We start from the raw sequence: 144,179 nt of genomic DNA, 5'->3' as shown, positions 1-144,179 counted from the left end.
CCTGGAACCAATTATAAAGTGCCTACAGCCAGCCCATTTTACTGTGTTAGGCCTTCGAAGCCTGTCTGCGGTCCCTCCTTCCACCAGGCCTCCACTGACCTGACCACTGCTGCCCGTGTACCCCTGGAACCTATTTTACAGTGCCTACAGCCCGCCCATTTTAGTATGTTAGGCCTTGGAAGCCTGTCTGCGGTCCCTCCTTCCACTAGGCCTCCACTGACCAGACCACTGTCTGCGGTCCCTCCTTCCGCTAGGCCTCCACTGACCAGACCACTGCTGCCCGTGTACCCCTGGAACCAATTATAAAGTGCCTACAGCCAGCCCATTTTATTGTGTTAGGCCTTCGAAGCCTGTCTGCGGTCCCTCCTTCCACTAGGCCTCCACTGACCAGACCACTGCTGCCCGTGTACCCCTGGAACCAATTATAAAGTGCCTACAGCCAGCCCATTTTATTGTGTTAGGCCTTCGAAGCCTGTCTGCGGTCCCTCCTTCCACTAGGCCTCCACTGACCAGACCACTGCTGCCCGTGTACCCCTGGAACCAATTATAAAGTGCCTACAGCCAGCCCATTTTACTGTGTTAGGCCTTCGAAGCCTGTCTGCGGTCCCTCCTTCCACTAGGCCTCCACTGACCAGATCACTGTCTGCCCGTGTACCCCTGGAACCAATTATAAAGTGCCTACAGCCAGCCCATTTTATTGTGTTAGGCCTTCGAAGCCTGTCTGCGGTCCCTCCTTCCACTAGGCCTCCACTGACCAGACCACTGCTGCCCGTGTACCCCTGGAACCAATTATAAAGTGCCTACAGCCAGCCCATTTTATTGTGTTAGGCCTTCGAAGCCTGTCTGCGGTCCCTCCTTCCACTAGGCCTCCACTGACCAGACCACTGCTGCCCGTGTACCCCTGGAACCAATTATAAAGTGCCTACAGCCAGCCCATTTTACTGTGTTAGGCCTTCGAAGCCTGTCTGCGGTCCCTCCTTCCACTAGGCCTCCACTGACCAGATCACTGTCTGCCCGTGTACCCCTGGAACCAATTATAAAGTGCCTACAGCCAGCCCATTTTATTGTGTTAGGCCTTCGAAGCCTGTCTGCGGTCCCTCCTTCCACTAGGCCTCCACTGACCAGACCACTGCTGCCCGTGTACCCCTGGAACCAATTATAAAGTGCCTACAGCCAGCCCATTTTACTGTGTTAGGCCTTCGAAGCCTGTCTGCGGTCCCTCCTTCCACCAGGCCTCCACTGACCTGACCACTGCTGCCCGTGTACCCCTGGAACCTATTTTACAGTGCCTACAGCCCGCCCATTTTAGTATGTTAGGCCTTGGAAGCCTGTCTGCGGTCCCTCCTTCCACTAGGCCTCCACTGACCAGACCACTGTCTGCGGTCCCTCCTTCCGCTAGGCCTCCACTGACCAGACCACTGCTGCCCGTGTACCCCTGGAACCAATTATAAAGTGCCTACAGCCAGCCCATTTTATTGTGTTAGGCCTTCGAAGCCTGTCTGCGGTCCCTCCTTCCACTAGGCCTCCACTGACCAGACCACTGTCTGCCTGTGTACCCCTGGAACCAATTATAAAGTGCCTACAGCCAGCCCATTTTATTGTGTTAGGCCTTCGAAGCCTGTCTGCGGTCCCTCCTTCCACTAGGCCTCCACTGACCAGACCACTGCTGCCCGTGTACCCCTGGAACCAATTATAAAGTGCCTACAGCCAGCCCATTTTATTGTGTTAGGCCTTCGAAGCCTGTCTGCGGTCCCTCCTTCCACTAGGCCTCCACTGACCAGACCACTGCTGCCTGTGTACCCCTGGAACCAATTATAAAGTGCCTACAGCCAGCCCATTTTATTGTGTTAGGCCTTCGAAGCCTGTCTGCGGTCCCTCCTTCCACTAGGCCTCCACTGACCAGACCACTGCTGCCCGTGTACCCCTGGAACCAATTATAAAGTGCCTACAGCCAGCCCATTTTATTGTGTTAGGCCTTCGAAGCCTGTCTGCGGTCCCTCCTTCCACTAGGCCTCCACTGACCAGACCACTGTCTGCCCGTGTACCCCTGGAACCAATTATAAAGTGCCTACAGCCAGCCCATTTTATTGTGTTAGGCCTTCGAAGCCTGTCTGCGGTCCCTCCTTCCACTAGGCCTCCACTGACCAGACCAATGCTGCCCGTGTACCCCTGGAACCAATTATAAAGTGCCTACAGCCAGCCCATTTTATTGTGTTAGGCCTTCGAAGCCTGTCTGCGGTCCCTCCTTCCACTAGGCCTCCACTGACCAGACCACTGCTGCCCGTGTACCCCTGGAACCAATTATAAAGTGCCTACAGCAAGCCCATTTTATTGTGTTAGGCCTTCGAAGCCTGTCTGCGGTCCCTCCTTCCACTAGGCCTCCACTGACCAGACCACTGCTGCCCGTGTACCCCTGGAACCAATTATAAAGTGCTTACAGCCAGCCCATTTTATTGTGTTAGGCCTTCGAAGCCTGTCTGCGGTCCCTCCTTCCACTAGGCCTCCACTGACCAGACCACTGCTGCCCGTGTACCCCTGGAACCAATTATAAAGTGCCTACAGCCAGCTCATTTTATTGTGTTAGGCCTTCGAAGCCTGTCTGCGGTCCCTCCTTCCACTAGGCCTCCACTGACCAGATCACTGTCTGCCCGTGTACCCCTGGAACCAATTATAAAGTGCCTACAGCCAGCCCATTTTATTGTGTTAGGCCTTCGAAGCCTGTCTGCGGTCCCTCCTTCCACTAGGCCTCCACTGACCAGACCACTGCTGCCCGTGTACCCCTGGAACCAATTATAAAGTGCCTACAGCCAGCCCATTTTATTGTGTTAGGCCTTCGAAGCCTGTCTGCGGTCCCTCCTTCCACTAGGCCTCCACTGACCAGACCACTGCTGCCCGTGTACCCCTGGAACCAATTATAAAGTGCCTACAGCCAGCCCATTTTACTGTGTTAGGCCTTCGAAGCCTGTCTGCGGTCCCTCCTTCCACTAGGCCTCCACTGACCAGATCACTGTCTGCCCGTGTACCCCTGGAACCAATTATAAAGTGCCTACAGCCAGCCCATTTTATTGTGTTAGGCCTTCGAAGCCTGTCTGCGGTCCCTCCTTCCACTAGGCCTCCACTGACCAGACCACTGCTGCCCGTGTACCCCTGGAACCAATTATAAAGTGCCTACAGCCAGCCCATTTTACTGTGTTAGGCCTTCGAAGCCTGTCTGCGGTCCCTCCTTCCACCAGGCCTCCACTGACCTGACCACTGCTGCCCGTGTACCCCTGGAACCTATTTTACAGTGCCTACAGCCCGCCCATTTTAGTATGTTAGGCCTTGGAAGCCTGTCTGCGGTCCCTCCTTCCACTAGGCCTCCACTGACCAGACCACTGTCTGCGGTCCCTCCTTCCGCTAGGCCTCCACTGACCAGACCACTGCTGCCCGTGTACCCCTGGAACCAATTATAAAGTGCCTACAGCCAGCCCATTTTATTGTGTTAGGCCTTCGAAGCCTGTCTGCGGTCCCTCCTTCCACTAGGCCTCCACTGACCAGACCACTGTCTGCCTGTGTACCCCTGGAACCAATTATAAAGTGCCTACAGCCAGCCCATTTTATTGTGTTAGGCCTTCGAAGCCTGTCTGCGGTCCCTCCTTCCACTAGGCCTCCACTGACCAGACCACTGCTGCCCGTGTACCCCTGGAACCAATTATAAAGTGCCTACAGCCAGCCCATTTTATTGTGTTAGGCCTTCGAAGCCTGTCTGCGGTCCCTCCTTCCACTAGGCCTCCACTGACCAGACCACTGCTGCCCGTGTACCCCTGGAACCAATTATAAAGTGCCTACAGCCAGCCCATTTTATTGTGTTAGGCCTTCGAAGCCTGTCTGCGGTCCCTCCTTCCACTAGGCCTCCACTGACCAGACCACTGCTGCCCGTGTACCCCTGGAACCAATTATAAAGTGCCTACAGCCAGCCCATTTTACTGTGTTAGGCCTTCGAAGCCTGTCTGCGGTCCCTCCTTCCACCAGGCCTCCACTGACCTGACCACTGCTGCCCGTGTACCCCTGGAACCTATTTTACAGTGCCTACAGCCCGCCCATTTTAGTATGTTAGGCCTTGGAAGCCTGTCTGCGGTCCCTCCTTCCACTAGGCCTCCACTGACCAGACCACTGTCTGCGGTCCCTCCTTCCGCTAGGCCTCCACTGACCAGACCACTGCTGCCCGTGTACCCCTGGAACCAATTATAAAGTGCCTACAGCCAGCCCATTTTATTGTGTTAGGCCTTCGAAGCCTGTCTGCGGTCCCTCCTTCCACTAGGCCTCCACTGACCAGACCACTGTCTGCCTGTGTACCCCTGGAACCAATTATAAAGTGCCTACAGCCAGCCCATTTTATTGTGTTAGGCCTTCGAAGCCTGTCTGCGGTCCCTCCTTCCACTAGGCCTCCACTGACCAGACCACTGCTGCCCGTGTACCCCTGGAACCAATTATAAAGTGCCTACAGCCAGCCCATTTTATTGTGTTAGGCCTTCGAAGCCTGTCTGCGGTCCCTCCTTCCACTAGGCCTCCACTGACCAGACCACTGCTGCCCGTGTACCCCTGGAACCAATTATAAAGTGCCTACAGCCAGCCCATTTTATTGTGTTAGGCCTTCGAAGCCTGTCTGCGGTCCCTCCTTCCACTAGGCCTCCACTGACCAGACCACTGCTGCCCGTGTACCCCTGGAACCAATTATAAAGTGCCTACAGCCAGCCCATTTTATTGTGTTATGCCTTCGAAGCCTCTCTGCGGTCCCTCCTTCCACTAGGCCTCCACTGACCAGACCACTGCTGCCCGTGTACCCCTGGAACCAATTATAAAGTGCCTACAGCCAGCCCATTTTATTGTGTTAGGCCTTCGAAGCCTGTCTGCGGTCCCTCCTTCCACTAGGCCTCCACTGACCAGACCACTGCTGCCCGTGTACCCCTGGAACCAATTATAAAGTGCCTACAGCCAGCCCATTTTATTGTGTTAGGCCTTCGAAGCCTGTCTGCGGTCCCTCCTTCCACTAGGCCTCCACTGACCTGACCACTGCTGACCGTGTACCCCTGGAACCTATTTTACAGTGCCTACAGCCCGCCCATTTTAGTATGTTAGGCCTTGGAAGCCTGTCTGCGGTCCCTCCTTCCACTAGGCCTCCACTGACCAGACCACTGTCTGCGGTCCCTCCTTCCACTAGGCCTCCACTGACCAGACCACTGCTGCCCGTGTACCCCTGGAACCAATTATAAAGTGCCTACAGCCAGCCCATTTTATTGTGTTAGGCCTTCGAAGCCTGTCTGCGGTCCCTCCTTCCACTAGGCCTCCACTGACCAGACCACTGCTGCCCGTGTACCCCTGGAACCAATTATAAAGTGCCTACAGCCAGCCCATTTTATTGTGTTAGGCCTTCGAAGCCTGTCTGCGGTCCCTCCTTCCACTAGGCCTCCACTGACCTGACCACTGCTGCCCGTGTACCCCTGGAACCTATTTTACAGTGCCTACAGCCCGCCCATTTTAGTATGTTAGGCCTTGGAAGCCTGTCTGCGGTCCCTCCTTCCACTAGGCCTCCACTGACCAGACCACTGCTGCCCGTGTACCCCTGGAACCTATTTTACAGTGCATAGAGCCTATTGTTTTATTTTATTTAATATTAATAAAGCCATGATGGACTACGCTGTACCACGCTATGAGCTACCCAGTTGACAATTCTTTTGCGTGAAAAGCCATCCCACCCCTCCACCAGCATGTTAAAGACCACATTGTCCACATGGCCACGGAAGGTTACGTGTCCTTTGTGGCGCAATGGGTTAATGTATTGCATGCATGGTCCACACAGGGGACAGCCTGGTAAGTCTGTCTGCAGTCCCTAATTCAAGTTGTCCTCAAATGAATAAATCTGAGCTTCTACCTTCTGGCTCTGATTAACTGCTGTTTTTTAAAAAATTGTTGGTTCCGGCCTACTAACGGTGTCTGCCCCTGCCTGGTGTTGTCCTCAACTGAATAAAGCTGAGCTTCTACCTTCTGGCTCTGATTAACTGCTGTTTTTAAAAAAAATGGTGGTTCTGGCCTACTAACGGTGTCTGCCCCTGCCTGGTGTTGTCCTCAACTGAATAAAGCTGAGCTTCTACCTTCTGGCTCTAATTAAGTGCTGTTTTTTAAAAAAATGGTGGTTCCGGCCTACTAACGGTGTCTGCCCCTGCCTGGTGTTGTCCTCAACTGAATAAAGCTGAGCTTCTACCTTCTGGCTCTGATTAACTGCTGTTTTTAAAAAAAATGGTGGTTCTGGCCTACTAACGGTGTCTGCCCCTGCCTGGTGTTGTCCTCAACTGAATAAAGCTGAGCTTCTACCTTCTGGCTCTGATTAACTGCTGTTTTTAAAAAAATTGGTGGTTCCGGCCTACTAACGGTGTCTGCCCCTGCCTGGTGTTGTCCTCAACTGAATAAAGCTGAGCTTCTACCTTCTGGCTCTGATTTATCTTTTTTTTTTTTTTTTATTGCTGGATGGGGCCTAATACCTCTGTTTGCTGCTCCCTGGTGTTTGTCCTCAACTGAATAAAGCTGAGCTTCTACCTTCTGGCTCTGATTAACTGCTGTTTTTAAAAAAAATGGTGGTTCCGGCCTACTAACGGTGTCTGCCCCTGCCTGGTGTTGCCCTCAACTGAATACAGCTGAGCTTCTACCTTCTGGCTTTCGGCCTATACTATCAGATATTAAACTGCATTTGGCCTACTAGTGTGGTTGGGCCCTTAAAACAGTGTCTGCTGCTCTTGGGTTTGCTACTCCACTGAACAAAGCAGTGCCGCCTGTTTAGTCCTGTTACCAATTTTGAACTGCATTTAGCCTACTTTATTCTTTGGCCCTATATCTGTTTCCTCCTCATCCTGCCCATTGCCCAGCCACTGCTAGATGAGTCTGCTGGTACATTGACCTAGACCACTACATTCCCCTTGCACTCTACACAGCCAGAATCTGACCCTGCTGAAAGTAAGGTTCCCCTTCCCGCATGTTATACCACCTTACACAGGGACAAAGAGGAAGGTGCAGATGAAAGTGCAGGTTCCTTCATCAGGTGGGGGGGGCATACTCGTTGGCGACGTCACTGGCACAGGGCCCCTCAGAGTACGCAAAAGTGTCGCTGCCGGTGGGAGGCGCCCCCGCCGTGCAAACACACCGCTGTACTTTGAGGGGCCCTGTTCCAGTGCCAATGCCAACGAGTGGGCCTCCCTGCTTGCTTAGGATCACAGCACTTGCAAACTTGACATACTTACCTCTCACTGCTCCAGCGCCGTGACGTAGTCCACGTTTCCTGTGCCCACTAATACCTTGAACCAGCCCTACCCCCCACAACTTTTGCCAAATGACCCCAATTTCCAATGCCCAACTATTATTATAAAGTTAATTAAGATTGACAAGCTTCAGAAACAAGAATGGATGTTTTTGGCATTAAAATGGGCACTGTAGGTGTTTTCCTGGCCTCCACTCACTGCCGACTATGCTTCCCCATTGACTTGCATTGGGTTTCGTGTTTCGGTCGATCCCCGACTTTTAGCGATAATCGGCCGACTGCACTCGACTCGACTCTGGACAAAGTCGGGTTTCACAAAACCCGACTCGACCGTAAAAAAATGAAAGTCGCTCAACCCTAGTGACCACCAGTGAAAACTTTCTAGCAACCTCTAACTTCAAAAGTCAGACAGTATAGGTGGTCATCTTGTGGGCAATAAAAGAGAAGCCCGATCCATTATTTTGTGATGATGGTCATATTATCTGCTGTATAGTACCATGTATTATTATGTTCCTTCACATAAGTTTATTATCATTACTAGGCCTCATTTATCAAACATGTCTGAAGTATGGCTGTCATTGTTGCCCATAGCAACCAATCAGAGCTCAGCTTTCATTCTACCAAAGCAGTATAAGAAATGAAAGCTGCGCTCTGATTGGTTGCTACGGGCAACAATGACTGTCTTAATATTACATTTGATAAATGAAGGCCCCGGTAGCAAATTTCCTCTTTTTCTATTGCTTTCAATGCAGTACATGCAATAGAATGAGTAATGTCGCCCCGAGGATGCTGAACCGCTACATACAGAACATATTTCAGGAATTATGTCGATGCATCGAGGGGATTGCAGTCTGCTTATAATGTACCGTGCACAGTCCAGCCGTTACTGATCACCAGATGATGGCTGCCTAATATTAGTTTTTATATGTCATTTTACAAGAACGTGATAAAAAAACAAAAAAAAAGTATCCCAAGAAAAAAACAGAACAGCCCCAGTCTCACAATTTTTCCCAGTTTGGGGCATTATTACATAGGTGGAGATACCGCCATATAAAATTTACACAGAGGAAAGCCGAAAATGGATTTGTGCATTGCCCTGTATTCACAGAACGGAAGGAGCTAATGAATGGCCGCAGTATATATATATTTTTTAGATATTACATGATGTTTAGCACTCTATGGCGGTATTATGTGGGCTGACTATGGCAGTGTTATCACAATAGGATAGCATTGTGTTAGCTGAAATTACCAGAAAACCTTGGGCGTATTTTGCTAATTTCTCATCCCAGCCCAATAGGGCAAACAAGGAGCGGACAAGGCAGGAACGAAACAGAAGGTAAAAGCCGAATATGATACGGACACATTTTTATTTTTAAGTTGGAAACTCCCTTTTAGGGGCTGATAAGCTGCGGGTATTAGATCCGGCTGGAAAATCCTCGGTGTATTCTTTGCGAATAAGATTTGACGAAGTCTCAACCATAAAAAATCTGCAGCGGAAATTCACCTGTGGTGCAGATTTTCACTGCTTTTTTCACACAGGGCCAGATCCTGTCCAGCTTTATGTCGCTGGTGAGGTTCTTTTTGCTTTTTTAAATTTTTTCCTCATTGCCTTTCAAAAGTTGTAATTTTTTACTTTTCAATTGAATTTTTTTTTTTTTGTGGTACGAGATTTTATCCTTACTATTTTGGGGTACACAGGACTTTCTTCTGCAATAACACTTTTTTTTCCTTTTAATTTTTATCTGACATGCTGCATAATATCAGCATAAATCATATACCGCATACCAGATATGCCATAATATTTTATGTATTCTGGCAAAAGGCGGGTGTGGGGGATGGTTTGAATTTGTAATTTTTTCTTCATTTATATTCAAAATATATTTTATATTTTTTTGTTTCCATTTTTTTCATTGATAACCCGCAGGGAACTTTTAGTATATATTGCAGTGTATTGTAAAACATGGCAGACATCAGACCATGACAATACCATCGGCCCCCCGCAATCATACCTTGGGGGGTGAAGGGTAATTGGAAAGCATACCTTCCCCTTTTTTCAACCACTTAGATGTTGCTGACATGATTGACAGCGGCGTCTAAGAAGTTGAATTGCTGCAATCGGAGCTAGGTCTCATCACCGCATCTATACTCCTGTGCTCGCTCCGTACACGCGGTGCCACATTTGCCATACATATTAGAACCTGGGAAGAGTGGGCCCCAACCATTGATAGGGTTCACAGGGCACTGGCGCTATCCCTGATTTTATCCACTGCATTTCTGCAATTTAATCTTCAAGACTAGTCAAGTCAGAAAGATGTATAAATCGGACCGAGATCTGAACACAGTGCCCGAAATGGCCAGCAGCTCTCCCTACCCGAATAAATTGGACCAAGATCTGAACACAGTGCCCGGACTGGCCGGCAGCTCTCCCTACCCGAGTAAATCGGACCGAGATCAGAACGCAGTGCCCGGACAGGCTGGCCGCTCTCCCTACCCGATTAAATCGGACCAAGATTAGAATGCAGTGCCCGGACTGGCCGGCAGCTCTCCCTACCCGAATAAATTGGACCAAGATCTGAACACAGTGCCCGGACTGGCCGGCAGCTCTCCCTACCCGAGTAAATCGGACCGAGATCAGAACGCAGTGCCCGGACAGGCTGGCCGCTCTCCCTACCCGATTAAATCGGACCAAGATTAGAATGCAGTGCCCGGACTGGCCGGCAGCTCTCCCTACCCGAGTAAATCAGACCAAGATCAGAACACAGTGCTAAGACTGGCCGGCAGCTCTCCCTACCCGAGTAAATCTGACCAATATCGGAACACAGTGCTAGGACTGGCCGGCAGCTCTCCCTACCCAAGTAAATCGGACCAAGATTGGAATGCAGTGCCCGGACTGGCCGGCAGCTCTCCCTACCCGAGTAAATCAGACCAAGATCAGAACGCAGTGCCCGGACTGGCCGGCAGCTCTCCCTACCCGAGGTTCTCAGCTGCATAGGAATACAGGAAGTCGTCACGCGTCTGACTGCGTCCTTACACTGTAGATGAAAATTCACAGCATAAATTCACCAATGAAGTTCACCCTGTTCTATATAAAGAATAATACGTGCGTTAAATCTGCAATGGTTTCACAGTCTTTTGCATATTTTCCTACAGAATTTGTGGAATACCGCCCATGGGAACAAAGCCTAAAAGAAGATAAGTCTATTAAATAAGACTGCAAAGTTTTACATAAAAATATAAAAAAGGTTAAAAAAATAGATTACAAAAACATGAAGAGAAAAATTATAAATGTAAAAGATATGTAAAAAAAAGTGAATTCGGTTCGTACCTGCACATGATCAGCGCTGCTATCCGATCTCTGGATGAAACGTTTCTGAGTTCAGCTGAGTAACAGAGATAACAAGTGAGCTCGGACTGGCCCCCCAGTGCGTATGAGTGGTCTCCCCAAGCAGCCACACTCGGCGGCAGCCATCATCATCATCCCTGTGACTCGCCCCCCAGGTTATCTCATTATTACGTATCTGGAGTTTATACAATGAGCTGGGAATTTTTCCTCCTTCCATCGTGTATACTATTTATATCACTGATAAAAGACCGAATGCCTGGAGCTGATACATTGCCCTTCACTTTCACTATGTCGTAAAATGTACACAGCCTCCCTGTCACGTGACTTCAGTGATGCACTAAATAAAATATTTAAATCATATTACTAGGGTCTAACATGTCACCTTCCTGAGCTCCTAACACTGGGAAATTCTCATTCTTTGGGTTAAATCACCTTAAAATTAAGTTTATGCTTTCTGCGCCAGCAGAATAGTGAGTGCAGCTCTGGGGTATAATACAGGATGTAACTCAGGATCAGTAATGTAATGTATGTACACAATGACTGCACCAGCAGAATAGTGAGTGCAGCTCTGGGGTATAATACAGGATGTAACTCAGGATCAGTAATGTAATGTATGTACACAGTGACTGCACCAGCAGAATAGTGAGTGCAGCTCTGGGGTATAATACAGGATGTAACTCAGGATCAGTACTGATCAGTAATGTATGTACACAGTGACTGCACCAGCAGAATAGTGAGTGCAGCTCTGGGGTATAATACAGGATGTAACTCGGGGTCAGTAATGTAATGTATGTACACAGTGACTGCACCAGCAGAATAGTGAGTGCAGCTCTGGAGTATAATACAGGATGTAACTCAGGATCAGTAATATAATGTATGTACACAGTGACTGCACCAACAGAATAGTGAGTGCAGCTCTGGGGTATAATACAGGATGTAACTCGGGGTCAGTAATGTAATGTATGTACACAGTGACTGCACCAGCAGAATAGTGAGTGCAGCTCTGGGGTATAATACAGGATGTAACTCGGGGTCAGTAATGTAATGTATGTACACAGTGACTGCACCAGCAGAATAGTGAGTGCAGCTCTGGAGTATAATACAGGATGTAACTCAGGATCAGTAATATAATGTATGTACACAGTGTCTGCACCAGCAGAATAGTGAGTGCAGCTCTGGAGTATAATACAGGATGTAACTCAGGATCAGTAATGTAATGTATGTATACAATGACTGCACAAGCAGAATAGTGAGTGCAGCTCTGGGGTATAATACAGGATGTAACTCAGGATCAGTAGTGTAATGTATGTACACAGTGACTGCACCAGCAGAATAGTGAGTGCAGCTCTGGGGTATAATACAGGATGTAACTCAGTAATGTAATGTATGTACACAGTGACTGCACCAGCAGAATAGTGAGTGCAGCTCTGGGGTATAATACAGGATGTAACTCAGGATCAGTAATGTAATGTATGTACACAGTGACTGCACCAGCAGAATAGTGAGTGCAGATCTGGGGTATAATACAGGATGTAACTCGGGATCAGTAATGTAATGTATGTACACAGTGACTGCACCAGCAGAATAGTGAGTGCAGCTCTGGGGTATAATACAGGATGTAACTCAGGATCAGTACTGATCAGTAATGTATGTACACAGTGACTGCACCAGCAGAATAGTGAGTGCAGCTCTGGTTTATAATACAGGATGTAACTCAGGATCAGTAATGTAATGTATGTACACAGTGACTGCACCAGCAGAATAGTGAGTGCAGATCTGGGGTATAATACAGGATGTAACTCAGGATCAGTAATGTAATGTATGTACACTGTGACTGCACCAGCAGAATAGTGAGTGCAGCTCTGGGGTATAATACAGGATGTAACTCAGGATCAGTAATGTAATGTATGTACACAGTGACTGCACCAGCAGAATAGTGAGTGCAGCTCTGGGGTATAATACAGGATGTAACTCAGGATCAGTAATGTATGTACACGGTGACTGCACCAGCAGAATAGTGAGTGCAGCTCTGGAGTATAATACAGGATGTAACTCAGGATCAGTAATGTAATGTATGTACACAGTGACTGCACCAGCAGAATAGTGAGTGCAGCTCTGGTTTATAATACAGGATGTAACTCAGGATCAGTAATGTAATGTATGTACACAGTGACTGCACCAGCAGAATAGTGAGTGCAGCTCTGGGGTATAAATTTTAAAAGCATTATACAAAAGCAGTAAACTTTGTGTAGTCCAAGCGATTTCACTCATTTTCATTTCATATTGCATATTAAGAAATGTCTACACATTTGTTAACTGAAAATGTAAACTTTTTTTTTTTTACAAATGAAGTTGCCTTTTATAGCTCTTTTTGTTTTTTTCTGTAGCTTCCTCTGGTTACAATGATACATTTTTGTTAACTTAGGAAATAATTTAATCCATGTGTTATCCTGGGGAAGTGATGGACATGTGCTGTGGAGCACAAGGGAAGTGGTGTCTGCCTTTCGCTACTTCCACGGAGTGGTCACAAATCCTATAATTAACCTTTCAGTCATCCAGTTGCTTCGCACATTGATGTGTACAGTGATCCACATCGCAGCATTTCGCACTCAGCGTATCCACCATTTGCAGCCTATTGCCTTCTTGCAGTTATTTGCGGTTAGTCTATGTCTTATGTGTATCTGCTCTTATATTATTTTGCACAGTCTGGTTTTCACTTTAATTACCCAACAATATGGCTGTTTTTTTAATACTTTTTATAGTCTTTGTTAATTTTTTTATTTTTTTTATTTTAGAGTATGTACAATTTGAAAATAAAACTCTGTTTGCTAATTTCTAAATCTGTCTAACTTCTTGATCATTTTACTATTTTGGAAAAATGAAGTGTTAAAACCATTCTTTTGGGTTTTCATTTGTGATTTATGTATAATTCCAAAAGATTATGGCATGCAGTGAATGCAATTGGCTTAATCCAATACATTCTGTATCGTGGACTTATTTTTCCACATACAATGCAACATGGTGACAGTTTTCTGTGTGATGCCCTTTTAACTCCAAATAATGTCCTCCTATCTGCATCTGTCAATCAAAAGACTTTTCATAGTGAGCAATAAGGCTTGTCTCCTAACAGATAATACTGGTGACAGATAATATTTTACATAAGGCACTGATAGAGAACAGGGCAGGTCAGTTCCTCCCATGAAGAGCATATGGCATGTAGGCTCCATCCATGAACAGTATAGCGCATTTAGGCTTCACCCCTGAAAAATGCAGAACAAGTATTCTCCTCCTATAAACAGCATGTACACTAACAAGTAGGCTCCACCCATGCACAGTGCAGAGTAAATAGGCTCCACCCATGCACAGTGCAGACTAGGCTCCACCCATGCACAGTGCAGAGTAAGTAGGCCCCACCCATGCACAGTGCAGAGTAAATAGGCTCCACCCATGCACAGTGCAGACTAGGCTCCACCCATGCACAGTGCAGAGTAAGTAGGCCCCACCCATGCACAGTGCAGAGTAAGTAGGCCCCACCCATGCACAGTGCAGAGTAAATAGGCTCCACCCATGCACAGTGCAGAGTAAATAGGCTCCACCCATGCACAGTGCAGACTAGGCTCCACCCATGCACAGTGCAGAGTAAGTAGGCTCCACCCATGCACAGTGCAGAGTAAGTAGGCTCCACCCATGAAGAATACATGGTAAGGTTGTTCCAACTTTATTACGAACAGAGCTGCATCTATAAAAACAGAAGACGTAATGGGAGATATCTGCAAGTTCTGGACTAGAATGGGGTACATGTGCTTGAACTAAGGGATGGAATGCTAATGAGTCTGTGGCGGAAGCTCTTCCCTCTCCGCTCACATGCCCTTCCATTAAAAACTGTAGTGTATGCTTTTCTCACTCATTACCCTCGAATGCCGAACAACTTGTGTGAACCGCCCTAACCTTTACTCCCACCTTAAGACTTAAATGCTTTATCCTCTTCACACTGATCTGCATTGGACTACCACCTTCAGTCCCTACTGCTATTTCTAACATGGAGAGAATGGAAGGGAAAACAAAAGAGAGTCAGCGCAGCCAGGAACAGTGTGCCATTTCAGAAGCAATAGGATAGCAAGCTAAGTAAAGGAGCTGCACAGACTGTACAACGGCAAGACTGCCGCAACCCAGGAAGCTATTCTCCCACAAAGTGACGCCACACATGACTATTTAAATATAACTTGTTTATTTTATGAAACAACTTAGTTGTAGCGCCCCCACTGCCGCAGGGCCGAGGGGTACCCGGTACCGGGCCTCTGAGTCTCTCCTCTCGGGTTGTCACGGTGGCTAGACCCGGTCCGTGACCCTGCTGAGGGGCGCCCAATGAAAGGTGTGGGTGGTAATGCTGTATTGATGCGGGTCACAGTAAATAACAAGGACACCAGGTTGCAGTCTCTTTACCTCTTTACTGAAGGCCCCAGGATCCTCAGTCCGGAATACGGTTAACCGGGCTGCGCAAGTCCGGCCGGTCTGATGGCACCTCCAGAGTTCCCTTTGCAGCTGGAAATCTGTGCCTACCTTCTAGCGCTTGTGTGTTGTGGTCCTCCCCTGCTGTGCTTACGGGATAGTCCCCACAACTGTTGTGTCTGTTTCTGAAGTTCCCTCACAACTCGATTATGATGTTCTGCTTCGTCCCCCAGATCATATGGATAGGACACACCCGTATGACGGGTAGGCTCGGAGCTCTTCCGGGACCCTAGTGTCCCCCTCTCCAGTTGTTGCCCCCTATATCTTCTTAGGTGAATTGAGTGAGACAGCCCGCCTATAACTGACTGTCCTGCCGTAGGTTTGAAGTTAGGCCTGGAGCTCTATACTTCCTCGGCGTACCGGCCACCGGCTGCGCGCCTCAGTAGGATGTTGCCTCGTCTTGCAGCACGACTCTTACTGGTGTTTCTCCTTGTTGCGTTGATCTCGTTTCTCACTCAGCACAATAAACCTCGCTTCTTGTCCTTTCTTAGGGCACCGCCGCTATCTCGTGCAGGCGCGGTCCCGTAATGTTCTCTCTGTTCGCTAGGCCTCTGTCAGGATCCCACCCCTGACAGTGACCCCCCTGAATCTTCCCCTGCAACACCCTCTGCCACAGGATGTTGCCTGGCTCCAACCCAGTCAGCTTCTGTCTAACTTCCTATCTAACCCCCAGTTTTACCAGACTGTGAGGAGTGGCCTAATACATAGCGCCCTTAGCTCCCCCTGGAGGCCAGACTGTGAAGTGTATTGGTGTCTGTGATACCTGGTCAGGTGAACTCCTTCAGTGCCATCAGACGTACGATAGCCCCCCTTAGCGGCGGAGTATCAGTACTGCAACGACCAGGACTCTGGGGCACTGCACTCCCCCCGGTTAAATCCAGTACTCCTGGACTGGGAAGAAGACAACAATACATGTCAGCAAAAAGACATACAATTTTTGAAATGCAGTAACAATAAGCAAATTTGAACAGAGCTTCCCTTTATGGGAGGTAAGCACACTTGAACGTTACAAACATGGTTAATTACTTTAAATAACATACTATAAATAACTTTTCTAACCCAACCGGGTATTCTACTACGTGCAAATTTTTGAACAATAATTTAACGTTGCCTTTAAGGACGTACACGCTAAATCCACTAAAGACCTTCTTATAAAACACTATAAGGCTAATCAACTTTTCTTCATTTTCCATCCTTACATCTGCAGGACCGCCTGTCTATCTGCCCCAGGCCTACTGCCTCTCGTTCTGTTGCAGGACCGCCCCTTTCCGCCCGGGCCTACTGCCTTTCTACTACTATACACAGTATAGAACGTATCATCCATCTCTCAGTTCAGGATCACCGAGCCATCTCTGTATGGCTCCTAGGAGGACTCACCGACTAACCCTATACGGGTTCACTTCCTGTCCTCATTCTCTAACACATTATTAAACATTCCTTACAATTACCTAGCTAACTACATATAACTGCTACATGTCAGCATTATTACTTCTTCTGTTAAAGTATCATCATTCTCTAAGTGCTATCGATGAACGTCCCCTTTAAGAAGGGACCAAGTCTCTATGAGGTAGTGCAACTTCTCAAGCTGCAAGTCCGTATGCAGTAAGGACTCCGGTGCTGTTTCCAGGAACAGTTTCTTCGCAAAGAGTCCTTTTCTTTGTAAAACCAGTAGAGGGCACCTTTAATAAGGTGCAACCTATTTACAAAACAGTTTGTGAATCATTCACCGTCCATGATTCGGTAGTCTTTATAACATGGGTAAACAGGGAGCAAAAAGGAAAATCAAAGCAAAAATAAAAGCAATAGGGATCCCGGGTAAACGAAGGGATCCCTTTAAGAATAACCCTAGTCGGGCTTAAAGCAGCAAAAAGCAGGGAAACAAGCAGTTAACTATTTACATATCCATGGCATCGAGGTTTACTCTTGCTCTGGCGGCCGTAGCTCCGCATAGACCTCGCTCGGCAAGGTGATCGGCGAGATCGGGGCCTTTAAGAAGTGCTCCATACCCGTGACCCGATCCCAGGGTGTAAGGCGCCGGAGTCTATAGGTCCCAGGGAGAGGGCGTACCGCGACGGGGCCTATCAGCAACTCCTCTGCTGGCGAGGCAGGGTCGTTCTTCATACCTGCTTCAGATGCGGTCCCTCCGGTGCCGATCTGCTCCGTCTCCGCTGGGGTCTGGAACGCTAGTTGCAGGGCCTTGCGCTGTGGCGTTGTGATCTCCATTTGCAGCATCTCGCTTTCCGGCAGGGCCTTGCTTTCTGGCTTCGGAGCGCTGGAACTTCTTTCTTGCTCCGGACCAGATGAGGCTGGCGACAGATGTCTGATGAGGCTCCCGATGAAGGTCTTCTTCCACCCGGCCTCACGCTCCGGCTCCGGGTGGCTGGCCATGGCGTCCTCCATGTTGCTGACTTCTTCTTCCTGGTCCTTTTCCCGCTCTCTCCTTCGTGGGCGGTTTCGCTTTCGTTGTCTCCGCCCCCCATTGAGGATCAGTAGGCGGATCTCGGCTGCTGACGGACACGTCCTCAAGGGGCAGAAATATTTAGACTGGGCGGCCATAGTCTTTCGCGCTCTCCAGCTTGTCTACGCCCACTCCTCACCCTTCTTCTTCTCCTGCGCTCTCCTTAGCGCTGTAATGGCGGCGGTTTTGGCGGGAACTTCTGGCGGCAAGTGGCAATACACAGTCTTTGCAATAAGTCACAGTCCAAGCACAATAAATCACAGCTCCAAGGCACACATGACCTGATTCTTCAGGCTCAAGTAGATCCTGTTCGTGACGCCAAGTTGTAGCGCCCCCACTGCCGCAGGGCCGAGGGGTACCCGGTACCGGGCCTCTGAGTCTCTGCTCTGGGGTTGTCACGGTGGCTAGACCCGGTCCGTGACCCTGCTGAGGGGCGCCCAATGAAAGGTGTGGGTGGTGATGCTGTATTGATGCGGGTCGCAGTAAATAACGAGGACACCAGGTTGCAGTCTCTTTACCTCTTTACTGAAGACCCCAGGATCCTCAGTCCGGAATACGGTTAACCGGGCTGCGCAAGTCCGGCCGGTCCGATGGCACCTCCAGAGTTCCCTTTGGAGGTGGAAATCTGTGCCTACCTTCTAGCGCTTGTGTGTTGTGGTCCTCCCCTGCTGTGCTTACGGGATAGTCCCCACAACTGTTGTGTCTGTTTCTGAAGTTCCCTCACAACTCGATTATGATGATCTGCTTCGTCCCCCAGATCATATGGATAGGACGCACCCGTATGACGGGTAGGCTCGGAGCTCTTCCGGGACCCTAGTGTCCCCCTCTCCAGTTGTTGCCCCCTATGTCTTCTTAGGTGAATTGAGTGAGACAGCCCGCCTATAACTGACTGTCCTGCCGTAGGTTTGAAGTTAGGCCTGGAGCTCTATACTTCCTCGGCGTTCCGGCCACCGGCTGCGCGCCTCAGTAGGATGTTGCCTCGTCTTGCAGCACGACTCCTACTGGTGTTTCTCCTTGTTGCGTTGATCTCGTTTCTCACTCAGCACAATAAACCTCGCTTCTTGTCCTTTCTTAGGGCACCGCCGCTATCTCGTGCAGGTGCGGTCCCGTAACGTTCTCTCTGTTCACTAGGCCTCTGTCAGGATCCCACCCCTGACAGTGACCCCCCTGAATCTTCCCCTGCAACACCCTCTGCCACAGGATGTTGCCTGGCTCCAACCCAGTCAGCTTCTCTCTAACTTCCTATCTAACCCCCAGTTTTACCAGACTGTGAGGAGTGGCCTAATACATAGTGCCCTTAGCTCCCCCTGGAGGCCAGACTGTGAAATGTATTGGTGTCTGTGATACCTGGTCAGGTGAACTCCTTCAGTGCCATCAGACGTACCATAGCCCCCCTTAGCGGCGGAGTATCAGTACTGCAACGACCAGGACTCTGGGGCGCTGCATATTCATATAACTTCCATCTTTTTCTTTTGGCTTAAAATTATGGTCGCAGCTTAAAACCGGCAAAATTTGCCAACCAATCGGGTGTAGGGAGATTGTCTGCCTTCCGGTCTCCCGGTGCAGGTATCTTCACCACCAGAATCTCCACCCATTCCGCAGCTGCGACTGGAAAAACAAACCAACCAAAACACAAGGGAGGGAGGGCGGGAACCAGGTCCGGGTTCAAGTGAGGGATCCGGAAGCCCACGGGAAGCACGTACGCCTCCTTTCAAATGAGGCCACGCCCCCCGGCGGCGCGGCCTACAATCAGCAGCGCCGTCACCCCGTGGGAGACCGGGGGTAGCCATGTAGAGGCCCGGCAGTCAGGGGACAGCGGAAATGCCGCAGTGTCCCTCATATGGTAGGGAGTATGGTTGATCGAATAGCTTCGGATTCGTGCTTATCCGAATAGCTATAGCGCTTCCCGAATAGCTGCATCAGAAACCTGGATACCTGGAATGCTCCCGATAATCAACTGTTCGGTGTCGCAGCTGCATGGTTCACCGCTGTGTGACAGTCACAACACATGCATGGATAGACTGCTTGCTGAACTATCCATGCATGTGTTGTGATTGTGAAACATCCAAGGCACACGCAGCTGCGGCGCTGAACAGTTGATTATCGGGAGCATTCCAGGTATCCAGGTTACTGATGCAGCTATTCGGGAAGTGCTCTAGCTATTCGGATAAGCACGAATGCGAAGCTTTTCGATTAATCCTAGTAGGGAACTTGTATTTAGGAAGTAAATGAACAAATAGAAAATTAATATCCATAGTCTTTAAGTTAGATTCTACTTTTTTCCCATTGTTCATTTTTGTCACCTGAACCCGCTGATTTTTGTCCTTCCATACACATTAGATAAAAGTCATCCGAACCCTGTGATTTTTGTCCTTCCATACACAAAACCACAAAAGGTCGTGAAGATCCTCCAAAAATCTATAAAAAACACCAAGAAAAAGGCAGAGATGCTTACCTGCCCTTGCCTCAAAACAAATGCACTAACATGGCGCAGTGGACCCATTTAAAGATGGCGACTACACAGGTGCAGTAATACCGATGAGACAGCCAGCCTACAATCAGGGATTGGCCGTTTGGTACACCAGTGCACAAAAAGATACAGTCTGTATGCGGCAATGTTCACACACAGAAGATGCAGAGCATTGGGCTCACAGCCTATTAATGACGCCCAGTACACATTAGATAAAAGTCATCTGAACCCTCTGATTTTTGTCCTTCCGTACACAATAGATAAAAGTCATTCAAACCCTCTGATTTTTGTCCTTCTATACATATGCGGCACCCCAGGGTCCTGGTCGTCGCAGTGGTATTGCTTTCCTCCAGGGGAGAGTGATACTGCGTTTGGAGGCAAAGAAGTATAACTGCATCCAGGTATCACAAACATGCAACACATTCACATTCCAGGCCACCAGGGGGAGCTCTGCTCCTATTTATTAGGTCAGTTCCCATTTATATATAACTGGTAGTCTGTAGGGAAGTCAGTTCCAGACAGAAGTTAGCTGCTGGCTGAGCTCAGCTCAGTCAGTTCCTGACAATAGTCTGAGGAGGACAGAGGGTCAATGGAGCTGTGCATGCCCTCAGAGCTGCAGCTCCCAGAAAGAGACATTGAAGGCAGAACTGTATTGCAACAAGCGTGAAGGAAGTCAAAGCGAAGGAGAGGATACCAGAAGGGGACCAGCCTCAAACAGGCTGCCTCCTTCTGAGGCGCAGAATCCCAGTAGCTGGAACACCGAGGGAGTAAGGACCTCTACGCCTTATTCCAGAGACTGGCAGGACAGCTAATTTCACGTTACATGTCCGCCCTACACCCAGGAGGCACGGTGACACCTACAGAGCCGGGTTATCTAAGAGACCCTACAAACAGGCTCAAGTCACCAGTCATACGGGTATTGTCCTATCCTATATGGGGGACAGAGAGAGACACCACATCTGTGAGACCCTTATGTGAAGCTATAGGCAGTAAGGGACTACCCCACTGCAGCGCAAGGGAAGGCTACTGATTTCCACCTGGACAAGGGGACTCTGGACTTGCCTCCAAACTGGCTGGACTCTGCCTGCCCTGTGGTCTGGTGCCCTGGACTGTGGATGCTGAAGTCTTCAGTAAAGGAAAGAGACTGCAACCGTGTGTCCTCATTCTTCACTGCGCCATTCACCACTCACCATCTATACACCGGGAAGCCCTGGGGATATACTTCACCTGTGGGAAGGTATACCATCTAGCTGCCATAACATCACCCCAGCGGACTTCTTAAAGCAGCGTCGTCACCTTGACCGAATACTACAGGTGGCATCACGAACATAAACTTTATCCCTTTAAAGACCTTTCCCTTTTACATGGGTGCCCAGGGCCACGGACCAGGGTTGCTTGGTTGCTAGGGAATCCCCACATGTACTTATGCTGACTAATAGATGTAAATCATTCAGCTGTGGCAAGAAGAACTAAATCTCCGAGCACTAAAAAATACTCGGAGGACCCCCGAGCATACTCGAGAAATCTCAAGTAACGAGTATATTCGCTCATCACTATCGACCATATAATATGTATGATGACCAACTGGCTTTTGTCCAGTATAGAGATAAGCTGCTGCCAAATAAGTCTAGCAGTGGCTTTCTCTTAGAGAACATGATAATGCTGTCCGCAGGGCCGCCATCAGGGCATTTTTTTACCCGTACTGCTGTATGAGGCCCGGTCAGCAGCAGTACACAGAGGGGTCCGCAGATTCGGGGCCCCACTGTTGAGCTTCTGCTGATTGGGCCCCATCGTGCACTAAAATACTGTTGATTGCAGCGCACACATCAGCGCTGGGCCCGGGAGCCTTTTTGTAGCTGTGCACGGCCGTCTACCTAGTCGGCTGCGCAGCTCCTGCTCGGCTGCAGCTAGAATGTATGGGCTCCCTGCAGGTCCTGACTACAGCCCATCCATTCTAGCAGTCTCAGTAGTGAATGCGCTAGAATGTAGGGGCTCCTGTCAGGTCCTCTCAGCAGCCCATACATTCTAGCTGCTGATTCACTGCTGAAAACACTAGACGGCCTGGAACGACTGAGGTGAGTACAAAAAACATTTTTTGTTTTTTTTAAATGGGTGAGGTGGGGAGGAGTGAGACTGCAGATGATGAAGTGTGTTTGAGGGGGCACTGCACATGATGAAATGATAGGGGGCTACAAATGATGAAGTAAGGGGGACTGCAGATAAAGTGAAGGGGGGATAGGGGACTGTAAATGATGAAGTAAAGTGGACTGCAAATGATGAAATAGGGTGATGGGAACTGCAAATGATGTGGGGGTGATGAGGACTGCAAAAAATGATGTGTGGGGTGATGGGGACTGCAAATTATGTGGGGGTGATGGGGACTTCAAATGAGGAAGTGGGGGTGATGTGGACTGAAAATGATGATGCGGGGGTTATGGGGACTGCAAATGATGATGTGGGGGTGATGGGGACTGCAAATGATGATGTGGGGGTGATGGGGACTGCAAATGATGATGTGGGGGTGATGGGGACTGCAGAGGTCCTGTGTATAATGGCACCGGTGATCTCTGTATTACCTGTACACAGACACAGCATACTAAGTACAGATCTCCTGTGTATGATGGAACTTACGGTGATAGTATTTTTTTTATTAATGATCAGTATTGTACTATTCAGTCACAATGTAATGGTAATATGTTGTCCGGCCATGGTGTGGCGGTATTTGTTCCTTCTACGTGCTATTATTTGGTCACTATGTGGTGGTAATATGTGGTCTGGACATGGTGCGGTGGTATTTGTCCCTTGTATGCGATATTGTTCAGTCACTGTGGTAGTAATATGTGGTCTGGACATGGTGTAGCGGTATGTTCCTTGTAGATGGTATTATAGGTCACTATGTGGTGATAATATGTCTGGTCATGGTGTTGTGGTATTTGTCCCTTGTATGTGGTATTATTGGTCATTTGAAAAATAAATAAAAATATACCTAAATTGTTTTGCATATTTTAACAAATGTTTAATAGGTTAGAGTAGAGTAGAGTTCGGCCAAAAGAGTCTACCTTGTCATGGTGGCGGCTTAAAAAAATCTTTTGGCCAAAACAAAAGCTGCTGGTTATATGTGTGATCTGGTGATGGGAACTGTTAATGTGTGATTGGTGAGAAGTGGAGTTTTTCCGAGAGAGGTCGGTGGGACTGTGGACAGTTCGAGGGGTGTAGCCTGGGCGGATTCTCAAGGGGGCCCCGAAAATGTTGCCAGTATGGGGCCCCGAAATTCCTAGTGGCAACCCTGGCAGTCCGAGTAGAGTGCTCTTATGTGCGGAGGAAGCGGGAGAGATATCTGTTCATCCGGCAGCTCTCTAATCTGTTGGTTAGCACTACAATGGCTGCCACCTTACTCTTCCTTCCCTTTATAATGGAAGGATCTTCGGTTCTCTACTGGTGACCACAACTATTGTGTTTATCGCATAGTGTAGCCACCAATACGGAAAGTCAATGAGATCTGAGAAGGAGCGATGATAGGTGTGAAAAGCAGTATTGGCTTCGTCACCTCTGTTCTTAAAATTTGCTGTAAGAAAGGCATGCCAAAAATATGGATATCAAGTTTAGGAATCGACCACTGCCACTTCCTTTTGAATTTCCAAGTTAGTTATATTTTAATAGAGGGGCTTAAAAAAATAAATAGGTGAAGCCTAAAGAACAAAATGTCCTGATTTGCAAAGACAAAAAATAAGAAAAAAAATCTTAACAAAAATAAAAGTGATTTCCCCATCCGAAGCTGACTATGAAGGGAATCATTACAGGGTTTGGGGTCTTTTTGAAGTCTGAGCATTTCTCAGAATACACATTTGTCGTTCATCAGTCTGTTGAATGTGTCTCAGACAGGAAATGAGCCGATCTTCCGGTCTGTATCTCTGGTGCATCCTCCGGGATAGGAAGAGGCTCGCACCATACTGACAGGTTTACACACACTCAACTCACCAAATCTGATAATTACTTTTTTTATTTGCTTTTATGAATTATGATATTCTGTTTGTGATCATTTTTCTGTGGCTCAGAGATTAGAACATTCGACCTTCAAACTTTTTGCCGATACACAATACTAAATACAGAGCTTAAGGGTATGTTCACACGATCCTGATTTCAATCCTTTTTTTTCAGGACAAAAACCGCAGCTCTTGGCAGAAAACGCAGGTGCGTTTTTGGTGCGGTTTTTGATGCGGTTTTTAGTGCGGTTTTTTATGCAGTTTTCTCTGCAGATTGTCTGTGTTTGACACAAATAAAGCTTTAACTGCAGTGGGGGAAAAAAAAAAAGAAATGATGTCATTTCCTTGTCCAACCCTTTTCTTCTTCCATCCTCCATTTTGGGACTAAACACCAAAATGAGTGGACGTGTTTTGAATGACAGCGCTCCGCAGAGTGCTGAGCGTAGGCCAGATCACAGCCCGCGGATCCAGCTCTATCCAGCTATTTAAGTCTACGTTCACATTTGCGGTCTGCGCCGCAGCGTCGGGCGCCGCATGCGTCATGCGCCCCTATATTTAACATGGGGGCGCATGGACATGCGTCGCACTTGCGTTTTGCGCCGCATGCGTCACTGCAGCGCACGCATCCGGGCGCAGAGGACGCAGCAAGTTGCATTTTTGCTGCGTCCAAAATCAATCAAAAAAAGGACGCATGCGGCGCACAACGCAAATGTGAACATAGCCTAAGTGCCACGTATTTCAGTGCCACGTGCCACGTATTTAAGTGACACGTGCCACGTATCAAAGTGCCACGTATCACGTATTTCAGTGCCACGTATTTAAGTGACACGTATCACGTATAAGTGCCACGTGTCACGTATTTAATTGCCACGTATTTAAGTGCCACGTATCCCACGAAGATTTTCCATGGAGAACAGACACATCCAGAGATATGTCTGCTCTCCACGGCTGCAGCAACACACTGACAGGAGCCATAGTTCCTGTCGGTGTGTCACTGCGCATGCGCGAGCGAGTTTACCGGCGGTCATTGACCCCGGCACTCTCGCTTAACGGCAGTGCTGCGTGGGAAAGTTCAACGCAGCTGTACTGCTGTTAACCGAGACGCCGGAGTCATTGAACTCCGGAACAGTACGCGATACACTGCTAGGAGCTTCGCTCCTGGCAGTGTATCGCCGGAGAGCAGCCAATCGGCGTGGGACACTCGTTTTATGGATTCTGCGGACAGGGAGTATGAATTTGATTTTTTATTTTGTGATTTTTTTCCTGGAGGATTGAGGGCTTCGCCTACAAGTGTGCTGTTGGTGAGTATATACTCTATGTTATGTGTTGTATGTACTGTGTGTCATGTATGTGTATTGTGTGTAGGTGTTTTGTGTAACTTTACAATTGTGCTAAGTCGCCGGACACAGGGACAACTCTCCCATCCTAATACCGGATGGGAGTAGTAGTCCCATACGGCGACTTAGCACAATGGTGGCACTAGCGTCGCATGGGGACACGCACACACACACACACACACACACACACACACACACACACACACACACATACCAAATCAATCACAATCCCCATGCGACGGTATGCCTCCATGTCTCTCCGCCCAAGCACTTCCGCCCACGCACTTCCGCCGGCTTCCCCGCACTTCCGGCTGCAGCGGTTCTGCACCACAAACCGCAATAAAACCCGCAGATATATTTTTGATCTGCGGGTTTTACTGCGGGTTTGACCTCACAATGGAGGTCTATGGGTGCAGAACCGCTGCTGTTTCGGACAAAGAAGTGACATGCTCCTTCTTTTTTCCCGCATCTATTCAGCGCGGCTTTTTTTTTTTAAATTCAGGATCATGTGCACAGCGGTTCCTGTTTTCCATAGGGTACAATGTACTGTACCCTGCATGGAAAACAGCTGCGGAACCGCAGCGGCAAAACCGCTGCAGTTCTGCAGTAAAAAACGCACTGTGTGAACATGGCCTAATTGTAAAAGAAAATCAACGAGAGAAACACTAATTACAAAAAAACATTTTATACATTTTAAAACAAATCATGACTTCATTCATTAGCCCCTTGTCTCATCTGCGTAGAATACCACAAATTATAAGTAATTTGTGAAAAGCACAACAAATCTGCATGAAATAAAAATGTAAAAGAAAAACCAGTCTATAAAAAGGTCAAAAATAAAAAATAAGCTATTTTACTATATAAATGAAAAATTCGTATTGCTGCACCGTTAACATGCCTGAACTGTAAAGCTGCAGCGTTATTTATCCCATAAAATAAATGAAAGTTTTCAGTTTTTCTTCACACCTACTTAAAAAAAAAAGAAAAAGTTATAGATTACGACCTAAAACTTTGCCGCAAAAAGAAGCTCCAGTGAAAACATTATGTTTTTCCGAATATGGTGACATTGAAACAAATGCTTAGGTAAAATAAAGGATTTTGTTATACAAAAGGAGCAAAAAAAAAAAAATAGATATAAATTTGCTATTGACTTAATCAGCCACCACCTTAATCATAACAATCCCCAGAAAAAAAAGAAGTTATTATTTGTTCCACATGGTATAAATGGTTTGTAGATTTGAATCAAAGATTTGAAAATTTCATAACTCAGAATATTTTTCTTGGATCCAACACGGGAGATGATTCTGACCGCTAGCCCCCTTATATACACAGGACATACCCCTGCCCCCTTGTTGCTATTAATGTTGTATCATCTGCGTAGTTGAGATTGTTGATGATTTGTCCATCAATTTTGACTCCTTCTTTTTCGACAAATCCAGCCTTCCTGAAAATAGCTTCTGCATATAAAATGAAGAGAAACGGTGACGGGATGCCACCTGGCCTGACACCTCGCTCTACTTTGAACCATGCCGTGTCGGACTGTTGCTTCTTAGTTGATGTAAAGATTCCTCATGAGGTTGATCAGATGGTTCAACGCACCCATATCCTTCATGATATTCCAAAGTTTCTGGTGATCAACACAGTCAAAGGCTTTGCTCTAGTTGATCAAGCAAAACTAGATCTCCTTGGTGTATTCTTTGGTCTTTTCCATATCCATCTAATATTAGCTATTACATCTGTTGTTCCTCTACTTTTTCTGACTCCTGCTTGTTCTTCTGACAGATCTTTGTCAAAGTAAGGCCGTACTCGTCTTTGTAGGATCTTCAGTGGTATTTTGCTGCCAGGAGGTATGAGCGCAATAGTCTGTTACTTTCCACAGTTGGTAGCATCTCCCTTCTTCGGATTAGGAATAAACACGGATCTTGTCCAGTCCTTGGGTCATTTACCAGTTGTCACAGGCGTGTGGTGACACCAAACTGCAGCTTCAGAAGACTTTATTAGCTCTATTGGAATACTGTCACATCCCGGGGGTTTTTGTTGTTTGACAGAAGCTTTATCTCAACAACGACTTCGTCTTTCAGGATGTTCGGTTCACCATAATTCCCAGTTTCTCCCTGTATCACTTCTTGTAGAGGGGCTCCGTGTATTCTTTCCAACTTTCCTTGATCTGCCTCAGTTAGTTTGTTCCTATTTGCGTCTTTCGACATTTCCACTCTTGGGTAAAACTTTTGTCTCTTTGATCTTTTCGTACGCCTTCCTGGTCTGGCCCTTCAGATTTTCTCTTTCCATCTTTGTACATAAAGTTCTTTTTTGGCTTTATATGTGTCCATAATTCTTAAGGTTTTCTTTCATCCAGTGATGTAAATTGGTTGTGCGTACTGTTCCAAAAATCTTCAGGTACGTTCATGAAATCAACTCTAGTCTTTGCTGTCAAAAGTTCAGCTGGTCAGAGACCCCACAAACCTTGATCTGGCCCTAGTAAAAAGTTTTAAAGAGTTTCCAGAAATCTATTCTATCCGTTCTTCCTACAGCCACGAGCCCTGAGATGGAGGCTACAGTCTATGGCTGATGCTGGGTCTCGCTACATCCCTGCAATCTTCACAGGCTTCCTTTGTGAAGGTAACTCCTGACATATATGGAAAATGTCAAAGTCTCTTAAATGTGGCAAAAAGAAGAATTTGGGAATTTTGCTTTCTCATTTCCTAGATCCCTGACCTGCTACATCCATGATATAACATTTCTGAGTGTCAGCAAATCTGAGCCAGTAAAATCTGCTCTAAGTACCTTTCTCGGAATGAAGAAAGCGTTGTCAGATTCAGGAGCAGCTGACAGGAGGAGTAACATGAGCCTCCCGGGCCCCAATGTAGAGGCCCAACTGCCACGTGCCTGATGTCTTCTCATGTGGTAGAGGAGCCTTGTCAGACATAGTTCTGCAGAATGTGGTGTCTGTAATATGGGAAATGGATACATGCATTGCCAGAACCCCGCTCAACATTTATGGAGACGTTCCGAGCAGCAAACGGAATGACATAGAAACTGCAATATCCTATGGGAATTATGTGGCAGCATTACGTGGGCTCAATATGGTTTTAATGAGTGGGCTGAGTATAGCAGTATTATCATTGCACTATAGGGCACGAGAGGTGTCACGTAGGTTGAAGCTAAGAGATAAACAGTCCAAAAAAAAAGGCAAATGCCTTTTGAGAGCCACTTTCTTACAGAGAAGGACATGCAGGTCAGTCTACGTCCAGCGTCCTACAAACCAGAAGATTTCATGCCGCTAAATAGACTGCAACGAAAATACAATGGAACAACTCTGCTGCCCTCTTGTGGTGAATAAGTAAGAATTACATGTTAAATACTTACATCGGAAACATTTACATATCTATTTATCTATCTATGCCATATCCATCCTCATATCTATCTATCGATCAAAATATTTGTCATAACTCTATGCCATATAGCAGAAAATCCAACATACCATAGGACTGCTTCAAGGTGCTCCGTTTTATCTAAATAATGTGGATTAAAGATTAGTGATGAGCGAATATACTCGTTACTCGAGATTTCCTGAGCACGCATTTTTTAGTGCTCGGAGATTTAGTTTTCCTCAACTCAGCTGAATGATTTACAGCTACTAGCCAGGCTAAGTACATGTGGGGGTTGCCTGGGTGCTAGGGAAACCCCACATGTAATCAAGCAGGCTAGTAGCTGTAAATCATTCAGCTGCGGCAAAAAAACCTAAATCTCCAAGCACTAAAAAATACTTGGAGGACACCCGAGCATGCTTGGAAAATCTCGAGTAACGAGAATATTCGCTCATCACTATTAAATATTCATCCAAACGATAAGGCTGATTAGTGATTATGCATTTTGGTATTTGAGGAGGACTTGCTTGCTTCTGCTCCAAAAACTCTGTGTAAACTCAACCTAACTTGCACTGAGTTTTTGCAGCAGAAATTCAAAAATCTAAATATTCCAAATCTGTCAAATCTTCCTCATAAATCTCAATACTCTAAGATTTGAGGATTTTTCAGTTTTAATATAACTATGAAGCAAGTTATGGATTGCTTCATGTTTGCAAAATCAGAACCAATGTAAGTACATGAATGCAGATTCAGAACCACCTTCAGTACAAGAATCCTTCAGTACAAGAATACATTACCAGAACCACGGTCAGTACATGGCTTAGTACAATGATCAATTGCAGTGTCATGTCAGCCCCATGTGCACTTGTATCACGTGACCCTGCAAATCGTATTATGTCTTTAACAATGGTAAAGAGATACTGGTTGTTGTTACCAGTCATCATCAGGCTGCGGACCATACAGAGACATTTACATCCAGGTACCTTATAGATGATTTCTCTAATTCTCCTCTGCTTTCAACACAGTTGACCACTGCCTCCTACTACAGATTCTCTCCTCCTTTGGCATCAAAGACCTCGCCCTATCCTGGATCTCCTCATACCTTTCCAACCGCACATTCAGCGTCTCCCACTCCCACACTACCTCCTCATCCCACCCTCTCTCTGTTGGAGTCCCCCAAGGCTCTGTTCTAGGACCCCTACTCTTCTCAAGCTATACACTAGGCCTGGGACAACTCAAAGTCCCAAGGATTCCAGTACCACCTCTATGCTGATGACACTCAGATCTACCTCTCTGGCCCAGACGTCACCTCTCTGCTGTCCAGAATCCCAGAGTGCCTATCAGCCATATCCTCCTTCTTCTCCTCTCGCTTCCTCAAACTCAATGTGGACAAATATGAACTCATCATCTTTTCTCCATGTCATAGATCTTCCTTACCTGACCTATCTATCGCAATTAATGACATCACGCTTTCCCCCGTACCGGAAGCCTGCTGCCTCGGAGTAACCCCTGACTCTGCCCTGTCCAAACCGCACATCCAAGCTCTTTCCACCTCCTGTCACCTCCAGCTCAAAAATATCTCCAGAATTTGTCCTTTCCTCAACCGTAAATCTACTAAAATGCTTGTGCATGCTCTCATCATCTCCCGCCTTGACTACTGCAACATCCTTTTCTGCGGCCTCCCTGCTAACACCCTTGCACCTCTCCAGTCCATCCTTAACTCTGCTGCCATCCATCTCTCTCCTCGCTACTCCTCTGCTTCCCCCTCTGCAAATCTCTTCACTGGCTTCCATTCCTTCAGCATATCCAGTTCAAATTACTAACACTGACCTACAAAGCCTTCCATAACCTGTCTCCTCCATATATCTCTGAACTAATCTCCCGATATCTTCCCTCACATAATCTCCGGTCCTCCCAAGACCTCCTTCTCTCCTCCACACTTATCCGCTCCTCATCCAACCGCCTCCAAGACTTCTCCCGAATATCCCCCATCCTCTGGAAGTCTCTGCCCCAACACGTCCGACTATCAACCACATTTGGATCCTTCAGACGAAACCTGAAAACCCATCTCTTCAGGAAAGCCTACAGCCTGCACTGACCCCGCTGCCTCCTCACCACTACCGAAGCTACCACCTCACCAACACCGGAGCTCCTGCAACCCCCAACCTACTGTCTCCTTCCCCATAATCCTGTAGAATGTAAGCCTGCAAGGGTCCTCGCTAGTGTTGAGCATTCCGATACCGCAAGTATCGGGTATCGGCCGATACTTGCGGGTATCGGAATTCCGATACCGAGATCCGATACTTTTGTGGTATCGGGTATCGGTATCGAAACAACATTAATGTGTAAAATAAAGAATTAAAATAAAAAATATTGCTATACTCACCTCTCCGACGCAGCCTGGACCTCACCGAGGGAACCGGCAGCGTTCTTTGCTTAAAATGCGCGCGTTTACTTCCTTCCGTGACGTCACGGCTTGTGATTGGTCGCGTGCCGCCCATGTGACCGCGACGCGACCAATCACAGCAAGCCGTGACGTAATTTCAGGTCCTGTATGCCTAATTCTGCATTCAGGACCTGAAATTACGTCACGGCTTGCTGTGATTGGTCGCGTTGCGGTCACATGGGCGGCACGCAACAAATCACAAGCCGTGACGTAATTTTAAAATGCGCGCGTTTCCTGCCTCCCGTGACGTCACGGCTTGTGATTGGTCGCGTCGCCCATGTGACCGCGACGCGACCAATCACAAGCCGGATCGTAATTTTAAAATCCTGAATGCCTAGAATTAGGCATTGAGGACCTGAAAATTACGTCACGGCTTGCTGTGATTGGTCGCGTCGCGGCCACATGGGCGGCACGCGACCAATCACAAGCCGTGACGTCGCGGAAGGAAGTAAACGCGCGCATTTTAAGCAAAGAACGCTGCCGGTTCCTCGGTGAGGTCCAGGCTGCGTCGGAGAGGTGAGTATAGCAATATTTTTTATTTTAATTCTTTATTTTACACAGTAATATGGTTCCCAGGGCCTGAAGGAGAGTTTCCTCTCCTTCAGACCCTGGGAACCATCAGGAATACCGTCCGATACTTGAGTCCCATTGACTTGTATTGGTATCGGGTATCGGTATCGGTTTAGATCCGATACTTTGCCGGTATCGGCCGATACTTTCCGATACCGATACTTTCAAGTATCGGACGGTATCGCTCAACACTAGTCCTCGCCCCTCTGTATCAGTCTGTCATTGTTAGTTTGTGTACTGTAAGTGATATCTGTAACTTGTATGTAACCCCTTCTCATGTACAGCACCATGGAATCAATGGTGCTATAGAAATAAATAATAATAATAATAATTGAAGTCTTCTCATATCTTTTGTCTCCATGTAGTACAAACGGCATGATATGATTTCGTGCCTAGAGCCCACCTTTGCAGACTTGCTTCTTCTCCAGTTTTCCGCAGCAATTCCTGGCAAGGTGCCGTTAAAAATAAAAGTATCTCCCATACTGTGCTCCTGAATAAATAATTGCCCCTCACTGTGCTTCCTTTATAACTTCCCATATTGCCTCTCTCCATATTGTCCCCCCACACAACCCAAGTTCATAATATTCCCCCCACACTGCATGTCTCCATACCATCCCTCAATAATGCCATCAAACACAACATTTTACCAAAGACTATTTATTTACAGAAATATATTTTAGAAATCTAAAAATATTGCACACAGGAAAATTTACAATCCTATCTATTGTCTATCTGCATGAAATTAGAATGTCCATTGCATAATTCTACCCCCGTTCCCCCCGCATAATGCATGATACAAACACTAGTGAGTCGGCAAGAGGAGCCATCCTGAAAAAAATATTTTTTTTACAGACATAATTGTATTTTATCAATCTTTAAAAATTTCAGCCAATATTTAGCAGCAGATATTCAAAAAACTAAATTAGTGATTACTAACATATATACATTATTTTTTGGACTATAAGGCACACTTTTTTTCCCCCCACAATTTGGGAGGAAAATTGGAGTGCGTCTAATTTGAATGTAGCTTACCGGTGAGGGCAGAGGCGGTGGAGTGGGTCACAGGAGGCAGAGTCTCAGCTGCAGGGAGCCAGCGGCGGAAAGAATGGGGCGATTCTGTTGGCCCTGGGTTGGTAGGAGGGGGTGTCCCGATGCTGCGAGGCAGGAGCCATTAATCTTCCGGTGGTGGGCTTCAGGAAACTGTCACCAGTGATGGCACATGCACGGAGATCTCAATCTGTGCATGTGCCGCCTCTGGCGGTATTTTCCTGACGCCCACCACTGGGAGATCAAGGAGCGCAGTGGGGTCTCCACTCCTACCTCTCACTGCTGGACTATAAGACGAACGCCCATTTATATTAAGGCTGGGGTCACACTTGCGAGTGTGATGCGAGAAACTCGCACAAGTCTCAAGCATCAATACTCGGCACTGCCTCCGGCACTCGGACCAGAGTGCGCGGCTGCATAGAAATACATGTACCACACACTCCAGTCCGAGTGCCGGCGGCAGTGCCAGGTATTGATGCGCGAGCTTCTCGCATCACACTCACATGTGTGACCCCGGCCTAAAAATGATTCTTTTTCCTATTTTCCTCTTTAGATTTGGGGTGCGTCTTATGGTCCGAAAATTATGGTATGTTCTTTCTGAAGGCTAAAATATAGAGATAACATTTTTCATTCCAGTGGATAAATAATTTGATTTTCCTTTTTTAACTTTATTATTTTGACAACAGGAAATGCAGCCATATTGATTGTCACTTTTAAATTAGCCTCAGAATAGTTTTTCAATATGATTCCCCATCCAAACTGGTTCAAAGATGACAACCGGTATGGTTACAATTACTGCATACATTTTCATCCATAAAATATGTAAACATTTTATAATTTTGTAAGTAAAGGTTACTAAACTGTTGATGAAACCTTATGTACCTGTATATTATGGCTACAGATGGACCAACCAAAATTGTTCATGAGTCATGACTAATCAAATTTGTCAAAAATGTCACCAAAAAGTTCAGATATGCCAGAATCTGATTTTTCTTCAGCAAAATGGTGCCATTTTGTAGCATTCTTTATTGGGCTTGGAAGGGGTTGAAAATAATAAAAGCTTATACTCATCTGTCACTGGGCCACCCCTCATGTACCCTCTTGACACAGCTCCTCGCCGTGTCCCTTGCTTGCTCCCTCCAGACCGAAAAATGGCTGAAGGGGGACCAAAGGGAACAAATGGAGGACCTAGCAGAGAGCTGCACCAGGACAGGTAAAGGATGTGCCTAGGAAGATACGAGTACAGAATTTTACTATTATTTTTTACCCCCATCTTGTATCTCTGTTTGTTTCTTTTTCTAGAGAGACCTCAGAGCTTTATTAAATTACTTTTCATGGCAATTTAGATTCGGATTAATTTTTTAAACCAAAATCAAAATTTGCCATCTAGTTCGAGTGAATCTACCCAAAACAAATTTCGTGAAATTCTCTTATCTCTATTCAACTGATAAGGAATAGGGGAGGAAAATAAGAATAAGAAAAATAAGATCACGTTATAGTCCATAGGTTGCCACATTATGCCGATACTCTCATGTAGAAAGACACATTATGGGGGCACACAAAGGTCCTACAGTTTATAATGTGGGACCATAGGGACTCTTCCACCATCATAAAACACATTGGATCGAAATCTTCCTTAAAATCCTCCAGTCTTTTCTTTTCTCCCCCTAAGTAGTCATTTTTTAAAATCCACCATATAATTCCAGAGATATAGATATTTTTTATTTAGTGCTAATTTTTATGGTCTTTAACAAGATGTTATTGCTCAAGGATCCTCTGGGGCGTGTCATTAGACTTCTTTACATAATTACTCTGTGAGCAACACCCCATTGTTAAAAATCATCAAAATTTGAATTTAATAAAAAAGGCCAATATCTCTAGAACCATATGGTAGATTAAAAAAACAACTGAATATATAAAGGGAATCTGTCACCTAATTTTGTCCCAATAAGCTGCGGCTTATACGAATGACTGAGAATTTTACAAAAATATTTCTGTAATGTTTTAGAACCTTGTACACACCAATGAAGTTACCGATAAGGCACACCAAGGAATATTAGATTTTTTTATGTTAATTACTGTTTGAGTAAATCTCCTTAAATACCTTATTGTAGAAAGGTATTTTTATAGATTTATGTTAACATATTTCCGCAGCTCAAAAATATACTCAATACAACACCCAGAATGACTCCATTCTTTAAAAAAATTTTTAAAACATCATAAAACTAAATATACACACATTGTATATTTACGTGATATTTAGTACTTCTATTCTTGTTAATTTTCAATTCAATTTTTTTCTTAGAGATATAATCTGTTTGTATTTTTGCAATTCCTGTTATCGCCATATTTCTTTAATATTACGACAACATTATTTGATTTCCCTGAGGTCAAATAAATAACAGATAGATAAATTAACTAATGTATTACATATATACAGTAAAAAATTAAATATATATTTTTTTACTTTATCAACCCTTCTTGTTTTTTCATCTGAACAATCTAAATCTAAAATAGATTTGCAGACTCGATATCTATTTATAAATGTAATTTAATTGTCACATTTTAATTTAAAAATGCAAGAAAATGAATAAATGTAACAAAATTGACTTTTTTCTGAAATAAAAAGATTTAAAATTGCCCAATATTGATTTTGTGGATTAAAATTGACATGTTTTAGTCCATTCATATTTTATATTACTTTTTTATATGCTCTTACTGGCCAACATTTATTGAGTAACACATAATTCTATCTCTGTTTGTCCTAGATTTTTTTTGTCTTCCTTATTAATATTATTATTTTTTAAACTGATTTCAAATTTTAGTTCAATATTTTTGCAAATTTTTTGCAGTTTTGTTGTTTTTGTGTAATTTAGTTTTTTATGGACAAAGCTATAACTTCCGTGTTAGGAGGAGATATTTTACGGCTAAATTAATTTACAATTCATATTTAACTATTGCTGTAATTTAGTCGTTAATTAATGTTTATTAATGTTTTTGAGGGGGCGTTTTTGTAATTTAACCTTATTTTAGTAAATTTAATGAAGCTAAAAAAATTCTACAACCCCCCTCAAAAATTCTGACCTTTTAATGTGACTGTTTAAGAGTCCATATTGCTCAATTGAAATTTAGAATATAAATGACAACTTCCATAATAACAGCTTCCTACAGAACAACTACATCATCTGCCATGCTAAGTAACCCTTAGAACCAAAAAACGTTCAATGACTTTCGTTGACCATCATTGATCCCATTCACTTAAGTCGATCTCAATATGAAGATCTTCTCGTCTTGCTCTCTGGGGCCGAGCGTCCAATCCCAATAACCAACGAGTAGTGAATTCCTCAGAACAATTGTAGGACTATCCACCAATCTTGTGATAAAGGAAAGATAACAGCTTCTAAAAATCCACCAGGATTCACAGCGCCACGCTCCTTCTTTTTCTCCAAAATATTGCTTTAATTTCCTTGTCAATTATTTCTTGCCAGTCTTCCCTGTCAAAAAATAACGATAAAATTGTATAGAAAAGTATAATACTATATAGCATAATATGATATAGTATAAGATAATATAGTACTACATTATTTAGCACTGTATATTAGAACTTTATATAGTAGAGTATCATATTATTTAATAGAGATTAGCAAACTTATTCAACTGGTATTGAATTGTCTTAAAATTTTACGAAAATTCTGCTTGCTCCAGAATGCAGATTTTTGGCATTTCGCTCATAGAATAATAATGATAATACTTACCTGTTCCGCTGTCCCCCATAATCCGCAGTCCGTTCTACGCATCCTTTCTTTCAACCTTCCCCCGTTACGTGCTTCGTCATCGGCACCTTCACTCCAGTCCATGTCTTCTGATTCAACTAGGCCTTTGACACCACTGTGTGCCATGATATCAGAGGTCTGGTTGAGATGGAAGCCATGGCCTGGAGTGAAGAGGATGCACAGGTTGGGGAACATAGAAAAGAAGAGGCACAAAGAACCGGATTGCGGTCTACCGGGGCAGCGGAACAGGTGAATGGTGACATGGTAGATTTGATCATCTTTATTATTTAGTGTAGTATAATATTATATATGATGTGGTATATAACAAAGAATAATATTATTTATTATAGTATAACATTATTAGCCTAAATCCAATAAAATATGGGGATCTACAGCTAAAAGGTTCTATTTTTTGGGGGAAAAAAAATCAGCCTATACTTAGGATATGGCATTAATGTATGAATTACCTAAATATGAGTATTATGAAGGCGTTTCTCAATGTATATCTGGGTACAGGAGTTTATACATGCAGTGACTGGGGCTAGGCAATAGTATTAGGCAGGAGAAGACATCCATTGGTGCAACCTGTGCAACCACGAAGAGGCCCAAGAGATAAGGGGGCCCATTTCCACCTCCAAAACAGATGGAATTTTGCACTATGATGAGCTATTAAACTGTTAAACTTCTGTTCTAGAACAGGGGCCCTTTTTTTGCAAGTGGTATTAGGTACCATCATATCATATAATATGTATGGACAGCAAGTCTTTTAAAAGTTTAATCATGCACTGAAAGTGGTCTGGAACACACTAAAATGAGGGAACCTATTATTCTTCGGGGACCCTTGCATGCATATGTTGGGGGAGACAAGAGAAACAAGTGTTGGGCAGACAGGTTTAGAAGGTCTATGGCCAGCTTAAGGGATAATCCTATTCTTCACTAGGGATCACAGCAAGAAGGTTTGGTCTTAATAGGTTGGATTCCAGGGTCACAAGTGTAGAATGGAGGTCCCACAGCAGCCCTATCTCTGGGTCAGAAACTGGAGGTTAGCACGGAATGACAAGTCCAGAGGGTGTGACAGAGGTAGCACCAGGAGTCCTTGGCAGAGATCAAACTACAGGTGCACAAAAAAGTTGACAAATCCAAGGGGCACGTTCAGAAAAGCTGGAGAAAATACAAGCAGGTTATAAAAAAATGATGAAGGGCAGATGCAGGCTCCAAAAAAGAAGCTGACACTCAAGACAAGGGTCAGGAGAGCATTGTCTGCCTTTAACATAAAGCTGTCATGGCACCTGATGAGAAAATTTGACTTGGGCACAGGTGGAAAAGACTGACACAGAGTCTCTCACTTTCCATCTCTGGTGGGGCCATACGTAGGATTGTCTGCACAAATATGTGGTGCACAACCTGCCTGGCATACCAGATAAGTTGAAAGAATGTGCCCTGTATAGAACCTGGTGGCATAAACCAAAGATGATACAAAAGCCAAACCATTAGGATGATAGAAAAGAAAGATTTCCACATAGGATTAAAAAAAAAACAACTTAGGGTCAAAAAGTGTACTTGATCCTCAGGACAGGAAGTGGGCATCTCAAAAATCCACCTGCTCTATGTTTTTTGTCAGCTAGCTTATAAATGAGAGTCAAGTTGAAGGATGTGGTCACTACTTGGACAACCCTTTCTTAAATGCCTGAGTGCACCTAGTAAAAAAAAAAAACAGCAAAAACTTCAATGTACCTCTCACAACCCCTTTAATAAGTAAAAAACAGAAAGCTTCTCATGGATTTAGTCACTATTAAACTTGAAGGTACTTCAGGTTTTTATTATCCATATAAATGGTAATAGAATGGTGTTCCTCTCCCAGCAGAAGACACATTCTCTAATGATGTTCTCAGTGCAGCAAGTTCCAATCTCCAACGGAATAGTCCTGTTTTGCTGAATTTTTTGGATTAGAAGAAAAAATGGCAGAGCTTCCTATTAGATACTTTTTTTAATACATAAATCAGCTACAATGAATGGACCCAAAGAAGAGGCATCTACTTCCACAAAGTAGGATTAGAAGATGCCTGGGGTACCCAGAAAGAGCCAGAGGAGACTCAAAGCATGCTGTGGGTTGTTCAAAGACATAAATTGACACCTCGGGCCAAAAACCCAAAATTGACCCCTTTATGCACAAGGAAAAATGGTGCCAGAAAGCATTGCAGTACGTTCAAAACTGTAGGACTAGGCCAATGAAGTATGGTAGAAAGCACATATGGATTCATCTTCAAACCTTGAGCAAAGATGATGCTTCTAGGATATGGAAATTCAGATTTTTTAAAGTTGAATTTTCCACTTTTTTATAGAAAGGGAAATTCTTTGCAAGACTTTGCAGATACACCAAGATGTCATTATAACGGCACGGAAACCTTATGGAGACAATATTTTGTAAAAATTGTCAAAGCATTATAAAACTCAAAAGGCATGACCAAGTATTCATAGATTCCATCATGGGTGTTAAAGGCTGTCTCCATGTCTCACCTTTCCTGGGCCTCGGGTTATTGGCAACAGTTTTGTGAACATGATAGCTCTTATTAACTGGTCATACAACTTGGAGATAGGAGAGATGGGAGGGAGAACATGACCAGAGGGAGAACATGACCATCCTTCACTGTGATGATGCTTAGCCTTTTATAGTCAATACAGAATCTCAAACAACAACATATCTTCTTCAGGAAAAAAAAGCCTTCTCCAAGTAGGGATGAAATAGAAGTCAAAGCATGAGTAAGAAAAAAGCAGAAAGTTCAACACAATGGAGCTGACTGACCTGCATCTGAACAGGTGAGCTGCACCAGACTTTGTTGAACATGAGAGCAATTCACATACATTAGCCAAGTGGTCAATCCAAAGTAAACAATGAGACCTTTAACCTTTAGTACAAACCATAGCAAAAGATGTTCCCTGTATCTCCATTGGCAACAAAATACGAGGTAAGGAAGTTTCCTGAAGCCTTGAGGAACAATTATGGAGTAAGTCAAGTAATCTTCCTTGTCAGGCTTAGACCAGAGAATTTACCAGTATCGGAGAATGGATGAGACAATTCAGGTGTTGTTAACCCATCTGCCTGCAATAAAACTAAAGGAATTGACAAAACCTCTGCTCCGAGGACAAATGGTCATCAGGTGACATTTAGGGTTCAGGAGACTGAAAGATCTGATTAGCCAGTTCTCTTTGATATGACCTCTCAGGTCCATCCATGAGGCAGCCAATAAAGCTGAATTTCATGGCCAATGGAAGAAAATCCCTCTTCATATCATGGAAGTAATGGAGGATTCAAGTTCCTCAAACACATTATGTATAGTTGTCAAGAGAAGTTGTAGTGAGGTGTTGATGTACCATGGTCATTATTGAGCCAGAGAGGTGATGGCCAGGCTCAAGCTTCTTCAGAGAGAAGCAAAATAAAATAGGCAACGCTATACTGATCTGAGTGACATTGTTCCACAAAAAGTTTTAAATAGATTGTTTGAGGAGCCTCAGAAATTTTGCGATTGTATCTCTGAGGACTGGGTAAGGATTACATGTGATATGCACTACATTTAGGTGGGAGCAAGTCTTCTGAGGAACTTGAAGAGTCATTTGTTGACGTTTCACTTCTTGCACGGCTTGGTCAGTATGATCATAAATGACACGGCAAAGTAGCATCGGCCATTTCCTTCACCACTTTAATTTGTTAGACTGGTATACCTTGAAACAGTGGTCTAACGCAGACGAGAGTGAGGATGAGAGTATAAAGGTGCCCATACACATAGTGGTCAGCCAAACCCACCAAATTCACTAAGAGTAGCCAGCTATCTTATGTGTTACAGGGTGTGCTGACTCTCCCCTGATGATGTCAGGGGAAAAACAGATCGGCCATGTTTCATTTCAACATGCTCAATCCATTTGTTCTTACAGGATATAAGCAGCTACAAAAAGCGTTTACCAGTAGTTTATTCCCCTCAACCGAACCGATCCTGATCATTTATTGGGTAGTTGGTGGGACTTTTGGATGACAGGTATTGAAGGTCTCTGTCCAGCATAAAGGCCTTCATATTCATTGGATTTAACTCGTTCAAAGCCGTCAATCTCAGTCAAATCACTCAACAGTCTGATATTTTTGGGGGCATCTTGACTTTCCCCCGAGAGATTATGTCAGGGGGATTGAAGGATCCAGCAAGTTGAAATTCCAAAGTCTGATCCTTTTGTTCTCCGGGATACTTTGGTGAACCATTTCAATCCTGGTGGCTACTTCTTAGGATCCCACTGGCAAAGGTCAATTCTTGACGTCATGATGTGGGATAATAGAGGAAGAATAGCCATATATCTCAGATATACATGGTGCGGAGCTATATGAGGTGGGGTTATAGCACACATTTTGTTAACACAGTTGAAACTTTGTAAGTAGATTTGCAATATTCTGAATCCCTGTCCAAAAATTATCTCCGTCCCAGCCAAAATGTTGGAAATGACAATGTTTAGTTTTTTTCTTGCTGGTTCCTGTCTGAGATACATAAAAATAATAATATATCATGCACACAAAACGACCAGACAACACGAGAGTTTTGCCTCTACCTCATCTCTACTCCTGCTTAGAAAGCGACTTTTCCGCTTTTCTCCTTTTGAATTCTGCAATTTCGTCCGCTGTTAACCCGTGGGCATTACACCTGTGGTAGATATATATATTTGTCATTAGTTATCAGTAGCTCAAGCGATAAATGCTGATTTTTAAATGTTATCATCATGTTACCAATCATTATTTTCTCTAGCTGTGGGGTAATCACAAAGTGGACTGGGCCCAAAGAAAACAAGGACCCCACCAGGCATGTACCATTATCAAAACACTGGGATCTCATAATTGGGCACAAGGACCTGTGGGTGTTCCTCCAACACCAGGACCTGGGCATGAATGCTACTTCTCCAACTCCCATTTGCACTCAGCTGCTATGCAGGGCATTGATTAAGGGCCCATAAACTTAGACTGCAGGAGAAAAAATAAACACCCTGCCCCACCGTAATGTTGCATTCACATTATTAGATAAAGTGAACATTTATCTCTTTATGTTTTTCTAAAACTTGGTCCTGGATGGTTAAAGATTAAAATTAAATTAAAATTAATTAAAATTAAATTAAAAACTTAGGAAAAAAAATCATACTCAACTACTGAGCCCCTGACACTCCTCAATAGTGCAGACTGGGTTTCCAGCTAGTGTCATTACCTTGTCTTCCAGCTGAGATAGGCTATGAAATGGAGATGAAAATTGCCGCCACACCCCGAAGACTTTGCTCTTATGATTAAAGCACATTTTCTGGATTCGGAAAACCCCTGTCCCCCGGATGCAGTTTGTTTAAAAAAAAAAGTGGTATTGTTCTCACTCTTCATGGATCCAGCACTGTTCCCGGTATCTGTTATTCTCTGTAGCGCTGACGCCATTTCGGCAAATTAGTAAGCTCAACGACTCAACCTGAATTCTCGGCACAAGCCCAGAGCCGATGAGCTCATTTGGCTGCCGTGATGTCTAAGTGATGTCAGAACTGCAGACAATAACAGACGCCATCAGTAGAGACTCTGAGATGGACCAGAGGAGGGTGAGGAAAGGGCAAGGGTTTTTTTTTTAACAAACTGCAACCCTTAGGGAATAGGGTTTTCCAAAACTGGAAAAGCCCTTTAAATGCCATAGTTGTATGTTGCTGCATAATACACTGTTAATTACATGACACTGATGCCTTAACTTTTGTAAGGTCGCAGCTGCTCACGATTAATGTTTTTGTTATTGTGACCCCTTTACATGTGAAAGTAATGGGAGGATAGGTAGCAGTTTGCAGACACCTGGGCTAGGAAAAGTTAACAGTGAGTCAGGCCCTGCTGTGGAGAAGACTTCTGGGAGGTCCACTAGGAGGCAGAGGAAGAGACAAAGAGGTGCTGATATGGCCGGTAATACAATTTTGGTAAGTGAAGAATCAATCTAAACTCCAGAACCCAAGAGAGGAGGAACCAGAGTTGCAGAGGTGCAATGAGAGGAAGAAGCAGCAACTGGATCACCGGCACACACAAGAACCATTACTCTAATGACTGGATTGCAATGATACATCTTGGTGCAAGCAACTGGACCAAGACAGGATCAGTACCAGAAGCCAGCATGTATGGCTATGTGGTCACCTGCCCATCCTGGTGAAAGCAAGGAGACTAGAGGGGAAACTGGGCAGCACTATGTATAGCAGCGATAGAGCCAGGTATGGACTGGGGCTGAAATTCAGCCCTGGCATTATAAATCACACAGGCCCATGTTGTCCCCGTCTCCGTGAACCAGATGGGACATAATACTAATATTACCCTGGATGGAGGAAAGGAAGATTTTCTACCAGACCAATGTTTCCAATGGTACCGGTGGGCTGCTGGGGTAAGTGACAGAGTCAGCAACTTTGTGCTCCATCACAACTCTTAACAGTATGGGTGTTTTGAGAACACGGATTCTGTTAACAACGTAGTAGACAAGGCAGCCCACAACCAGACAGGCCCTTCTGGCATTTGCCAGAATTGCCAGATGGCCAGTCTGGCCCTGGATAGATCAGTAGGTCAGTATAGATCAATGACTTACAGCTTATAGCAGCAGACCATGTAGCTCGGTGCCGCCCCCTCCCGCCCAACTTTCAACTGTATCCGCATCCAGGATGCAAATAGAGCTGAAAGCAACGATGGCAGAGTGACTTGTCAGCTGACGCTCCCTCCTCCATTCTCACTGTGCATCTGACTTCTCAGAGCAGCGGCGTGATGACGTCATTACATCACGACTACTGTGTTGGGCAGTGCAGACCACACACTGCAAAGACCAGAGCAGCGGGAAAATGAGGGGAGGTGAGTATTTTCTTTTTAATCAATGAGTACTTTATGGGACAATCTTACTATGTGGAGTATTATTTATGGGGCCATCATATTATGTGGAGGATTATTTGTGGGGCCATCATACTATGTGGAAGGCTATTTATGGGCCATCATACCATGTGAAGGATTATGTGTGGGGCCATCATACTACAGTTTGTGGAGGGCTATTTATGAGGCCATCATACTATATGGAGGGCTATTTTTGAGGCCATCATACTATGTGGAGGATTATTTATGGGGCCATCATACTATGTGGAGGATTATTTGTGGGGCCATCATACTATGTGGAAGGCTATTTATGGGCCATCATACCATGTGAAGTATTATGTGTGGGGCCATCATACTACAGTATGTGGAGGGCTATTTATGAGGCTATCATACTATATGGAGGGCTATTTATGAGGCCATCATACTGTGTGGAGGATTATTTATGGGGCCATCATGCTATGTGGAGGATTATTTGTGGGGCCATCATACTATGTGGAGGATTATTTGTGGGGCTACCATACTATGTGGAAGGCTATTTATGGGCCATCATACCATGTGAAGGATTATGTGTGGGGCTATCATACTACAGTATGTGGAGGGCTATTTATGAGGCCATCATACTATATGGAGGGCTATTTATGAGGCCATCATGCTATGTGGAGGATTATTTTTGAGGCCATCATACTATTTATTTATTTATTCATTTTACTCACTTACATAGTATACACTTACATGTATATAGCGCCATTAATTCCATGGTATTTTACATACATAGTAATCACTGGCCCCAATGGGGCTCCCGATCTAGGTTCCCTATCAGTATGTCTTTGAAGAGTGGGAGGAAACTGGAAAACCTGGAGGAAATTGACACAAACACGGGGAGAAAATACAAACTTCTTGCAGATGTGGAAGGTTGTTTTGGGGCCATTATACTGTGAGGAGGTTTGTTTTGGGGTCCATTATACTATCTGGGGGGCTATGTGGGGATCATTATAGTGTGTGGGAACACTAAGAGGCTTCAATAGAGGCAAAACTACTTTGTAAGAGCTGCAAAAATGTAGTATATGCTCTTCTCTGACCTCACGGAATATTTGTTTTTTTGGATGGAGGACCAAAGTAGGACATGTGCTACGGTGCCCCGTGAGTTCTATGTACGTCCCTTTTATAGATTATTTGTAAACAACGCTTGGCCTAGTTTAAGAAAAAAGTAATGGTAGATATACAAAATGCCTCACTTTTGAGATCACTTATAATGTGGTAGACATTTTTTCTTAAAAATGATCTGCTTTGGATAATCGCTACTTGTCAAAAGGGTCAATCACAAATCAATCACAAACTGCTCCATTCTGGAACCCCCAACTATCATTTGTAATCTGTGAGGAAACCTGTATGTGTCTGGTTTCCTTGCAGTGCCTCCACGGGCACTCCATTGTGGAGCTGCTCTGTCTTCTGATCGTGGCCGCGGCAGGGGACTGCACATCCGCCTCTTTTTGCTTTGAATGGGAGGCGGATGTGCAGTCCCCTGTTGCGGCCACTATCAGAAAATGGAGTAGCTCTGCAATTGGGCAGTTCTGGCCTGAAACTGCTGATCGGCGGGGGTGCCAGGTTTCGGACCTTGATCAATCAGACATTGATGACCTATCCTAGGGATAATTTCATCAATGGTAAAGTAGTGGACAACTTCTTTAAAGAAACCGCAAATCTGGGTCCTTAACTAGAGCCTTTACCCCTTGGTCTCTCCTTCCCTCCCCCTCCTGAAGACCTCTCCTCAAGTCTCTAACTTTGCACTAATGAGGGGTAAGAGCCCCAAACCAGTTGATTCTAAGTCATGTGGCGAGGCCCTTCACCCCTTCCAGGACTTGGCAATTTTTCATTTTTGAGTTTTCCTTTTTCCCTCAGCTTCTTCCATTACTTTTTTTCTTTCTTTGTTGACGTCTTGTTTTTTGCAGGATGACTTGTAGCTTTGAATGATAACATTCATTTTACCATATAATCTACAAAAAAATTTCAAGTGCGGTGAAGTCAGAACTTTGTCCAAAAATTTTTTATTTTGGTGTCACCATTTTCCTAGACCCCTAACTTTTTTAGTTTTTCATTGAAGAAGCCGTGTGAAAGTTTGATTTCTGCACAGCAATACTAATTTGGGGTAAATATGATGTTGACATTACCGCCTTTACTAACGATGACTACCGCAAATGTTAGTATAAATGGCATTATTCTTCAGTCACTGTATTTCCGTCTTACTATTCAGCCACTCTATTGTGGTATTATTATTATAATTCAGTCACTGTATTTCCGTCTTACTATTCAGCCACTCTATTGTGGTATTATTATTATAATTCAGTCACTGTATTTCCGTATTATTATTATTCAGTCACTGTATTTCCATATTATTATAATTCAGTCACTGTATTTCCATCTTACTATTCAGCCACTCTATTGTGGTATTATTATTATAATTCAGTCACTGTATTTCCGTATTATTATTATTCAGTCACTGTATTTCCATATGATTATAATTCAGTCACTGTATTTCCGTCTTACTATTCAGCCACTCTATTGTGGTATTATTATTATAATTCAGTCACTGTATTTCCGTATTATTATTATTCTGTCACTGTATTTCAGTATTAATATTCAGCCACTCTATTGTGGTATTATTATTCTTCAGTCACTGTATTGTGGTATATTTATTCAGTCATTATATTGTTATATTATTAGTCACAGTATTACAATATTATTATTCAGTCAGTGCATTGCGGTATTTTTATTCAGTCACGATATTGTTATATTATTAGTCACTGTATTATGGTATTATTATTCAGTCACTTTATTGGAGTATTTTTATTCTGTCAATTTATTGTTATATTATTAGTCACTGTATTGCGGTATTATTTTCCAGTCACTATATTACTGTATTATTATTCAGTCACTATATTGCAGCATTTTAAATCAGTTACTGCATTGCTGTATTATTAGACACTATATTGCAGTATTATTATTCAGTCACTCTACTGCGATATTATTATTCGGTCACTTTGACACATCCTTTCAGTGGTTGTTTGGGGCTACCATTGAAGTGGCAGTATCATTCACTCATAATATGTTGGTTCTCATCAGCTGCTATCTAGTGTTACCATTCAGTCACTGTATCGTGATATTATTCATTCACTGTCTGGCTCTCATAGTCAAACATTGTATGGCAGTATTATTCAGTCACTGAATGGCAGTCTCATTCATTCATAGCTTGTTGCTTCTATTCCGTCTCAATCTGGTGTTACCATTCAGCTACATTATGATGGCATTATTCATTCACTGTATGGTTATAATATTCAATTTTTATAGCAGTATTATTCAATCACTGTATAGCAGCATACGTCAGCCACTGTATGGTGATAATATTTAGTTACTGTATGATGGTGTAATTTCACTACTAAATGCTTGTAGTGTTCAGTGACTGAAATTGGAATTTAGAAAGTGTATGGCAGTATTATTCAGTCACTGTATGGTAGTACTATTTAGCATAATTGGCCAGCCATTGTACTGCTCTGGTATTCAGTCACAGTATGTTGGCATCATTCAGTCACTTATATCATGGCTCTATTCCATGGCTGTATAGCGTTACCATGCAGTCACTGTATTGTAGCATAATTCCACCATTGTATGGAAGTAGTATTCACTGATTATATGGAATTAGTATTCGGTCACTGTGTGGCACTAGTATTTAGTATGTTTAGCAGCATTACTCTGTAGTAATACTGATCTATGTTGGTATTGTTCGGTCACACTATTGAAGTATTAATCACAGTATGGTAGTGTTTTTCAGTCAATGTATAGCACTATACATCTGTCATATAGCAATATTAATCATATGTCTGTGTATAGCAATATTATTCAGTCACTGTATGATAGTATTATTCAGTTACTGTATGGTGGAATTATTCAGTCACTGTATGGCGGCATTATTCAGTCAAGGTATGGTAGTATTAGTCACTATAAGGTGACATTATTCAGCCAGTGGATAGTTGTATTAGTCTGTATGGTGGCATTATTAAGCCACTAGATTGTAGTATTAGTCACTGTATGACAGCATTATTCAGTCACTGGATGGGAGTATTAGTCACTATATGGTGGCCTTATTCAGTCACTGGATGGTAGTATTAGTCACTATGTGGCGGCATTATTCAGTCCCTGGAAGGATGGTAGTAATAATCAGAGTATTGCAGTATTATTCAGTCACAGTATTGTAGCATTAGTCACTGTATGGCAATATTAGACAGTATGTTAGTATTCAGTTGCTGTATGGTGGTATTATTATGTCACTGTATGATAGTATTAGTCATTATATTGTATTATTCAGTCACTTTATGGTGGTATTAGTATCTGTATGGAGGTATTAATCAGTCATGCTATGGTAGTATTAGTCACTATACTGTAGTATTATTTATTCAGTCACTTTATGATAATATTAGTATCTATATGGTGGCATTAGTCATGGTATAGTAGTGTTAGTCACTATATGGTGGTATTAATCAGTCACGGTATAGTAGTGTTAGTCACTATATGGTGGTATTAATCAGTAATGGTATAGTAGTATTAATCTCTGTATGGCGCTATTATTCAGCGACTGTACAGCAGTATTACTCAGTCACTCTAGGATGGACTCAACAAGTCTTTAGTCACAATAAACTTACAAAGTTTTTTTCTTTTCTGGACAGACAACATGTCACCGATCTTTGGAAAACCATAACGAATCATTAAGATGAGAAGTGACACATTGTCTGCAGCCCATAATTCTGATGTGAACTGTAAACTGATGATGATTACAGTCTTAATAATCTGTTCAGGATTTATATAACATCGTGAAAACATCACTTTTTTTTTTTTTTACTGACAGGAAAAAAAAGTGGCCGATGTTTATGGACTGTCCAGGGGTTTCTGGAGGGTTTAATGCCCGCTGGTGACATGTAACATTGGGTTTTGGACTTTGTCAGCTGGTGATTCCGGATCCATCAAAACTTAAGAAAAGTTTTCCTGCAACTTCCTCATGAATAGTCAGCAGCGCTCGGCAGGCGGCTCGTATATTCTGGGGTCTGCGCACTCACAATGAAATGTTTGTCAGTATATTTACATATCAGGCGGCTCCCCGCGACTCGCGCTTTGTTGAACCGCTTCCCTTATTATGCTGATCGCTGTATTTATTTGCCCTCGTTGTCATTTTTCTTTCTCCCTTTTTTTCCATCTTTTTACTTGCAATTATCCAGTTAGAGCGAGGCAAGCAGTTTCCTTTGCTGGGAGATATTACGCTATTAAACAAAATTTATTGTGTTCCATAAAAGCGATACCTTCGAGACGCAGCCGTGAATCTGAATACGCTCCATGTTTTTTATGACGGCCCATAAGCTGCTCAGACATCCTCCCGAGAAGGTGTTTGGGATGCAAAACAACCTGCTGAAATCCCGACGTCTGTAATAATGCCGCTATATATAATGAAAGGCCAAGTAAAAACAGGAATTCACAAATATTTTCTGATGTGAAAAATGAGTGGGCAGGATGAACAGTGAGATTTACTGGAACGATCAGGAAAATGTGACCCGTCACTTGCTATGAATATGCATTTCTCTTACCTGGTATAAATGCCGCTGTTCTCCTGAATCCGGCGATGTTTTTCTTTTGTTTCTGCGCCTCTCCGTTTCTGAGTTATGGCCCTATCTTCCCTGCATGAAAATGTAGTCTTGTTATACAATAGGGTGTTGCCCTCAGCTCTACTGTGGGTGTGTTTTAGAGGACCACACCCACTTGGCTAACAAGAGCAGATTTATATAGAGATAAGAAGGGGCCATATCTCAGGAACGGAGAGGCGCAGGAAAAAAAGAAAAACAGGGCTGGATTCAGGAGAACAGCGGCGTTTACACCAGGTAACAAAATTGCATATTTATGGCAAAGGGGCGATAAAGCTTTTATGGTCAGTAGATCACAGTAAATAAAGGTGCCAGTTACTCTAGGGTTATATGGCAACTCACCGCCAGTAAAGTAAAAGTGTCATCCTCACGATTATCCCTTAACGTGACATCTGGTCCGATTGGGTTCTACGGTCAGTATTCAATAAGGTGTGAGTTACAGTAATGCTGCAATTTTACCGCAACTAGACGACCAAATGGCGCCATCTAGTCCTCAGAATTATGCTACTTCTTTAGTCTCACATGCTAAAGGGCAACTACAAATGGTCTAGCACCTGAGGTTTTTGACCACAAGGTATCCTTATATTAATTGTATAGCAGCATTATTTATGCCGTGACTGTATGTACAAGATAGAGCTGGTGTTTGGTTACTGTATGTCAGTATTATTATGAGAATCATATGGCAGTATTTATTTGGCAATGTATGCTACTGTCTATTATTTTGCAGTGTAAGTTAATGCTATTCTGTATATCAATGCTATTCAGGTAATGGTATGTTATTTGGACAACATATGATGATATTTTTTTTCATCATGGTGTTGCGGTAATAACTTTTTTTATTATTTTGCATAATATGGGTGATGTCATACTGTAACAAGTTATTTCTTAGGTAAGTGTATTATTTGGAAAGCATATGACAGCATTACTTTAGCACTGGGTGGCGGTATTTACAAGTTGTTTGTAGCACTGTACAATGTATCTTGTTGGCAGACTGTACATCATTGTTATTTAGTTGACTTTTGTTCTTGTATGATATATGTCGGTATTACTTGAGCTCTATGTGGTGGTATTTACTTGGCATTATGTATCACTGAACAGTTGCAGTTATGTTGATGACATACAGTAACGGATTGTTATTTAGGCGACATGTCAGTATTATTTGAACACCTAGTGTCAGTATTTACCAGGCATGATGTGAGTGCACATTACCTTGCGGTGTACTATGGTGGTGGACTGTATTACATTGTTATTTAGGTATTTGTGTATTATTTGGTCAGCATTGGTTAGTATTATTTGAGCACTGTGTGGCGGTATTTACGTGGCACTGTGTAGCATTGTACATTATTTTGCAGACTGCATAGCATTGTTATTTATGTAAATGTATATGAAAAACATGTCAGCTGACTTTGAGTACTGTGTGGCAGTATTTACCGTACTTTTCACTGAGTGGCACTGTACAATTTTGTACTGCATTGTGGTGTCATACCGTAAAGAGTTCTTAAGTAACTGTGTGGATAATATGTCAGTATTACCTGAGCACTGTGTGGCAGTATTTACTAAGTGTTGGGTATATATGCAGTGTATGACGGTGGTGGACTACATAGTATCGGTATTTAGATAACTGTGTGTTATTTGCACAACAAATGTCAGTTTTACTCACGAACAGTACGGAGGAATTTACTAGGCGTTGTGGCACATTGCAGTATTTTGTATTGTTATTTAGCTTTATGTGTGTTACTTGGCCAACTGTTGTGAATTTACCTTTTGGCTCCCTCTAGTGGTTACTAGTGATTTGACTCTGGGTATGTCATTCATCCCTTGTATGCTCACCTGGGTCGTTAGGTCAGGGGGGTTGCTATATAAGCTCCCTGGACCTTCAGTTCAATGCCTGGCAACGTTGTAATCAGAGCTAATCTGTTGTGCTCTTGTCTACTGATCCTGGTTCCTGCTAAATTAAGCTAAGTCTGCTTTCTTGCTTTTTGCTATTTGTTTTTGTTTGCATTTTTGTCCAGCTTGTACATAATCTGTATCCTAACCTTGCTGGAAGCTCTAGGGAGGCTGGAGTTCTCCCCCCGGGCCGTTAGACGGTTCGGGGGTTCTTGTATCTCCAGTGTGGAATTTTGTTAGGGTTATTGCCAAAAATTTCGGAAATGGTCCGTGCTGACCCAGTGGAACGAGTGTGCATTGGCTGCAAATTTTAGAAATGGCCTTTCTGAAGCCATTAAGAATGTGATGGTGGGTTTTCCCATTCCCACAGGTCTGAATGATTCTATGGCCCTGGCTATTCAAATCGACCGGCGGTTGCGGGAGCGCAAGACCGCAAATTCCCTCATGGTGTTGTCTGAACAGGCACCTGATTTAATGCAATGTGATAGAATCCTGACTAGAAATGAGCGGAAAATTCATAGACGCCAGAATGGCTTGTGTTACTACTGTGGTGATTCTACACATGTTATCTCAGCATGCTCTAAACGTCTTACTAAGGTTGTTAGTCCGGTCGCCATTGGTAAGTTTATTCTATCTGTAACTTTGATTTGCTCACTGTCATCGTATCCTGTCATGGCGTTTGTGGACTCGGGTGCTGCCCTGAGCCTTATGGATCTGTCATTTGCCAAGCGCTGCGGATTTGTTCTTGAGCCATTGGAAAATCCTATCCCTCTTAGGGGTATTGATTCTACGCCATTGGCAAAAAATAAACCGCAGTTTTGGACACAGGTTACCATGTGCATGACTCCCGAACATCGGGAGGTAATACGTTTTCTTGTTCTGCATAAAATGCATGATTTGGTTGTTTTGGGTTTGCCATGGTTACAGACCCATAATCCAGTCTTGGACTGGAAGGCTATGTCAGTGTCAAGTTGGGGCTGCCATGGAATTCATGGAGATTCCCTGCCCTTGTCTATTGCTTCTTCTACGCCTTCGGAAGTTCCGGAGTACTTATCTGATTATCAGGATGTCTTCAGCGAGTCCAGGTCCAGTGCATTGCCTCCTCATAGGGAATGTGACTGTGCAATAGATTTGATTCCTGGCAGTAAGTTTCCTAAGGGGAGACTGTTTAATCTGTCGGTACCTGAACATACCGCGATGCGTTCATATATCAAGGAGTCTCTTGAGAAGGGGCATATCCGTCCTTCTTCTTCCCCTCTTGGTGCGGGATTCTTTTTTGTGGCCAAAAAGGACGGATCTTTGAGGCCTTGTATTGACTATCGGCTTTTAAATAAGATCACTGTCAAATTTCAGTATCCTTTGCCGCTGTTGTCAGATTTGTTTGCCCGGATTAAAGGTGCCAAGTGGTTCACCAAGATAGACCTTCGTGGTGCGTACAACCTTGTGCGCATTAGGCAGGGCGATGAATGGAAAACCGCATTCAATATGCCCGAAGGTCATTTTGAGTACTTGGTGATGCCATTTGGGCTCTCTAATGCCCCTTCAGTTTTTCAGTCCTTCATGCATGACATTTTCCGGAAGTATCTGGATAAATTTTTGATTGTTTATCTGGATGATATTCTGGTTTTTTCTGATGATTGGGACTCGCATGTGGAGCAGGTCAGGATGGTTTTTGAGATTCTGCGTGAAAATTCTTTGTTTGTAAAAGGCTCAAAGTGTCTCTTTGGTGTACAGAAGGTTCCCTTTTTGGGGTTCATTTTTTCCCCTTCTGCTGTGGAGATGGATCCAGTCAAGGTCCGAGCTATTCATGATTGGACTCAACCCTCGTCAGTTAAGAGTCTTCAGAAGTTCTTGGGTTTTGCTAACTTCTACCATCGTTTTATCGCAAATTTCTCTAGCGTTGTTAAACCGCTGACGGATATGACCAAGAAAGGCTCTGATGTAGCTAACTGGGCTCCTGCTGCCGTGGAGGCTTTCCAGGAGTTGAAACGCCGGTTTACTTCGGCGCCTGTTTTGTGCCAGCCTGACGTCTCACTTCCCTTTCAGGTTGAGGTGGATGCTTCGGAGATTGGGGCAGGGGCCGTTTTGTCGCAGAGAGGCCCTGGTTGCTCTACTATGAGGCCTTGTGCCTTTTTCTCTAGGAAGTTTTAGCCGGCAGAGCGAAATTATGACGTGGGCAATCGGGAGTTGTTGGCCATGAAGTGGGCATTTGAGGAGTGGCGTCATTGGCTCGAGGGTGCTAAGCATCGTGTGGTGGTCTTAACTGATCACAAAAATCTGATGTATCTCGAGTCTGCTAAACGCCTGAATCCTAGACAGGCCCGCTGGTCATTGTTTTTCTCCCGTTTTGACTTTGTGGTCTCGTATTTACCAGGTTCTAAGAATGTGAAGGCCGATGCTCTGTCTAGGAGCTTTGTGCCTGATGCTCCTGGAGTCGCTGAACCTGTGGGTATTCTTAAGGAAGGAGTTATCGTGTCTGCTATTTCTCCAGATCTGCGACGTGTGTTGCAGAGATTTCAGGCTGGTAGGCCTGACTCTTGTCCACCTGACAGATTGTTTGTGCCTGCGAGATGGACCAGCAGAGTCATTTCCGAGGTTCATTCCTCGGTGTTGGCAGGGCACCCGGGAATTTTTGGCACCAGAGATCTGGTGGCCAGGTCCTTTTGGTGGCCTTCCTTGTCAAGGGATGTGCGGTCATTTGTGCAGTCCTGTGGTACTTGTGCCCGAGCTAAGCCTTGCTGCTCTCATGCCAGCGGGTTGCTCTTGCCCTTGCCTGTCCCGAAGAGACCTTGGACACACATCTCTATGGATTTCATTTCGGATCTTCCGGTGTCTCAGGGCATGTCTGTCATCTGGGTGATATGTGATCGTTTCTCCAAGATGGTCCATCTGGTTCCTTTGCCTAAGCTGCCTTCCTCTTCTGATCTGGTTCCTGTGTTCTTCCAGAACGTGGTTCGTTTGCACGGCATTCCTGAGAATATTGTGTCGGACAGAGGATCCCAGTTTGTTTCCAGGTTCTGGCGATCCTTTTGTGGTAGGATGGGCATTGATTTGTCGTTTTCGTCCGCTTTCCATCCCCAGACTAACGGACAAACGGAGCGAACTAATCAGACTCTGGAGGCTTATTTGAGGTGTTTTGTCTCTTCTGATCAGGATGATTGGGTGACCTTCTTGCCGTTGGCTGAATTTGCCCTTAATAATCGGGCTAGTTCCGCCACCTTGGTTTCGCCATTTTTCTGCAACTCTGGTTTCCATCCTCGTTTTTCCTCGGGACATGTGGAGCCTTCTGACTGTCCTGGGGTGGATTCCGTGGTGGATAGGTTGCAGCGGATCTGGAGTCATGTGGTGGACAACTTGAAGTTGTCACAGGAGAAGGCTCAGCGTTTTGCCAACCGCCACCGCGGTGTGGGTCCCCGACTTCGCGTTGGGGATTTGGTATGGCTGTCTTCTCGATTTGTTCCTATGAAGGTCTCCTCTCCCAAATTTAAGCCTCGCTTCATTGGTCCTTACAAGATATTGGAAATCATTAATCCTGTATCCTTTCGCCTGGATCTTCCAGTGTCATTTGCCATTCACAACGTGTTTCATAGGTCCTTGTTGCGGTGGTACGTTGTGCCTGTGGTTCCTTCTGCTGAGCCTCCTGCTCCGGTGTTGGTTGAGGGCGAGTTAGAGTACGTGGTGGAGAAGATCTTAGATTCTCGTCTCTCCAGGCGGAGGCTTCAGTACCTGGTCAAGTGGAAGGGCTATGGTCAGGAGGATAATTCCTGGGTGGTCGCCTCTGATGTGCATGCGGCCGATTTAGTTCGTGCCTTTCACGCCGCTCATCCTGATCGCCCTGGTGGTCTTGGTGAGGGTTCGGTGACCCCTCACTAAGGGGGGGGGGTACTGTTGTGAATTTACCTTTTGGCTCCCTCTAGTGGTTACTAGTGATTTGACTCTGGGTATGTCATTCATCCCTTGTATGCTCACCTGGGTCGTTAGGTCAGGGGTGTTGCTATATAAGCTCCCTGGACCTTCAGTTCAATGCCTGGCAACGTTGTAATCAGAGCTAATCTGTTGTGCTCTTGTCTACTGATCCTGGTTCCTGCTAAATTAAGCTAAGTCTGCTTTCTTGCTTTTTGCTATTTGTTTTTGTTTGCATTTTTGTCCAGCTTGTACATAATCTGTATCCTAACCTTGCTGGAAGCTCTAGGGAGGCTGGAGTTCTCCCCCCGGGCCGTTAGACGGTTCGGGGGTTCTTGTATCTCCAGTGTGGAATTTTGTTAGGGTTTTTGTTGACCATATAAGTTATCTTACTACATTCTGCTATTAGTAAGTGGGCCTCTCTTTGCTAAACCTAGTTCATCTCTGTGTTTGTCATTTCCTCTTACCTCACCGTTATTATTTGTGGGGGGCTTGTATCCGACTTTTGGGGTCTATTCTCTGGAGGCAAGAGAGGTCTTTGTTTTCCTCTTCTAGGGGTAGTTAGTCCTCCGGCTGGCGCGAGACATCTAGCGACCAACGTAGGCATGTTCCCCGGCTACTTCTAGTGTTGGCGTTAGGAGTAGTTATATGGTCAACCCAGTTACCACTGCCCTATGAGCTGGATTTTTGTACGTCGCAGACTTACTTGTTCCTCTGAGACCCTCGCCATTGGGGTCATAACAGCCAACATATTGTAATGCCTGCTGCAGTGCAGTAGCACACAACCTCCACCAGGGGGTGTGGGTGAAGGAAAACAGGTATACTCACAGTGAAATCACAGAGCAGCAGGCAGGAGCCATTAGGTGGCAAAAGAGTAGTCAGACAAAGCCGGGTCAGCAACAGTGGGAATGAAGTAGCAGAGGTCACAGCAATACACATAGTCGGAAACAAGCCAAAGAAGTCATAGCCGTACAGGAACAGGAAAGTTAGGAACGCAAGACAGTCAAACAGGTCAGAGAACAAGCCGAGTCAAATACCAAGGGTTCACGGAGAGCGAGTACAACAATGAGCAAAGTCACAAGGGAACACAGGAACGTGACCTAGGTTAACGGGCAGAGGATAAGTCAAGGTATAACAGGGTGAGCTGCTCAAGCCAGAGACAGGAACCATAACTGACACTGCTTGCCGGTAACAGTGGACCGAAATAGCCAGACAGATCCCAAAACGAGGCAAGGAAGATTAACCCCCACATGACCATCCCGGGGAGAGAATAATCAGAAACAAACCCCGGACTGGATCATGACACATATGACCGTATTACATGAGCAATGTGTGGCGGTAATTACTAGGCATTTAGTGGCACTGTTCCTTAATTTGCTGGGTAGAGAGTACTGTGTATCATTGTTGTATTGGTCACTCTGTTATTTGGAGAAAAAATAGCAGTATATTTTGAGCACAGTATGGAGGTACTTATTTGGCAATGTGTGGCACTGTGCGTTATTTTGCAGCGTATACAATGTTGCAATGTATAGCATTATTGTTTCGGTAAATTTCGACAACATATGGCAGTGCGCTTTTGAGAACAATATTGATATAGGGCTTATCATTATACCGTATGCTGTGGATATCATCCAATATAGGGAGGGCACCATCCGACATGAGGGGAAGAGGTCTTTCTGCATATTAGAACAGTCTACCAAATCTGGGGACCCAAGTCCCTTTTGGGTATTGCTCACTGCTGCCCTACCCTATATTCGGAATCCAGTCCTGCGCCACATGTTCCCGACCATTTTACATCTTTTGTTCTTAGAAAATTACTTTTATTATTGCCCCAAAATCAAGACCCCAGAACCCAGTGCAAAAATGACATATGCACACTTGGTAAAGTATTTATACATACCCTGGATTTACAAATGGTGGTTTCGGTAATGGTTTAGTGAAACCATCTTTTCCTACTAACCAATACGTTTCTTCTATACCTTTGCCCTAAAGAAAAATAACAGAAAAAAAAGAATATTAGAAGCAAATCTACATCTGTCTGATCTCCTGGCAGAACAGTCAGTACCGGTTATACGTTTCGGCAAGTGGCCATTACTATAATAATGCTGTGTATGGCGCCATCCGGTGGTCACAACTGTAAGGTGCCCAATGTATTCTAATAGGGAGGAGATTGGCGAATTTGGTCATGCAACAGCGTCATACAGAATGAACGGAGTTTGGCGGACCGGCATTTCTAACTGGCGGTATTACGCAGTGCTGTAGACACTGGTCACATCCTAATCTTACCTTTAATTCTGTCTTCCCTCTAACATCTATTTTATAGTTTTCATTTAGGGTCCGCAGCGTGGCCGCCGTGCTTTGGTTGACATGGATTCTGTAAGCTGCAAAATGGCAAATAATGTTACCAAATATTTACTATAAAAATGGCTGCTGATCTCAGTGTGGCCCTTTAAACCCTTCCCGCCACTGACAAGTTTCATTTTTTTGTGCTTTCATTTTTCCCTCTCTTTCCTGCAAGAGTCATAACTTTTTTTTAATTCTCTCAACAAAACCATGTGAAAACTTGTTTTTTAGGGGACGAGTTGCAGTTTTGAATGACACCATCGATTTTACCATAAAATGTTCTAAAAAACAAGAAAATAAAAATAGAACTGCAGCGAAATGGTGAAATAAAAAGGCAATATACAGTCATGGCCGAAAGTGTTGGCACCCTTTAAATTGTTCCAGAATATTATTACAGTTACACATGCTTTGTTATACACATGATTATTTCCTTTGTGTGTCTTTGGAGCAACAGAAAAAAACAAAGAAAAAAAGGCAAATTGGACATAATTTCACACACAACCCCAAAATTGTTGGCACCCTTAACTGAATATTTGGTTGCACAACCTTAGGAATAAATAACTGCAATCAATTGCTTCCTATAACCATCCACAAGCTTCTTACTCCTCTCAGCTGGAATTTTGGACAACTCTTCTTTTACAAACTCCTTCCCATCTCTCATATGTGAAGGCGTCTTCCCCCAACACCTATTGTAAGATCTCTCCACAGGTGATCAATGGGATTTAGATCCGGACTCTTTGCTGACACTTCAGAACTCTCCAGCGCTTTCTTTCCATCCAATTCTGGGGGATTCTTAAAGTATGTTTCAGGTCATTGTCCTGCTGGAAGACCCATGACCCAGGATATAAACCCAGCTTTCTGACACTGGACACTACATTGCCACCCAAAATCCTTTGGTAATCTTCAGATTTCATAATGACTTGCACACAGTCAAAGCACCCAGTGCCAGAGGCTGCAAAACAACCCCAAAACAACTTTGAACTTCCACCATAATTAACTGTAGGTACTGTGTTCTTTTCATTGTAGGCCTCTTTCCATTTTTGGTAAACAGTAGAATAATGTGTTTTATCAAAAATCTCTATCATGGTCTTATCTGTTCACAAGATGCATTGACAGAAGGCTTTTGTCTTACATACATTTTAGCAAACTACAGTCTAGCTATTTAATGTCTGTGACAGCAGTGGGGTCCTCCTGGATCTCCTGCCACAGCATTTCATTACATTCAAATGTCGACAGATAGTTTACACTGACACTGATGCGCCCCGCACCTGCAGGACAGCTTAAATTTTTTTTTAAAACTTAATTGGGGCTGTTTATTCACCATCCCAACTATCCTGCATTACAACCTTTCATCAATTTTTCTATCTTAAGAGAGATTAGCTACAGCGCCATGGGTTGTAGATTTCTTGATTACAGTATGTTGCACACTGTGGACAAAAGAACATCCAGATCTCTGGAGGTGGACTTGTAACCTTGAGAATGTAGATATATTTAATCAATTTTTGGTTCTCAAGTCCTCATACAGTTCTCTTCTCCTCTTTCTGTTCTCCATGCTCAGTGCGGCACACACAGACACAAAATGCAAAAATGCGAAGATTGAGCCAACTTATCCCCTTTTTATCTGGGTTTTAGGTGTGATTTTCATAGTGCCCACACCTGTTACTTGCCACAGGTGAGTTTGAACGAGCATCACATGATTGAAACAAATAATAATAATTAGTTGTTTACCACAATTTTGGAAAGGTGCCAACAATTTAGTCCAACCCATTGTTGAGGTTTTGTGGAAAATTATGTCTAATTTCCCTTTTTTCTGTTTTTTTTCTGTGTTCCAATACATACAAAGGAAATAAATACGTGTTGTGAATTCCGTTCTCGGGCTCCCTTCTGTGGTCGTGAATGGTACTTTGTTGAGTTCTGTTCGTGGGCTCCCTCTGGTGGCTTTGAGTGATACTGCTGGTCTTTAGCTGGGCTCCAGCTGCCTCGTTTTCTGCAGTGCTGGTTGCTTATTTAACTCCACCTAGATCTTTACTTGTTGCCAGCTGTCATTGTATTCAGTATTGGTTCAGTTCTCTCTGGGACTTCATATGTGACCTGTCTCCTCCTGGAGAAGCTAAGTTCATGCTAGTTCATTTTTGCTCATTGCTTTTGGAAAATGTTTCTCAGTATATGATACGTTCAGTCCAGCTTGCTTATATGCTATTTTCTTGCTAGCTGGAAGCTCTGGGGAGCAGAGTTGCTCCCTCACATCGTGAGTCGGTGTGAGGGTCTTTTGTACTCTCTGCGTGGATATTTTGTAGTATTTTATACTGACCGCACAGTTCCCTTGCTATCTTCATACTATTTAGTACTAGTGGGCCTCTTTTGCTAAAACCTGTTTTCATTCCTATGTTTGTATTTTCCTCTTAACTCACCGTCATTATTTGTGGGTGGCTGACTTTACTTTGGGGAAATTTCTCTGAGGCAAGTGAGGCTTTTGTTTCTCTCTAGGGGTAGCTAGCTCTCAGGCTGTGAAGAGGCGTCTAGGGAGAGTTAGGTACGCTCCACGGCTGCCTATAGTGTGTGTGATAGGATCAGGTTTGCGGTCAGTAAAGTTCCCACGTCCCCAGAGCTTGTCCTATATTTCTGGTTTACCTATCAGGTCATTCCAAGTGTTCCTAACCACCAGCACCATAACAAATACGTGCATAACAAAACATGTGCAAATAACAAACTAAAGCTGCACTCTGCAATGCTGTAGTATGCAACATTGAATATATGACATTGGAATTGCATTATTTCTATTAGAAAATACGGTAAGTTAAAATGAACATATTTAGCACATAAATTGGCCAATTCATGTGTGCCCCACAGCCAACAACAAAGCGACCTTCTTTGCTGGGAACCTAACCTAATATGATATGACTAAGCACTCCACCCATCAGCTGATGGCGGTTTTTGTATTACTGAGTGATTCTACCTATCCATATAGTTATAGGCTTTCAGCCTGGGAGAGATATCATATTAGGTTAGTTTCCCAGCAAAGAAGGTCGCCTCGTCATTGGCTGTTGGGCACACATGAATTGACCAATTTATGCTTTGGGTATCTCCATTTTAACTTAAATCCATTCAAAATGGATATTAAAATTAACCCCTTTATCACCTCCATAGACATAATATCCACCCATAACAATCATAGACAGGTATGGATAATAGAAATGCGTGAATAGATTCAAAACTAATAGGATTAGTCACAAATTTCACAATTGTTTCTGATGATTTGGACAAATCAAATCGAAATTGAATATTTCAAGTGTGACAGTCGTTTTTATTTTTGTTTCATAAATCAACAGTGTACCTGAAAATAAGACGCTTTGTAATACAGTATGTCTTATCAGAGAAATCTGCTCCTTTCTCCTAGTGGAAAGATGATTACTTCACAAAATCAGTTTTCAATGAATGCAGACTTTCCCATTACTGAGATAGGAGGTGACAGTTGGTGTTTTTAAAATTCTATAGTGGGCGGAGCTAGTGGAACACAAGGACATTCCACCCCAAGTTCTCCTGAAACTACAGTTACAGTTTAAAAATTCGTTCATGTCTGATCTTAATATTAAAGGGAACCTGACACTAGATTAACCCTGCCTGAACCAGCACGAGTCAGATACTGGTTGAGCCTGGTATGTTTCACTCTGAAATGCCAACTGGGTCCCCGGCAGCTTCTTCATGCCCCTGTCCTTTGACTTACCAGTGTCTCCCTATTCACACAGGTTTTTGCTATTTAATCTCAGAGCAGCATGATGTAGGGGCTGACACCCTGATTCCAGTGATGTGCTACTTACTGGGCTGTGTATTGCTGTTTCAATAAAATAAGTGTTTTATCAGCAGGAGATTATCATTACAGGACTAGGTGTCTCATGTCTTCTAGCCCAATCATGCCCCCTGAACTGATATACTGTACATTGTACACAGAAAGCTGCCAATCAGTGATGTGGGCGGGGCTATACGCAGATCAGCATTCCGAGCTGTGCTAGATCTGCAGTAGAGGAAACTCTGACTATCACAGCTGCTGCACCCAGTAAACTAAGAGATTCATCATTGGAATCGAGGGTCTCAGCCCATACATCATGCTGCTGTCAGATTACATAGCAAAAACATTTTTATTTTGTTGTCTGGTGGAATTCGTTGCCATTTTTTGCATTAAATATCTCAAAAAAGCGCATGCGGTTCGTGAATTTTGGTCTTTTTTATAATGAGCCTTTTTTGTAACTTTTTGCAAGAAGTCACTGCGGAAGGGTGGGACAAGTAGGGGACAAAAATACATTTGCAGAAAAGTTTTGACAAATAATGAATCAGGCGAAAACATTTGGAAAATCGGAAACTCTGCCCACAGTGGCGATCTAAGAAAGAGAAACATGTGAACAACACATAAAAAAAAACTTTAAAAAAGGCTGAAATTAAAGAATTAAAGGGAAAAAAAGCAGCCAATTAAAAAAATTAAAAACTAGAGAAAAAAAGGTACAAATACATAAATATGGATTTAAGAAAAAAAACAAAACATTATTTTCCATTGATCCGTTTGATGAGTTTCTCGCATTTTTCACTCCCACACCCAATGACTTACGCAGTCCTGTGGATTCCATCCGTGACGCCGTGTTCACAGTGTCTCCAAACAGACAGTAACGCGGCATGGTGAGGCCAACGACTCCGGCTACACAAGGCCCTGGATGGGAGGACAAAGGCAGAACAATTATACTTCATTTCCCTCTATTTTTCTGGATCCACTGTTCGGATTTCCAGTAGTCACTGCTCTGATGTCAGACTGAGGAGAACTTCCTACCTGAGTGTAAACCTATCCGGATCCTGACCGGAATGTCTGGCATGTGTCTCATCTGGAAGCTGCCTACAGAGCTGAGGATATCCAGAGACATGTTGGCTATTTCGGCGGCGTGCTTGTTTCCATTCCGCTTTGGAAGCCCCGAGGCCACCATGTAGGCATCACCGATGGTCTCCACCTGCAAGGAGATGTAACTTATGTAAATAGGGGGTCTCCCACTCTGGAACTCTGTTTTTTTTCTAATTGGAATCAAGTACCACCACATCTCTCCTCTAGTGGCCGACGTAGGACAATTGTGCACTTGCTGCAGTTTCTCTTGGCCAATATCAACCACCAAGGACTTCCTAGGATGATCAACTGATCACCACTGGATTTTTATTATTCTGTTTTCCACGCACTAGACAAGGGAGTAACTTAAAAGGGTATTACCTTCCACAAGCTTTGTAAGCACTGTATGATCCATGCTAATGGGGTATTTAATATATCTGTTCTTGGGATATCTCAGGGGTCCCAGTGGTGGAATGCCCACCAATCAGCAAGTTGGATGGGTGATAATTTGCTATTTTGCCAAATTTTGATTCCAGCTCCGGTTTCCTGTCTAATGATGGAGCAACCCAAATTCACACACGAGAAACCACAAATGCTGCTTTCTATGAGGCTTCAGTGCTGCCTTGGAGATTTCTCAACTCTTTTAGGAACTGAGATTTCCTTTTTTTTTAGGAGACCCCTGAGACAATTGGTGAGTGTTAGAGAAGAACAAACTGATACATAATTATACGGCTAATGTGAAACTAGTCATGAAGTTCTCAAAAATTTCAGATTCTTGTGAATTTGAAATTTTTGGAATTCAGTTTGCACCAATCTGGCAAAATAGTGTCCGGCTGGGAAGAGGCAAAAATAATAAAATATATTATACTCATTATTCCTTACTCCACCTCTGCTGCCGCCCCCACACTGGTCTTTGGTTCTTCTCTTTAGGTGTTGAGACGGCAAATTGGCCTCATATGGTCATGACGTCTCACGTGACAATTCAGGCGGGTATCTGATCTCATTCGGTCATGTGAGAGGTGATGTTCGCCAATGGCTGCCGCAGAGCCAGCGTAAATTGAGTTTATTACACTTCATCATTATTTTTCTAACCAAATTTACCAAAACTGGTGAAAACAAATTTGGTCAGTTTCACACATCTCCATCAATGCATCAGCTTGGGTTCACAATCCATATATGGAGTAGAATGCATGGACTGACCATTGATCTGCTGACCCAAATGTAGAACTTGAAGGCTACAAGTTGAAGTCGTGACCTCCATAGTAAGTCCGGTCCATATACGGAGCATTCAATATGGCTGAACCCAACATTTTGACAATTTGTTTTGGGCCCTTGGTTGAGGAACAGAATTTTAAAACCAAAAGATTTCCAGAAATTCTAAAGAAATACTAGAAATAGGGAACCCTGCTTCCGCTATGCCATGCAGGTCTATAGAAAGCTGGGCATTGTAAAGGCTGCCATTACTGGTCACCACCCTTCACTTACCTTATATACATCGTGATTTCCCAGAACGGCATCAAATAATGTATAAAGGTCGTTCAAAAGGTCAACCACCTCGATGGGTTCACTAAGGGCCGAGATGGTGGTAAATCCGACAATGTCGCTGAAGTAGATCGTAACTTGATCGAAATATTCTGGCTCAACCGTGGCGCCGGTTTTAAGAGCTTCAGCAACAGACCTTAAAGACATAAATGGAAGGTGAGCTGGAAAATACCAGGGGTTTTAGAGGGAAACTTGTTTTATTAATAGGTATTTATAATTTTCACTCAGTAAATGCCCCTAAGGTCAATCAATGGCACTTACTATGTGTGATGATCATTAAATAAAGTTCCCAAACTTTGTAATAAAAGTTTCAGCTTGTTGTCAGTGAATAACAATATTCTTTGTTGCGTCCAGAGACTGAAAACAAGTAAGGATTTGTCCCATACAGTCCTCATTCCCAGGCAATCCTCTAATTCCAGAATTATACAATGTAACAACCTCCAAACAGGATGCAGATTTGTGCTGAAGTTTGTAAGTCATGGAGGACATTCTATATCAGGGGTAAGTCTATATAAATAATAAATAATAATAATAATGATAGTAATAATAATAATAATGATAAATAAGTCCTTTACTCTGCTTTCCCCCCCCCCCCCCGGCAGATTCCCAGGGACCGCAGTGCTCAGTCCAGCTGCCAGGGCCATTTTTAGAGAAGGTGGGGCCCTGGGCAAAAGTTTAAAGTTCGGCCCCAAATGCTCACATATTCCACATCACACAAACATTTCGGTGGTATTGACATGCGCTGAGTTCAGGCTGTTAAACGAGTGTGATCCACAATAATGAAGTCTTTCAACGCTTGTTCCCGAGTTACACTGGTTGAGGAAGAATGATGAGGACCCCCCCACTCCCCTTATAATGCAGCCCCCCCTCCACACACAGTATAATGCAGCCCCCTCCACAAACAATATAGTGAATTTTCCCACACACACACAGTATAGTACAGCTCCCTCACACACAGCATAATGTAGCCCCCCACACACAGTAAAATGCATTCCCCCTTCCACACACACAAAATAGTGCAGCTCCCATTCACACACACAATATCCCCACACTCAGTATAGTGCATCCCCACACACACACAGTATAATGCAGCCCTCCTCCACACCTAGTATAGTGCAGATTCCTCACACACAGTATAGTGCAGCTCCCCCAGCACACAGTATAGTGCAGCTCCCCCAACACACAGTATAGTGCAGCTCCCCCAACACACAGTAAAGTGCAGTGCCTCCAACACACAGTATAATGTAGCTCCCCACACACACAGTATAATGCAGCTCCCCCAACACACAGTACAGTGCAGCTCCCCAACACATAGTATAGTGCAGCTCCCCAACACATAGTACAGTGCAACTCCCTCCAACACACAGTAAAGTGCAGCTCCCCCAGAACACGCAGTATAGTGCAGCTCCCCAAATCACAGTATAGTGCAGCTCCCTACAACACACAGTATAGTGCAGCTTCCCCAACTCACGATATAGTGCAGCTCCCCAACACAAAGTATAGTGCAGCTCCCTAACTTAAAGTATGGTGCAGCTCCCTGACACACAGTATAGTGCAGATCCCTACAACACACAGTATAGTGCAGCTTCCCCAACACACAATATAGTGCAGCTTCCCAACACAAAGTATAGTGCAGCTCCCTAACACAAAGTATAGTGCAGCTCCCCCAACACACAGTATAGTGAAGCTCTCCCAACACACAGTATAGTGCAGCTCCCCCAACACAGTGTAATGCAGCCCCCACACACAGTATAATGCAGCCGCCCTCCACACACACAGTATAGTGCAGCTCCACTCCACACAGTATAGTGCAACTTCTGCACACACAGGATATTGCAGCTCCTCAACACATAGTATAGTGCAGCTCCCCCAAAACACAGTACAGTGCAACTCCCTCCAACACACAGTACAGTGCAGCTCCCCCAGAACACACAGTACAGTGCAGATCCTCAACACACAGTATAGTGCAGCTCCCCGCAACACACAGTATAGTGCAGCTTCCTTAACACACGATATAGTGCAGCTCCCCAACACAAAGTATAGTGCAGCTCCCTAATGCAAAGTATAGTGTAGCTCCGCAACACACAGTATAGTGCAGCTCTCCTAACTCACAGTATAGTGCAACTCCCCCAACACAGTATAATGCAGCCCCCCATACACACAGTATAATGCAGCTGCCCTCCACACACACAGTATACTGCAGCTCCCCTCCACACACAGTATAGTGCAGCTTCCCCAACACATAGTATAGTGCAGCTCCCCCTTCCCCAACACACAGTATAGTGCAGCTCCCCAGCACAAAGTATAGCGCAGCTGTCCAATATACAGTAATATACAGCCCCCCCCACACAGTATAATGAAGACCCCCACTCACAGTGTAGTGCAGTACCCCCACACAGTATAATGCAGCCCCCACACATTATAATGCAGCCCCCATCCACACACAGTATAATGCAGCCCCCACACACAGTCTAATGCTTCCCCCACACACAATATCATGCAGCCCCCCTCCACACACAGTATAATGCAGCCCTCTCCACACAACTCCACATACAGTATAGTGCATCTCCCCACACACACAGTATTGTGCAGCCTCCCTCCTCACACACAGTATAGTGCAGCTCCCCTCCACACACAGAATAGTGCTGCTCCCCCCAGACACAGTACAGTGCACATCCTCAACACAGTATAGTGCAGTTATCCCACAGCACACAGTACAGTGCAGTCCCCCACACACAGTATAATGCAGCTCCCTCCCAACACACAGAATAGTGCAGGCAAGCACTCACACACATACCCAAACAACAATGCATACACACACTCACATATTACCCCTCCTCCATGTTCCCCGCACTGCTCCAGGCTCTGCTCCGGTCTCATCAACTCCAATGCTGGCACAGCGCGGCGCACGATCAAGTGATGTCATCGCACACCCACTGAGTCACAAGCAGAGGGGGAGAGATGGGAGAGGGAGCATCATCTGATGCTCTCTCCTCCATCACTGCTTTCAACTGTATCAGCGTCTATGATGCCGATAAGTTGAATGAGCGATGGGGGTGGCACCGGGCCCCATAGTGACCACGTGGTGTGCTGCTAACAGCGGCATGCCACTGGCTGGGGACCCCTGGAGGAGTGGAGGCTCTAGGCAGCTACCTGATCTGCCTGCCCCTAATGCTGGCCCTGACGGCAGCTGCATTTTGCTGACTACCAACCCTTTAATTGCTCCTTCCACTGCAAGCACGCGCATGCAATGAAGGATTATTCTCTGACAAAGGCCAATGCCAGGATGTACTTTGTGGATGGAGTCAGCGGCGCATGCAATGAAAGATTATTTCCTGACCCAGGCCAGTGCCAGCGTCAGAATGTACTTTGTAGGAGGAGTCAGCGTGTACTGCACTCCAGTCCCTCCAATGAGAATAGCAGTGGCAGCCCCAGCTCTTCCTGTGATGTATATACCCCAGGGTCTCCTGCAATGTATCCTTTGATGTATATGCTTCAGCCCCAGTGTCCCTGTGATGTATATGCCCTCAGTGTCTCCTGCGTATATAGAGGAGTCTTAGTGTCTCTTATGTGATGTACTGTATGTAGAGTAATTTTAGTTTCTCTTATGTATATACAGCAGTCTCAGTGTCTCCTATGTGAAGTATATACAGCAGTTTCAGAGTATCCTACGTAATGTATATACTGCAGTTTCAGTGTCTCCTATGTGATGTATGTACAGCACCCTCAATGTCTCATATGTGATGTATGCACAGCAGTCTCAGTGTATCCTATGTAATGTATATAGCACTGTCTCGGTGTCTCCTATCTGATGTATATAGAGCAGTCTCAGTGTCTCCTATGTGATGTATATAGAGCAGTATCAGTGTCTCCTATGTGATGTATATACTGCAGTCTTGTTATTTCTTAATGGTATACAGTACAGAGTGAATATGGAGGAAGAAGACGTGTTGTGTGCCATGGAGAAGAGAAGAAGAGGCCTGAGGGAGCTGCAGGGAGGACCAGATGGGGTTGGGCGAGGTTTTCAGGCTCTAGATGTAAAAAGGAATTGTCCCATTCACTGAAAGCAAGAAGAGATCTAACATTTATCACCTCTGCAGTTGCTCCTGTTACCCTACAGCAAAGGGGCCCCTTCTTTCTAAGGGCCCTAGAGCTGCATTATGGTCTGCCTCTATGATATGTACGCCTTATGTCTAGTACTTTGCCCCTCATTATTAGCTGGCCGTGGGAGGGGGCGACTAATCGACAACCATTACAGGTGTAGCAATTGGATATTTAGGGGCCACAATGGCGCGACGTCTACTCACGGAGGCAGCATTTGTGAGAGAAGTTTTTCAGTTTTCTGTTTTTCCACCTCCAGCTCTTCTGTTCTCTCTCGGATCAAATCTTCTAAATTACTGGAGTATTGCTCCAGCATCCTCAGCATGGAGTCAATGATGTTGGTTTTCTTCCCTTTGTTTATGTTCTTAAACTGAAAGAAAAGAAAAATGTCAGACGTTCATTACAGAATAAGGACTATCCCGCCACATAGTGCATCATATAGTGCACACGATGCATCCACTTGGTGCAACTCTGAAGCCCTGTCCACATTTTAGACTAATAAATGACATTAATACATTAATAAATCTGATGTCTCAAGGTCACAATTCAGCAAAAAATAATAAAACAAAGTAAAGCTTTATAAGAGGAGAAATAACGGAGAGAGAGGAGACTGTGTTTCCATTACAGAAAAGTTGGTGAAGTGTTCTGATGAAGCACGCTGTCTCTAAGCCAGAAATTATAATAATTTTTGCACATTTTTTGTTATTAAAACATACCCGTATTTTGGGGGACAGTTCTGAATAAGCTGTCAGATGTATACATGACAAATAGCAATATTCCTGGCTAATATATGACTTGTATCTTGCATTTTTAACAAGTTTTCCCTCTGCATGCTCTCTCTCTAATTTTAAGTTGTCTCTGAGCTAGTGGGTGAAGACCAACTGCTATAATGTTCCTCATACACAGCACACACTGAGGGATTCCTGCTATTTTGTCTCTATGTAGCACATGTTCAGAAGCAGCAGCAGCATGGAGGGTATTCTACAGCAGTAGTGAACAGTGTAGCTGTGAATCCAGCCCTTGGGTGAGACAAACACATGCAAGAAAGTCGAAGAAGCAGGAATACATATTATACAGCAGCACACAACAGTATAGTTGACAATACTGGGTTGAGATAAATATATACTAGAAAGCAACAGCAATATGGAGCACAATATACTGTAGTGCTGAGCAGCATAGCTGTGAATCAAGCTATGGGGTAAAACGAACACCTATTAAGCAGCAGCGGCAGCATGGATGGACCACAATATGCAGCAATACTGAGCAGCGTAGCACTTGCTAGAAAGAAGCATTAAAAACATTATACAGCAGAACTGTGAATTGTGCTCTGGTGTAAATCAAAACACTTACTATAAAGCAATACTGAGGACATTATACATCAGTACTGAGAAGTGTATCTGTGAATCCATCTCTGGGGTTATACGAAACACTTACTAGAGAGCAATATTTGGGACATTATAAAGCAGTATTGTGAATTGAGCTTTGGGGTCATATAAAGAAGCAACTAAAAAGCAACAATGAGGACATCATAGATCAGTATTGAGAAATGTAGATGTGAATTCAGCCTCCTCCCATGTCCATAGAAACACATTAAACAACTGTAATCAGTTGTATCTCAGTAAATCAATCTTGTTGATGGATTTTAGCATTTTTTTTACAATGAATTATGAGATCGGGTGGGGAGGAGAGAGGTGACTCCAACACGGAAAAAGAAAAAGTTTCTTATGTTCCCTTGTACTATTGATTTATGCAAAACAACGCATCATTTATGTGTCTTATTATCTATGTCTTCTAATATTGCATTGTCATGTGAGTGTTGCAGAGACAAGATAGAATTTTTTCTAGCTACTCATATGATAAAGCTGCTGCTGATGATGATGTATGAATAATGGTTTGTCTCAACATAGTTCTCTAGAAACATGACCGTTACATCTGGAATATATATAGTTAAATAAAGCAGAGTGAGGTCTGAACTGAATCTCCCCCCTGCCTAGTACAATTTTCAAGTATAGCATTGTGTTAGCTTGCAAGACCACTTTAAGACCAGCAGGTGGCGATACAAATCTAATTTACCGCCATCCTGATAACTCCGAGATCTGATTTGCTGATGGTTTAAATTTATGATAGATGAGTATCTCTTACATATCAAGGTTTTAATGCTGAATTAATGGATCCAGTGATAACTGCCCCTCTCTTTTTACAGAACTATACAAAATACAGAGCCGTATTACCTCTCCATTGTCTTGTACAGTAATGTACAGTGACATGTAAAAGTTTGGGCACTCTAGGTCAAAATTGCTGTTATTGTGAACAGTTAAGCAAGTTGAAGGTGAAATGATCTCTAAAAGGCCTAACGTTACAGATGACACATTTCCGTTATATTTTAGGCAAAAAATATATATATTTCTATCTTTTACATTTAAAAAAAAAATGAAATGGGCCGATGCAAAAGTTTGGGCACCCTGCATGGTCAGTAGAAAGTACTGCCCCTTTTAGAAAGTATCACAGATGGTAAATGCTTTTTGTAGCCAGACAAGAGTCTTTCCATTCTTGTTTGAGTGATTTTCCTCCATACTTCCTTGGAGAATTCCTCCAATTCTGTGAGATTCCACACAGATTTTCAATGATTCTCAGATCAGAGGACTGCGAGGGCTATTCTAAAACCTTCATCTTGCACCTTTTGAGGTCATCTATTGTGGATTGTGACGTGTGCTTAGGATTATTTTCCATTTGCGAAAGCCATCCTCTTCCTCTTTTCAACTTAAGCTTTTTACAGAGGGTGTTATATTTGCATCAAGAATTTGTTGAATTCATTCTTCCCTCTAGCCATGAAATATTCTCCGTGCCATTGGCTGCAACACAACCCCAAAGCATGATTGATCCTGCACACATACCTTTGATCATCGTGGCCAAAGAGTTCTATTTTAACCACATCGGCCCACAGGACTTGTTTCCAAAATGCACCAGGCTTGTTTAGATGTTCTTTTGCAAAATTCTGACACTGAATTTTATGGTGAGGATGCAGAAGAGGTTCCCAATCCAAGCAAAACCTGGTCTGGATCATGACAAAGGCCATATTTGTGCAGGTGTCTCTGAACAGTAGAACTAGGTACCCAAAGGTCTATCTAGGTTTTCTGGCACCCGGGGCAAGAATTCATTTTGCCCCCCCCCCCTCCCCCTCCTAAGGACATATGCGATTTGCACACTTAGTCATGTACCGACGAGCTCCCTAATGCTCTCAATGTTCAGTGAAAAACTGAGAGAAGCAGAAGAGAAGCTCGTTGTCACAGGACCACAAGTATGAAAGTCACATGTGAGTGAAGTGTCCATGTGATGACTACTGGAACCTGCAGAGCTGAATACTGACATTGCAGGCTTCTGAATTCTCACAACTCATGCACTGCACACTTTTAGGATTCTCCCTTGCCGGTGGACAGTCATGTCAGCACAAGCATGTGATTTGGTTCTGGTCGTTGCAGTAATGTTATTCTCCCACCAGGGGGAGTGATGTTACGTCTGAAGGCAATGAAGGAGATCACTTTACCAGGTATCACAAACAACACAACACACTTCACACTCCAGTCCACCAGGGGGAGCTATGCTCCTATTTATTAGGGCACTCCTCACGATTAGGTAAAACTGGTCGTCTGGATAGGAAGTTAGGCAGAAGCGAGCTGGGCTTCACCAAGTGAGCTGCTATCTGAGCTCCACTCAGGTAGTGGGTCCCTGACAGGGGTGGATCCTGTCAGAGGCCTAGACAGAAGGCCACGGAGCTGCGCCTGCTCGACATGCGGCAGCATCCTAAGAAAGAGACACGAACAGCGAATTGTATTGTAGAGAGTGAGAAACGAAGTCATAGCAAAAGGAGAGGAAAACCAGAAGGAGTTCTGCCCTGCACAGGCTGCCTCCTTTCTGAGGCACAGGATCCGGTAGCCAGAACACCGAGGGAGTCATTGTCTCCAAGCCTGGCTCCAGAGACCGGCAGGACAGCTAATTCCATATTAGTTGCCCGACCCATACCCAGGAGGCATGGTGGCAACTTGTGGGGGCCGGGGCGTGCTAGAGTCCCTGGAAAAAGCCTCAGGCCACCAGTTATACGGGTTTGTCCTATCCTTACCATCAGGGGGACAGAGAGCGAGACATAACATCTAGAACATCTACAACAGTTGTGAGGACCTTACCGAGAAGCTCAGCAGGGAGGTACTACAACACCCAGGTGCTAGAGGAAGGCTATTGAATTCCACCTGGATAAGGGGACTCTGGATTTGCCTTCGGACCGGCCGGACTCTGCCTGCCCTGTGGTCTGTACCCTGGACTGTGGATACTGAAGCCTTCAGTAAAGGTAAAGAGACTGCAACCCTGTGTCCTCGTTATTCACTGCGCCTTACATCATCCACCATCACCATCCACCACTGGGAAGCCCTGGGGACACACTTCACCTGTGGGAAGGTATACCATCTAGGTGCCACAACATCACCCCGGCGGACCCCTCACAACAGCGTCGGTCACCCTGGCCGAATACCACAGGTGGCGTCACGAACATTAAAGACCTTTCCCCCATTTACAACGGACGTCCATAGGGCCACGGACCGGGTCAGCCACCGTGACATCCCCCTTTGAGGACGGAAAGACCCGGTACCGAGTACCCCATAGCCCTACTGAGGGCGCTCCATATACCTCTGGCCACATTCCAACTAGATGTGCCCGGCCTCACTCAGTTCATTTTCATTGAGTGAGGCCACACATGTCTAGTCAGCATGTGACCACATGTATGTAAATCGCCAGCACGAGAGAATCCTGACAGCGTGCAGTGCACACTGTGAGAATTCAGAAGTCTGCTGTCACATAGAATGACTGCAGACTCATTACAAACCTGGACATCCCCTTTAATGCTCCTAACAAAAATAAAAACACGAGAGTTAGCATCACAAATAACATTTATATTCAGGTACCTTATAGATGACGTCGTCTCTGGAGCCGTTCTCCTTCATTTCTTCATCTTGTCCAGGCCCCATGATCAGTTTTCTCATCCACAGCCGTCTCTGCAGACTTCCGTCTTCTCCACTGTTTTGCAGAAAATCTCAACATGATACCCGTAAAGATACAAGTGTCATTATAATGCTCCTGAATAAAATATTGCCCCTCAGTATATTGTCTGCACAAAATATGACCCCCACACTGTCCCTCTTATGGTATATGCTCTTCACACAGACCTCTCCTTCCCATACCGGCCCCCTCTTCACACTGTCCTCTCACACTATGTCCCCCCTATAGGGCCCAGTATTTATACTGTACTCTCTCATCACACTCCCCGTCCTTGGTATACTGTCCCCTCCTGGCTGTGCCCTTACACTGTCCCTCCATGCTACGCCCCCACTACTCATTTTCTATTCTGTGCCCACTCACTTTTCTCCCCCCATACTGTCTCCTCACACTATTTCCCTCCCTCCTCATACTGTCTCCTCTCACATCCCCCCTGTTCACCATACTGTCTCCTCATATATTCACCCTGTCACTTTCTATACTGCCTGCTCACCTGACTCCCCATATTGTGTCTGCACGCATCCCATCACCCTCAATCCCTGTACTCTGTCCACATACATTTTTCACATACATTTTTCCTTATATATGCCCCCCATTCCCCTGTACTCTTTTCTCGTACATGCCCACATTCCCCATACTGTTTCCTCATACATGCCCCCCATGACCCCGTACTGTTTCCTCATACATGCCCCCCATCTCCCGCTTTGCGATTTATTTTGTGTCCTTACATCACCACATTCCCACTACAAATCTCCCCCACACACAATAAATCCCTCCATCCCCACTCCAATTCTACCCACACACAATAAATCCCCCCATCCCTACTCCAATTCTACCCACACACATTAAGCATCCCCATCCCCACTAAAATTTTCCCCACACATAATAAATCCCCCCATCCCCACTCAAATTCTCCCCTCCCCCGTGGACTTAATCTTCGGTGTCTTCAGCTCCATTAGAGCACTTACCACCAGTGTTTGCCTTTGCAGCGTGGGTGAGTGACATCAGCAGTGTGATCACATGATCTGATCACGCTGCTGGCATCGCTCTGACCCGGCAGTCAGAGCCTCAATTGGACTCGCTTCTGTAAGATGCGAGTACAATTGATCCCTGGGAGCCGGCGAGGTGCAGCTTCTCTGTGCCGGCTGTCAGGTTGACACTGAGACACTGCGGACGCTGCATTAGGAGGCCCAACTGCAACCCCCTGCCAGGTGCGCCGGGGCCCAAGCTGCCCCCCCTTAGACACGCCTCTGAATGTACCACTCCAGAGTCTGATAAATCTCTCTGAAGGTCTTTTTCTGAAATTTTGCTTGGTCATCTAGACCTTATCTTGACCTCCGTTGTTCCTGTTTCTTAATCATTTTCTGAACTGAGGAAACGGAAACTTGAAAACACTTTCCTATCTTCTTATAGCCTTCTCCAACTTTGTGGGCCTCCACCATTTTCATTTTCAGAGACATAGGCAGCTGCTTAGAAGAACCCATGGCTGCTGTTTTTTGGCGCACGTTTAGAGGAGGATGGGCGTCATAGAAAATATTAAGAGCCATAATACAGCTCCAGTGAGGGAGCATTCACCCCCCCTCTATTCCCTTACACAGAATTGCAGTAGGAGAAAGAACTTACGATCTACAACCCTCCCTGAAGTAGAATTACACAGCTGACATATGGGAGGTGAAGACATTAGTGGTAGCTAAGAACCACACTCCTGAAAGTCATGAGCTACCAAAAAACAGGCGTTCAATCGGCCTGTATAAAAACAATTAGTGGTGGCAGCGAGTAGATATTGAGTTCCCGTAGAGTTAACAGTGACTGTTCCTTGGGTATATATATCTCATGCTATGGAATCGGAGGTGTAAATACCATACACTCGCTGTTTTACAATAATCAGCCTATGCATGGTAACAGCACATACATGGAAAGCCCAACAAACAGGCAGTGACTGTCACACAGCCGCGACACATGCATTTGCGGAGCCAATCAGGTGATCAGCCGGTAGAGATCCAGGAAGCCGGGTTTCCTCTGCAGCCTATTTGGTAAGCGCTATAGCTTGCCGAATAAGCAGGGACCTGAGCAAATTTGCTCAGCTCTACTGTACAGCGCCACCTCTCATTTGTCTATCAGTCTAAAATGGAATGGATGAGGTGGAAATAAACTAAAACTTGTTCTATCCCCAACCTGATCGAAGATCTCATCGAACGTTGGCCTCCTTTCCGCTAATTCACTCCAACATTGTTTCATGAGCAGAATACATTCCAGAGGGGCTTGGTCAGGGGCCACAGTTGGACGACACAGAGGGGGAGGCTTCTTTACCTTCTTGATTATTTCTGAAAATGTAAAATAGAGTCATGATATACAGTATTTTTCTTCAAGTTTTCTAAACATCTCTACTAGCCATACCCATCTCATGGTTTATATGATCTCTGTGATGCTAGTCACTACTCATGGTCAAGTTGTGAGGCTTGATAGTCAGATACCAAGAGAGCTCATCATAAACAAAAGGGTAAGACAAAAGGTATAGTCAAGTCACGGTCTGATGTCAGGATTCCTGGAAGGTAGCGGATCAAAACAGAGGGGCTAGGCAAACGCATGGTCAGGGGCAAGGTCAAAGGTCGGGTAACAATAGATCAGAGACTGAGAACAGGAACACAAGGCACGCAGACAACACCGAGCATAAGCTACAACTGGTAGTAATTAGAGGCAGAGAGCCAGCTAAATAGCCAGGTAATCAGTTCAAACAGAAGACACATACAGGAAACTGCACGGCTGAGCTGTCCATCACCATACTGACAGATCAGCACGCCACTGCCCTAGATAGGAGAAATTGTGACAACCTCTGCTTTACAAAAAAAAGGTTTACGTTGCTATTTTCTGACACCTGTAACTATTTTAGTGGTTCCTGCACTTTTAATACCTTATCAGGGGTCGGTTGTATGGCAGTACCCACATGTGTTGAATGGTGACCACCTTCACAAAGACTCCTAAATATACACAGAGTGCATTATACAAGATGAGCTAGAAGAAGAGATGTAATACTGCACTGTTCTGTAAGGAGGTATTGTGTCAGAGTATTACCCTCAGCTGAGAGTCCCGACATGCAGTATGGCGGACCCCGTACAACCACTTCTTGCAGTATGATAGCAAAGCTGAATACATCCCCTTTGAAGGTTCCTCTCCTGGCCAGGTTTTGATCTCGAAGCAGCTCTGGAGCCGTCCAAAACAATTCTGCATGAGAGAATGTCATCACATAGATAAGCTCCTCCCATGAGGAGTTGATGTCATAGTCTTTTCATTAGAATGGGGTGTAATTTAATTATGCTTTTTGGTGCAGATGTCATGGTAAGGTCCTAGTGTCAACAGGAAGGGGAATGCATAGAGGCCAGGATTATAACTCAAGATCGATAGAATGGAGGGCAGAAACACTAACAGTGACCCCCAAGTTATGAGATTTTTTTGTTTGCCCATTGCAGAAATGAAAAGGGGACCCCTTATTAAAAGAATTGTTCATATCACTGTGTAACAGAACCCCTTTTACAGTCGGGAAAAAAGTATTGAGTCAGCCACCAATTTTGCAAGTTCTCCCACTTAAAAAGATGAGCGAAGCCTGTAATTGACATCATAGGTAGACCACAACTGTGAAAGTCAAAATTAGAAAACAAATCCAGAAAATCACCTTGTCTGATTTGACAGGATTTATTTTGCAAATTATGGTGTAAAATAAGTATTTGGTCATTAATAAAAGTTCATCTCAATATTTTGTTATATATCCTTTGATTGCAATGACAATGGTCAAACGTTTTCTGTAAGTCTTCACAAGGTTGGCACACACTGTTGTTGGTATGTTGGCCCATTCCTCCATCCAGATCTCCTCTAGAGCAGTGATGTTTGGGGCCTGTCGCTGGGCAACACGGACTATCAACTCCCTCCAAAGGTTTTCTATTGGGGTTGAGATCTGGAGACTGGCTAGGCCACTCCAGGACCTTCATATGATTCTTACGAAGCCACTCCTTCATTGCCTTGGCCGTGTGCTTGGGATCATCATGCTAAAAGACCCATACACATTTCATCTTCAATGCCCTTGATGATGGAAGGAGGTTTGCACTCAAAATCCCATGATGCATGGCCCCATTCTTTCTTTTATGTACACGGATCAGCCGTCCTGGTCAATTTACAGTGAAACAGCCCCAAAGCATGATGTTGCCACCCCCATGCTTCACAGTAGGTATGGTGTTCTTTGGATGCAACTCAGCATTCGGTCTCCTCCAAATATGGCGAGTTTTGTTTCTGCCAAACAGTTCTACTTTGGTTTCATCAGACCATATGACATTCTCCCAATACTCTTCTGGATAATCCAAATGCTCTCTAGCAAACTTCAGACGGGCCCAGACATGCACTGGCTTAAGCAGTGGGACACGTCTGACACTGCAGGATCTGAGTCCCTGGCGGTGTAGTGTGTTATTGATGGTAGCCTTTGTTATGGTGGTCCCAGCCCTATGCAGGTCATTCACTAGGTCCTCCTGTGTGGTTCTGGGATTTTTGCTCTCTCATGTTTTTAAGTGGGAGAACCTGCACAATTGGTGCTGACTAAATACTTTTTTCCCCACTGTGTATTCTTTCTATCCTCTTAGACTGCAGTCCTCAGAGAGGAAAAGTCTCTCAGCTCACTCAACACAAATGGTTGGATAACTGAAAAAGATCGGCTTCTTTATGTTCCTATAGCAAATGACAGTATTTACACCCCCAGTGCCTCGCTCTTGAACAAACCCTTGGGTCCTTCTGCTTTGAATAAAAGATGAGCAAAGGACAGGTGCATTTAAATGAACGCACCCTATGAATGGCATAAAAATAATGTAAAACACCCCCAAGGAAATGAATGAAAATATAAAAAAATTCCAAAAACAGAGAGCAGAAATCAGGTTGCAGATGAAAGCAATGTTACGTTATCCTCTCCATCCTCACCTCCAGGGGGTGCGGGGCATCGGGGAGCCTTTTGGTTCTCTACAATTTCATTATAACCATAGTCGGTGATCTTCAGGACGAATCTTCCATCCACAACACAATTCCGTGACTTCAGCCGTCCATGTGGGAAGTCTCTGTGGTGTAAATATCTCATTCCCTATGATAAGCAAAAAAAATATTCAATTAATCTAAAAATCTAAATGGCCGATCATTTCTACAGAAGACTCCAGTGCTGAGCATTCGACACCTCTACATCCACCGCCAAGCGTTAGACTTGTTGGGCCTTTATACCTCCTAAATATGTGGCTGTATTCTGTATTGCTATTTTGTGGACTTGACTGGTGCTAAATTTTTTTTTTCTCAATAGTAATTTTTCAAACCTTTTCTCATTTTATCATCTCAGTCAGACACATCTGCGTCGTACAAACCTTGATCAAATCTAAAACAAGCGATGATTTGAACATCCAGTCCAGCTTGACGTCTTCGTTCTTCAGTAGATCCTCCAGGCTTCCTCTGGAACAATGTTCAGTCACGATGGCGAAAATGCCACAGTCGGAAAAAAAGCCCAGGAAGGGATTCACATTTTCGTTCCTCAAATCTTTCATCTGCAAAACACAAAGAGGAACAGTCAACTATAAATAGGGCCTGATTTATGGTATGTTTTTTTAAAATCAAAACAGTGTTAACTAAATCCTTTATGTCATTTTTATGTACTATTACTATTTGCTTACATACCAGTACATGATGCCTGTAAAGAAGAATACTATTGAGGTTTTCAAAATGAAAAAATTCCCTTATATACACACAAGGCCCGATTCTTTTTTGAACTTTTGCCTTTTTTGTTGCATTTTAAGTCTTTTCAGCTGTTTTTTGTTTGTACCATATTCATCTTTGTATTTTTAGCCATTCCTATTTTAAAGTCACTTTTTGAGTAATATATGTAGCTAATATTAAAGAAGAGAGAAAGAGGATTTAAAAAGATCTAAACAAATTAGAACTGTGGGTAACTAACAGAATGGTATTTAACAGGGAGAAATGCAAAGTCTTAAATCTGGGCAAGAAAAATGAAAAAAGCATACACTGAATGGGAGGAATAGGACTAAGTAACAGCACGTGAGAAAAAGACTTGGGTAAACTACGAGAAAGAAGCATATTATAAATGCAAGCACCATACAGTACATTGGCTAAATAAAACTGCAATTCCCTAAAAAACAATGCTAGATAGTGCTGCCAAAAGCATAATTATAGACTGTATAGTTCCTAAGTGACAGTGCCTCGCACTGAAACAATAATGTCCGCTATATAGTGACCAAATAATACCTCCACACATAAAGTAATCTAATAATACAGCTATGTGTTATATCAATAAAACTGTTATACAAATGAAAGCTGATTTCTAAAAGTCACAAGCTCCAGAATGCCAGCTGCAGTGGTGACTGATGCACAGGTTGAATACCCGTTAGGGCATTCCTGACTTTGATACTAGAACCATAGGGCGCTATTAAAGAACACTGGTGTACTCATCTTACCTTGCGCAATGTGCTGGTTGTACTCTGCCGCAGCTCGTGGTACGCACCTGGCTCAAATTTCTTTAGCCAAACCCAATCTCCCTGCAAAGTAATAGAACATCATAAACTAGTAACTGTAAAGGAATGAAGTAATATACTGTATGCATTAAAAGAAAAGAATTACAATTGAGACAGGATTTGAAACTCAGGATCAGTAATGTAATGTATGTACACAGTGACTGCACCAGCAGAATAGAGAGTGCAGCTCTGGGGTATAATACAGGATGTAACTCAGGATCAGTAATGTAATGTATGTACACAGTGACTGCACCAGCAGAATAGTGAGTGCAGCTCTGGGGTATAATACAGGATGTAACTCAGGATCAGTAATGTATGTACACAGTGACTGCATCAGCAGAATAGTGAGTGCAGCTCTGGGGTATAATACAGGATGTAACTCAGGATCAGTAATGTAATGTATGTACACAGTGACTGCACCAGCAGAATAGAGAGTGCAGCTCTGGAGTATAATACAGGATGTAACTCAGGATCAGTAATGTAATGTATGTACACAGTGACTGCACCAGCAGAATAGTGAGTGCAGCTCTGGAGGGTAATACAGGATGTAACTCAGGATCAGTAATGTAATGTATGTACACAGTGACTGCATCAGCAGAATAGTGAGTGCAGCTCTGGAGTATAATACAGGGTGTAACTCAGGATCAGTAATGTAATGTATGTACACAGTGACTGCATCAGCAGAATAGTGAGTGCAGCTCTGGAGTATAATACAGGAGGTAACTCAGGATCAGTAATGTAATGTATGTACACAGTGACTGCACCAGCAGAATAGTGAGTGCAGCTCTGGGGTATAATACAGGGTGTAACTCAGGATCAGTAATGTAATGTATGTACACAGTGACTGCATCAGCAGAATAGTGAGTGCAGCTCTGGGGTATAATACAGGACGTAACTCAGGATCAGTAATGTAATGTATGTACACAGTGACTGCACCAGCAGAATAGTGAGTGCAGCTCTGGGGTATAATACAGGATGTAACTCAGGATCAGTAATGTAATGTATGTACACAGTGACTGCATCAGCAGAATAGTGAGTGCAGCTCTGGAGTATAATACAGGGTGTAACTCAGGATCAGTAATGTAATGTATGTACACAGTGACTGCATCAGCAGAATAGTGAGTGCAGCTCTGGAGTATAATACAGGAGGTAACTCAGGATCAGTAATGTAATGTATGTACACAGTGACTGCACCAGCAGAATAGTGAGTGCAGCTCTGGGGTATAATACAGGGTGTAACTCAGGATCAGTAATGTAATGTATGTACACAGTGACTGCACCAGCAGAATAGTGAGTGCAGCTCTGGGGTATAATACAGGATGTAACTCAGGATCAGTAATGTAATGTATGTACACAGTGACTGCACCAGCAGAATAGTGAGTGCAGCTCTGGGGTATAATACAGGATGTAACTCAGGATCAGTAATGTAATGTATGTACACAGTGACTGCACCAGCAGAATAGTGAGTGCAGCTCTGGGGTATAATACAGGATGTAACTCAGGATCAGTAATGTAATGCATGTACACAGTGACTGCACCAGCAGAATAGTGAGTGCAGCTCTGGAGTATAATACAGGATGTAGCATGCGATCAGTAATGTAATGTATGTACACAGCGACTGCACCAGCAGAATAGTGAGTGCAGCTCTGGAGTATAATACAGGATGTAACTCAGGATCAGTAATGTAATGTATGTACACAGTGACTGCACCAGCAGAATAGTGAGTGCAGCTCTGGGGTATAATACAAGATGTAACTCAGGATCAGTAATGTAATGCATGTACACAGTGACTGCACCAGCAGAATAGTGAGTGCAGCTCTGGAGTATAATACAGGATGTAACTCAGGATCAGTAATGTAATGTATGTACACAGTGACTGCACCAGCAGAATAGTGAGTGCAGCTCTGGAGTATAATACAGGATGTAACCCAAGATTAGAGATGGGCGAACCTGAAAAGTAAAGTTTGGCATCCGTACCTAACACCTACTGTTCGGGCACGGACACCGAACACTGACTTCACCAGGAAGTCCATGTTATTGTTGAGGTTCGGTCCCCCCAATACCAGGTGTTTGTCTCGCTGTCATGTGCATGTCATGTCATCGCTTCTGATCGGCGGTAAAATTATCACCACCGTTCAAACAGCTGCGGTTCCAGAGCTGACAAAAGACAGCGTGAGCCTTCAGTTGTAATTGGAGGTATAAAGTTTATCTCCAGTCACTGGTGTCAGCTGATGGGGCTACTGCACCCTTCAGCCGACGTCTGCTGCCATTAATAAGAGTAAAAGCAGGAGCGACTGATGGAAGTATTCATTAGACGGCTCCTGTGCTGTAAATAAATAATTTTAAAGACACACTGGTGTGGGTTCCCCTGTATTTTTGATAACCAGCTAGGAAAAACTCACAGCTGGGGGCTGCAACCCTCAGCTGTCAGCTTCAGCAAGGCTGGTTATCAAGAATAAAGGGGTCCACACATTATTTAAATAAATAACTGACAACGAGCCTTGCTAAAGCAGACAGCTTTGGGCTGGTATTCTTAGGCTGATAAGGGGCCATAGATATTGCCCCCAGCTTAAAAATAGCAGCCCACAGGCACCCGGAAAAGGCACATTAGGTGCACCAATTGCCCTGCACTTCTCACTTTCCCTGTAGCAGTGGCAAGTGGGATTGATGTCACCTTTGTATTGTCCGATGACATCAAGCCCATGGCTTAGTAATCGAGAGGCGTCTATAAGACACCCCTCCATAACTAATCCTATAGTTATATGGTAAATAAACACACAGCCAGAATAAAGTAATTTCTTTGAAATAAAACAAAATACACTTTTACTTTTTTACTTAAAAATAACAAAGTTAAACTCACCTAACGCCTAATTCCACCAAAGCCCTCATCTCCTGTAATGAAATAAAAATAAAAAACAACAATATCTCTCAATATCCCACGACGTAATCCATGTCAAATGGAAAAACAGTTTTCAACCTGGACGGTGCCAAGATGCCACCATCCAGGCTGAGAACCACTGGTGAATGAGCTGCTGTGAGCGCAGCATCAATGAGCAGCAGTGATGTCATGGAGGTTACTGCTGGTCACTGAGGCTGTGTTCCCAGCCGGGCTCATGATCTGCGGTGACCTCGGTGAGATCCTCGCTAAATGAAAGAAAGTCTCACATTGCGAGTTCACCGAAGCTCACCAGGAGAAATTAATTGCGGTGAATTTGAAGTGCGCTGACAGCTGAGGGTTGCAGCCGCCAGTTGTGAGTTATCAAAACTACAGGAAACCCGTACTATTTTTTTTTATTATTTATTTAGCACGCAGGCGCCACTGATGAATACACATAGGGATTCCCAAACAAACAGGCAATCTCCACATGTGTCGAGGCTAACAGCAGCAAATCATGCATCCGCAGGAACTTGAACATATTATACGAGCACACCCAGATGATTGGATAACACCTGAGCATGCTCGGATAAGACGTTATCCGAACATGTTCCCTCATCACTGATATCTACACTATTTATTGTTGAATTTTATTTTGACAGAGATTATCCATCCATTCATCGACTTTTTCCGAGCAGTCAATTTGCCAAATAGTGAGCTAATAGACTGCTGGTGCTCGAAACAAAATCCTACTATCGGTAAAACCATCTTCTAATTAATGGGTGGTCCTTGCAATGTAGAAAAAAGGTTTTACTTCAATGGAAGTCCCTAATATTTAATGACAGTTCAATATTCAGACCAACAAAAGGTCTTTTTTATAACACATCTGTATCTAAGAAATTACGTTTCCAAATCTTGGGGGCACAAGCTGGAAACTGGCGCTTTGCTCCCCAAGGCACCTGTCATTAATTCTGAAATTCCCTAATACAAGTTTGTCTCTATAATTGGAATGTAAGCCCTCTTGCATCTTGAAGAGCTCACACTGAGCAAATAGAAACATAGAAAAGATTTGGTTGATACCTTTGTGATTTCTATACCTTTGATACCTGTGATTTGATACCTTTGTGATTGAGTACTTGCCCGCATCCTCCACCATTTACAGGCTTCCATTACTTTCATAAACATTTTAGGACTGCTGACTCTACTCCTCATCTCAAGTTGTGCTTGCACAGAAATGTTCAGACAATCACTGAGGCTCCATGACAGATGGTGAATGTTTCTTGCATATGGGAGGTTTTCCACCTGCTCTTGAGGCTGGGCAAGTGATGGTTTTGGAGGCTGTAGTAAGATTTGCCTATATTGTCATAGTGGTTCCAAAAAATTGACATGACCCCAATTCTAGCTGTATGAACACATATTTAGACAAGGCCAACCCAGAAAAGGTGTGAGAAAACCTGGTATCCCTGGTATTCACCCTTTAGTTCCCATCTCAACTTTGCAGCAAGATATCCCAAAACACCCTCAGTGTGGCCGCAGTTAGCAGCAACTGACTGATGTCCATGATAAAATCCATGAAATGTACATAGATTAGGACAGGTAGAGATCACTTAATGCTAAAGACTAGCAGTAGGCGGCAAACAAAACTCAACATCAAGGTACAAACCAGTTTGCAGAACAACTTGCAGAAACCTGATCAATAAAACCTTTCAGTGGATGTCCCCTTTCAGAAAATCCTAACGCCCGGGTGCAGTTTGTTATAATCAAATAAACCGAGCTTAATTCATTGTCTCGGGTTCACCGTTGAGTCTCCACCAATGCTCACAGAATCTGTTATTGACTACAGTGTTGACATCACATCGACAGCGCTGCAGCTAATTGTTGAGCTGCCTGTATAGCTGGAACTCGCCGCTCAGAGAGGCTGAGCTCACCGATTGGATGCAGCACCATCGATGTGACATCAGCACTGCAGACAATAACTGACAGTGGGAGCAGAGGTAGAGAATCAGCAATAGACTTGGGAACAGTGAGTAAAGCTCGTTTCTGTGAATTTTCTGAAAGGGGGCCATGCCTTTAATTTCGGTCGAAGAGGTTTTGAGGAAGGTTTCCCTAAGTATCTCGGATTAGTTGAGTATTAATTGAGGAACAATGGACTAGACTGAATGCCGAACGTGTAAAAGAACCTAGAGGAAGCAATAGTGCACACTCGTATAGGCGCTGGAAAAAGATAAAGACAGTAGGAGAACAGGGAACAGGAGGAGACCGCTGGTGGACTGGGGACTGGCGGTAAGACACCATGACACATAGAGGCCCCCAATATATCGATACTGACATATTGCAGAATATATCATTACAGAATTTTGTACCCAAACAACAGATTTTGGACAATATCTACAATAAAGAGGTGATGCATTTAGGAGTGTAGACAATTTGTGAAGGGGTCGATTTGAGTTGAAAGATTGAGAAGGACGTTGGACATCTTGACCCCGTAGGTCACTTCCAACGCTAACATTCTACGATTCTATGAGTTTTCCTTCAATTTACAGGTGTTGACTTTGCCCCTAGAATGAAATACACTTCTTCCATACTATGTAGGGATAAAATAAATAAAAACATAATTTTTAGCACCTCTTACCTCATACACAGCCACGTTGGAGTTTTCATGGGTGACCCCTGTGCTTCTGGTGGACAGTGAGCGTGCCATGGATTTCAGGCTTTTGCAGTCAGAAACACTTTTGGTGTCACTCAGATTGTCAATATTCAGCTTCTATAATAAAGCAAAATATTATATCAGGACATTTTCAATTAAGGCAGTTCTCTATCATATAAAAAACAATGGTAACTTTCTTACATAATGAGCATCAGATCCGTCTACGGGTCGTGCGTTATTGCAACTCAGCTCCATTCACTTCTATATAGCTGAGACACAACCTGTGGAGAGGGGGCGCTGCTTCTGGAAAAAAGCTGCCATGGTTTTCTAATTCTGGACAACCCTTTAAATTATTGATCAGGATTAGCATGGCACCCATGTAAAATCCTATGGCCTTGTAAAATCTATGGAATGGTCTGACTATATTAGTAAAAATTCCACCTTTTAAAATCGACATTAGATCGATTTGTACATTTTTGACCCTTTGCCATTAATATAAACACTTTATTATTATGACATACCTCTCCGTTAGGATCCATTAGGATTTAGTCCACATCCCGGGGGTTTATTATACCTCTCTACTTATGATACAAATACAGATGTAATTCCCATGTAATGCGGAAGGATATATGACCATTTTATAATCCGCCAATCCCTCCATGTAAATATCTCACAGACCTGGATCCGATCTGATTTGTGTATTTTATTCTATTATTTTTACATAGACAGTGATTGTAATGCTACTTTCTATCTATCATCGTTCTGTAACATATGATCAGCTACCAGCTATGTGCTAAGGTGGAAGAAATGGAAGAAGGCGGGAGAATGGAAGAAGGAGGAGAAGAAGAAGTGGCACTAGATGGACAAGTGAATGTGGAAGAATGAAGAAAACAAAAATGGAGAAGAAAAGGAAGGATACTGAGCTGAAAGAAAAAGAGAGATGTGGATGAGAACAAGACCTTCTTTTCTCGTTTTTTTGTTTTTGCAACGTTTGGCATAAAATGCTCCACTTTAAAAGTTGTCTTGAAACCGATACAAAATTTGTGAAATGTTTGCAAATTGTCTTCTAACTTGCCAAATTTGAAAAGTGATGAGAAAAAAATGACTATGAGATGTAGTTTAGGACAAAATTATTAAAAGATTTGTCTCATCAGAGCCTCTAACGGGAGCTGTTCTTTCAGGATCTCAAATGGCGGACCCTCATCTATCATGCATGACGACATTTTGCGTGAAGCATGTAGCCAAAAAGTTTTCCAAAGAGCCAAACCACATTTTCTTGCAACACCTCTCCACACTTCTTATAAGCCCCCAGGAAGTGCATTTTCACACATGGGATCCATAGAATGATAAAGCATACTTGTCATGCCAGATACATTTTCCAAAAGAGGTTCTTGACTACATCCATATGCTCCAATCAGGCATTTCTACAGGGGTTATTTTTAAGAGAAAAAAGATGATGGTGAAGGAGAAGGAAGGGGAAAATGATGGAAAAAGTAAGAAGAAGGATGATGAAGAAGATGATAGATTAAAATCAATAATAAAAAGATGATGGACCAAAAGAAAGAAGAATCTGATGGAGTAGAACAAAAAAGAATATGGAGTTGAAGGAAGAAGATGGAGTTGAAGGAAGAAGATGATGGAATAGATGGAAGAAGATCGATGAAGAAGATGATGATGGAGCAGGAGGAAGAAGAAGGAAGAAGAACATGACCGAGTAAAAGGAAGAAGACTGAGAAGATGGAGTGGAAGGAAAGGAAGAAGATGATGATGATGGAGTAGGAGGAAGAAGAAGGAAGAAGAACATGATGGAGTAGAAGGAAGAATAATGAGAAGATGGAGTAGAAGGAAAAGAAGAAGAAGATGATGGAGTAGAAGGAAGAAAAAGAATAAGAAGAAGATTATATAGAAAAAGGAAGAAGAAGGAGATGATGGAGTAGAAGGCTGGAGTAGAAGGAAGAAGAAGATGGAGTAGAAGGAAGAAGAAGAAGAACATGATGGAGTAAAATGAAGAAAAAGGTGAAGATGATGATGATGGATGACGAAGAAGATGAAGATGATGTTTTAAAGAAGTTTCCATTACATTTTAACTAAGACTTGTTTTGTTGTTTTGCCCTGTTGTGGCTTATTAAAAATTAAATAAACCTTGTATTCACCTTCCTGAAATGTGCCGCTCCGCCACTTTCCCAGCTGTGTTCCCAGCTGTTAGCATCAACATCTGATAGGAAATGGAGAAGAGAGTGGGCATTATGTGATGGCAGCAGCCAGTCATCGCCCGCTGATGCCCCATGATGGATGTTGATACTGTCAGTCCAACATTGGACACAGCTGCGAGAATGAAGGAGCAGTGTCCTACAGAAAGGTGAGTACACAATTTTTTTTTATTTTCTTACACCCTTTTTCGCCAGTGCTGAATGAGTACTTGTTAAAAAATGTAGTGGAAATATCTTTAAAGATAAGGAGGAAGAAGAATCTGATGATGGATACGAACTTGAAGAAGATGAAAGAAATGATGATGTTGGATAATGAAGCAGAAAAAAAAACAGGAAAAGATAAAGGAAAAGGAGAAAAGAAGAAATAAGAAATAAGGACTAGTTGTCTAGACTTCTCCATTTACCTTCACGCTCAGCTTTGGGTTGATAAATGTCAGGTCCTCCAAAGACAATAGTATTTTGTTGGGTCCCTTCACCAGTTGGATCTGAAGGATGCTGTGTCTGGAATAGAACAGAAATGGTCACTTTGTAGGATGTCTCCTAGATCTCATAATTACATGGGCATCTCCTGCTCATAGAGAGGGGAGAGCTGAGTAACGGATGTCCATACCCTAAGAGAGAATATAGGCGAGGGCTGACCCTAGGGGACATTTTATTACTTTGGCTTGTTTCATCCAATTCTGTTTGGTGCTCCTTCCCAACTAAGTAATAGATACAAATCTCTGTAGGACATAGGACATGTGTCTATAGGTATTTGTAGTTCAGCAGATAAATAATCAGCCTGCTAGTACTAAGTGAGGGCATGTTCTGCACCATAGGAGGTCAGCCAGCTGCCAAAATACTGTGTATCCACATCATAATAAGACTTTTTTATTAAACTAATGCTGCTAGTGCCCAACCCACACCCAGCAGCTGGGGCGCCTAACCCATTCCCAGCAGCCGGGAGCACAACCCATACCCAGCAGCTGGGGTGTCCAACCCATACCCAGCACCCGGGGCGCCCAACCCATACCCAGCACCTGGGGCACCCAACCCATACCCAGCAGCTGGGGCGCCCAACCCATACCCAGCAGCCGGGGCACCCAACCCATACCCAGCAGCCGGGGTGCCCAACCCACCCCCAGCAGCCGGGGTGCCCAACTCATACCAAGCAGCGTGGGCACAAAACCCATACCCAGCAGCCGGGGCGCCCAACCCATACCGAGCAGTCGGGATGCCTGTCCCATACCCAGCAGCCGGGGAGCACAACCCACCCCCAGCAGCCGGGGTGCCCAACTCATACCAAGCAGCGTGGGCACAAAACCCATACCCTGCAGCCAGGGCGCACGACCCATACCCAGCAGCCTGGGCGCCCAATCAATACCCAGTAGCCAGGGTGCCTAACCCATACCCAGCAGCCGGGCTGCACGACCTTCCATCCCCTACAGACACCCACTTGTAATGCACATTTATACTTCCCATGTCCACCTGGATTAAAGCATGACATACATAGGATTATAGGAGAGTAATCTCTGCGCTGAGAACATCACACTCTCTAAATAACATAAACTACTTCACTTTCCAATAATCCCAGGAAATCAATTATATTTTCATGTTTTCAATTTTTGAGAATTTTGAACAAGTTTAACAATAGTCACAAATCCCGTAGATTATTGCAGGGTGATGTCAGTCAGAGATGAGCAACTTGACCCAGTGGACAGATGAGGAGCATCCTGGGAGAGACACCGTGTATTACAGAAGGTCTACACAACGTATGACCTAAGAACCGTATATGGCCCACCAAAGTGTGTTGTGTGGCTCATGTAGCTGCCCCATGAGATGCCGCTTTCTCCTCCTAAGTTCTAATGTATTTGCATCTTTCAGACACAACCACATTTGAAAACAGCAGCGCTGGGACTGGGGAAGAGGAGCGCTTGTCTGTCCCGGCCCCAATGTGCAGCGACATGATGAGGACAGCACGCTACTGAGGTGCACGCTACTGAGCATGCTACAGCACCGGGCCACAGAGGTGCAGAGGACGCGGCAGGCACCAGTAGGCGCTCCAGGAGCCAAAGATGAAATATTTCTTTTGTGTTTGATGTTACTTTCCAGGGGCCATTATGGGGCAATGGGGAAGATTAAAGGGCAATAGGGAACACTATGAGGCCATTATGAGGGACACTATAAGTCTGTGGGAAACATTATGGAGCAATGAGGGACATTATGGAGCAATGGGGAACACTATGGAGGCCATTATAGAGGTCATTAAGAGGCAATGGAGAAACTTATGAATCACTGGAGGTCACTATGGGGCCATTATGTGGCAATGGTGAATATTATGGGGCGATGGGAGCACTGTGGGGGACATTATAGAGGTCATTATGAGGCAATGGAGAATCTTATGAATCAATGGAGGACACTATGGGGCCATTATGGGGATTATTATGGGGCAATGAAGGATAATATGGGGGACACTATGGGTAAATGGGGGACATTATGGGACAATGGGGGATACTAGGGTGGACACTATGGGGAATAAGGGACATTATGGGGCAATGGGGTACATAATGGGGCAATTAGGGGGGTTGTGAATGGGGTCTTAATACAGAGAAGCAGTGTGGGGGAGATATTATGGAAAGGTGCAATTTGGGGGGATATTATGAAGAGGGTTAGTATGAGGGGATACTGTGGAGAAGGGCAGTATGAAGGGGATATTTTGTACAAGAAGCACAGTGAGGGGCAATTATTTATTCAGGAGCGCAGTATGGGAGATTTATATTTATGTGACAGTATAATTATACTTTTATTTCTAAGGGCAACATGTTGGGAAGTGCTGCTGAAGACTGAGAAGAGGGAAATTCAGACGTGCTCTGGGTGTAAAATCTCATCATGGCATCTGTACTACATGGACTGGTCTGACTCATTGATCAAAAGGAGAAAAGGGAGCGGGATTGCACTAAAAACGAAGAAGAAGGTAGCAGATCCAGGAACAATGTCGCACACGCACACCCACAACAGTCGTTTCTCTGTAATGTGACCAGGTGTCGCACACTTGACACTTGCCTACGGCTTTCACCCTGGGCACATCTACAAGAGAAACGAGTGTTGTGGATATGTGTGTGCGACATTGTTCCTGGATCTGCTACCTCCTTTCCCTACCGGCTCCGTTCTCAGAGTTACAGTTTGCATTTTGTTCCTCATTGTCCATCCTCTTACACTAGGTTCCAGCAGCTAATTCTGCCTTACATGGTCACTAGGTTTGAGGGAGGGAGTGCTGAAAGTGCTTCTTAATCTTTATACACAAGTGCTGGTGATTGAGAAGACAGAGACGGTAATAAATCATGTTTGACTTGTCTGTGAGGAGTCTGGCTGTGTCTGACAGTAAGCTCCCCACCACCCAGTGTGGCATGATCTCCTGCAATCTGCTAACTCTGAACTGACATTTTAGAATGTGAGTGGAGAGTAAAGTATAAACCGCCTAGACATTTATAGTCTATGGGTTCTCCAAAAGTAGTTAACTATCTCTTACAATTTGTATAATCATCTCCTATTTGTCTCCACGGTAACAGACTACAAACAAACCTTGTGTAGTCTGATCCTACAATTATGTGTTGCCCTCTTCCCTCTGATTTCTCGTCTACTCTCATTAATGGAAGAAGAGGAGTAATACACAGTGTAGAATCAGACTAAGTGGAGAAGCAAAGGTCTACATGAGAGCTGTAAACACCAAATGGTAGTAGATTTTTAATCGCGATAATTTGTAAAGTTGCTCCATTTTGTAAAGTTGCTCCATTTTGTAAAGTTGCTCCATTTTTTATTTTGTACCAGAGCAGTAATAAATAGTTACAGAAGTTAATGGATGGATGAAATAAAAAGGAAAAAAGTATTTACCTTATGAGATAAGAGACGCCAACGCCACATAAAGCCAAAGCAAACACCAGACCGAACACCAGGATGACAATAGATGGTTCAATACCTGAAATAGACAATGTAGCATCACTACAGGTCAGAAGATATCAAAGTGATACATGGATCACTGTAGGGTGAAAAGAGCCAAATTTACCCCAATGTAGATTTCTAAAACATGATCATCCATGGGGACAATTTCGATCTGTATTATGGATCTGTATTTTTCCCATAGAAGGTAATGAAGAAGAAAATGCGAATGTCCTAATGCAAATCAGTGTTTTTCCCTCACACACGTGGACAAAATTATTGGTACCTTCTGGTACAGTAAAAAAAACATAATGTTAACTGAGATAACTTGAAATTGAAAAGTAATTTACTATTTAAATTTAATGAATTGTTATGATCTGCTGGCCTAAGAGCAGCATGGGACGTACTCTGGAGAAGGTGGTACCTGTACTGACCGCAGACCCTGAACCTAACACCGCAACTAGAAGTAGCCGTGGAATGTACCTAGCGCTCCCTAGACATCTCGACACAGCCGGAGGACTAATTACCCCTAGAGATAGAAAAGGGAAAACTATCTTGCCTCAGAGAAAATCCCCAAAGAACAGGCAGCCCCCCACAAATATTGACTGTGAGAGGAGAGGGAAAAAACATACACAGACTGAAATGAGAATTTAGCAAAGGAGGCCACTTCTAGCTAAATAGAAAGGACAGAGTACTATGCGGTCAGTATTAAAACACTAGAAAATATCCACCACAGAAAATACAAAAACTCCACAGCTAACTAAAGACATGAAGGGTATATCTGCATCTCCAGAGATACCAGCTTGGCTAAACAAATCCTTATACAGACCAAGCTGGACAAGACAAAACATGGAAAATAACTGAACAATAAGACCACATGTGGACAGCAAAATCAAGGCCAGAACTTATCTTTGATTAAAAGAACTGCAAAGCAGAAGAGACCAGGCAGGGATGTGAATCCTCCAGGAACAATGGACAACTGGCACTGACTAAAGGGTGAAGCAAGACTAAATAGCCCTGTCCAAATTGCAAAAAGTGAAAACACCTGATAAATGCTGTGATTCAGAGACAGCAGCGCTACCACTTACAACCACCGGAGGGAGCCCAAGAGCAGAATTCACAACAATGAATATCAATAATGAGAATCAGACCTTGCTTCAGAATTTCGGTTCAACAAAATATAGTCCCGACCTGGCCAAAAAGTATTGTTCCCTTATCTTCTGCCCCATCCACAGGTATTATGGCCGCTCCTCATGAGCAGACGGCTCCTTGGGTCTCAGGTGTGAAGGCGCCTTCTCGTGACTGCAGGTCTCGGGTCCTTCCACAGATGTTCTGTAAGATTTAGATCAGGGCTCATAGAAGCCTCTTCAGAATAGTCTTATGCTTTGTTCTTTGCCGTTCTTGGGTGTTTTTACCTGTGTGTTTTGGGTCATTATCCTGTTGGAGGACCTGTGACCTGCGGCTCAAACAGAGCTTTCTGACACTGGTGAATACATTTAGCTCCAGAATTCCTTGATAGTCTTGAGATTTCATTGTAGACTGCACAAATTCAAGACTCCCTGAAGACTCCCAGAAGAGCAACCTCAAAACATAACCGAGCCTCCTCCATGTGTCATAGGAGGTACAATGTTATTATCTTTGCTTCATTTTTGCATCTGTGAACATAGAGCTGATGTGACACTAAAAGCTCCAGTTTTATCTCCTCTATCCAAAAGACGTTCTCACAGAAGCTTTGTGTTTTGTTAATATGCATTTTGGAAAATTCCAATCTGTCTTTTTTATGATTTGCTTTCATCAGTGGTTTCCTCCTTGGTCGCCTTCCATAATGTCCATTTTGGTCAAGACAGCACCTGATGTTGTGAACTGACTCTGAAGGACTTTGACCTTGGAGTTCACCTTTAATCTCTTTGGAAATTGTTCTGGGCTCCTTGGTTTCCATTTGTATTATCAGTCTTTTCAATTTTTACAACAATTTTTTTCTTGAGGCCATGTCCAGGGTGGTTGGCTATAGAAGAAAAGAGAAGTGGGAATATCCAGCACGTCCATCCAGTGTAAGTAATACACTGGATGGACGTGCTGGATATTCCCAATTCTCTTTTCTTCTACTTCAGCTGAAAATCACCAGCAGGTACGGCACCCACCAGTTACATTCATTTGCAACGGCTCACAGATGTATGTCTCGGCGTGTCAAGCTTCAACCCTTCCTTCTCCCCGCTCCTCCTTTTTCTGAGGTGGTTGGCTATAGTCCAATGGACCTTAGACGTCTAAATAATATGTACAGCTTTAGTAACAGGAACATCCAGCTGTTTGGGGATGCCTCATAGTCTTTACCTTTAACATGTTGGTCTATATTTTTTTTCTAATCTTCTGAGACAACTCTCTCCTCGGCTTTCTTTGCTCCATGTTCAGAGTGGTACAAACCATGATAACAAACAGCACAAAGACTACTTTTCATCCTTCAAATAGGAGCCTGACTGATCACACAATTGTAGACATCTGTGATGCTAATTATAGGACACACCTTAGTCTAACATGTCCCTATGGCCAATTTATGTTAATTTAAATTGATAATTACTTTTGTCAATTTCAAGTTAATACAGTGACCATTGTGGGTTTTTCGAACTTTACCAGATGGATACCAACAATTTTATCCATGTGAATCTGGAAAATCTAATTTTTTTCAGATTCACTTATCTCTAATCTTTACATCTTGACGTTTTTTTTTTTAAATCATGATGGCCTTTCCTAAGGACGGACCATCAATTAGTTATCTGTTCCAAGGATGCCAACTGTCCAGAAATTTCCAGACTGTCCGTAAAAATAGGACACTTTTTGGCCTGTCCGTAAATAAAAATTGAGATATCCGGGATCTTTTTGAGGCTGAAGAAACTTCTATGGATTTTTCTAATGTAATTATCATCATTTTACAGTTAACAGTGAATGCAGTCGACGTCTCATATCAGAATTCTGGGCTGTAGGCATGGATCACCTATAATTATAACGATTTATTATGGTTTTCCAATTTGTCCTTAAAAAATATTGTCTGTCTGTGATTTTTTTTTTTTAAGTAAAAAGTCAATTTGGTAACCCTGATCTGTAGAGGTCCGGCCTTTGAAAACCCCCATACATATACTTGTACATTGACATTGAAGAGTACTACATACTACATTGATAAAGAATGAAAAGAAGTACAGAAGTGTCTTACAAAGGCTTTTATTATTAATGTTATTATTTTTATATTTTTTTAAGGCAGGTAATTTAGTTTAGTTCAGAACACCTGAAGCCGAGAGGAGCAATAAGGATGGACACAGCAATTAATAGAAAAAAAAGAAAAGACGCTGCTAAAAAACATGTGCATAAAAAAAAAATCTATTTTTTTTTTCTATTTTTAAATCGGGTTTTTGTGTTAAACTTTTTTTTTTTTTTTTAAATATTGGAATTATTTTTCATTTCACAATCTGTATAAAAAAATGGCAATCATCTTGCAATTACTGGGGCTCTTTATCAATCATACTTTTGGTTTGTTTAGAAAGAGTTTACAGCAGGTTCATTATCATCAGAGGCAGCACTAGAATGACAGATTACACCTTTATACACATCTGATAATGCAGGATCCACCAAATACAAATGTTTATGTCCCTGTTCTCCCCCCTCACAATGACCTTTGCACACATCAGAGAAGAGCTACCAGGATGGTGAGCGAACTGCAAACTATGTCCTAGGAGGAACGGTTAAAGGATCTGGGACTGTTTAGCCTCCAAAAAAGAAGCCTAAGAGGAGACCTAATAGCTGTCTACAAATATCTGAAGGGTTGTCACAGTGTAGAGGGATCATCATTACTCTCATTTGCACTTTACATTGATCTTTCACCTAAACGTCAGGTGTTTGCTGAAAAAAATGCTTTATCCTATAAACCTATAAGAGCGTAAATTCAGCTACTTACCTCCAATGCACAGCGTGTCTGGATCAAACCAACAGCTGGAGTCAGCGGGAGGAGGCGTCCCACCTGGAAAGCGTATGGTCTTTCCCAAAAACCGCACCAAATTGGAGGACATCTCCACTGAGTAGGTCGGGAAGAGCTGATTCACTTTACCATCAGTGTCCAAGACCACAAAGCTGCCGAGTCCATTCCCATTCCCATCTGTGTGCAGCATGTGAGTAAATCCAGGATAATCTAAGTTTTTGGTATATTCCGCGAGGTTCGACCCCGAGATCCAGGCGCCTTGTTTCCATGCGCTGCTCATTGCTTTGGCTAGAAAGTACATGGAATTGTAGATTGTTCCAAACAGAGGAGAAACCTGCGAAAATGCAAAGAAGTATCAATACCGGACACGAGACAGCGCCACTCTGGTCCATAGGATGTGCCTGGTATTACAGCCCTGCCCTATTTGTATTCCAGACAAGGAAGCGGCGCTGTAGATGTAGCATGTATGTTGTAGGTTTGGATATTTTTGTATCTTTTCATCATTTCTCCCTCCCTTTGCTCACTAAAAGGAGTTTTTCACTTTGAAAGTGATCCCCAAATGAGTAGATACTTGGAAAAACAAACACAGATCGTGCTCACCCTCCCCAGGGTCAACACCAGTTCATCTTGCTGTTTTGGCTGCAGCACTAACATCACAACTACACTTCCCATCACCACTGCAGCCAATCACTGAGTTCAGCAGCTTGTACCTTCCAAATTAACCCCTTAACCCCCAAGGGTGGTTTGCACTTTAATGACCGGGCCAATTTTTACAATTCTGACCACTGTCCCTTTATGAGGTTATAACTCTGGAATGTTTCAATGCATCCTTATGATTCTGACAATGTTTTCTCGAGACATATTGTACTTCATGTTAGTGGTAAAATTTCAATGATATTACCTGCGTTTATTTGTGAAAAAAATGGAAATATGGCGAAAATTTTGAAAATGTCGCAATTTTCCAACTTTGAATTTTTATTCCCTTAAATCACAGAGATATGTCGCACAAAATACTTAATAGGTAACATTTCCCACATGTCTAATTTACATCAGCACAATTTTGGAACCAACATTTTTTTTGTTAGGGAGTTATAAGAGTTAAAAGTTGACCAGCAATTTCTCATTTTTACAACACCATTTTTTTTAGGGACCACATCTCATTTGAAGTCATTTTGAGGGGTCTATATGATAGAAAATAACCAAGTGTGACACCATTCTAAAAACTGCACCCCTCAAGGTGCTCAAAACCACATTCAAGAAGTTTATTAACCCTTCAGGTGTTTCACAGGAATTTTTGGAATGTTTAAACAAAAACGAACATTTAACTTTTTTTCACAAAAAATTTACTTCAGCTCCAACTTGTTTTATTTTTTCCAAGGGTAACAGGAAAAAATGGACCCAAAAGTTGTTGACAATTTTTCCTGAGTACGCCGATACCGCATATGTGGGGGAAAACCAAAGTTTGGGCGCATGGCAGAGCTCGGAAGGGAAGGAGCGCCATCTGACTTTTCAATGCAAAATTGACTGGAATTGAGATGAGACGCCATGTTGCGTTTGGAGAGCCCCTGATGTGCCTAAACATTGAAACCCCCAAGTGACACCATTTTGGAAAGTAGACCCCATAAGGAACTTATCTAGATGTGTGGTGAGCACTTTGATCCACCAAGTGCTTCACAGAAGTTTATAATGTAGAGCCGTAAAAATAAAAAATCATATTTTTTCACAAAAATGATCTTTTCACCCCCAATTTTTTATTTTCCCAAGGGGAAGAGAAGAAATTGGACCCCAAAAGTTGTTGTGCAATTTGTCCTGAGTACGCTGATACCCCATATGTGGGGGTAAACCACTGTTTGGGCACATGGCAGAGCTCGGAAGGGAAGGAGCGCCGTTTGACTTTTCAATGCAAAATTGACTGGAATTGAGATGGTTGCACTCTATCGTGCCAAAGCATGTCTAATATGGAATACTTGAGTCAAGTATTCCATATTAGACATGCTTTGGCACGATAGAGTGCAACCTTTTTTGTATATTTATGTATGGAGGTAGCTGCTCCTGGTATGCACCTATTCACACTGGTTAGGATGTGCGAGCCGTTTTTCTGTTAATTCCATGTTAGCTTATTGACTGAGCACTCCTCCCATCACCATGTGGTTTTTAATTGCATCTCATTACACTTGGTCCCGGCCAACTCATATGTAGGCTGTGCTGAACAGAGGTTTTCACATTCACCCAGGCATACAGACATTGGCCTTTGGTAAGTGTTCACATTTGGACAGGGAGGTCAGGGACCCATCAGTTTATGAGACCACCTTGACATCGGTTGATGGGCACACACTATTTGATTATATCAAATAATGTGCTAAGCGTCTCTTAAATAATTTTCTAATGTTCAAAAGCCATTTTGCTATTCAAGTATTCCATATTAGACATGCTTTGGCACGATAGAGTGCAACCTTTTTTGTATATTTATGTATGGAGGTAGCTGCTCCTGGTATGCACCTATTCACACTAGTTAGGATGTGCGAGTCTTTTTTCTGTCATTTCAATGGAATTGAGATGGGACGCCATGTTGCGTTTGGAGAGCCCCTGATGTGCCTAAACAGTGGAAACCCCCCACAAGTGACACCATTTTGGAAAGTAGACCCCCTAAGGAACTTATCTAGATGTGTGGTGGGCACTTTGATCCACCAAGTGCTTCACAGAAGTTTATAATGTACAGCCGTAAAAATAAAAAATCATATTTTTTCACAAAAATGATCTTTTTGCCCCCAATTTTTTATTTTCCCCAAGGGTAAGAGACGAAATTGGTCCCCCTAAGGCTTATCTAGATGTGTTGTGAGAGCTTTGAACCCCCAAGTGTTTCACTACAGTTTATAACGCAGAGACGTGAAAAATAAAAAATCTTTTTTTTTCCACAAAAATTTTTTTTAGCCCCCAAAATTTTTATTTTCCCAAGGGTAACAACAGAAATTGGACCCAAAAAGTTGTTGTCTAATTTGTCCTGAGTACATTGATACCCCATACCCTGGGGGGGAACCACCGTTTGGGCACATGGCAGAGCTCGGAAGGGAAGGAGCGCCTTTTGGAATGCAGACTTAGATGGATTGGTCTGCAGGCGTCACATTGCATTTGCAAAGCCCCAGATGTACCCAAACAGTAGAAACCCCCCACAAGTGACCCCATATTGGAAACTAGACCCCCCCCCAAGGAACTTATCTAGATGTTTTGTGAGAACTTTGAACCCCCAAGTGTTTCACTACAGTTTATAACGCAGAGCCATGACAATAATAAAAAACAAAATTCCCACAAAAATGTTTTTTTAGCCCCCCAAGTTTTTATTTTCAAAAGGGGAACAAGAGAAATTGGACCCCAAAAGTTGTTGTCCAATTTGTCCTGAGTACGCTGATACCCCACATGTTAGGGTAAACCCCTGTTTGAGCGCACGGGAGAGCTCGGAATGGAAGGAGCACTGTTTTACTTTTTCAACACAGAATTGACTGGAATTGTGATCGGACGCCATGTCGCGTTTGGAGAGCCCTAGATGTGCATAAACTGTGGAAGCCCCCAACTCTAACTGAAACCCTAACCCAAACACACCCCTAACCCTAATCCCAACTCTACCCATAACCCTAACCACACCCCTAACCCGAACATGCCCCTAACCCCAACCACACCCCTAACCCCAACACACCACTATCCCCAAGAGACCCCTAACCCTTATCCCAACCCTAACCACACCCCTAACTCCATCACACCCCTAACTCTAATCCCAACCATAACCCTAACCACACCCCTAACCCTGACACACCCCTAATCCCAACGATAAATGTAATCCAAACCCTAACCCTAACTTTAGCCCCAACCCTAACCCTAACTTTATCCCGAACCCTAACCTTAACTTTAGCCCCAACCCTAACTGTAGCCCTATCCCCAACCCTAACCCTAGCCCTAACCCTAGCCCCAACCCTAACCCTAGTCCCAACCCTAGCCCTAACCCTAGCCCCAACCCTAATCCTAGCTCTAACCCTAGCCCCAACCCTAACCCTAGCCCCAACCCTATCCCCAACCCTAACCCTAGCCCCAACCCTATCCCCAACCCTATCCCCAACCCTAACCCCAACCCTAACCCTAGCCCCAACCCTAACCCTAACCCTAATGGGAAAATGGAAAAAAATACATTTTTCTAATTTTATTATTTTTCCCTAACTAAGGGGTTGATGAAGGGGGGTTTGATTTACTTTTATAGCAGGTTTTTTAGCAGATTTTTGAGATTGTCAGCCGTCATGCACTAAAAGACGCTTTTTATTGCAAAAAATAGTTTTTGCATCTCCACATTTTGAGAGCTATAATTTTTCAATATTTTGGTCCACAGTCATGTGAAGTTTTGTTTTTTGCAGGATGAGTTGACGTTTTTATTGGTATCATTTTCAGGCATGTGACATTTTTTGATCGCTTTTTATTCAGATTTTTGTGAGGCAGAATGACCAAAAACTAGTTATTCATGAATTTCTTTTTGGGGGGTGCGTTTACACCGTTCCACGTTTGGTAAAATTCAAAAGCAGTTTTATCCTTCGGGTCAGTACGATTACAGCGATATCTCATTTATATCATATCATTTTATGTTTTGGCGCTTTTATACGATAAAAACTATTTTATAGAAAAAATAATTATTTTTGCATCCCTTTATTCTGAGGACTATAACTTTTTTATTGTTTCGCTGATGATGCTATATGGTGGGTCGTTTTTTGTGGGACAAGATGACGTTTTCAGCGGTACCAAGGTTATTTTAACCGTCTTTTTGATCGCGTGTTATTCCCCTTTTTGATCGGCGGTATGATGATAAAGCGTTGTTTTTGCCTCGCTTTTTTTTTTTTTACGGTGATCACTGAAGGGGTTAACTAGTGGGACAGTTTTATAGGTCGGGTCATTACAGACGCGGCGATACTAAATATGTGTACTTTTATTGGTTTTTGGGGGGTTTTTTAGATAAAGAAATGTATTTATGGGAACAACATTTTTTCTTTTCTTTATTTGCTGAGCACTGTGTCAGATTAGCGATCTGGCAGGCACTGCAGGGACGCTTGCAAGCGCTTGCTCTGAGCAGGCGCTTGCAAGCCACCTCCCTCCAGGACCCGGAAGCTGCCCCGCTGCCATATTGGATCTGGGGCCTGCAGGGAGGAGGAGGTAGGAGACCCTCGGAGCAACGCGGTCACATTGCGTTGCTCTGGGGGTCTCAGGGAAGCACGCAGGGAGCCCCCTCCCTGCGCGATGCTTCCCTATACCGCCGGAACACTGCGATCATCTTTGATCGCAGTGTTCAGGGGGTTAATGTGCCAGGAGCGGTCCGTGACCGCTCCTGACACATAGTGCCGGATGTCAGCTGCGATAGTCAGCTGACACCCGGCCGCGATCGGCCACGATCCCCCCGTGAGCGCGGCCGATCGCATATGACGTGCTATCCCGTCACTGGGAATTAAGTCCCAGGTCACCTCGAGGGGATAGTACGTCATATGGGATTAAGGGGTGATTGGCTGCTACGGTGAGTTGTGCCTTAGTCGTGATGCTAACGTTACAGCTACAACACAGAGTGAACCTGCACTGAGCCCGGGAAGGTGAGCACCTTCTCTATTTTTTTTATTCAACTCTCTAGAGAACACTTTATTGAAAGTAGAAAAAAACCACATTCTCTCTCAATGTCTGCCGAGTGTGCTGTGTCTTTTATTCTCATTGCAGTCCCCCATGCTCTGAGCCAATCAGATGTCTCTACATTGCTGCCCCCCTTCCTTCAAGTTCTGTCCTATGCTGAATAAGAAGTTGCAGATGCATCCCCCTCTTCTCCCCTCCTACCTGACTCAGGCTGCTGGTTGGTCAGGATGATGCCTATTTACAAAATGTCAACTTTTCATTTATATTTAAAAAAAAAAAAATGTTAAAATTAATAACACCGTGAATGACAAAATTGTACATGCTCTTGTGCATGATCCTCTCTCCGTTAGGCGCCACACTTGGGAGCAGAGTCGAAGATTACCGTGAGACTATCTCTGTGATCTACTGTGAAATCACTGAACTTCAACTGCGGTGACCTCATCAGTGGCTTTTTCCCACGGTGCTGATGTCACCGCAGTTTAGCTCTGCTGGGAACGTAGCCTCAGTGACCGGAGGTAACCTCGATGATGTCACCGCTAGTCAATGACGCTGCGCTCATAGCAGCTCATTCACTGGTGGTTTTCATCCTGGACAGTTGCATCTTTGCACTGCCCAAATTGAAAACTATTAACCCCCCAGACATGGATTACAGTGGGGGACAGAACAATCGAGAGGTGAGGGATATGGGTGTTTTTTATTTTTGTTTTCTTACAGGAGACAAGGGATTCAGTGGAATTAGGCATTAGGTGAGTATAACTGTATTTGTTATTTTTAAATAAAAATGGAAAACTGTGTGTTCTGTTTTATTTCTAATGTGTCTTTATTTACCATATAACTATAGGATTAGAAATAGATGGGTGTCTTATAGATGCCTCTCCATTACTAAGCCATGTGCTTAATGTCACCTGGTAATACAAAGGTAACATCAACCCCACATATATGAACTCCACTTGCCACCGCTACAGGGCAAGTGGGAAGAGGTGGGCAAAGCGCCAGAATTGGTGCATCTAATAGATATGCCTTTTTTGGGGCAGCTGCAGGCTGCAATTTTTGGCTGCGGGGGATTCAACATCCATGGCCCCTTACCAGCCTGAGAATACAACCCCCACCTGTCTGCTTTAGCAAGGCTGGGTGTCAAAAATAAAGGGGAGACCCCATGCTGTTTTTTTTTTAAATTGTTTAAGTAATTAAAAAATATTTCATGGGGACTCCTCTATTCTTGATAACCAGCCTTGCTAACATCAATAGCTGAGGGTTGCAGCCCCCAGCTGTCAGTTTTGCCTGGCTGGTTATAGAAAATACAGAGGAACCCAAGCTTGGTTTTTCATTTATTTATTTATCTATAGGCAGGAGCCGGCTGATGAATACTCCCATCAGTCGATCCTGCTCTCACTGTTATTAGTGGCAGCAGATGTAGGCTAATGGGAGTAATAGTCCCCAACCTGCTGTCATTGTTCTCACTTGAATACAACTCTCATCATTCTCCCTTCCTCGTGCTGATCACCGGCTGAGCAGGGGAGAATGTTGAGAGTCATCTTCAGCACCAGGCGGCGGGCAGCAGCACTTATGTACTGCTGCTTCCCTGGCGCCCGCCGTGTGTCACTGATGCGGCACACGAGCAGCACATTGTTGCAACACGTATTACACACATGGACATTGACATCTCCAGTACCGTTTTGACGTTAGCGCAAGCACGGTGAGAAAATTTCTAACGGCGCATGCGCTGATGTCAGATAGGTGAATTGAGTTCATTGGCTGTGAACTCCCAGGACCTTTCTGAAGGCACCAGAAGCATGAGAACTTAAAATTATAGACTATTCATGTCTTCGTCAGTGGGCAAACTTACAAAATAACCAAGAGATAAAATAATTATTTCCTGCACTGTACATATATATGTGTGTGTCACTGACATCTATATATCTATCTATTCTATGTGCATATATCTATTCTATTTTATTCTAACCTGTCACGCTGTGATTTTACAATATGCGGCAGATGAATTGCCAGCTTTTTATCTATATCTACGGTATCTTATCTATCCCTACCATTTCAGCTTTTTTCCCATGCCCCCAGACCGATTTGTTGGGTACAGCAGAAAAATATTCGTCTTTCCAATTGACTTGCATTGTATTCCCTATTCGGTACGAATACATGGATATTAGAAAGTATTTATGCCTATTTTCCCGAATCTGAATATTTCACTATTCGCTCATCACTAGCTACTATGTACGGTATATACACTGCTTAAAAAAATAAAGGGAACACTAAAATACCACATCTTAGATATCTCTGAATGAAATATTCCAGTTGCAAATTTTTATGCATTGCATAGTGGAATGTGTTCAGAACAATAAAACATAACAATTATCAATGTAAATCACAACTAATATCCCATGGAGGTCTGGATTTGGAATGATACTCAAATTCAAAGTGGAAAATCAAATTACAGGCTGATCCAACTTCAGTGGAAATGCCTCATGACAAGGAAAAGATGCTCAGTATTGTGTGTGGCCTCCACGTGCCTGTATGACCTCCCTACTGTAAAACGCCTGGGCATGCTCCTGATGAGGCGGACGATAGTCTCCTGAGGGACCTCTGTCATGGTTCCCAATGGCAAGGGAACGTCAGAGAACTTAAACAACAGACTAGCTCTTGGGTGATGGAATCTCGAGCTGACCGTGAGCTAAACCTACCACACAACTAACAGTGGCCGGGTGGCGTGCCTACGTTTTATCCCTAGACGCCTAGCGCCAGCCGGAGGACTAACTAATCCTAATAGAGGAAAAGACAGACCTGGCTTACCTCTAGGGAAATTCCCCCAAAAAGGAGACAGAAGCCCCCCACATATATTGACGGTGAGTTCAGAGGAAAAGACATACACAGTATGAAGTTAGGTTCAGCAAAGCGAGGTCCGCTTACTAGATAGTGAGAAGATACAATAGGGAACTTCACGGTCAGCTGAAAACCCTATTAAAATACCATCCCGAAATTACTTTAAGACTCATGTGTCAACTCATGACACCGGAGTGGCAATTTCGGCCCACAAGAGCTTCCAGCTACAGAAAAATAACATAACTGTGAACTGGAACAAAAATGCAAAACAAACTTAGGACTAAGAGTCCAACTTAGCTGATAGTAGTCTAGAAGCAGGAACATGCAACAGAAAGGCTCTGGTTACATTGATGGCCGGCACTAGAATAACTGAGCAGCAAGGCTAAATAGGATACACCCATATCCTGATGGGAACAGGTGAACAGAGAACGTGAAGCACACAAGTCCAGTACCACCAGTGACCACCGGGGGAGCCCAAAAACCAAACTCACAACAGTACCCCCCCCTCAAGGACGGGGCACCGAACCCTCACAAGAACCACCAGGGCGATCAGGATGAGCCCTATGAAAGGCACGGACCAAATCAGAGGCATGAACATCAGAGGCTGTCACCCAAGAATTATCCTCTTGACCGTAGCCCTTCCACTTGACCAGATACTGAAGTTTCCGTCTGGAAACACGGGAGTCCAAGATCTTCTCCACAACGTACTCCAATTCACCCTCAACCAACACCGGAGCGGGAGGCTCAACGGAAGGCACAACCGGTACCTCATACCTGCGCAATAATGACCGATGGAAGACATTATGGATAGAAAAAGATGCTGGGAGGTCCAATCGAAAGGACACGGGGTTAAGAATCTCCAAAATCTTATACGGGCCGATGAACCGAGGCTTAAACTTAGGAGAAGAAACCCTCATAGGGACAAAACGAGAAGACAACCACACCAAGTCCCCAACACGAAGACGAGGATCAACACGACGACGGCGGTTAGCAAAATGCCGAGTCTTCTCCTGGGACAACTCCAAATTGTCCACCACCTGTCCCCAAATCCGATGCAACCTATCCACCACAGTATCCACTCCAGGACAATCCGAAGACTCCACCTGACCGGAAGAAAAACGAGGATGAAACCCCGAATTGCAAAAGAAAGGAGAAACCAAAGTGGCAGAACTAGCCCAATTATTGAGGGCAAACTCCGCCAACGGCAAAAAGGCAACCCAGTCATCCTGATCCGCAGACACAAAACACCGCAAATAAGTCTCCAAGGTCTGATTAGTTCGCTCAGTCTGGCCATTAGTCTGAGGATGGAACGCAGACGAAAAAGACAAATCTATGCCCATCCTAGCACAGAACGCCCGCCAAAATCTAGACACGAACTGGGTCCCCCTGTCAGAAACGATATTCTCCGGAATACCATGCAAGCGAACCACATTTTGAAAAAACAGAGGAACCAACTCGGATGAGGAAGGCAACTTAGGCAAGGGCACCAAATGGACCATCTTTGAAAAACGGTCACACACCACCCAGATGACAGACATTTTCTGAGAAACAGGGAGATCAGAAATAAAATCCATAGAGATGTGAGTCCAAGGCCTCTTCGGAATAGGCAAAGATAACAACAATCCGCTGGCCCGAGAACAACAAGGTTTGGCCCGAGCACAAACATCACAAGACTGCACAAAAACTCGTACATCTCGAGACAGGGAAGGCCACCAGAAGGACCTAGCCACCAAATCCCTGGTACCAAAGATCCCGGGATGACCTGCCAACACAGAAGAATGAACCTCCGAGATGACTCTACTGGTCCAATCATCAGGAACAAACAGTCTACCAGGCGGGCAACGATCAGGTCTATCCGCCTGAAACGCCTGCAAAGCCCGTCGCAGGTCCGGGGAAACAGCAGATAATATCACCCCATCCTTAAGGATACCTGTAGGTTCAGAATCACCAGGGGGAATCAGGCTCAAAACTCCTAGAAAGGGCATCCGCCTTCACATTTTTAGAACCTGGTAAGTATGAGACCACAAAATTAAACCGAGAGAAAAACAACGACCAGCGCGCCTGTCTAGGATTCAGGCGCCTGGCAGACTCAAGATAAATCAAATTCTTGTGATCGGTCAATACCACCACCTGATGTCTAGCCCCCTCAAGCCAATGACGCCACTCCTCAAAAGCCCACTTCATAGCCAAAAGCTCCCGATTACCAATATCATAATTTCGCTCGGCGGGCGAAAATTTTCGTGAAAAGAACGCACAAGGTCTCATCACGGAGCAGTCGGAACTTTTCTGCGACAAGACCGCCCCAGCTCCGATCTCGGAAGCATCGACCTCAAGCTGAAAAGGAAGAGTAACATCAGGCTGACGCAACACAGGGGCGGAAGAAAAGCGGCGCTTAAGCTCCCGAAAGGCCTCCACAGCAGCAGGGGACCAATCAGCAACATCAGCACCCTTTTTGGTCAAATCAGTCAAAGGTTTAGCAACATCAGAAAAACCAGTTATAAATCGACGATAAAAATTAGCAAAGCCCAAAAATTTCTGAAGGCTCTTAAGAGAAGAAGGTTGCGTCCAATCACAAATAGCCCAAACCTTGACAGGATCCATCTCAATGGAAGAGGGGGAAAAAATGTACCCCAAAAAAGAAATCTTTTGAACCCCAAAAATACACTTAGAACCCTTCACACACAAGGAATTAGCCCGCAAAACCTGAAAACCCCCCCTGACCTGTTGGACATGAGAATCCCAGTCATCCGAAAAAATCAAAATATCATCCAGATACACGATCATAAATTTATCCAAATATTCACGGAAAATGTCATGCATAAAGGACTGAAAGACTGAAGGGGCATTTGAAAGACCAAAAGGCATTACTAAATACTCAAAATGGCCCTCGGGCGTATTAAATGCGGTTTTCCACTCATCCCCCTGCTTAATTCGCACCAAATTATACGCCCCACGGAGATCAATCTTAGAGAACCACTTAGCCCCCTTTATTCGAGCAAACAAATCAGTCAGCAGTGGCAGAGGATACTGATATTTGACTGTAATTTTATTCAAGAGTCGATAATCAATACACGGCCTCAAAGAGCCATCTTTTTTAGATACAAAGAAAAAACCGGCTCCTAAGGGAGATGAAGAAGGACGAATATGTCCCTTTTCCAGGGACTCCTTAATATATTCTCGCATAGCAGCATGTTCAGGTACAGATAGATTAAATAAACGACCCTTTGGAAATTTACTGCCCGGAATCAGATCTATGGTACAATCGCAATCTCTGTGAGGAGGTAGTGAACCAAGTTTAGGCTCCTCAAAAACATCACGATAATCAGATAAAAATTCCGGAATCTCAGAGGGAATAGATGACGAAATGGAAACCAAAGGTATGTCCCCATGAGCCCCCTGACATCCCCAGCTTAACACAGACATTGCTTTCCAGTCAAGGACTGGGTTATGAGATTGTAACCATGGTAATCCGAGCACCAAAACGTCATGTAGATTGTACAACACAAGGAAGCGAATCATCTCCTGATGGTCTGGATTCATACGCATAGTCACTTGTGTCCAGTATTGTGGTTTATTACTAGCCAATGGTGTAGAGTCAATACCCTTCAGAGGTATAGGAACTTCCAGAGGCTCTAGATCAAACCCACAGCGCCTGGCAAAGGACCAATCCATTAGACTCAAAGCGGCGCCAGAGTCGACATAGGCATCCGCGGTAATTGACGATAATGAACAAATCAAGGTCACAGACAGAATAAACTTAGACTGTAAAGTGCCAATTGAAATAGACTTATCAACCTTTTTTGTACGTTTAGAGCATGCTGATATAACATGAGTTGAATCACCACAATAGAAGCACAACCCATTTTTTCGCCTAAAATTCTGCCGTTCGCTTCTGGACAGAATTCTATCACATTGCATATTTTCTGGAGCCTTCTCAGAAGACACCGCCAAATGGTGCACAGGTTTGCGCTCCCGCAAACGCCGATCAATCTGAATAGCCATTGTCATGGACTCATTCAGACCTGTAGGTGCAGGGAACCCCACCATAACATCTTTAATGGCATCAGAGAGACCCTCTCTGAAATTCGCCGCCAGGGCGCACTCATTCCACTGAGTAAGCACAGACCATTTACGAAATTTTTGGCAGTATATTTCAGCTTCATCTTGCCCTTGAGATAGGGCCATCAAGGCTTTTTCAGCCTGAATCTCTAAGTTAGGTTCCTCATAAAGCAACCCCAAGGCCAGAAAAAACGCATCCACATTGAGCAACGCAGGATCCCCGGGTGCCAATGCAAATGCCCAGTTTTGAGGGTCACCCCGGAGCAAGGAAATCACAATCCTGACCTGCTGTGCGGGATCTCCAGCGGAGCGAGATCTCAGGGAAAGAAATAATTTACAATTATTTTTGAAATTCAGGAAACGAGATCTATCTCCGGAGAAAAATTCTGGTATAGGAATTCTAGGTTCAGATATAGGAGCATGAATAACAAAATCCTGTAAATTTTGAACCTTCGTAGCAAGATTATTCAAACCTGTAACCAAACTCTGAGGATCCATTTTAATCAGGTGAGATCAAAGCCATTCAAGGATTAGAAGGAGAGAGAGAGAGAGAGAGAGAGAGAGACAAAGGCTGCAATTAGAGCAGAAATGCAACTGAGTCAACTAAAAAGCAAGCTCAGAAGAAAAAAAAATAAAAAATCTGCAGACTTCTTTTTCTCTCCTTTCTTCTGCCAACGGTTTTAACCCTTGGCCGGCCATACTGTCATGGTTCCCAATGGCAAGGGAACGTCAGAGAACTTAAACAACAGACTAGCTCTTGGGTGATGGAATCTCGAGCTGACCGTGAGCTAAACCTACCACACAACTAACAGTGGCCGGGTGACGTACCTACGTTTTATCCCTAGACGCCTAGCGCCAGCCGGAGGACTAACTAACCCTAATAGAGGAAAAGACAGACCTGGCTTACCTCTAGGGAAATTCCCCCAAAAAGGAGACAGAAGCCCCCCACATATATTGACGGTGAGTTCAGAGGAAAAGACATACGCAGTATGAAGTTAGGTTCAGCAAAGCGAGGTCCGCTTACTAGATAGCAAGAAGATACAATAGGGAACTTCATGGTCAGCTGAAAACCCTATTAAAATACCATCCCGAAATTACTTTAAGACTCATGTGTCAACTCATGACACCGGAGTGGCAATTTCGGCCCACAAGAGCTTCCAGCTACAGAAAAATAACATAACTGTGAACTGGAACAAAAATGCAAAACAAACTTAGGACTAAGAGTCCAACTTAGCTGATAGTAGTCTAGAAGCAGGAACATGCAACAGAAAGGCTCTGGTTACATTGATGGCCGGCACTAGAATAACTGAGCAGCAAGGCTAAATAGGATACACCCATATCCTGATGGGAACAGGTGAACAGAGAAAGTGAAGCACACAAGTCCAGTACCACCAGTGACCACCGGGGGAGCCCAAAAACCAAACTCACAACAGACCTCCTCCCAGACCTGGACTAAAGCATCCACCAACTCCTGGACAGTCTGTAGTGCAACGTGACGTTGGTGGATGGAGCGAGACATGATGTCCCAGATGTGTTCAATCGGATTCAGGTCTGGGGAACGGGCGGGCCAGTCCATAGCTTCAATGCCTTCATCATGCAGGAACTGCTGACACACTCCAGCCACATGAGGTCTGGCATTGTCCTGCATTAGGAGGAACCCAGGGCCAACTGCACCAGCATATGGTCTCACAAGAGGTCTGAGGATCTCATCTCGGTACCTAATGGCAGTCAGGCTACCTTTGGCGAGCACATGGAGGGCTGTGCGGCCCTCCAAAGAAATTCCACCTCACACCATTACTGACCCACTGCCAAACCGGTCATGCTGAAGGATGTTGCAGGCAGCAGATCGCTCTCCATGGTGTCTCCAGACTTTGTCACGTTTGTCACATGTGCTCACCGTGAACCTGCTTTCATCTGTGAATAGCACAGGGCGCCAGTGGCGAATTTGCCAATCCTGGTCTTCTGTGGCAAATGCCAAGCGTCCTGCATGGCGTGTTGGGCTGTGAGCACAACCCCTGTTGTGAACTCTATTTCTGGGCTCCCTCTTGTGGTCACAAGTGGTACTGTGTGAGTGTTGTTTTTCTGCAGGTTTGTGACTGGCATCAGCTGTCTCGTTATCTGTGGGCTGGTTTTCTATTTAAGTTCACTTGGACTCTCAGTTCATGCCTGCTGTCAATGTATTCAGTGCTATTCTGATTCCTTCTGACTACCTTGCTACCAGTCTCTTCAAGAGAAGCTAAGTTTCCGTTTGTTCATTTTTTGATCATCAGTGTTCAATTTGTTTCTTGTCCAGCTTGCTATTATGTGATTTCCTTGCTTGCTGGTAGCTCTAGGGGGCTGAGTTTCTCCCCCCACACCGTTAGTTGGTGTGGGGGTTCTTGAATTCTCAGCGTGGATATTTTGTAGGGTTTTCTGCTGACCGCACAGTTCACTGTCTTCTGCTATCCAGTATTAGCGGGCCTCATTTGCTGAATCTGTTTTCATTTCTACGTATGTGTTTTCCCCTTACCTCACCATTATTATTTGTTGGTGGCTTCCTATACCTTTGGGGTTATTTCTCTTGAGGCAAGTGAGGTCTTGCTTTCTCTCTCTAGGGGTAGTTAGTTTCTCAGGCTGCGTCGAGACGTCCAGGATTTTAGGCACGTTCACCGGCTACCTTTAGTGTGTTTGGATAGGATCAGGTTTGCGGTTAGTCCAGTTACCACCTCCCTAGAGCTTGTTCTATGTTCAGTTACTTAGCTGGAATTTTTGTGATCCTCTGCCACTGGGATCATAACAAACCCCCATCTGTGGACGTCGGGCACTCAGACCATCCTCATGGAGTCAGTTTCTAACCATTTGTGCACATGCATGCACATTTGTGGCCTGCTGGAAGTCATTTTGCAGGGCTCTGGCAGTGCTTTTCCTGTTCCTCCTTGCACAAAGGCGGAGGTAGCAGTCCTGCTGCTGGGTTGTTGCTCTCCTATGACCCCCTCCACGTGTCCTGGTGTACTGGCCTGTCTCCTGGTAGCGCCTCCAGCCTCTGGACACTACGCTGACAGACACAGCAAACCTTCTTGCCACAGCTCGCATTGATGTGCCATCCTGGATGAGCTGCACTACCTGAGCCACTTGTGTGGGTTGTAGAGTCTGTCTCATGCTACCACGAGTGTGAAAGCACAACCAACATTCAAAAGTAACCAAAACATCAGCCAGAAAGCATTGGTACTGAGATGTGGTCTGTGGTCCTCACCCGCAGAACCACTCCTTTATTGAGGGGGTCTTGATAATTGCCAATAATTTCCATCTGTTGTCTATTCCATTTGCACAACATCATGTGAAATTGATTGTCAAACAGTGTTGCTTCCTAAGTGGACAGTTTGATTTACTTGGAGTTATATTCTGTTGTTTAAGTGTTCCCTTTATTTTTTTTCAGCCGTGTACATGGTAAAAGCTGTACTATGTACAGTATATGTGTGGTATAGTTGTACTAGGTTTGAGTGTTGTCAATTGGTACTATGTTAAGTTATATTTCCTAGGGAAGGACAAGTGGGATGCTCTCGTCTCTATTTCTAAGCTTTAGCTTCCTGGTGATTTGTCCACTAGGTGGCAGTGCAGCCTTATTGTCACTTACTTGCTGGGGCTGCAGAGTCGTGTCTATTTCTCCCTTCTCCTTGAGCTCGGTAAAGGCATCATAGAAAGACTTTTCATCATAGTCCATTGTGATTGTCAGCACGGCATCATAAGCCTCCTGCAGTTTTCTATTTGAATCGAAGATGGCGTACGAGATGTTTTTATAGGGAAGGCTGTAAAGTAAAGTGTCATAGGGCACAAAGACATATCTTCCGTCTGTTAGTCCCATCTCATGAGCTTTTATTAGGAAGGTGACTTGATCTTCCCCTCCGACCATTACTGAGTGCATACACATGATGACAACTACAATAAAAAGAAGAGGAAACAATTAACCAAAAACTGGTCAAAGTAATATGCACGAAAACAAATTCAACTCTGCAACATCCTGCCTCTGCCGGCACTGGGAACAGCTAATCAGTGGGGGTACCAGGGTGTCGCACCCCAACCGATCAGATATTGATGACCTATCCTATGGACAACCCCTTTAAACATTTTGAAGTATATGTACTTTTGCAACCATTTTGTTTCTTATTACAAAGCATTTGAAATGTTAAAAAAGAGCAAAAATTGTCTTCACTACAAATCTGCTACAGCTTATCTGCAGTTTGATGAGTCTCCATGGCGAAAGACTACAAACCCAGTGTAGTCTGATCCCATAGTCATGTGTTACTCCACCGTCTCTGCCTACATGAATGACTGGAAGAGAGTAACATCCAGGATCAGACTACACAGGGTTTGTTTGTAGTCTGTTACCATGGCACTGACACGAGAGGAGTCGCCTTATGACAATAATTTCACATAGGAGGTCCAAGACGAGAGGAGCCCTCAATTTGAGACTTTACATCCTGTACAAATGGTGGAGAGCTGTTCATGCTGGGGTGGTCCCGGCTCAGAAATACATAATAAGGTCAGCCATGTTTAGAAATATCATTGCCTGACATGGTTTCCCTTGGCAATGAAAGCTGATGACTGAGGATGACCTAGAAACACTCACTTCACAATAATCATAAAGTGTAAACCAAATGAAGAAGCAGAACACTCACTCATCAGGTGAAAAAAAAATCAACATTCTCGGCAGCACATTATCCTGTGTAATCAGGACAGGTGCTGCTGAGAACAATGGCAGTGCCTAGAAAAAGTGTTCATACCTTGTCAACTTCTCCACATTTTTTCACGTTAAACCCATAAACTTAAATGTGTTTTATTTGGATTTTTTTGTATTACCAACACTAAGTAGCAAGTGTTTGTGAAGCGTAAAGGAAATTATAGGAGGTTTTCTAATTATTTTCAAAATATATATGTGAAAATGTGAGTGTGAGTCGCATTTGTATTCAGCCCCTTGGAGTCTGATATCCCAAAATAAAATCTTGAGTGACCAATCATCTCCAGAAGTCACATAATTGGCATATTGCGCTTCCTGTGTGTAATTTCTTCTCAGTAAAACTACCGCTGTCCTGTGAAGACCTCAGAGGTTTGTCTGAGAACATTGGGGATTTTACATTGAGTGCATTTTGGGAGCATGGCATAGAATGTGGTGTCTTCTGCCGACTGGACAATTTTTAGGTTATAGGTTTTTGTTTTTCCTCCTCTTTTTCCAAATGTTATAACTTTTTTTATCTTTCATTTACCATCGCTTATGAGGACTTGTTTCTTTTTGCGGGGCGAGTTGTAGTTTTGATTGACGCCATTCATTTTACCATATAATGTACAAAAAAAAATTCCAAGTGCAGGGAAATGATGGAAAAAAAACTGAATTTTACCATAGCTTTTGGGGGTTTATTTTTGTGGTTTTGAAGATGCATGTCTGTAAAACGTTTGGGCTGTCGTGCTGCTTTTTATTCAGTTATCTCCCCAAAATCTTCAGCTTCCTGGACCCATTAAAGTGCTACAATCTTTGCTATCAATTCATAGAATGTAGAGTTATATCCAGGAGATCACTTTGACTTTCAGACGGCATCTTGAGTTTTTCTCACTGACACATTTCAGTATTTTTACACATATTTTTGTCTATTTTTTTATTTATTTTCTTCATCCCACGAGAAACGCTTCTGTCAGATGGAAGAGACGCGACATTTACGCTTTGGTGGAAGAAAACAGAAGCATTTTCCAGCCAAAGGTTACATTTCATCGCTTCAGTGTCCGAGTTTTCCAGATATCAAAAGTTCAAGGTGTCAGTTAAATGCATTCTAAAAAAAAAAATCCATTCCTAAATCTATTAGAGCCATTGTCAAAGGATGGTCGAATTATGTCAGGAGAATATGGCCCTGACTATTAGAGAATGGCCCCCTACTTCTCTTTTTATTGCATCTATTTGGTACCACTCAAAATAAAGGAATGATCCAATATTGTAATGTGGGTCTTCTCTGTAAAAGATCTATACCGATCTTGTGAAGGGGTCAAAACGAATATCACGCATTAATTCCCTCACTTGCCTTGCCCCCAAATTGTTTCCACCCATATACAACACCAAAATATCTGGCATCCTGTCCCAGCAAACTGCATGCTGCGGTTTTGGCAATACCCTGCTCCATACAATCCCTCTAAATCTAAAATACTGAATTATCACCTGTTCTCTCGGAAAATCTAGTTGCCTACCATCTGGCCTGACATCAGCATGCAATGCCCTTCAATGTACAAAGGAATGTTCAAACATCCAGGTTAAGGAAGGAACACGGTCTGTAAAATAACCATAAAAAAAATTAAGCAATTAACCAAACAAGCCATTCCTTTAAGCCAGTCCTTACTGAACATCTAATATAAGAGAAATAATGATTCAAGCTGCATCTACTGATAACCTCTAGGCCCAAACCTCTGTTTGCCGATGAAAACCATAGACAGACGGATCAAGACCCAGTTCCTATACACCTCGTCTCAGTACTGAAACCATACGTGATAAATAACAACCATCAGCGTGACAAAGAAGCAGGCCAACGCTGACCGACCAAACCAGCCAGAAACTCATAAAACAACTATTAGGACACATCAATTTCCCATCCACCCTTCCTTAAACGACACGTTTCTGTTTTCCCAACTGATCGTTTTTTGTTTTTTTTTACCTTCGAACACAGAAATCAACACCTCCAACCAACAGCTAATATCCTTGGCACACAAACCCCGAGCCCTACTTTTACTAGGTGCCACTAACTTGCCTATTCCCAAAAAGAAGCCATTAAAATTGCCAATCTAAAAAGCAGCAATGTAAAGTTAGAACTGGATATATGCTCTAATGCTAGTCACTTTTGCAAAACCTCAAAAGATATCAGGCTACACTTATCATTTACCACACGTCCCCTTCTAATACCTTTCAAAGCCTGCCGAACAAAGAAAAACTTTATAGCATCTCTAAAACCCCACAGCTCAAAACCAAAAGCAAGGCCTGCAACGAACAAAACTGCTAACAACCTCTTTTTGCAGATGCTACATTACCACTGTAAGATACTCCAAAGCGAAATGCAAATTCTTCAGAGAAAAGGGGACCTGATGACTTGGGAGCGGAATATGAAAACCCTCAGAAAAACACTTAAAAACCATCTCAGTCTTCACCTTATCGGTGAACCTATTTAGAAAGGGGGACATCGTGAGATGGTTCTCTGGAGTCACACCCTTGACTAACACCACCTGATCACTTCCTTTTTTAAAACATTTTGGGGCCCCATGTGAAGCTCCGTAACAGTCTTCATGTCTAAACTTGCAATTGATCCCGTTTTTGCACTGATCATCATTAAACTGCCAGGATGCTCCTGCCTTGTCCTTGGACCCTTGTGTCCCCTGACTAGTTCCCCCAGATTAAGCTGAGTATTTTCCACTGCCTGTGGTACTGAGAAAGGACTGCTCATGCCTCAAAGGAGCCATTACCTTTAACCAAAGACCTATGTCCTTCTGATCCCAACGAATACTCAGCCGCACAGCTTTTCTTTGCCTGAACTGCTCATCAAATCTTAATCATGCTTGCTCCTCAAACATTGAGTGTGCCTCCCCTATAGAGTCCATGTAGAGAGCCCGCCAGGGCCTAGGGGTACACAGAACCGGGCCGGTTCTTAAAGGAGATGTGGTCACGGTGGCAGTGACCCAGTCCGTGACCCTGAGCATCGAAATGAAAGAGAAAGGACTTAAAGGGGTTGTTCAATAAAGTTTGTTCATGACACCGCCTGTGGTATTCCATCAGGGATAACTGATGCTGTTTAATGGGGTCCACTGGGGTGATGTTATGGCAGCAGGGATGGTATGTCTTCCCACATGTGAAGCTGGGTCCCCAGGGCTCCTGGTGTAGTAGATAAAGATGGCATAGTGTCAGAAAGAACTAGAGGACACAGGGTTGCAGTCTCTTTACTGGTGCAAGGAAGCCACAGTCCAGGGTACCGGATCACAGGTGCTGGTATGGAAGCGATTCAGGAATCCCCCTAACCAGGTGGGGTTGGAAGCCTTCCTCTATGTGCTGTGTTGTAGTCCATTGCTGCCTTAGGCCCCTCACAAGGTCCTCACATTCTCTCAGTCCCCCTTTAGGTAGGACACTAACCCGCATGACAGGTGACTCGAGCCTTTTTACAGGATCTCTATCACGACCCGGGCTCTCTGCATAACTGTGCCTTGCCTTCAGGTGTTTATGGTGGACAGGTGAATTGAAATCCAGCTCTCCACAGGCTTCTGCTGTGGGGCATGAAGTTATCCCAACAACCTCGGTTTTCCGGCTACCGGTATCTGCGCTTCAGTGAGGAGGAAGCTCAGTCGCAGCTTCCCTCAAGCTCTTCACTCTCCTTTGCTTTCCCCGTGAGGAAAGCAATGCCACTGTAACAACCAGGAACCTGGGGTGTTACACATGTAGCAAAATAAACTGGAGCAGTTGTACAGGCGTCTTTTCCCCAATCACACTCGCTAGGATAACAAACACCTGTAGCCAATTAACAAACGTCTACGGTATCAAACACCACCTCCGATTTTCCTCTTCTTCCTTCTTATTTCTCAAGTGGAGGAAGCGAAAATATCTCCACATACTCCTCCCGACAAAATTTTTCTCTCACCTCTTTTTTTAAAAATGTGCTCCTGATGGCCTCTCAAAACATACGTATACCTCACCATTTGCCCTGTTATCAAACCTAATTGCATCCATCTTGTCCTTCTCAGCCTGGACCGATAGAGACACACCTGTAGAGACCCCCCCCCCACATCTTGCCAACGTCCCAGCTGCCTAACTACTCACGATTGCCGATGTTTTAGGCTATGATAACTAAGCTACTGCTGGAGATAAGCCCAAGTCTCCAACTGAGACACCATCCAATCTTAGTAAAAATTGTGACATTTTGTCTAAAAGATCCCTGAGCCCCGAAACCTAATCCCCACCACAACCCACATCCCGCAAACCACTGGGACCCAATACTTCACCACACTCACGCTGGTCTGACCTAAAACTATGAGGTAACATACAAGCATAGAATCGTACTCACCAGGCTGCATGAGCGCTGTGAACCCGCCAGCCGTAAATCCAGCATTCAGACGACCTCATCCATCCCACTGCTCCACTTCGGATTCCTCTTCGTCAGCCTTCACATGAAGATTCTGTCCCCTCACAATGGAAGTCATATCACCAGAAGGAGCCAGAACACCTGTAGGCGATTGCGATGACCTTCTCCTGTCAGAAATCCGATCCGGATTTGAATCTCCCGTCGTCTGCCCAGAGGGGCCTGCCGCAGCTGTCCTCGGCTGACACCTGTTGTGTGAAGGCCCCATGCCAGGTACGTCCTTATGAGTGACTGGTGCAAAGTAGAATCCCCAGGGTCGCGTGGAGCCAGGCCTTGCCTCCTCCTCGTCCATCAATTAAGATTGCCTCCAATGTGCGGCCTGTACACCTCCTCGTCCATCTAGGCCTGGCGACGTTCTCTATTGCTCCTCCTTGCAGGCACCCTAATCGGAGCCTCACCAGGTGTGCTCGCCGCTACGATGCCCGCAGCTGCAGTTCCGGAAGAAGCAGGCCATGCCACCGGAACAGGCTGTGGTCTGCTCGCTCCCGCCACAGCAGACTAGCTGGAAGGATTTCTGCCAGGCCCTGAGCACCGGGCAGAAGCTGAAATTCGGCACTCACTGCCTTCAACGTCACTGGGGCTCATGAGCCTATGCCAGCTGCAAGGGGTCATTCAGATTTTAAGAGCCAGATGTATCTGTAGTTTAGACCGTGGCTATTATAAGCATAAGGAAAGACTTGTTAAGACATTTGTGGAAAAAGGGTATCCTGTGGGAAAGCTACATAAGGTTGGGGAACAACTAGCATTACAAAATAGAGACGGGGCAAGAATATCTAAGAGTAATGAAAGGAGAACAGGGTTATGTTTCTTTCTACTTATGACTGCCAAGCAAGTTTAAAGGGGATATCTGGGACTTTGTAAAACACAAAATATGTGACTAAGCACTAAAAGGCAGGTAGTTGCTACATACATCACCAACACAGAGTGGTCACAGACGCTCCTGCCAGCGATTCAGCTGCCTCTGCTAATATCACCTTGACAGAGCGGCGGCTTCTTTTCCAAACTGCTTTGTTGAAGGGTGTGACTTCCTACGTCATTCTGATTGACAGTTGGCTCCCCCAGTTAGCAAGCTGTCAATCCAAATGATGTCGGAAGTCCCGCCCCGTCAACAGAATGAAGCGGAAATTAAGCCGCCGCTCTGTCAACGTGACATCAACAGAGGCAGCTGAATCACTGGCAGGATGTTGATGATGTGCCGGTGTTGAACGTCGCCAGGTAGCAACTACCTGCCCATTAGTGTTTAGTCACATTTTTTGTTTTTCGCACAGTCCCAGATATCCCCTTTAATAAAAAAAAGTCCACTTTTAAATATTGAGACATATTAAAGAGTGATCATCAATCTGCTTTGATTTTTAAAGATACACCTACATTTAAAGTTCATTCAGACATCTTACCTTTCAACTTACGAGAAAAATAGACTGAGTTTTTGGATCACACTTTGATCAAAGTGTGGTTAGGGTGTCATCAGTTTTTCTCATACGTGGAGAAAATAAAAATTCTCCACCTTCTCCATTCTGACAGTCCGTGAAAATTGGATGTCATTCGCGAGTGGTGCTATTTTTTCACAAACCCATAGACTTGCAATCATGGCACTATTGTAAGATATCCTGGGGCTAGGGTCTCCTTCCCTATCCCTAAAACTACGGGCGCCGTAACTCTCCCTGCTGCCCAGATTACTTCTGATGTTGAAGATGCCGGGGCCACGTGCCTTGCTGAGCTCCTAAATCAGCCATTATTGGCTCCCTCCCCCACCCAGGGAAATGAGGGGCTGTAGTATATAAGAATGCACAAACCAGACTAACAAGGGTAGGTGTACATGAAAATACCAATCATACAAATATGCACTCACAATCTACAAAGTGGAACACCAGGAAATAAACTAAGGAAAAAATAATTAGGAGAGGATGAGGAATTACACACAGACAAATCACCAAGCAACAGTTTTCAGAACAACACTCCAAATGCCTCCTCAAACAACCAACACCTCCAACTCCAGAACCAGGCAGTATGAAACTAACACTGGCAATGCCTGACTACTGCCAGAGGCGAGTATGTGTAGCAGAGGGAAGTGGCCAACACTGAACAGCTGAAACCATCAAAGCAGGAAAGCTTGGCAGTGCTCAACTGAACAGATTAACCCGTGCACTGCCAGCAGAAACCTGCACTGTCTATTATGATTGTGAAGTGCTTCTAATCAGTGCAGGAGTACATGAAATCAGACACCAAAGTCTTCTAGCCCCTTTCTGTTGCGGTAAATCCGTGATGCTACCATTGCCAAATTTGATCTGATGCTCGGATCAACATCAGACATGCATGTTGTGAGCAAGTGGTATTTGTGACAGTAATTATAAGGATCATATGAATTTTGGTAAATAAGTTCTCTGTAAGGACATTGTGGATGTGGTGTGCCTTAGATTTAATGATGAAGTTTCACATCTGTTGCATACTTTATAACCTGAACTAAAATATTTTTCAATACAAGATACGCGTTTATATGTGCATTTGTTGCTTTTTCAACATTATTCAGTGTCATTCTGGTGACTTTTACAGTTGGTAGGCACCATCCTACTCACTGCGTGCAATGCTCTGCTGCTCCCAGTGTCAGACCATCTCCCGGAGCTGCCTCATGCAACACTTCCTGCAATACCATATCTTCCTGTTGCTGGAGAGTCTCTACCCGGCTATAAGGAGGTGCAACCAGACTCTGCAGCAATTTAAAACCACTGTGTCTTGCAGAGTTTTGCTTCTTTGGCCTATCCATTGCCAGCAGTGGTTATATTAGGCAGCTCTTTCCTCCACGCCTTGCCTGAACTTAGGTCCTAGTTGCAGTTCCCTGTCAATTCCCTATCAAGGTGCATTATTGTTTTGACTCTCTTGTTAATGACCTTTTTTTATCTCGTTTTGTCTGATCTCTCCGCTCCTGACTCCGGCTTCATATTTTGAACCTATGCTGCCCATCCCGACCTTGGACTGTCTGACCATGTCTCTGCCTTTGTTTTCTGTGACTCATGTTTCTGCAGTGATCAGCTGCTGGAAATCACTGGACTGCCTTGGTGCGTAACCTGATGACTACACAAACAGCCCAAGCCTATCCTTACCAACAGAGACTCTAGTGAAGACCAAGCAGTCACTTAGTTACAGTCCTCCAAAGTAAGCTCGACCAGGGTATGGCCTCACATTCAGGTCATTAGAACCACAGTAGGTCTGGGTCAGGTGTCATATTAAGGGCAATAAAATATGGCCTTATTAAGGCCATATGAGACCCAGCCATAGATAATATTCCATTAGTTCCCAGCTGATACTTTTACCTCGAAGATCATGTGTTTCCTTTATAGCTTGCAATGTATCTTCAATGCCTTTTTCCCCATTGCCCATATTCCTCACGATACCTATGGGAAGTCCATGATTTCTCAGTGCACTGGCTAATTTCCGAGCAGTATCCATCCAAATATCCTCATTTGAAGACACGACCCCAACATGAGCCCATCTAAAATACTTCATAAAATGAAACAAAACTTTGGTTGGTGTTGGTATAGTTCTGACAAATGTCGGAAAACTAATTTTATTATCCAAGTCATGGTTGATGCAAGCCCAGGAGAATATGGCTTTGTTCCAATTTTTGCCAAAAAGTGAGACAGAATCACAATATCCTGGGTTCTGTGGACCTAGAAACGCCAATGAAAGTTTGTCAAAACCTGCAAAGTCCACTAAAGCTTTCGAAGTTTCACAATTTTCATCTAATATTCTGTAATCCAATTTATAGCTCAATTTGAGCGTTGAATCATTGTTGATTTTTATGACCGCCAAACGGGCAGCCAATTCAGGCAAGGCCTTAGAAAAGAGAGGGTCACATTTCCAAGGACCTACGACACCCACTGTAAAGTTCACACTCTGTACGCTCAAAGGCTTCATGAGTAATCCTAATAGAAAGCACCAAAAAAGAACATGAAATGGCAATGATCTTGAAAGTCTTTGTGTTCGGGGCTGGTTGGGACCTTCGAGACTTGATCTCTTCAACAAGAAATCGCCAACATTTGAAGAAAGATAAAACATTGTCTTCTAGCTTGTTACTTTGAAGCTATGGTCCTCCACTGGCCATGAGTCTCCAACTAAGTTACATCCTAAAGAGGAAAAAGAAACAAATTTAGAAATAAAAAAATACACCATGCATCTTCTTCAGTCAAATTGAATGCTAGAAGTGCTTGAACCCAACTAAAGTTAACTCTCTTGAAAGTTTCTACAGTCCCCCTATTTAATCCATATATCATCTGTTTTTAATACACATATTGATGGCAAAGGGGTCTTCTAAGCTTCTGAATGGATTAGGTCCTCCTCAGCCTCTGCACTTCATTTTTAAAGGTCCATTTCCACAAGCCTTGATAACGTGAAAAGATACTTGTACTTTATAGGAAAGACTTAATTCCTTTCCAATGTTGGGCGTTGAGCCCAAATCTTTCCCGACACATGTCAGCTGTTTTGAACAGAGACATGTGCCTCTAACACCCGCGATCCACCCGCGGCAGTTAACCTGTTAAATGCCGCTGTCAATCTCTGACAGCGGCATTTAACTCGCGCTTCCCGTAAATGCAACGGAAATCCCAACCATCGGTGACCCCATCATGTAATCGCGGGTCACCGATGGGTCGGCATGACAACCAGATGTCTCCAGCAGATCTCTATGATTGTCATAGCCGAATTGCTATGAGCGAGTGAGCATTTCTGCTACATACAGGCGATCTGATGTGTGTAGCAGAACCAATCAGGTTATCACAGCTTCTTGTCTCCCATGGAGATTACTGAAGCATGAAAAAAGTTAAAAAAAAATGTTTTTAAAAATATTAAAAAAATAAAAAAATATAAAAGTTCAAATCACCCCCCTTTCACACCATTCAAAATAAAGCAATTAAAAAAAATCAAACATACACATATTTGGTATCACCGCATTCAGAATAGCCCGATCTATCAATATAAAAAAATAATTAACCCAATCGGTAAATGATGTAATGAGAAAAAAGTTCAAACCGCCAAAATTATGTTTCTCACTTTGTGAGGTAAACAGTTGATTTTAAATTTCTAGATTCTGAAGATTTGTGATTTGTTTTAAAAAATAAATAAAATGATGACTTCCAAACTTCTGACGCACCAGCCTAGGTTTTAGAATTCTTCTTTAATAGCAAAATTAGAACAAAGGTTATTAAACTTCCCTCCGGGTTTGCAGCTGTAGAGTATGAATACTAAAATAAAAATGCTGTTATTAAATTACAGTTATTTATGTACATCAATGAATTCACAGTTACATTGACTCTGCAGCTACAGCACCTCCCTATTTCACTTGTATATTTGGATTATTATTATTCATAAATTGACAACCATGAAACTTTCCAATGCACTTCACTACTGCAGTAATACAGCACAATCCAACTTTGGCTTTTTTCTGTCAATTATCCCCTCTACTTTTCTGGATTCTTTTATTCCTTCGATGGCACCATGAAGATCAATTGATGATACAAATGCTTTCTTAGAGAACACAGATGCAAATTAGTAATTTAAAGTTCGGCCTTTTCAGCATCATTTTTGACCACTTCACCCTTTTGCTCCTGTAAAAATCCCATAACATCTTTGACTTTTCTTTTGCTTTTGACATACAACCAAAATCCTTTTTTACTGCTTTTGGTCTCCCTTGCAAGCCTTACTTCATTATTGGCTTTAGCTCACCTGACTTGTCCTGAATTCCCTGCAGGCAGAATTATATTCTTCTTTAGATATGCTCCCCTCTTTGCATTTATTTTTTTTCCTTTTAAACAAGTCTCTTGGTCTCTTTAAATGCTTCCAATTCTTCCTTATTTTTGGGATTGTTACAGATTGTGCAGGGAGAATTTTATTTAGCAAAATCTCCCACCCTTCTTGGACATTTCTGTTCTTTAGAACATCTAGCCATTGGACCTTTCCTACACTCTTTCTGAGTCCACTAAAATTTGCCTTTCAGAAGTCCACCCTTAAAATCTGAGTCCTCGCAGGTCTTCCTCCTCTTCTAATCCAAAATTCGAGGATAGCATGAACGCTGCCTCCTAAATTCACAATCAAGAAGTTCAAAAAATGTACTCAAACTTGATTCTCCATGGATTAAATTGGTCATCTAAAAAGAAGAGGTGTCAACAGGGACCACGAAAAAGAAAGAGCCTGATCGTTGTGATGCTGATATGCTTTGCCGCAAAGTTAGAAGGAGGGTGGCAGAGGTGAGACCTTAAAAGTGCAGAGTTTGGTGACATTAACCAAAGCAGGCAAAGAATATGCCGATTTTCCAGATGCTGAGAAGTAAGATGAGGAGCTTAAAATATAAAAGGAAAAATGGAGGGCTTAAATTGTGTAGATAAGTATTCCAAATTTAGCTATCTTGATATAGCCGATGCAAAATGGAGTCAACTCTGTTGACCACTTTGTGATCAGGGCCCACATTCTGGCGGGGCAATATGTTGGGAAGACAGGAAGGAAAGGAAAACATTGAGAGGTAGAGGGATAGCAGTTGCAAAGAACCAGCATAGCAAAGTTGTTGGTGCTACTCTTCAAACAAAGGGGTAGGGCAAAGCTTTCTAAAGACTTACAGTGGCCCAGCCATATAGGGTGTATATAGGGTGTATCCTGACCCTCTCTCGTTTTTTAGGCCCTTTGTCAACAGTAAGAGACTGTGCAAGAAATATAAGAAACCAACAAATTTAAGCATTAACTATCAAGTATACAGTGCCATTGTCACATTCCTGGGTTAGAACTCAAGTCTGTGTTTGGTTGTTGGTTTTGCTGTCTGCCTTTCCCCTGAGTGTTTTTTCTTCTGTTATTTTTCTCCAGTCTCTTTAGGGTAACAGATGTTTTCAGTTACTTATTACCCTGCCTTATCACCTTTCAGGTGCGTCTTTATATTCTCCCCCCCCCCCAGCTGGCATTTCCTGCTGGTAATAGTTTTTATATGGGTATTCAGACATTCTGTTGTTGCTAAAGCCAGTCAGGGAAATTCCAGCTAAGGGTTTTCTCTTTGCTGTTTCCGTAATTTTCTCTGCATCTATCTTCTGTTGCTTTCTAGGAAGTAGGTTTCATATTATGTATGAGTACTTACTTTATACTTTATTTTCTACTTCATGTTTTTTTTTTACTCACTTTGGGATCTTTCTTTTTTCAGCACACTTTACCTTATGTAGGTAATTCACACTCTGCTCTGTGGTCCTTTAGGGGAGGAACGTGAAGCAACTCAACGGCTTGTAGTTAGGATCTTTGCTCATGCAGGAACCCCTAGGAACTGCGGGGTCAGGAGGTCTGTACAGGGACTGGAGGGGTCAGTTGCTGTTTTTACTAAATTACCTGAGTGAGATTCTATACAAGCAAAACAGCCATGTACAGGAACTGTAACCAACACGCATGTAGTTTTGAAAGAGAAACTCTGAATCATTCCAGCTGGGTGTTACCTCCTTACACATCATAACCTACATTTTAGAACTCTAGGAGATATTCTTATTGGCTATTCCCAGTTCCTTCCTGATGAGTCTGAGCCCAGAAAGTCACAGGTTGACAGAGAATGTGTTACAGCTTAATTAGATGAATGGATTATAATCGTCTTAATGCTCATTACTTAGTCAGCACAAGAATGGAGGATTTGTTTCAGCGTTTCACCGGTTGCAATGACAATGCCAAATCGCTGATGCATACAACCTAAAGGCTTATTAACAAATAGGACAAGGAACAGGGCGGTCACTCAAAGTGCTGTCAATGACGTCTCCATGGGCTATGAATGGGATAAAAAAATATAGAAAAAAATTCATATATATTCTATACCATGCAATATTAACTTGTGATCTGCTGCACAAAGTCACCATGGAGACTGTTGCTAAAGTGAGTGGCAATATATATGTATATATATATATATATATATATATATATATACACTACCGTTCAAAAGTTTAGGGTCACTTAGAAATGTCCTTATTTTTGAAAGAAAAGCACAGTTTTTTCCAATGAAGCTAACACTAAATGATTCAGAAATACACTCTATACATTGTTAATTTGCTTGTCAACTGCTATGCCCAGCTATCGCCCCATAACAAGCTCCCGTTTGCTTCCAAACTCCTTGTGCAGCATGTCCATGCTCAACTTTCCTCTCACCTCTCATCTAACTCTCTTCTTGACAACCTCCAATCTGGCTTCCGCCCCCATGACTCCACCAAAACTGCTCTGACCAAAATTACTAATGACTTACTCACAGCCAAAGCTAACAGATAGTTTTCCATCCTCCTCCTTCTCGACCTGTCCTCTGCTTTTGAAACAGTTGACCACTGCCTACTGCTACAGATTCTTTCTTCCCTTGGCATCAAAGGCCTTGCCCTGTCCAGGATCGCCTCATACCTTTCTGACCGCACATTTAGCGTTTTCGACTCCTACGCTACCTCCTCATTCTGCCCTCTCTCTGTTGGAGTCCCTTAAGGCTCTGTCCTAGGGCCCCTACTTTTTTCCATCTATTCCCTTGGCCTAGGACAACTCATAAAGTCCCATGGCTTCCAGTACCACCTGTATGCGGCCAACACTCAGATCTTCCTCTCTGGCCCAGATGTCACCTCTTTGCTGTCCAGAATCCCGGAGTGTCTATCAATCATATCCTCTTTCTTCAACTCTCGCTTCCTAAAACGCAATGTAGACAAAACCAAACTCATCATCTTTCTCCCATCTCGCGTATCCCCCTACCTGATCTATCTATTACGGTAAACGGCATCACGCTCCCTCTCGCACCTGAAATCCGCTGCCTCAGGGTAACTCTCGACTCTGCCCTGTCCTTCAAACCGCAAGTCCAAACTCTTGCCACCTCCTGTCGCCTCCAATTCAAAAATATTGCCAGAATCCGTCGCTTCCTCACCCCACAATCTACTAAAACTCTTGTGCATGCCCTCATCATCTCCCGCTTCGATTTCTCCAACACCCTCCTCTGTGGCCTCCCAGCTAACTCTCTTGCACCACTCCAGTCTGTCCTCAACTCTGCTGCCCGGCTAATCCACCTCTCTCCTCGCTACTCCCCTGCTTCTCCCCTCTGCAAATCCCTACACTGGCTCCCAATTCCCCAACGAATCCAGTTTAAACTGCTAACACTGATCTACAAAGCCATCCACAACCTGTCCCCTCTCTATATCTCTGAACTCTCCCACTATCTTCCCTCACGTAATCTTCGATCCTCCCAAGACTTCCTACTCTCCTCCGCACTTATTCGTTCCTTAGACAACCGCCTCCAAGATTTCTCCTGAATATCCCCCATCCTCTGGAATTCCATGCCTCAACACATCCGATTATCCACCACCCTTGGATCCTTCAGATGGAACCTGAAAACCCATCTCTTCAGGAAAGCCTACAGCCTGCAATAACCATTCTGCTGCCTAACCAACCACCCGAGCTGCCGCCTCACCAACCGCCCAAGCTGCCACCTCACCAACCACCTGAGCTGGCGCCTCACCAACCACCCGAGCTGCCGCCTCACCGCCACCAGAGCTGCCGCATCCCGGACCTTCTGTCTCTTCCCCAGTATCCCGTAGAATGTAAGTCTGCAAGGACAGGGTCCTATCCCCTCTGTACCAGTCTGTCATCATAAATTTGTGTACTGTAACTGATATCTATAACCCTGTATGTAACACCTTTCTCATGTACAGCACCATGGAATTAATGGTGCTATATAGATAAATAATAATAATAATAATAATAATAATAATAAATGTGGTAAATGACTATTCTAGCTGCAAATGTCTGGTTTGTAATACAATATCTTCAGAGGTGTATAGAGGCCCATTTCCAACAACCAGCACTCCAGTGTTCTTATGGTACTTTGTGTTTGCTAACTGTGTAAAAGGCTAATGGATTGTTAGAATACCCTTGAAAACCCTTTTGCAAGTATGTTAGCACAGCTGAAAACAGGTTGGCTGATTAGAGAACCTATCAACCTGACCTTCCTTTGAGCTAGTTGAGAATCTGGAGCATTACATTTGTTGGTTCCATTAAGCTCTCAAAATGGCCAGAAAAAAATAACTTTCATGTGAAACTCAACAGTCTATTCTTGTTCTTAGAAATGAAGGCTATTCCACGTGAGAAATTGCCAAGAAACTGAAGATTACCTACAACGGTGTGTACTACTCCCTTCAGAGGAGAGCACAAACAGGCTCTAACCAGAGTAGAAAGAGAAGTGGGAGGCCTCGCTGCACAACTGAGCAACAAGACAAGTACATTAGAGTCTGTAGTTTGAGAAATCGACGCCTCACAGGTCCTCAACTGGCAGCTTCATTAAACAGTACACGCAAAACGCCAGTGTCAACGTCTACAGTGAAGAGGTGACTCCGGGATGCTGGCCTTCAGGGCAGAGTGACAAAGAAAAAGACATATCTGAGACTGGCTAATAAAAGGAAAAGATTAATATGGTCAAAAGAACACAGACATTGGACAGAGGAAGATTGGAAAAAGTTTTATGGACAGACGAATCCAAGTTTGAGGTGTTTGGATCACACAGAACATTTGTGAGACGCAGAACAACTGAAAAGATGCTGGAAGAGTGCGACACCATCTGTCAAGCATGGTGGAGGTAATGTGATGGTCTGGGGTTGCTTTAGTGCTGGTAAAGTGGGAGATTTGTACAAGGTAAAAGGGATATTGAATAAGGAAGGCTATCACTCCATTTTGCAGCGCCATGCCATACCCTGTGGACAGCGGTAGATTGGAGCCAATTTCATCCTACAACAGGACAATGACCCAAAGCACACCTCCAAATTATGCAAGAACTATTTAGGGAGAAGCAGCAGCTGGTATTCTATCTGTAATGGAGCGGCCAGCGCAGTCACCAGATCTCAGCCCCATTGAGCTGTTGTGGGAGCAGCTTGACCGTATGGTGCCAAAAAGTGCCCATCAACCAAACCAACTTGTGGAGGGGCTTCTGGAAGCATGGGGTGAAATTACTCCAGATTACCTCAGCAAATTAACTGCTAGAACGCCAAAAGTCTGCAATGCTGGAATTGCTGCAAAGGGAGCGAAGATTGAAGGAGAAAATTATTATTCCAAATAAAAATCTATTTTTCGAACCTTGTCAATGTCTGGATTAGATTTTACATTCATTTGGCAACTCATTTGATTAATAAAAGTATGAGGTTTCATGGAAAACACAAAATTGTTTGGCTGACCCTAAATGTTTGAACGGTAGTATATATATATATATATATATATATATATATATATATATATATATATATATATATATATATATATATATATATATGGGTGCGGACATATACCAGTGATGCAACATGACCCTCTTCTGTTTGTGCCCGCATATATAAAATACGGAAGAAAAACAGTAAAACAAAAATATGCTTTATTCCAGTCGATTTAAGAACAAGTGGGTATCCAGAAGAAATTCGTAGATGGAGAGGGTGACATAAAAATCTTGCAAGAATTAAACATATTGGGTACTGCCCTTGTTGGGCAGTTGGGTACTGCCCTTAGGGTAGGTCCTGCATTCGGGCACAACAGGGGCTATAGGGACTGAATTATATTACTGATCCCTGTCTCCTATGCCGCCTTCCGAGGGTGATCTCTGGTGAAACAGGTTTGATTCCCCAATTTTTTACTGCACCGGTTCATCGTGAGCACTTTTTGTATGTCCATGTCATATACTTATCTATTGGTGCTTTACGTTTTTTTCCCTCATACATTAAAAGTTTAGTTTTATGGCTCTGATGTTACACACCATTGATCCTTGGGAGAGGTCCAGAGTGACCATGTTAGGTACATTTACAGCAGCAGGTCACAGTTTAATGTTGCACAGTATATCCATGCATTGGAGGTTGCACTATATATGTGGATATTAATGGTCTTAATGATCGAGGCCCTGGGTATAAATATTAGATATAGGACAATCTTGAAAGAAAGTTTGAGCAAAGCCGATATATAGGACACGTACATAAAAGGGCCCATGTGCAAGAACAATATGTGGGCCCTTTGGAGCCCCAAAGCTCATCGTAATGCACAATTCCATTTGTTTTGGCGGTGAACTTGGCCCCTTTCCCCCCTCGGTTCCCCATGCAGCCGCATGGGATGCGCCAATGATATGTCCGCCCCTGTACTAGGCCTCATTTATCAAGACAACCTAACAGAAAGCTGGTCTTGTTAGGCTGCCGTCACACTAGCAGTATTTGGTCAGTATTTTACCTCAGTATTTGTAAGCCAAAACCAGGAGTGGGTGATAAATACAGAAGTGGTGCAGATGTTTCTGTTATACTTTTCCTATATTTGTTCCACTCCTGGTTTTGGCTACAAATACTGAGGTAAAATACTGACCAAATACTGCTAGTGTGATGGCAGCCTTACCCATAGTAACCAATAGCAACCAATCACAGTGCAGTTTACATCTCTTTTTCTCCACTAGTAAAATGTAAACTGAACTGTGATTGGTTGCTATGAGAAGCAAGACAGTAGCTCAGACAGGGCCTGGGGATTAGTTGTTAGTTGTCACGTCATCTGTGCGTCCTGCTCATCTCTAGTTTGGAGCTGTGGATTATTTTCATTCACAGTCGGAGCCGCCAGAACTTTTTCATCTGTATGTAGCTTCACTATACGACAGCCATCTTCTTTGTGTCTGTAAGGCCGTGTTCACATGTTGCAGAAATACTGTGTTTCTTTTGTTTTCTGCAGGATCCGCACCAAAATAATCAAAACAATCTTCCCTGGTTATTACTTCTTTGTGTTTGTGTCTAAAGACACTGCTGAATTCTGAAATTTTGGTGCATTTTTTATCTATAGGCTTCTATGTGGAGCGAGAGAAAAAAAAACCGCAATGAAAAAAAATTACATTTTTAAGTGCAGAATCAAAACTTTTCTGTAGTATTAAAAAAGCATTAAACGCTTCATATCTGCTCCTTCAAATAAGAGGAAAATGCATAAAAGAAAAGCAGCAAACATGCAATAATCAGAGAAGATTGTTACTGCATTGTGTGATGCAGACACCTGCAGGAAACGAGTAGAAAAAAGCAGTAGAAACGAAAAACACAACATTTACGCTATGTGTGAACACGGCCTTAGCGTTACATTTTTAATACTTTTTTATGGGTTTAATAGCAAAAAAAATATCAATCGCACCATTTTTTTACGCCATTTACCGATTCCCATAAATATTCTGATTGCTATGTTGTGGAAGGGGGTCGTTACAATTACAAGGACACTGAATATTTTTTTTGAAAAGCAAATTAAAACTAACATTTTTGTAATTGTTTTTCATTATTTTTTTTAGTAATTTTACAGGAAGAAAAAAAATCTTTTAATCTCTCTCTAGAATACAGAGACATAAAAATACACTACTATGTACAGATCTATCTCTATGTAATCTGCCAGTGGATTCAGATCCTGCAATACCCAATTCTCCCAGTGATATCACCAGAACCTGTGGCTCAGTATCTTTAGCTCCATAAATTGGGACAATCGCGCTGAGTTTGGGACAGTTTGGAGCTATGCTAGTGCTATCATCAGTCATAAATCCGCTGACAGGTGACGTGTCTAATGGCCGGTGAAAACAGAATCATGGGATATACTGTATATGGCTTCTGGTGAACAGTCAATTCTTCAGGTTTATTTGTTGGAAATGGGAAAAAGGGGAAAACTTCTGAGCGACTTTATTGCGGAGTGAACTGTGAAGTCTGGATGGCTGAGTCAGAACATTTCCAAAATGGTAACTTATGTGGATCATTCCTAGCATACGACCGGTCTTGTGGGGTCTTACAGGTATGTAGTAGTTAGCATATCCCAACTTTTGAAGAATAGAAAAAGGGGCAGATCACGTGGTATGCGAAGAACGCTGCGGAAAACTTCAGCAATGCCCCTGTCCACACCCCAATCCATGCCCATTTACCACTACTTTCTACCCTGGCATGGGGAGTTGTCAGAGAGGCGCTGGTAGTGAGGGACATTCAGCAATGCCGAGACTGCAGGGCGGAGACCCAAATCCACCACAACTTTTTCATCTTCACTATATGACATCTGGCTTTTTGGTGTCTGTACGCCGTGTTCACATGGTGCAGAAAAATTAGGGAACGCCATAACCAATTACTGCCTAACATCATCTACAGGTGGCATTGGAATAGTGAGATCACCTGACTCCATAGGAAAACTTATCAAATATACTGTCACATAGTAATGTGAATTTATTAGCAATATTCACATTTTAGCAATGCCTCCAGCTCAAAAATATCTCCAGAATCTGTCCTTTCCTCAACCGTCAATCTACTAAAATGCTTGTGCATGCCCTCATCATCTCCCACCTTGACTACTGCAACATCCTTTTCTGTGGCCTCCCTGCTAACACCCTTGCACCTCTCCAGTCCACCCTTAACTCTGCTGCCTGACTAATTCATCTCTCTCCTCGCTACTCCTCTGCTTCCCCCCTCTGCAAATCTCTTCACTGGCTCCCATTCCCTCAGCGTATCCAGTTCAAATTACTAATACTGACCTACAAAGCCATCCATAACTTGTCTCCTCCATATATCTCTGAACTAATCTCCCGATATCTTCCCTCACGTAATCTCCGGTCCTCCCAAGATCTCCTTCTCTCCTCCACACTTATTCGCTCCTCATCCAACTGCCTCCAAGACTTCTCCCGAATATCCCCCGTCCTCTGGAATTCTCTGCCCCAACACGTCCGACTATCAACCACAGTCGGATCCTTCAGACGGAACCTGAAAACCCATCTCTTCAGGCCTACAGCCTTCAGTGTCCCCGCTGCCTCCTCATCACTACCGAAGCTAGCGCCTCACCAACACCGGAGCTACCGCAACCCCCAACCTATTGTCTCCTTCCCCACCATCCTGCAGAATGTAAGCCCGCAAGGGCAGGGTCCTCGCCCCTCTGTATCAGTCTGTAATTGTTAGTTTGCTTACTGTAAGTGATATCTGTAGCCTGTATGTAACTGCTTCTCATGTACAGCACCATGGAATCAATGGTGCTATATAAATAAATAATAATAATAATATTTCTTAATTATTACTGTATTAATATTCCAGAGCTGCCCTCATTGTTCTGCTGGTGCAGTCACTGTGTACATACATTACATTACTGATCCTGAGTTACCTCCTGTATTATACCCCAGAGCTGCACTCACTATTCTGCTGGTGGAGTCACTGTGTACATACATTACATTACTGATCCTGAGTTACATCCTGTATTATACCCCAGAGCTGCACTCACTATTCTGCTGGTGCAGTCACTGTGTACATACATTACATTACTGATCCTGAGTTACATCCTGTATTATACTCCAGAGCTGCACTCACTATTCTGCTGGTGCAGTCACTGTGTACATACATTACATTACTGATCCTGACTTACATCCTGTATTATACTCCAGAGCTGCCCTCATTGTTCTGCTGGTGCAGTCACTGTGTACATACATTACATTACTGATCCTGAGTTACCTCCTGTATTATACCCCAGAGCTGCACTCACTATTCTGTTGGTGCAGTCACTGTGTACATACATTATATTACTGATCCTGAGTTACATCCTGTATTATACTCCAGAGCTGCACTCACTATTCTGCTGGTGCAGTCACTGTGTACATACATTACATTACTGATTCTGAGTTACATCCTGTATTATACTCCAGAGCTGCACTCACTATTCTGCTGGTGCAGTCACTGTGTACATACATTACATTACTGATCCTGAGTTACATCCTGCATTATACCCCAGAGCTGCACTCACTATTCTGCTGGTGCAGTCACTGTGTACATACATTACATTACTGATCCTGACTTACATCCTGTATTATACTCCAGAGCTGCCCTCATTGTTCTGCTGGTGCAGTCACTGTGTACATACATTACATTACTGATCCTGAGTTACCTCCTGTATTATACCCCAGAGCTGCACTCACTATTCTGCTGGTGCAGTCACTGTGTACATACATTACATTACTGATCCTGAGTTACATCCTGTATTATACTCCAGAGCTGCACTCACTATTCTGCTGGTGCAGTCACTGTGTACATACATTACATTACTGATCCTGAGTTACATCCTGTATTATACCCCAGAGCTGCACTCACTATTCTGCTATTCCATTGTCCCCTGTAGATGCTGTTTGGTTTAATTTGTTTATGGCTTTCCCAGATTTTTCTAACCGATAGAAAGGAATAACCTTTTTATGTTTATTATTAGGGGTGGGGGAGGAGCTCACCGAGATCTTTATAGTTATCTAGTGCCCTGATTACATATATAGTATAACACAGAATACTGTGAATGAAAGCAAAATGTGTGTGCTAGGCTAGATATCAGCGTTAGATGTTGGTGCTGGATATTAGTGTTAGATGTTGGTAAAGCTCCTTTAAGGGTCCTAAATATTCCCTTAGACAAGTTCTCTGCGCTGATTTAGCTGATTCCATAATTTGACATCTGTCACCGCAGCTAATCCACTGATTGTGTAAGAATTTGAGGTCAAATTTTGGGCACCTGCTTCTATCGTTTCTTTATTTTCTCTAGAAATTATAATTACTTGCGTTATATTTTTAATTCTGCGTTAAATTAATTTGCTCTTGAATATTGATTAGTAGTCAATTGTATTATGGTTTATTACTATGTTGCAATTATAGTTATTACTTACATATTTTGTCACTTTTCTCAATTTAATTTCTTTAACCTTCATAACAATATCTCACTTGATCACCAACATTTATTTTGCAGACCACATTCTTCTATACAGGACCCCCCTGTCTGTAGGTATAATGTATCACATTGCAATTGGTAACATTTAAAGACCTCACACAAGGATCGCTAGAGACACTTACCCCTCAAGGGCCCATTAGAAACTTTGTAAGCAGGACATTCTAAGAGGGTTGCAGCCTCCTTAGAAGTTTCCAAGTCATGGATTCAGCACCCAGGACAGCTCCCTGCAAAGTTCTTGAATCTTCTGGTCTCATGTCCTCCCTATGAGCTCACTGTGCAGCATATGGAGCCTTCTCCTTCCTCCAGTGTCCTGTACCCACCACCAAACTTCTTGGTATCTCCTTGATCATCAGTGAAGATGTGTCCACATTCCATGACAATGGAGAATGATCCAGCAAGGAAGCAACATTAGGAAGAAAATAACATGGTTCCACTTTTAGGGTCCATGGGTCAGGAGCTCCTTGGGGTTCCTCCTTGAGCCCCTGCTTGTCATACCCTCAGTAATGAAATTCCATAAGTGTTTAACATTCCAAGAGAGATCTCCATTGTTAGAAATAAATGATACAATGTATCAGCAGCAATTTTGGCAAGTGTGACCTCCAGGTCAGCAGCACAGCATTACTAGGAGCTCTGAGAGTGTGTTTAATCCCTGCTAAGAAGATTGCTGGTTCCCTCTGTCCCTCACACCTCTCCTCTGCCTGCACTTCACATGCATGGCAGCCTATGGAGTAGTAAGCAGCTGTGCAGCCTGCACTGTGCAGAGAGCTGAGGATCTGATGGCAAAGTGATGAGCAGCTGGGCACTACATGCAGCTTACACTCAATAAAACCTGATTATTATTCTATTTTTACTGTTACTTACCTTTGTTCACAGACACCAGTGGTCTCAAAACTGTGGCTCTCAAGCTTTCCTCAAACTGATGCTCTTAGAATGTCCAAAGGGGCATGCTGGGAGTTGTAGTGTCAATTTTAATATGATCATTAGTAGATGTAATTGCAGGAGTGGCGATGGCATTTGTTCATTTTATTAAATGTATTATGTTACCGCAAGCTTAATTATTCCATACTATCATTAGAACATTTATTTACTCTGCAGTCATACAGTTATACAGAACCAACATACTGCATAGTGAGGCACAGACGTACTGACACATCCTAGGGGGCTCACACTCTAAATATTCTCTTAATTTATTAGGAGGGTATTATTTTGTTATATTCTTATTATTTACTGTATTATTATTGTTTATATTTATATTATTATTATTTATTATTTACTGAAAAATATTATATTAGTATTATTATTTTTTTATATTTTCTATTATTATTATTATCATTATTTATTTGTCGTACTATTTCATTTTATATGATGATGATTATTATTTACTAAAATATTATTGTTAGTATTATTTATTTTTTATATTCTATTATTATTTTTTATTAGTAGTAGTTGTAGTACTATTATTTATTTTTATATTGTTATTGAATATATAAGATGATGATTTTTGTTTACTGAATGTTGTTATTATTATTGTTGCTCGTATTATTTATTATATTACTCTATTATTATTTTTTATTATTAGTAGTTGTAGTACTATTATTTCTTTTTATATTATTATTATTATTATTAATAATATTATTAAATATTGTATACGATGATGATTTTTGTTATTTACTGAATATTATTATTATTGCTATTAGTATTATTTTGTATATTATTCTATTATTATTTTTTTTATTAGTAGTAGTCGTAGTACTGTTATTTATTTTTATATTATTATTATTTAATATTATATAAGATGATGATTTTTGGTATTTCCTGAATATTGTTATTATTATTGTTGTTGTTAGCATTAATTATTTTTTATATTATTCTGTTATTAATTTTTATTAGCAGTAGATTTTGTACTATTATTTATTTTTTATATTATTATAATTTAATATTATATAAGATTAGATGGTGGCCCGATTCTAACGCATCGGGTATTCTAGAATATGTATGTATGTATATAGCAGCCACATAATATATAGCACAGGCCACGTAGTATATAGGAGCCATGTAGTATATAGCAGACAAATACTACATGGCCTGTGCTATATACTATGTGGCTGCGATATACATACATACATACATACATATTGTAGAATAGCCAATGCGTTAATACAGGCCATGCAGTATATAACACAGGCCACGCAGTATATAGCAGCCACAGGCACGCAGGCGACGTAGTATATAGCACAGGCCATGCAGTATATAACCCAGGGCACGTAGTATATAGCACAGCCCATGTAGTATATAGCAGCCCACGCAGTATATAACACAGGGCACGCAGTATATCACACAGCCCATGCAGTATATAACACTGCCCATGTAGTATATAGCAGCCCACACAGTATATAACACAGGGCACGCAGTATATCACACAGCCCATGCAGTATATAACACTGCCCATGTAGTATATAGCAGCCCACGCAGTATATAACACAGGGCACGCAGTATATCACACAGCCCATGCAGTATATAACACTGCCCATGTAGTATATAGCAGCCCACGCAGTATATAACACAGGGCACGCAGTATATCACACAGCCCATGCAGTATATAACACTGCCCATGTAGTATATAACACTGCCCATGTAGTATATAGCAGCCACGCAGTATATAACACAGCCCACGCAGTATTTAGCAGTGTGGGCACCATATCCCTGTTAAAAAAAATAATTAAAATAAAAAATATTTATATACTCGCCCGCAGGGATCCAGCGAAGCTCTGGCTATGCGCGCACGGCTGTCACCATCTTCCGTTCCCAGGATGCATTGCGAAATTACCCAGATGACTTAGCGGTCTCGCGAGACCACTAAGTCTTCTGGGTAATTTCGCAATGCATCTCTGGGAACGGAAGATGGCGGCAGCTGCGAGCGCATCGTCAGATGACGGAAGGTGAGAATAGCAGGTTTCTTGTTTTTTTTTATTATTTTTAACATTAGATCTTTTTACTATTGATGCTGCATAGGCAGCATCAACAGTAAAAAGTTGGGGACACACTGGATTAATAGCAGCGATAAAGGAGTGCGTTACACCGCGGCATAACGCGGCCCGTTACCGCTGGCATTAACCCTGTGTGAGCGCTGACCGGAGGGGAGAATGCGGGCGCCGGGCACTGACTGTAGGAGAGTAGGGAGGGACTTATCGGGCTGTGCCCATCGCTGATTGGTCGGGGCAGCCATGACAGGCAGCTGGCGAGACCAATCAGCGACGCGGGATTTCCGTGACGGAAGTTGCAGACAGAAAGTACCCCTTAGACAATTATATATATAGATGATCATTTTTGTTATTTACTGATTATTATTATTATTGTTAGTTTTATTTATTTTTTATATTATTATATTATTATTTTTAGTAGTAGTAGTAGTACTATTAATTATTTATATTATTATTATTTAATGTTATGATGATGATTTTTATTATGTACTGAAATATTAGTTTTAACCCCTTACTGACCTCGGACGTACTATACCGTCCGAGGTCAGCTCCCCTGCTTTGATGCAGGGCTCCGCGGTGAGCCCGCATCAAAGCCGGGACATGTCAGCTGTTTTGAACAGCTGACATGTGCCCGCAATAGGCGCGGGCAGAATCGCGATCTGCCCGCGCCTATTAACTAGTTAAATGCCGCTGTCAAACGCAGACAGCGGCATTTAACTACGGCGGCCGGATATGACATCATCGCCGACCCCTGTCACATGATCGGAGGTCGGCGATGCTTCTGAATGGTAACCATAGAGGTCCTTGAGACCTCTATGGTTACTGATCCTCGGCAGCTGTGAGCGCCACCCTGTGGTCGGCGCTCACAGCACACCTGCAATTCTGCTGTGTAGCAGCGATCTTATGATCGCTGCTACATAGCAGAGCCGATCGGGTTGTGCCTGCTTCTAGCCTCCCATGGAGGCTATTGAAGCATGGCAAAAGTGAAAAAAAAAAGTTAAAAAAATGTGAAAAAAATAAATAAAACATAAAAGTTTAAATCACCCCCCTTTCGCCCCAATCAAAATAAATCAATAAAAAAAAAATCAAACCTACACATATTTGGTATCGCCGCGTTCAGAATCGCCCGATCTATCAATAAAAAAAGCATTAACCTGATCGCTAAACGGCGTAACGAGAGAAAAAATCGAAACGCCACAATTACGTTTTTTTGGTCGCCGTGACATTGCATTAAAATGCAATAATGGGCGATCAAAAGAACGTATCTGCACCGAAATGGTATCATTAAAAACGCCAGCTCGGCACGCAAAAAATAAGCCCTCACCCGACCCCAGATCACGAAAAATGGAGACGCTACGGGTATCGGAAAATGGCGCAATTTTTTTTTTTTTTTTTTTTTAGCAAAGTTTGGAAAATTTTTTCACCACTTCGGTAAAAAATAACCTAGTCATGTTAGGTGTCTATGAACTCGTAATGACCTGGAGAATCATAATGGCAGGTCAGTTTTAGCATTTAGTGAACCTAGCAAAAAAGCCAAGCAAAAAACAAGTGTGGGATTGCACTTTTTTTGCAATTTCACCGCACTTGGAATTTTTTTCCCGTTTTCTAGTACACGACATGGTAAAACCAATGATGTCGTTCAAAAGTACAACTCGTCCTGCAAAAAATAAGATCTCACATGGCCAAATTGACGGAAAAATAAAAAAGTTATGGCTCTGGGAAGGAGGGGAGTGAAAAACGAAAACGGAAAAACGAAAAATCCCAAGGTCATGAAGGGGTATTATTGTTATTGTTAGTATTATTTTTACACTATTCTATTTTTAGTTTTTATCAGTAGTAGCAGTACTCATCTACTTTGTGAATTTTATATATATTTACTATTAAACCACTATCGCTGTGCTTTCAAGAAAACTTCCAAAATCACTTGAACAAGTGAATTTAAAGGGGAATCTGTCAGCAGGTTTTTCATATGTAAACTGAGGACCTCATGAGGTAGGGGTTAAGACACTGAACTAAACGCAGTGTCATATGCCCGGCTGTGCGGTGTTATTTACTTAGACTGAAGCTTTAATCACCTTATGGTTAACATTGCTGTGACTGTCAGGCACAGGGACAATCGTCTGACTCCACCCTTTCTGTGATAAGCAGCTCACTATAGCCATGTACACTGAGAGTGTGGTGTGGGCGGGGTTAGCTTCATCAGCTCTGCTGCACTGCTAAAACTAAAAACTCTGATTTTGTCAGAACTGCTGCACCCAGTAATCTAAGTGATGTATCGTTGGATTCAGGGTATCTTTTCCTACAACATGCTGCTATCAGATGAGGTAGCAAAAGCCTGCTGATAGATTCCCTTTAAAGGGAACCTGTCACCTGAATTTGGCGGGACTAGTTTTGGGTCATATGGGCGGGGTTTTCGGGTGTTTGATTCACCCTTTCCTTACCCACTGGCTGCATGCTGGCCGCAATATTGGATTGAAGTTCATGCTGTGTCCTCCGTAGTACACGCCAGCGCAAGGCAATATTGCCTTGCGCAGGCGTGTACTCCGGAGGACAGAAAATGAACTTCAATCCAATATTGCGGCCAGCATGCAGCCAGCGGGTAAGGAAAGGGTGAATCAAACACCCAAAAACCCCGCCCATATGACCCAAAACCGGTCCCGCCAAATTCAGGTGACAGGTTCCCTTTAAGAAACCTTGTTGCAATATATTTTACTTCTTTCTTTACTTGTGATCCACTTTTCTTTTCCTCCTGCCTCATAAACTCATAATTGACTCTGAAAGACTTTACAAGCTACTAAAATCTAACACACAATTAAGTACTCATGCTACTGCTTTCTAGTAAGTCTTTTGCCTCACCTCACCTCACTAGTGACAACTTTACTTCTCAGTATTGCTGTATGTCTTCTATTCTGCTCCTTTCTAGTAGGTGTTTAGCTACACTGCTCAGTGCTGCTGTGTAATGTCCTCCATTCTGCTCTTTTCTAGTGTTTAGCTACACTGCTCAGTACTGCTGTATAATGTGCTCCATTCTGCTCTTTTCTAATAAGAGCTTAGCTACACTGCTAAGTACTGCTGTATCATGTCTTCCATTTTGCTCCTTTTTAGTAAGTTCAATGAAGAAAAGAGGAAATGCGGCACTCACCCAGATGGATTGCGAATCAAAGTCCTTTATTCATCATAACATGACAACGGACATAGCAAGGAGAGGTGGCTGGGAGAGATCAGCGGTGCAGCGAGAAAGAACAGGACTACGATCGTTTCGCGCTTGTGCGCTTCCACGGGTCCAGGACCGTAGTCCTGTTCTTTCTCCCCGCACCACTGATCTCTCCCAGCCACCTCTCCTTGCTATGTCCGTTGTCATGTTATGATGAATAAAGGACTTTGATTCGCAATCCATCTGGGTGAGTGCCGCATTTCCTCTTTTCTTCATTGAATTTATTCATTGCTTTTTATGCTGAGCACCACCCGAACATTGCAGATGACACACGTGCTATAGGAGCCTTGTAGTGGAATCCTCAGGCTGCGGTTACACCTAGTGCCATTCATATTCTGTGCTTTTTAGTAAGTCTTTAGCTACACTGCTCAGTACTGCTGTGTAATGTCCTCCATTCTGCTCCTTTCTAGTAAGTGTTTAGCTACACTGCTCAGCACCGCCGTGAAAAAACAAATATGGTACTAGTGTAATAAGCTGGCCGGCTGTGACTGTTCTGTGATCATTGACATAGAATCTGTGACAGACACTGCCCCCGTGTGGCCAGAAGTTATACCTATGCCGAATGTGATTACAGAGAAACAAACTGTATTTGAAAAACTCCCTCCTGCTGTGTCATGGGAACAGGAAGGGGAGGGAGAAAAGAAGCCCGGGAAGCCAGTCTGTGCAGAGAGAGGGCTGTGTGTGCTGGCGTCCTCCTGTAGATGCGATACAGAAGATTGCCTGGATGATTCCTCTCCCTTGGAAGCTGACATCCAGATTGTTCTCAGCTCCCACCCTGCGGAGCACTCAGTAGTGACATCTCCACAGATCCTGGAGCCCATGAACTGTAAGCGGGTCCTCTGTCGAGAGGCCGAAGATTCCCATTTGCTGTACCCGCAGGAACCACTGCCTGGACCTGAGAGACAAAGTTTTGTTTAATCCCTGTTTTTCTTCGGCTGGAGCATCTCCCTGCAGTGACAGACAGGCCTGCGACGTGGGAAGATAACCTCCTGGAGCAAAGGAACTGGTAACGTGTGGATAGGGACAGTGAGGGATAGTTTGTTATTACACGTTATCTCTGTGAATAAGCATACTGTGTATTGCCCATTATTGTGTTCTGCTGTGTTAAGAAAATGTATAACAGTAAAGATACGTTTGTTAAGATGGAATCTGAGTGTGGGAGTTTTGCTGGGCCAGATCATGGATTTAGCTGGGCGAACTTGCCCCCGGACACTTCACTTGGCGTAGTCGGCAGGATCTGTGCCCAGCAAGATTCCCACCCAGGCCCAGTGTACAGTCAGAAACCGCCGCCGGTGTCCATTGTAAACCAGGTCAGGAAGTTTGGCGGGCGAAACTACCCCGTACCAGAGTGGGCGGAACAAGTGCGGATACTGGGAGAAATGTATAATATTGACCCTAAGACCTTGGCAGAAATGGCGGTACTGACGCTAGAGGGGGAGGCATGGACGACAGTCAGACTGGAGACGGTCAGGGGCCGGCGTACATTGGAAGATTTGGTGCGGGTGCTGGAGAAGACCTATGGGCCTACTACGTACCAGGGAACACTGCGATACCTGTTCTTTAGACGGACGCAGCTTGAATGGGAGGACATTCCCCAATATGCAAATGCCCTTCAGGTACTCCTTGAACAAGTCTGTGCAACAGGGGAACAACTGGCTACTATAGCTCCTCGTGACCTGGTACTGAGAGACCAATTCGTTTTAGGGCTGAGAGACCAGTACCTTAACCGTACGCTACAGGACTTGATTCGGATGATGCCGACTCTCACCTTCGCTGAAGTTAAGCAGGAAGCCATAGAACGTTCTAGGGGACCCGTCATGGATGTGGGGACCCAAAGCGCTGCGTGCAGATCCATATTAGACATTAAACAGCCCAACAGTGACACCGAGGAGCTGAAGCAGATGGTAGCAGACTTACAGCAACAGGTGTCACAGTTAACACTAGAACGACAGAGAGACCAGCGGATGCAACCTAGCCGTCCCGCGGGACCGTGTTGGTCATGTGGTGACCCTCGCCATAGGGCGAATCATTGTCCTCAGCGAACAAACCATCAGTTACCACGACAAACAGAATATCAGCTACATCCACGAGCAGAGCCACCACGCCAGGTCCCACCACAATGGCCGCCGTTAAACTAGACACCCCTGCAGCTGAGGTTCGAGCAGCAGGGGGGAGCAAGGAATGGGGTGTAGAAAAACAGAACCAGCAACGGAGTGCTCTTGCCTCGAGTAGTCCGACACTTGAAGTTATCCTGGAGGGAGTTGCAGTGCAAGGATTGATGGACACTGGGTCGCAAGTGACCACGATCTCTGAACAGTTTTATGAAAAGTACCTCAAACCAAGAACTACTTGTGATCCAGATACCACCATTAAGATAATTGCGGCTAATAACCTACCCATTCCAGTAACCGGAGTCGCCTGGATGGATACGAAGGCCTGCGGACAAGACCTAGGGAAACAAGGAATCGTCATTGTCAAGGAAGGCTTCGGCTCCGAGACCCCAGTGATAATCGGAATGAATATCTTGAAAGACCTGGATCTTATGCTGTTGACAAGGAAAGGGCCCAAGTACTGGCAGAAAGTTACCAAACATAAACCGACTCGTCTGGCGTTCCAGCTCGTAATCCGGACCGTTGGACTTCAACAGATGGCAAAGGAACAACTACCCCTAGCAGCCATTAAAGTGCCCCACTGTACCCGGATTACTTTGCCCGCTGAAAAAGAGACAGTCATTTCCCTGCCTCTTAACACCAACCGACAGCTTGAAGGAGTTGAAGTGTTAATCGAGCCGAGGGCTCCAAGTGGGAGTAAGCTAAACCCACTAGTCGCCCGCACCCTAGCCGTCGTGAGGAACGGAAGGGTCCCTATCAGGCTAAACAACACCGCAGACGTAGGTGTAGCTCTTGAAGCCGGCACGCAACTTGCCAGAGTATATGCTCTACCCACAGAAGTGAACCCCATGGGACCCTTACAATTCACCCCGTCCACAGAAGATGGCTGGACGGTAACTGTCTCAGCCATAAATGCTCAAGCAGATGACGAAGACATTGGACGAAAACTACTGGAAAAAGCACAACTGGACCCGTCCCAGTACACCAAACAGGAAGTGTCTCAAATGGAGAAACTACTGCGAGAACACCAAGACTCCTTTGCAAAGCATGACACCGACTTCAGGTGCACCACCAGTATCCAACACGAGATTCCCACGGGCGATACTGCCCCTATTCGCGAGAGGTACCGACAAATACCACCTCAACAATACCAGGAGGTGAAAAGCCTCTTAGAATCTATGCTACACGCCGGAGTGGTGCGGGAAAGCCAGAGCCCATGGGCTGCACCCGTGGTGATAGTCAAAAAGAAAGATGGATCCCTGAGATTTTGCGTAGACTACCGTCGGCTGAACGCTTGCACGATCCGGGACTCCTATCCACTCCCCCGAATCGAAGAGTCACTGACCGCCCTGAAACAGGCCAAATATTTTTCGTCTCTAGACTTGGCCAGTGGGTATTGGCAGGTCCCCATGAGTGAGAAGGACAGAGAAAAGACCGCCTTCATCCTTCCCATGGGCCTGTACGAGTTTGACCGGATGCCATTCGGCTTGAATAACGCACCAGGGACCTTTCAGAGACTGATGGAACGCTGTCTGGGAGATTTCAACTTCAAATTCACGCTGATATACCTTGATGACATCGTGGTATACTCTGCCACCTTTGAGGATCATCTTCACAAGCTCGGCAGAGTGTTCCAGCGCTTGAAGAAACACGGCTTGAAGTTGAAGCCCAACAAGTGCCGTCTATTCCAGCAGGAGATAGATTACCTGGGACACCGGATCTCAGCCGAAGGTGTCCAGCCCTCTCCAGAGAAGATAGCAGCTGTCCAAGAGTGGCCGCAACCAACTAACATCAAAGAGGTCCGGGCTTTCCTGGGGCTAATGGGCTATTACCGCCGATTTGTCAAGGACTTTGGCCGGCTTGCGGAACCACTGCATGAGACCCTCCGAGGGACCGCGAACAGTTCCAGAGGACGACGCATCAGCTGGGGGCCCGACCAAGAAAAATCCTTCCGGGCGCTTAAAGCTGCTCTGACATCACCCCCTATTCTGGCATATGCAGACTACACCTTGCCGTTCCAGTTATACACCGACGCCAGCCTTCAAGGTCTCAGGGCGGTCCTCTCCCAAGTCCAAGATAACAAGGAACGCGTAATAGCCTATGCCAGCAGATCCCTCCATGACACCGAAAAGAACCCCGTCAACTACAGCTCTTTCCGCCTGGAACTCCTGGCCCTGACCTGGGCTATGACAGAGAAATTTGCTGGCTACCTGAGGGGCGGAGGTGCTGGTCGTGACAGACAACAATCCTCTTGCCCACCTAGAAAATGCCAAACTAGGGGCAATGGAACAGCGCTGGATGGCAAGGCTATCTAGATTCCAATACAAAATTAAATACAGAGCGGGGAAGGAGAATCAGAATGCTGACAGCCTTTCCAGAGTGACATCATCCCCGCCAGTGGGGGACCGGGATGAAGAGTTGGAGGAAGATGAACTGCCCGACTTTGCCCGGCTAGCTAAGCAGATAGAAGATAGCCGCCAGTATGCTGTAGGCGGGATCGAAGCCG

The 144,179-nt window shown here is 43.9% G+C and overlaps 1 protein-coding gene across 1 annotated transcript; it reads right to left on the bottom strand.

Moving 5' to 3' along the window:
• Positions 1-35,811: 35,811 nt before the first annotated feature.
• On the bottom strand, positions 35,812-120,766 carry LOC143818604 (retinal guanylyl cyclase 2-like). The gene is made up of 19 exons (XM_077299856.1): positions 119,963-120,766; positions 111,140-111,441; positions 94,969-95,323; positions 90,981-91,065; positions 87,515-87,611; positions 84,886-85,017; positions 79,322-79,402; positions 78,221-78,397; positions 77,793-77,949; positions 75,909-76,058; positions 75,012-75,160; positions 68,000-68,163; positions 63,636-63,828; positions 62,106-62,280; positions 61,890-61,988; positions 57,233-57,327; positions 56,847-56,932; positions 41,180-41,271; positions 35,812-36,313 (listed from the first exon to the last, which is right to left on the bottom strand). Exons 1-18 carry the CDS (start codon positions 120,705-120,707, stop codon positions 41,187-41,189), a joined length of 3,327 nt encoding a protein of 1,108 aa, XP_077155971.1. The 5' UTR covers positions 120,708-120,766; the 3' UTR covers positions 35,812-36,313; positions 41,180-41,186.
• Between the last annotated feature and the right edge of the window lie 23,413 nt (positions 120,767-144,179).

The sequence above is a fragment of the Ranitomeya variabilis genome, chromosome 3, assembly GCF_051348905.1.
Source record: "Ranitomeya variabilis isolate aRanVar5 chromosome 3, aRanVar5.hap1, whole genome shotgun sequence".
NCBI lineage: Eukaryota > Metazoa > Chordata > Amphibia > Anura > Dendrobatidae > Ranitomeya > Ranitomeya variabilis.
Note: the sequence above shows the minus strand (reverse complement) of the source record. Positions and strands in the feature narration are given on the sequence as shown.

Coding starts and splice junctions, on each gene's coding strand:
- LOC143818604 (XM_077299856.1), bottom strand. CDS start 120,707: ATGTTTTATCTTTCTTCAAATGTTGGCGATTTCTTGTTGAAGAGATCA. Junction 68,164..75,011: donor TCGATGAGATCTTCGATCAG/GTTGGGGATAGA, acceptor CTTTTCTTTCAG/TTTAAGAACATAAACAAAGG. Junction 57,328..61,889: donor GATGGAATCCACAGGACTGC/GTAAGTCATTGG, acceptor GCCATTTTGCAG/CTTACAGAATCCATGTCAAC.